Source organism: Prosopis cineraria, unplaced genomic scaffold (genome assembly GCF_029017545.1).
Source record: "Prosopis cineraria cultivar Desert tree isolate PC_DT_omini unplaced genomic scaffold, ASM2901754v1 PC13, whole genome shotgun sequence".
NCBI classification, from domain to species: Eukaryota; Viridiplantae; Streptophyta; class Magnoliopsida; order Fabales; family Fabaceae; genus Prosopis; species Prosopis cineraria.
This window is the reverse complement of record NW_026555344.1, coordinates 3,353,742-3,466,344: the sequence shown is the minus strand read 5'-3', so window position 1 is coordinate 3,466,344 and position 112,603 is coordinate 3,353,742. Positions and strand designations below refer to the sequence as shown.

The 112,603-nt window shown below is 32.3% G+C and overlaps 8 protein-coding genes and 1 pseudogene across 12 annotated transcripts; 2 read left to right on the top strand and 7 right to left on the bottom strand.

The window, feature by feature from the left end:
- Nucleotides 1-20,015: 20,015 nt before the first annotated feature.
- On the bottom strand, nt 20,016-22,763 carry LOC129291729 (transcription factor bHLH57-like). Of its 2 annotated transcripts, none has more exons than XM_054929234.1 (4): nt 22,190-22,763; nt 21,333-21,833; nt 20,802-21,167; nt 20,016-20,343 (listed from the first exon to the last, which is right to left on the bottom strand). In XM_054929234.1, exons 1-4 carry the CDS (start codon nt 22,220-22,222, stop codon nt 20,281-20,283), a joined length of 963 nt encoding a protein of 320 aa, XP_054785209.1. In that variant the 5' UTR covers nt 22,223-22,763; the 3' UTR covers nt 20,016-20,280. The 2 variants fall into 2 exon arrangements, with proteins under 2 accessions (XP_054785209.1, XP_054785208.1); XM_054929233.1 differs by having other exon boundaries at nt 20,023-20,386; nt 22,190-22,761.
- Nucleotides 22,764-29,407: 6,644 nt separating this feature from the next.
- Nucleotides 29,408-30,763, bottom strand: LOC129291327 (metal tolerance protein 1). Its single transcript, XM_054928617.1, is given in 2 exon segments — nt 29,408-30,688; nt 30,691-30,763. Coding segments are annotated over 2 exon segments (1,149 nt in total). The 3' UTR covers nt 29,408-29,612.
- An 11,972-nt stretch (nt 30,764-42,735) lies between these two features.
- Nucleotides 42,736-44,132, bottom strand: LOC129291562 (NDR1/HIN1-like protein 12). Its single transcript, XM_054929012.1, has one exon. It carries the CDS (start codon nt 43,556-43,558, stop codon nt 42,878-42,880), a length of 681 nt encoding a protein of 226 aa, XP_054784987.1. The 5' UTR covers nt 43,559-44,132; the 3' UTR covers nt 42,736-42,877.
- Nucleotides 44,133-46,081: 1,949 nt separating this feature from the next.
- LOC129291018 (two-component response regulator-like APRR9) lies at nt 46,082-51,063 on the bottom strand. Of its 3 annotated transcripts, none has more exons than XM_054928106.1 (9): nt 50,758-51,063; nt 50,399-50,632; nt 49,560-49,721; nt 49,337-49,467; nt 49,055-49,165; nt 48,557-48,725; nt 48,058-48,457; nt 46,800-47,568; nt 46,082-46,531 (listed from the first exon to the last, which is right to left on the bottom strand). In XM_054928106.1, the coding sequence occupies exons 2-9, from the start codon at nt 50,616-50,618 to the stop codon at nt 46,418-46,420; spliced, it is 2,076 nt and encodes a 691-aa protein (XP_054784081.1). In that variant the 5' UTR covers nt 50,619-50,632; nt 50,758-51,063; the 3' UTR covers nt 46,082-46,417. The 3 variants fall into 3 exon arrangements, with proteins under 3 accessions (XP_054784081.1, XP_054784082.1, XP_054784083.1); XM_054928107.1 differs by having other exon boundaries at nt 48,557-48,668; nt 50,758-51,062; XM_054928108.1 differs by lacking the exon at nt 50,758-51,063 and adding an exon at nt 50,031-50,119 and having other exon boundaries at nt 50,399-50,539.
- Nucleotides 51,064-58,342: 7,279 nt separating this feature from the next.
- Nucleotides 58,343-68,017, top strand: LOC129290121 (conserved oligomeric Golgi complex subunit 4-like). The gene is made up of 2 exons (XM_054926829.1): nt 58,343-60,068; nt 67,388-68,017. Exons 1-2 carry the CDS (start codon nt 58,422-58,424, stop codon nt 68,015-68,017), a joined length of 2,277 nt encoding a protein of 758 aa, XP_054782804.1. The 5' UTR covers nt 58,343-58,421.
- A 1,634-nt stretch (nt 68,018-69,651) lies between these two features.
- On the bottom strand, nt 69,652-72,935 carry LOC129290279 (pyruvate dehydrogenase E1 component subunit alpha-3, chloroplastic-like). Its single transcript, XM_054927004.1, has 3 exons — nt 72,433-72,935; nt 71,438-72,218; nt 69,652-70,066 (listed from the first exon to the last, which is right to left on the bottom strand). The coding sequence occupies exons 1-3, from the start codon at nt 72,667-72,669 to the stop codon at nt 69,789-69,791; spliced, it is 1,296 nt and encodes a 431-aa protein (XP_054782979.1). The 5' UTR covers nt 72,670-72,935; the 3' UTR covers nt 69,652-69,788.
- Nucleotides 72,936-75,501: 2,566 nt separating this feature from the next.
- Nucleotides 75,502-89,267, bottom strand: LOC129290548 (uncharacterized). Of its 2 annotated transcripts, XM_054927340.1 has the most exons (19): nt 87,577-89,267; nt 86,890-87,201; nt 86,519-86,758; nt 86,283-86,400; nt 86,066-86,223; nt 85,308-85,941; nt 84,127-84,191; nt 83,875-83,976; nt 83,627-83,769; nt 83,023-83,078; nt 82,211-82,878; nt 81,475-81,665; nt 81,041-81,347; nt 80,534-80,821; nt 80,296-80,405; nt 77,696-78,026; nt 76,814-77,224; nt 75,960-76,200; nt 75,502-75,874 (listed from the first exon to the last, which is right to left on the bottom strand). In XM_054927340.1, the coding sequence occupies exons 1-19, from the start codon at nt 89,203-89,205 to the stop codon at nt 75,846-75,848; spliced, it is 6,033 nt and encodes a 2,010-aa protein (XP_054783315.1). In that variant the 5' UTR covers nt 89,206-89,267; the 3' UTR covers nt 75,502-75,845. The 2 variants fall into 2 exon arrangements, with proteins under 2 accessions (XP_054783315.1, XP_054783316.1); XM_054927341.1 differs by lacking the exons at nt 75,502-75,874; nt 75,960-76,200 and adding an exon at nt 77,366-77,434 and having other exon boundaries at nt 77,086-77,224.
- Nucleotides 89,268-93,636: 4,369 nt separating this feature from the next.
- On the top strand, nt 93,637-94,404 carry LOC129291675 (probable ribose-5-phosphate isomerase 2; annotated as a pseudogene).
- Nucleotides 94,405-97,780: 3,376 nt separating this feature from the next.
- On the bottom strand, nt 97,781-98,954 carry LOC129291439 (60S acidic ribosomal protein P1-like). Its single transcript, XM_054928782.1, has 4 exons — nt 98,819-98,954; nt 98,564-98,639; nt 98,132-98,347; nt 97,781-98,033 (listed from the first exon to the last, which is right to left on the bottom strand). The coding sequence occupies exons 2-4, from the start codon at nt 98,630-98,632 to the stop codon at nt 97,980-97,982; spliced, it is 339 nt and encodes a 112-aa protein (XP_054784757.1). The 5' UTR covers nt 98,633-98,639; nt 98,819-98,954; the 3' UTR covers nt 97,781-97,979.
- Between the last annotated feature and the right edge of the window lie 13,649 nt (nt 98,955-112,603).

Genomic DNA, 112,603 nt, shown 5'->3' with positions numbered 1-112,603 from the left:
AAAAAGGGAAGGAAGAAGCAGCAGTCTATTAAAAAAACGACTAAGGAAATGATAATAAGTAATAACAAGTACTCTCTTTTATTTCTATTATAGGGCATATTTTGGAGGTAATTTAATCATTTTTTAATGAATTATTAATTATGTATAGGTACTTGTCAAAATCCAAATGCAAGCTTATTTATGCATCCATAAAACCTTAAGGGTGATTAGGCTTTTTCAACAAAAAATTTATTTTCAGATCGGCATTTGAGAGTGTAGTCAAATTTTAGATTTTTGAGATTCTCCTTGATGTAAAAAATTCTTCAGAAATGTTTAGATGATATTTTTCTGAAAATTAAATATCAGCCATGCATGTTGAGGAGGAGAGAAAATTCAGAAGGAAAAACCGAAAAAGAGAGTTGGGTCAATCGCCTGATGATTTCGAGTCTTTTCTCCCTCCAACCATCAAGATTCCATTCGGAATATTCAGCCGGAAAACGTCACTGGAAAAAAGAAAAAAAAATCATTGAATAATTTATGAATCGTTTTGATTTCACATCAAATTATCAGAACTGGGTTTCAGAAACCTGTCATCTGAATCCTATATCTACATGACGATACATGCGTTATTTATTTATTTATTTTAATCCTTTGCGTGCCCTTGCCCAAACTTGTTATGGATTTGTCCTAATCTTGCAAAGACTTGTTACACAGTACTTGTTTGAGATTGGCAACACTTGTCTTGACATTACTAACATGCGCCACAAGCTTGTCAGGGATTTGTCAACACTTATTATAAGCATCAATCCAGCAAATTGCAAGGAAAAAACTTTTCTGGGCATGATACCCAACTTAACCTGTCCATTTTAAGATCATGATTAGAATTTCTATTTTTATATAAAAATTCATTACTTCTCAAAAATATAATCATGTCATAAAAAAATAAAAATATAGAAGAAAAGATAAATATTAGAAGGAAAGAATATTTAGAAAGTGATAGAAGAGATAATTTTCATTTCAGTGTGTTGAATATAATTGAGGTACCTCATATTTATCGGCACAAATGTAAACAAGGAACATGTGATTTGTAAATTACTAGTTCACAATAACATGCGATTCAATTGTACCAATATGTATACAGTACAATCCATAAGAGAATGTGTGTAATCTTTTCAATACACATTCTTCATTTCAGATACTTCTCATGATATAAAGATATTCAATATCCTTATCATTCACCATCTCAATGTGATATCTATCTTTTTGAATGTCTTGAAAGCTTAATAATAAATTCTCATGAGATTTAGAGAAATATAATGCATTATTAATATGTAAATTCATTTCTTTTGATAATATCATACTAGCTCTTGTAGAGTTTTCAGTTAATTTTGTACTACCAGATACAGTACTAATATAAGATTCTTTCATTACTAAATTTGAAAAATATCTCATATAATTGAGAATTATATGTATCATAGCACTATCCACGAGGCATATATTTGCATAGTTAGTATTGGTGCCGACCATAAAAATAACCAATTCAATGATGTTAGAAGTAGAACAATCATACTCACAATGGTGTTATAAATTAAAGAAAGATATAGAACAAGAGAAAAGAATATTCAAAGAGTGAAAGAAAAGATAATTCTCATTTCAATGTATTGAATATAATTGAGGCACATTTTATTTATAAGCATAGATGTAACCGACTAAAATAAATAAAATACATAAAATATTAATAACTGAAAAATATTGGAGTAACCAAAGGATACCAGAATGACTGAAAAATAAGAACATCCACATAATATTTTAAATATTCATAAAAGATCAAATATAATTAATTTTAAAATAATGGAGATTATTTAGTACTTTTACAACTTAACGTCATTTAAAACAAGGATCAAAATCGGCCAAAGTCTCTTCTCTGAATTTCGCTGAACTGGAGAACATTACAGCCGTAAATTAAATCAAGCGTGAGGAAACATTGTGCTTTAGAGTTTTTTTATTTAATCCCTGACATGTCCTTTGCTGTAAGCATTTTTAGAAGGACTGCTCATTGTGTTGACTGTGATAGCACACTTGAACGGCTCTCTGCCTCTGCCGCCCTTCTCATCCTAATATGCTTGTCTGGTGAATTATTCAAAATTTGTTGGGGCAGAATCTATAATAATAATAATGACTTCCACATGGTTTGATTTATTTTATTTGCCTCTTGATGGTGGGAGGATACAGATTTCTGCATATATATATATATATATATAAGATTTTGATATGAATTTTAGAGTTGGTCAATGCGTAACACTCCACTTAGTGTTGGATAATTGAATCATTTTCATTCTAAATCAGAATGGAACTACAACAGCCAAACGAACTAGCAAATAGGAGATGAATGCGAGCTTTTGCGGAGGGAAAAAACAAGAATAATTTTGCCGTTAATTTTTACTGTTCTAAAACTACTCCCACCATTTAAAACACAATATTTCAATTATTATGAGGAATAATTTTCTGGCTCGATTTATTTGACGGCTGTGATGTTCTCAGTTTGACCGAAATTTAGATTGCAGACTTTAAATGATTTTGATCCTCAAACAATTATAGTTAATTTAAGGTGGAAAGAGATGCACCCCTACATTCTCCCTGTCTCTTGAATGTATAGTTAAAGTCCAGTTGAGTGTTTGGGAATTTATCTTAAATGTTAGGTGTCATTTTCTCTGGTCTCCAATATTCAAATTTTCTTTCCTATAATATCCTTGTTCATCGGAGCGCACTTTTATTTTTATGCATTTAATTTTAGCAATCATTAAATGAAATGATACTATTTTTTTTTTTGAAAAAATGTCATAAATTCTCTATATACTCCTTACCGTGCTTATTACAAGGCACTGGATAATTTATTAATTAATTTTTAATATTATAGCTATTTAAAATAATTAACTATCAGAGAAAATGAATGTAAATTTAAAAAATTTTCATTTAAATACATGTAAAATCAAGAATGTCTTTCATTTTCAAACAAAGTTAATGACTTACTCCCTCCATTTAAAAATATAAAATATTTTTTTAGGAGTTTGATATTAAAAAAATGTAAGACATGTTTAGTTTTTTGAGGTATAATTATTGTCTTTTTTTAAAAAATATATCTGTTGATTAATGACTTTATATTTATTGTAAAATATTTGATAGGAATAAATATAAAAAGATATGGTTACTTTGAAAGTAAGTAACTACTTTATTAGAGGTTGAAATTTAATTAAAAATATATTATATTTTTAAACGAAAGAAATAATCATTTCTTCTTGATTATACTAATGTAATTACAAGCACTCTTTATTTGTTGGAAAAACTGTTACTTTTGATTTGTTTTTTAATAAGCAAAGTCACATATCTCAATAAATATTTATTACAAATTTTATAAATTATCTTTCATAATTTACATTAATGTAAAATAATTAATGTATGCTTATATTGATTAATATAAAATATTTTAATCTAATTTTTTTATTTTCAGACATAATTATTGTAGTTAATTGATTTTCTTAAACTATATAATATAGTTTTTTTTATATATATGAAAATGGAGAGAGTATCTTATAATAACAAGAAGACTGAGTTTTAATTACAAACAACCAACTTATTTTTTTCTGGATTCTTCATATTGGTTAAGAGAAATTATATTTAAAATAAGATTAAAGTGTATTTATGTCCTGTACTTTCTCTTGAGAAATGTTAGATATTTTATATTAATAAATGATGTATTTTTTTAAAAAATATATTTTGAAAAAGTAAATTTTTTTTTGCTGTTAATGAATCATTAATTAAAAAAAAATTGTTCCTTTTACAAATAATTTATTTATTAATATAGAATGTCCACCACTTTTCGAAGGGAAATAAAGAGACAGAAATGAACGTAAGGATGTGAAAAAGAGAAATACATAATGCGATTGTGGGCAAGAACTCCCAATCGCCAATGATCTCAGTCTGACTTGTCTTTATTGGTCAATCCCTACTTTGCTTTTCTGATTCCATATCCCTGCCACTTTTCAGTTTCTTTTCTTCCATCCTCATCCAACTTCTTACCTCCTTTTTCACCTTTAATACAAGTTATATTATTCATTTAGTTTTGAAGCAACTTGATTAGTTTTACAAATAAATTAAAATAATAATTATTTCTGAGTTTCAATTCAGATTACTTTTTTCTTTCATTGCTTTAATTCGATTTACTTTTTAATGAGAATTCTTTAATCTAGTTTGCTTGCTATCTAGCTAGATAAGTCTGGTGCAGAGATTAAAGTGAAAATCAAAACAAACAATGGTGGAAGGTTTTGATGCAACCAAGGACAAAAAAGAAAAAAACTTTTAGATCAGATTAGGCTCTCTTCTTTTTTTTGAAAAATGGAAAAGAAAAGATTCTGTGAATATCTCTCCCAATGATCTGCATACCTCATAATTAGAATCCTCCTTCTAAGTTCACGAAACGTCAAGCTCAGAGTCAAAGATACAGAGAGTCAATTACACTCATCATCGCTGGAATTTTGACCCTTTCTTCTTCTTTTTTCTTAAAAGAATCACCATCAAAGGGATCACGATTGAGTCAATTAAGCTACAGAGTCACGCATATAGTACACAAGTACATACGTGCCGATACAGTAGATATATAATTAATAAATCAACGCATGTATTAAAGTTCTCAAGACAAAGTCAGATTCAGGGTTGTCTGGCTTTGGAATTTGAAGCAGCAAGCTACTAGCTAGTGTAGCAGTACTCTCTTTTTTGTTTGAGCTTGCTTTGGAACTACGGACAGGATTTCTTCGTGACCAGAATTTCTATCTCTGTACGTTCTCGTTGAATTTCAAATTTCAAATAATATGACGAAAACATGCTATGCCTGTGTTTGCATGCATGCCTTTCTTCTTCCTTGTTTATAGTATTCCATATACTCCACCTATCTCATCCCTCTCTATGCTTCCGTGACTTCCAATTTTAACATCTGAGTGCGTGCATATAATCTATATACATATACATGTGTGTGTGTAGAGACTAGAGAGAGAGAGAGAAATAGAATATACATATTATTATGCGTTCATCAAAATATTATTATTCTTCCATTAAAAATCTAAACAAAATAAAGATAAACTTATATTGTTCTGCCTTTTCGCGCGGCCAAAGGGGTCTTACTTATTAAGATTAGACTGATGTTATAGAGAGTTCAAAGTTCGATGAACTTTCTTCAAAATTTATCTTGCCTAATTTTGTTTATGTTGAAGCTAATAACATACGTCTAAAAAAAAACTCAAGGTGGATTTTTTTTATAAAATTATTTTATTATGTGCATGTATGTTTGTATTATAGTATAGGTTCTCTGTTTGCTCCCAAAAAAATAGTAATGGGCTTCAAGGGAACTTGAACCAATCCAGGTTATGGAAGTAGACGTTGGCAATCTCATCCTGCAGAGTCGAGTTTAGATATAAACGAAAAATTAAAATAAGTAATTTTTGGTGTTATTCATTACAAGTATTTCTTTTATTTGAGAAAATTCTATTTAAAATAAGGTTAAACATGAAATATGGATACCTATTTTGATAAGAATTCAAACATTTGTTTGTCATGTGAAGGACTAGTTCATTTTGCTAGATCTTACATCTATTGATAACAAAATAAATATTTTTGCATGAAGAAATTAAAATAAAGAGAATCTCACTTAGGACTCCCATAGCACAAAATTTTGTATTTAGGACCCAAGACAATATAAAAAATTTCTACAAGGCCAATGGTCTTAAGTGAAAATATGTTTTAATGACAAAAAATGCATTTGCCCTTCGACATTTTATTGAAAATGTATGAACATTTTGTTTTATATTCATGAATATTCTGTTGTTCTTTCATCTTGAGTAACTTATACATTTCAAGTTAAACCATTTCTAATAAATCAATTATACATTACAAGATATCGTATTGAAAATTTATGAATATTATATTATGCATTCATGAGGAGAGAGAGAGAGGGCACATGCATCTTTTCTTATTAAAACATATTTTCACTTAAGGCTCTTAGGCTTACATAGAGTTTTCATATTGTATTGGGGTCCTAAATGCAAATTTCTATACTCTGGAAGCCCTAAGTGAGATTCTCCCATTAAAATAACAAGAGAAAGTGAAACTAGACACATAGTAATACATTTTGTTTAAAATACATAGTGTCCCATTACGTTACCCTAAAAGAACATCGCTAATCTACTAGCATTCCTTGCATTTTAATGTTTTTAAAAATGAATCAAACAATGAATCAAAAAAGTTAGTGGGTTGCAATTCTTATGATTTAGTCGGTTGTACAGGTGGTTGAACTGATGACATAAAAATTAAATAAAAATAATATTTAAATGAAAAACTAGTCAAAACAATCCAGTCATTATGGGTTTTCAAGAACCATTAGAGTCAAAAGCCAAACTGAGTCAATTTTTAGAAAGGGTCAAGTGGTTGAATCTGACCATTTTCTTTTCCAAACAATGGTCTAACCAATTGGGGCAGTCCAAGTATGAAAACATTGTTGCATAGTCTTTTTTTATTTTGTTTGCCAAATTTCTTGCATACTCAAGTCACTGTCATATGCATATGTTACATACTATATTTGTTTTAAATTATAAAATACTTTTGAAAGAGATTCAATATCCTAAAATATAAGATACTTTGATAAAAAATAAAGTTTTATTAATAGTAATTTTCAAGTATTACATTTCCCATATGTTTCCTCTCTTTAATATTTTTTCATAAAGGAGTATTAAATGAAGGGCATTTTTAAAGTTTTTCTTAAAAAGGTAAATTTGTAAAGTGTATTTAATGAGCTTTATTAATATGTGTGATTTTATTTAATAGAATTTTACTTATATAATTTGGGATGGTGGAAGTTCGACCATATATACGAGTATGTATATATGTGTGGAATTTCGAAGGTTGGCTCGGCATTTTCTATATTAGAGAAATTATTTGTTGCTGGACTTCAACTTCGGACAGATATTCCTTCTTCTAGGGCTTTTGTTATGTTCTCCTTCTAGATAAGGCTGCACTAGTTTTCCCCCTCTCGTTTCCATGATCTCATTGTGAGTTTTAGATCAGTTGCTGCAATTGATTTATTTTGAGTTCTATTAAGTGACTAATGTTTATGTGCAGAACATGGCCAAGGCTATTTCGAAATGAGGGGACAACTTTATTGATCCATACAAGCGAATGACATCCAAGTCTGTGTAACAAGTCTACAAACTTTTTGAGCTCTTGGTCATCTGTTCTGTTATCCTAGTTTCCCATTTTTCCGCTATGGGAGTGAAAATTATGAAAAGCTGCAGTTTTTCTTTTTCACTATCTTGTTCACGAATGCCAATTAGAAATTTGTTCTCATCATATCGTTACTAATGGAAGAATTTCACTCTGCATGGCTTCAATATGTCTATTGAATGAAAAACTTTCTTGGAAGCGCTAGTTGCGACATGTATTAATGGCTTCCATCTTGGGTGCATCCAACTCTGATACTCTTGTTGATCTTCATTCTCCTTGTGTCTATAATATATGCGGGAAGATACCATTAGCTTTAATTGTTTTTTCTGATTTTAATGCAAACTAATCAATGAAACCTTAGAGAGAAATTCTAAAAACTTTGAATTTAGAAGGAATACCCTGAAGTATAGATAGAAATTAGGGTGGGCTTGGCCTTTTTAGGCCTGAGCCCTTAAAGCCCAATTATCTAAAATTTAATTTAATTTTAAAGCCTGGCCCTTATTTATAAGGCTCAAAGCCGGGTCCTTAAGTCCTCTTTCTTAAAAAATTTAACATTTTAATTTAAATAAAATATTTTAAAATTTAACATAAAATAAATTAAAGTCTTACATAAAATTTAACAAAGATTTAAAATTTAAATTTAAGATGAAGATTTCTAATCTTTATCAATATAAATCTAAATCCTCCTCATTATCATTTAAAATAAAATATTAGATCTCTTAGATGTAGATCCCCTTATTGAAGATGAAGTTAAAGATTTAAGATCAATTATTTTTGCAATTTTTTCTTCATCATCTATAATAAATATTAACCAAATTGTATTATTGTCAGTCAAATATATGTATGTGTGTGTGTAAGATAACTTAACTTATCAAGACTTGAAAAACTGTCCAGGCCTAAGTCCTTTTTCATAGAGCTTATCAGGACCAAGCCCAGTTACTTTAAAAAAAATTTAATTTCTAAAGCTCGAACCTTTTTTTAAACAAGGCCTTCAGGCTCGACCTTTTAAGTCTGGCCCTTGTTCTGGGCTTTGCCCTAAAGGTACCTTTGCTGAAGGTACCCTTCTTTGCAAAAAATTTTAAGATGTAAGGGAAGAAGTGTGAGGTTATCATCTATTTAAGCGTGTTTGCATATTGATTCAAAGATGCTTTCTAACTTGTTATTGATTTGCTAACACGTATATTTTTATATTGACTTGTATTACTAATTCTTTCTTTGGTGAGAGTACTGTGGTCTTCTTGTATATCATCATACTATCAATCCCTTATATATTTTTTGACCAAATAAATTTATTCTATACAAGTAACAATGATCTTGTTAATTATAAGTTTCCTTTTTTAGCTAGTGTTTATGATTAGTTATGATATACATGCAATTCATATCTAATTCATAGTATATATATGTATATTGTTGTAAGGGCTACATAAAAGCAACCACTATTTTAAACAAAACACCCAAAATAAGTAAATATAACGGTTATTAAAAATAACTTTCATACTTGGTCCCAAATATATGATGGTTGTTGATAATAACAGTCTTATATTGGGATAGTCATTATCAACAACCTTCATATACTGTCAGGTCAAGTTTAAAATGGTCAAAAAAGGGATATGTTTATGTGATAAGACTAATAATAACCGTGACATATTATATGCTATATTTAACATTTAAATAACTATCATTTATATAGTGTGTGAATAAATGACGAGTTTATATATGACGGTTCATATCCATCATATATAAGAAAAAAAATAATTATTATTTATTCTCTTTTTTATTATAGCAAAAAAGAAGGAATTATGTCTAGCTTGAGCTGCGACCATCTTGAGAGAGAGAGAGAGAGAGAGGGAGAGGAGTAAAGAGAGAGGATGATATGGTAATGATGGGTCCTACTAACTAGAAAAGTAAAGTACATTTATCAAATATTAACGATAGGATTAAATGCTTTAAGTTTAATTATTTAGAGTTTAATATGTGTTGAATATAAGTTTAGGGTGGATCACTCTTAGATCTATAATTTAGAGTTTAAATTTTCATTTAATCTAATTATCATCTACCATCAAAATATTCAATATATGAAATTTGAAAAAAAATTAAATATACTATATTGTTTATAAATTAAGTTCAGTACTTTTTTTAATTTTATGTATAAGTCATTTCCAGCATGTTTTATTAGAATTAAGAAAAATCTTAAATTTAATTAATTTTATCTTAAAATTTAATAAGTTTATACCTTTACCCCTAATAAATATTCTTACACCTCATTAATGATATTTTTAATTCAAACCATTTAATAAGGGTAAACATGTAAAGATAAGCATTGAAAATTGACAAATACTCTATAAATAAGATTAAATTTTTATTCACTCTTCACTCTATAAATAGGACTAAAGGAGTGATTTATTAATTAGATTTCGTGCCCTATAAAAGACATATGTCTAATTAGTCTTAAAATGTATGTTTGTTACACCAAAAATATTTTTTTAAAAAAAGAGAAATATACTTTAAAAAAAATGAAATAAGTGCATCTTACATTTTTTTTAAAAAAAAGCTCTCAACTTATAAAATATATTGAATAACTTTCTCCACCTAAAGGCTATGTTTGTGTGGATGTGAATGCTTCTATTAACCAACAAGGACATGCCACTTGTGGGGGAGTGTTTAAGAACGAATAGGGAGATTGGATTTTGGACTTCAGAAACAAATTAGGAAGAGCAACCATCTCAGTTGCTGAACTTCTCGCTATAAGAATAGGATTGGAGATTTGTCACTAATAAAAATTTCAAAAAATCAAACCGTTCTCTAATTCATTGATAGCCATCAACATGCTTTTTAGGGATTGTCGTTCTAATTCTTCATTTAATGAAGTAACGGAAATTTGGACCTTGTCATAAAACAAACATCTAGAGAGAATTTGAGTTATGCTGATTACTTAGCTAAGATTACTTACACTATTGGAGTGAACACTGTTTTACTTTGGAACTGTCCCTTAGGTTGCTTGGACATCTGATTGTCGGATGAGAGGAATGCTTAGTTTCTCTTTGCTTCTATAATTCAAGCTTTGGCTTGCCTTTGTAACTCAAAAAGTATTAAGCGTCCTGCCTGGCACCACCACTTTAATTTATTTTTGAGACGGGGCATGGATTATTTAGATTTAATTTGAATGATATTCTTATGTGTTGGAATTTCTTTAATTAAATTCTTTTTTTGGACAGATTTAATTAAATTCATTTTGAAAAGAACAGTTAGGAATGAAAATAAAACTGTACGTATGTCAAAATATAAATATGTGAATTAATATCAATATAAAATATACTGGATAATTTATATATTATTCATGGTTGTTTTTGGTTACCAAATATAGGAATGTTACGAGAAACTAGTCCTTTTTATTACAAATAATTTTAGTAAATATTATTCATGAATTATAATATATATAAGATTAAAGTATACTTTTAATTCTTTAACTTTATATAAGATTTTAATTTAATCCTTTAATTTTTATAATGCATTTTTTTAGTTCTTTAATCCTAACATTGTTAGTTTCAAATGATTATTTTTTATATCAATTATTATTATTTTAAAAAAATTAGATTTAATAAGTCAATATTTAATAATATTTTATCAATATTTAAAAGTTCAATATAAAATTTTATTGGGATAAAACTAACAGTGTTAAGATTAAAGGATTAAAAATATACTTTATAAAATTAAGATATTAAAATAAAATATTATATAAAATTAATAGATTAAATGTATTTTTTAGCTCCAGCATAACTTAGGCCTCATTTGGTATGATTGAATAGTTTTTGATGGAATTGAAATTAGAATTGGAATCAGAATTAGAATTAGAATTGGAATAGAATTGAATTATAAAAGTATGTTTGATATGTCAGAAAAATTAGATGGAATCCTTGCATTACTTTTGTTTGGTATGCAAGACATAGAAATGAAATTATACTTAAAAGATAAAAATACCCCTATATAAAAATTAAAATAAAAAATAATAAAAACTTAATTGTGTATCAATTTTCTTATGTATTTTATATATTAATGAAATATTATATAAATCATAGATTATATCTGTAACTATTATTCATTAGCTTGGGCCAAACAAAAAGTTTTATCATCAGAGGAAACATTTTCTTGAAAATAAAATTGGCAATGGTTCCCATCACTTCTACTTTAAAATAAATACACTAACACGTAGATTTAGAAGAAAAATGTCAAACAAATCAATTCTACTTCTTATACCAAAAAAATATTATAAATATATAAATTATATACAAATATTATATATAATACTATCTTATATATATATATATATATATATTATAACGTTTTATATATAATGAGCAAAAATATCATTCACCCTTTTATACTCCCTTTTTTTTTTTTTGCTAGCATATGATAGCATTTTCTATTTCCATATTCAGTTTAGCAGGATCTCAAATCTAGACCAATATTGTTTCAACCATGCTTGAGAAATATAGACCTTGGGAGTTGAATTCATTCTATAACTCCATAAGAAATGACTGTAAATTTGAGAAGATCAGAAAAAAAAAGCTAGCAAATTGAACAGACTCATGAATTTGGCTAGAGAAAATGTAACTAGAAAGATTCATGCCTTTCCACCTCTTCACATCACTAAGGATGAAGTTAACTATTTATCACATAAGTAGCATTTGTACAAAATGTCTGACTCAATTTTTTTGCCATATCTTCCAATGCACAATTTACCTACCATGGTAAAACCAAAAAATGAACTAAAGAAGTAGACTTGAGCACTTTACAATCAAATTTCCTATATATAAGGCAGCCACAACTATGTAATCAAAAAGGCTACCAACCATGACAGAGCCAAAAAAATATATCCATCATGGTTTACAATATAGACTTAGCTACACTATAATACCTAAAAAGAAGCAGCATATATGACTTACACATAACGCATTTATGCATAAAGTATTTTACGAACCACAGCTGCCTTAGCCTTATCTGGTAGGTTAGGAAATCCAACAAGAATTTTATCAACACCTATCATTTTAAGATATGCATCAGTGCACTCATTGTCAGTAAGATCTTCAACCTTCAACAACTCATCATATAGAGCCTCTCTTCGTGCATCTAACATTGCTTCTCGAGCCAACTTGTCTAAACGAGCTCTTAATTGGGTAGAGGAATCCTTGATGTCTTGGGAAGTAGCTGCTAACATCTCTTTAAGTGCCTCAGTCAAAAACTCATCATGATCTTGACTAGTTCTTTTCCTTTTCTTAGACTTAGAAGTGCCAACATTTGTATTTTCTAATGGATGGTCTAAGAATGTAATTGATGGATCCATCTCTAGTCCAATATCCACAGTATCTTCATCAACATTAGTAGCTATTGTATCAAACTCTGTATCAGCTTCAACCTCATGCACATCATTGCTTGAAAGTGACCATTTTCCTACAGCTCTATCTTTTCCAAATATAAAGCATAGTGCATCAAAGAGAGGAAAGGGTTTGTTCTTGAAATGAGCATCTTTTTTATGGCTCTACAAACACAAAATCACATAAAAATATCAACAGCTAGTAAGCTTACACACTCAAATCTGCATCAATATTTATTATAAGTATAAAAGTTGATATAAAAAATATTTTTCTAGTAAAGTTTTACCTTAACATACTCATCCCACACTTCCTTGTCTGTTGTGACACATTGTTTGTCGGGGTCCCAACCAAATCCAGATGTGTTTGAGCCATATAACATATCATATATGACCTGCCAACTAGTCTTCAAGGTATTCAAACGAGATTGAATGTGAGGTACAGCTAGTATCCCGCATCCAAGTGACTTCTCCTCTATCATTCTTTGCAACTTCTTTAAACCTCCAGCCTTAAACCCATTATCTGCAACCAAGGTCCCATCATCACGAAGCTGAAGCAAGGATTACACAAGAAGAGAGTCTTCCTCAGGTGACCAAACATGATGGGTTGACTTTATAGAATCGCCACCTGTCATGATCTTACTTAAACAGTAAAAATTATCATTAGTTTTAACATATCATAACACAATCAATTGCTATGAAGATAAAATATCATACATCACAATATTGCAAAGAAGGCAAACATCACTTAATAAAACCATTCATAATGTTGTCATTACACAAAACATACATCCACAAATTTTCAACTAGAATTCAAGTCACATCTAGATTTAGGTGTCTCTTCTAATTCTCACATACTACCCCTATGACTCATAAGTTCAACAAACATTTCATTTGCCAAGGTATCACGAAAGTTAGCCTATGCATTTGATGTCTCAATTGTTTGAATGTAAGGTATCTCCATATCATTGGTATTTGTCTCCAATGCCTCTATGTCAATATCCAGTGGATCATCTCCTTGTCGACGGATCAAATTATGAAGGAGACAACACGCTATGATAACCCGATTATGGACTTGAGCGGGGTAAAATGAAGGACTCCTAAGAATAGCCCATCGTAGTTTTAACATTCCGAAACATCGTTCAATAACATTACGCGCAAATGAATGCCTCATGTTGAAGCATTCACGTGGAGTTAAAGGTTGCCGTCCATCCCTCCACTCACTTAAGTGGTATCGTTGACTTCAAAATGGGGCAAGAAATCCTTCACAATTTGCATACCCCGCATCAACCAAGTAATATTGGCCTACAAGAATAAAAGAAATTAACTTTAAGCTCATTACTACATTGATCATTACTAAAAAATAAATTAACATTACCTTGAGGCACTTTTAAACCATTCCTACGACTAATAGCATCTCGCAAAACTCTACCATCAGCCGCTGAGCCTTCCCAACCCATTAAGACATATGTGAATTGTCCATCCGGAGAGCAAACTCCCAACACATTAGTAGTTATTTCCCCCTTTCGATTTCTATATCTCGCTTTGTCAGCCATAGGCACCTTCACTTTAATATGGGTTCCATCAAGAGCACCTAAACAATGCTAAAAATGACAAATAATTAATTAAAAGAACAAGTAAATTATATCATTAATAAAAGTTGTGAATTAAGATATGAGATTGCCTTAAACCACCTCCATTTTTCGTCTATTGAATCCTCAGCAATTGGGTCAGGTTTCTTTAGAAGCTCTCGATTCAATTTCATCATAGAGGTTAAGACCAAATTAAAATACCTACTAATAGTTTCACCAAACCTCCCAAAATAAAATCGTATAACTCTATTTTTTAAATGATGTGTAAGGATATGTAAGAACATTGTCACTTGCTCATCAACTAGCATGTTTTTGGTTGGTTTCAAACCTCCTATAACATCAAGCATAAGACATAGCTTGTCGAATGTGGCTCTATTCATTTTAAGCTGGTTATAACAAGTAATGTCACTGTTATACACCAAGTTCCGTAAGTGGACTCTATGAGCATAGAAGTCTACCGTATATGGCCTTTGACTAATACGATTCCTACGCAAGGCTATAGTGGTACAAATGGCAAAGAAACATTGATACATAGAGTGAAGAACATGCATCCACCAAATCATCAAATGAACTATCACATCTCTCATTTCTGGATCCATAACTGTAGGTTATAAATTTTAAATATCAGGATAAAAAATTCTAAAACATCCAACAAATATCACTTTAATAGACTAGAAACAGTATAAAATTCTATTGGCAACAAAAATAGTATAAAATTCTAACATAAAACCTATATTTAATAGACTAGAAAATCATGAAACTCTAGTAAAGCATCTTAAACTAAACACACATTGTGTCATACTAATTGTAAACAAGTTATAGATACAAAATCCACCAGTTATAGGCCTTTCAATATTAGATCCTGACCATGTGCAAGTAAGGAAAATAAACGAGAGAAACACTGAAATATGAGCTAGCCAAGTAAAGATAAACCAACAGTGGGTGGCAACAAAGTAGATAAGGGATCAAGAACAATTTGATTAGATGTATTGTACTTGAGATTGCGCTATAAAATTTTAGGACAGTCCCATAATAAATATTACCAGAAACGGATTGCCCATTTGCAAAACCTAGTCAAAGAAAGAAGATGAAGGAGATTCAAAGATCAAAAATTTTCAGATAACTTTTGCCATAGAAGTAAACTCTCGTACACTACACTTTCTGAATGCATGGTTTTGTGGCAGTCACACTAAAAGCAGTGGGAACCACCCAATATAAAAAAATTTGGGTGGTGGAGTTGAAGATGCCGACAATATAGGCATCGTGAAAATAAACAAAACAGTGAATTTGAATTATTGTGCATCATTTGTAACTGGAAATCCAGAATCAGAGGAACATGCGAATAGCTTCAAAGATGGTGATAAGGCATCATAGTGAAGCTAGTCTCCGGTGGATAAAATTAAACACAATCTTTTATTAGGACAGTCCTATAATAAATATTTTCTGAAACAACAGCCTACAGTAAGAAGTCATGAATACGGCAAAAAACAATCTTTTCCAGAATTCCAAAGGCTATGTCTCTTCCCTTCAATAAAATTCTCCGCCTTTCCAATCTTCTCCGCCTCCTTTCAAGCTCGTCATTCTCTATTCTCCTTTTTTTTAGTACTAATTAGTTTAATTTTCTTTGCTTTGATTTAGCTTTGATACCCAGAAAAAAACCTAGCTTAAACAGGGGAGGCGGCAAAAGGATATAAAATCACGGAAGAAAAAGAATGGAGGACGGAAGTCGATTGCCATACCTTAGTCGCGAAATCCAAAATACCAGTCCAGACCACGTCATCCGTCGTCCGTCTCGTCTTCAATCTCGCCACAGCTCTCGCCTTCTGTCGTTTTGCAACAGCTCTCAGCTTTCTCTCCCTCTGTCGCGACCGAGCGTGAATGTGTGAGTAAGGTGAGGCCGTGAGGGTTTTATTTTTTTTTGAGGGCAAATTTGTCATTTTGAAATTTGTATGAGGGCAAAAGTGTCTTAAATATTACAATTCTATAGAATTGCTCCCAAATCTATAGATTTACATAAAGAATCCAATTCAGCTTTTTTCCATAGAATTAGGATTCCCAAGAATTACAATTCATATTTACCAAACATTACTTTATTCAGATTCCTATTCCAATTCCATTTCCATCTTCACAATTCCAACCTACCAAACATGGCCTTACCAAAAACTCTTCATTCCATCCACATAAATAGATGAATGAGAAAGCGCGTTTGTATGGGCCAAGGAAGAGTAGAGACAAATCCTTAATGTGATTTTTTTTTTTTTTTTTGTGTGGCTTCGCTGGTGCATGTCTCTTGTCCATTTTTATTTCTTTTTTAATTATTTTATTTTTATTCTTCATCATATATATATATATATATATATATTTATATATAGCCCGAACAATTTTACTTTAGTCTACTTCCACGTCTTTTCTGACCCAGCAACACCAACATGACTATTGAAGCTTCTTAGTTTCACACGTGTACATTATATATATAATTATATATGACGTTCATATCTCATTTTTTGGAATAACTCTCTGACGTATAATGTACATTATCAATACAGGATTTATCTGAATAACTCTTAAAAAATATATTCAAATCACTTTCAAAATGTATTTTTGCCAAATTTAACAAGTTCTTTAATGAATTTTTGTCAAAGAAAAATTAAGAACAAAACACACACATAATATAACGTCTTGTAATAATAAAATATAATGATATATGACGTTCATATCTCATTTTTCCCCTTTATTAATTGACTAAAGTTTGTATTTATCAAAAGTTCATGGGCACACGTATTGTGATCCGACTTAATCTAGTTAGACTAAATCCCCGAACAATTTTCCCAAGTTAAAGTCAGAATTATTCAACCATGAAATGCCAATTCTTTTATGCATCTTTAACTATTTATACCAAAAAACTTGAATCTATTCGAAGCTTATGATAAAGATATATTAACTATTTTTTATATATTAAGAATAGTTAAAATTAGTTAAATGTTACTCTGTCCATTTAAAAATGTAAGGCGTTTTTTGAGGAGTTAGATGTTAAAAAACATAAGATATTTTTAATCTTTCGAGATGTAATTATTGCTTCTTTTTTAAAAGTGTCTCTATTGATAGTAACTTTATATTTATTATAGGATGTTTAATATGAGTAAATATAAAAAGATAGAGTTAATTTAAAAGTAAGTAACAACTTTATTGAAGGGTGAGATTCAGTTAAAAATATTTTATATTTTTAAACAAATGGAGCAATAATTTTCATAATGTTTTAAAATCACCTTTAGTCAAGCTAAAAAACGTGAAAAAACTAGCAGCATTACTTAAGCTTAGAGTGAAAGGTAATTTTTTTAGTAGTTCTAAAAAATTTCATTAAATGTTATGAAAGACTTTGTTTTAAAAAAGAGGGGTATTATAAATTACTTATTACAGATCATAAAAAATACTAGATAGTTCTTATACTTCTTTCATTTTAAATTATAAGATAATTTTGGGAGAGTTTTGAAATCTTAAAATACAAGACACTTTGACAAAAATAAAATTTCATTAATGATACTAATACAATTTGTAAAAATAGCAGCTCACCGTATTAATTTTAATATGAGATATATTTATACAAGGCAAAAATATATATTGAGATCTATCTGAAAATAAAATCAAGATCCATTAGAAAATAAAATAAAGATTTATCAAGATATATCAATGAATAAAATAGTGGCAGAAAATAATATACAGAATAAAAAGCCTAATAGTATTTTCCTATGTTATATTTATGGAATAATACAATAATATGACCAGACTCTAATACCATAATACAATTTATGAAAATAATAATTTATCTTATTAAATTTAATATGAGATATATTTTTACAAGAAAAAAAGATCTATCAAGATTCATAAGAAAATAAAATAAAGATATATTGATATTTATCAAAGAATAAAAAAAGTATTAGAAAATAAAATAGTTACAATCAAAATCATTATAACCACCATAACTATACAAAATGATATATACAATTAAAAATCTAACATTGCCCTGATGCTTTTTCATATTATCCCTCCCATTATATTATTTCTTTTTAATATTCATTTATGAAGGTAGTATTAAAAAAATGAAGTGCTTTTTTAGGAGTTTAGATTTCTATTTTGAAAAAATAAAATCATAAAATATATTTAATAAGCTTTGTTAATATGTGTTATTTTGTTTAAAACTATTTTATAATTTGAAAGGAGAGAATTTTTTTTTCAACTATTTTCTCGAAACTATAATATAAGACATCTTATTGAAATCGTGCTTGATTTAAAATATAAGATATTAGATAACTTTTATTATTATCTTTTCAACTATACCTTACTTTATTTATTACTTTTTTTTTAAAAAAATAACGTGTTAGAATTTTAATTACTATTATTAGTTCTCTTATATAGGATTTTTTAAAGATGGTATAATTAAAAAACATATAAAATTTGTTAATGTTCTATATTTTGATTCAATTATTATTATTAAGACACTTAATTATATAACATATGAAGATAAAATTGAAAAGATGAACAATTTCTTGTGAAAAAAAAATAAGATTTCAAGATTTCAATTAACTCTTCTTGAGGCCGTAAAATAGTTACTGTGGAAAAAATAGAGTTGAAAGGGGTAATTAATTTTAATTGAATTTGTCAGTATAATTAAGTAGCTGACAGGTCCTTACACCAACAAAGATGAGAGAGAGGGATATTGAAATGGATGCCTTGATTTGATTAGGTAGTTGGATGGGAAAGAGTAAGATTGTTAAGATTGTCAAATTAGTTGAAATGCAACTAACTAATGCTCAATTAAGGGACAGACTGATTGATCAGACAAAGAAGGCAATTAAATGGAGAAGCAGAAAGCGACGAGGGAAACAAGTAATGATGAAAAATACAATATTGGAAATGTTCAGACAAAATCATGTGAATATCACGCACAAGTCTTCGCCAAAAAAAAAAAAAATTAAAAAGTCAAATATAAAAGGGGGCACCATCATTCCTTACACCATCTTTCTTTCTTGGTTCTTTTTTTTTTTTTTTGTTTTGTTTTGTGAATTCCTTCCTCCATCTTTCTAATCGTCATTGTCCCCTAATGATTTTGGGTTCCTAAAATTAAAGCATGTTTATGTGAATTTATTTATCAATCATAAATAATTAAAGTAACATTTTAAAAAAGAAAGTAATTATTTTTATATTTTATTTTAGTTAGTAACCGAACCAAAATATTTTTTTCTTAATATATAATAGTTATTGATTTTTAGTACCTACACTTGATTAATAACTAAAATTGCAGAAAATAATCATTTTACATTATATTCTAGTCAATAGTCTTGCCCAATCAAAATAGTTATTTTCAAACTCTAAGAACAAATATATTACTTCATCATAAAAATAAACCAGACAAAATTCCTAGAAATTAAATAATAATTATTACAACCTCAAAACTATAACTAGAGATAGCAAAAATAAAAAGAATTTAATCATCCTTGCAGAAAATCAATAATTGAAAATTTATATTTCTTTCGTTAAAAAAATGTAAGTCATTTGTTAAGAAGTTGAATATTAAAAAATTTAAGGTATTTTTAGTCTTTTGAAACATAATCAGTCTTTTTTTTTTTAAGTGTCCTATTAGTAGTAACTTTATATTTATTGTAAGATATTTAATAAAGATAAATATAAAAAGATATGATTAATTTAAAAATAAATAATTTATTAATTAGAGATAAGATTCAGTTAAAAAAAATATTTTTAAAAGGATGGAGTAAATGGACAAAAAAAAATCATGAAAAGTGGTACCATCCAGTGTAGGGAAAGCATCAGCAGAACAAATTAATAGTGTCTGACAGAGAGAAAAAAATGAGACGAAACATTGGGAGGACGATTAAATTAAGGAGATTACTATTTAAGGAGCAGATCAATGTTTTCATGTGATGGCCTCTCTGTCTTCTCTCTGTACTAAATCTGTCTCCATCTCTCTATATCACACACATTATCGAGAAGCATAATTCAATTCACATGGCCTATACAGACAAATTAGCAGTGCCCTCTGCTCCCCGTTTCTCTGCCTTCCTAGTCCCAGTCACTTCCTTTGCTAGCTTCCATTGATGAACCTGAACATCTCTTCAACTGCTCCTGCAATTTCACTTGCTGTCACTACCTTACACTCTTCTTGTATCTGCATTCATCAATATACCAAACCCATTTTCATCACAGTCCTTTCTGCTCCCACTTAACTGCTTACTCAGTGTGTGTTAAGTCCAAGTTAATCAATGGCTATCAACTATCAAGGCACCAAAACGATGCGTTTTATACTTGAAAATAAAGTCCGAAAGTTTAAGTTTTTAGCAAAGATTTTGAAATGGGATAAAAGCGAAAAAGGTGGGTTTATGAAAAAGTTGAAATTTTTATAAAGGGAAGGCATTATTCGAAGAAGAGAAGCCAGGTTTGGCTTAGGTTAGAAGTCAGAAGCGCAGAAACAGTACAGATTCCACAGTGATGAGTTGACCCAATTGAAGGTAAAAGAAATCATGAAAGAGAAAAGGTTTCGAGGGGCGTAGGGGGAGAAAAAGGAGCAGAAGACAGAGAAATACCTTGAGATTGAAACAGTAGAGAACCGAGGCCCGGGAGGAGGAGGTTATGTTTAGGTGCAGAATAGTTAGCCTAAGATCCTCAAGACCCACAATGGCTTTCACTAACTGCCCGCTTCTTCTCTTGCACTGAACCTTGAGGTTCACATGGTTTTGAATCACAGTTACTTCTATTTCTGCAAACTCTGACTTGCTCTCTGCCTGCACCTCTTCCCCAAAGTTCGATTCTTCCACACTCGACGTCGTTCCGTAGCTGAATCCAATTTCATTGTTCCTTCTCATCCTTTTCTGTGCCTCCAGGGATTGAAGCAACTGCTCCAATTCCTTCACAAAATCTATTGCACCTCCAATAATAGACGCTTGGTCACCCTAAAAAAGACATCTATTATTAACAAACCACAAGAATTGGGTTTGAACGTACTGAGGTGGTAGTTCATTGGTGAGACAAAAGGTTAGATTTTTACCACGAGAGAAGCTAAACGAGGGAAATTGAAGAAGTGGGTTTGGTTCGATTTATGAAAACAAATTGGTTACCTTTTGAATATAGGGTGGAGGCATGAGCGATCTCAGAACACCAAGGTGGTCGTTCATTTGGCGGCGACGGTTGCGTTCGACTGTAATGTGGGTCATGCGTTGATTCTCCACGTCTTCTCTGCTCTTAACATGTCTCTTCCTCTTTCTCCTACAGTTCTCAGATTTCTCCAACGACTGCGACGGCATCTCTGCCGTCTCGTGGGTGACGCAGCTCTCTAGCTCCGGCGGCGCGTGAACTTGGGTCTCTATTGCTCTAGGTACGGACACCCTTTCCCTCTCTTCTTTTGCGCATGGTTTCTTCTGGTTTACAAGTGTCTGAAACTGGAAGTACGAGTCTTTGAAGGGAAACAATTGTGGGGTTTGAGATTCCACATTCTGAAGCATCTCAAGAAATGGCATTTTATCATCCAAACTTGATAGTGACATCAAAAGTTCTTCTTCATCTTCATTCTCAATCAGACCTTGCTCGAAGCAGTTCGGCACCAAATGCTCACCAAAGAGCTGCAACAAGAGGGAAAAAAAACTCTTGAGATGAAAAAAATGCAGAACTTCAAAGAAGCAAAGAATATATCATTCCACAACTGGGATTGTGGATTCAATTTCAACGGATAAAATAAAAACAGTACGAAAAGAGGAAGGATTATAGAATGCAGAAAGAGCGAGAGCAGCGCAGAATGCAGACGCATATATATACATATTTGCAGGAAAATAACACACAACAATAAATGCCAAGCATTTAAGGAGAAAATGCAGTACTGTTTGAGGGTTCGGGGAGTGTGTTATCCAGAAAAGGGCAAAAATGAAGAAGTGTGAAAACCAAAAACAAGGAAACTGAAAGTAAACAACAACGAACATACACAGGAATTGATGGGTCCTTGAGGCCTCTCCATCAGAAGTGACCTTAAATTCTTCCGTAGAGTAGTTGCTGTATTGTATGGGAGTGATGATACTAACAAAACAATAGCAATAATAAATGTAATCCCCAAGAAGCAGCAGCAGAAGGACACCCCATAATAATCATATCTATATTAATATATTCCTTAGCTTTCTGAAATGTTGATAATACACGCTCATATCTGCAGAATGTAACGCACAATAAATGCTGTGCCTGGAAGGAATAGTGACTCGAGGTTAAAACATGAAATTGGAGGGGAATTCAGAGAGGAGAGGGATTGTGGTAAGAAACGAAAGGTGGAAATTTAGAAGAGATATGGCAGACGATGATGCATATGAAACTCAGAGAGTTGGTGAGAGAGAGATTTCAGAGGGGAGAGAGAGAGAGGGTTGTGTTGTGTGTCTGGTTTCAAAGGTCCCAAGTCCCAACCATTATTGGCGGTGGCAATTTTGTCGAGCAGCGAGGACAGACAGTTGTGGGACTCTGTGTTTCTCTCTCCTCTCTTTCTCTCTCTTTCTGTTTCTTTCTTTTGCTTATTTGCGTTAGAAGAGTACGGAAAAGAAAAGGAAGAAGGGAAGGAAAAGGAAAAGGAAAAGACCTTGGAAAGGCCTTGTGTGGATTGTGTCCCAACCTCGTATGATGATGGGTCATTTCTCAATTTCCACAAAATCTACCATTGTTTGGGATAAATACTTAACACTGTCAATAAATTATTGGTTATTTACCTTTTGACCCATCACCGGTCAATTTATCCTGCACATGGAGTCCCAGTACAATACTTAGCTCAACCTCTGGACTCGGGTACAGCAGACTGGGTTGAGTTTGGTCCAGTCAGATTTTTTTTCAAGTCACGGAGATAAAAACATTTTCAGTTCAGTTACGCCTAAAGTATGTTTAAAATAATGCATGTTATTTCTTTTGCTTTGTTTAAATTTATACTCACTCTATTTAAAATATAAAATATTTTTAATTTAGTTTTATCTTCAATAAAGTAGTTATCTATTTTTAAATTAACATTATCTTTTTATATTTATTCTTATTAAATATTTTATAATAAATATAAAGTTACTGTTAATAGGGTCATTTTTTTAAAAAAATTAATGATTACATCTCAAAAGATTAAAAATATATTATATTTTTAAATATTCAACTGCTCAAAAAATGCCTTACATTTTTTAACGAAGGAAGTAATTAATAACTAAAATTATTTTAGATTTATTTCATACACTCCCCCAATCTTATTTATAAAGTAGAGATAGATTTTTTTTATCTTATTTATAGGGCATGTTATTAATAGAAACTAAAAAATTATTAAATTTTTAAACAGATTTAATGAGTTTTAAAATTTTTATTAATTTTAATAAAATACATTAAAAGTGACTTACCAATAAAATTAGATGGTGCATGTATATATTATCTCAATGATCTAAATGAATGATGAACATATTGCTCATCCAATTATTCATTGCCGCATTTCTTTATGAGAGGATTACAAAAAACTAAAATGACTGTAAAGGCCAATGCATATTCCTAGTATATAGTTAAGTAGACATATCATTCTATGTATTATTATAAATTTTTTGTATTATATTCAATTGATATTATATAGTTATTATTTATAAATATAGGAATATAAGATAGATGAGGGAAAATTTAGGAAAAGGAAGAAATGAAATTGAGGTATTAAGGGCAGGGTGTAGAGCGGAGACTAAGGGGTTTTTTTCATGGAAACGGCACAAAGTGTTGTCCCCAGGAGGGTGTTGTCGCGTCTTTTAAGTGTCAGTGGGCGTAGCACCTCACTGAGGCCCCTTCGGTCTTCCTCAGTCTTGAATCTTCCTCTCGCTTTCCATCAATCTCTCATCTTACAGTTAAGCTTTCAACTCATGAATTTTTTTTTTGGTAAAAAAACAGCTCATAATATTTTTGAGCCATTTGGTTGGTTAGATATATTTAGATTATATTTGAATGAATAAATTTGAATTGAAAATTTTAATTTAAAACTTCACATTTAAAATTTATAAATTATAAATTCTTTATGTAGATTATATAAAAAATTTTAAATTATAATATTAAAATTCTTTATTTTGATTTTAAGTAAAATTTTAAATTTTATGTTTAAATTTAAAGGCAACTCGAACAACATTAGTAGTCTAATCATTGTCAAAGTTGATGGTCTAGATAGCTAACTTTCATTAGGATTAGATTGAGATCGAATGACAAACTTCCATCTAGATCATATCGCTGGCAACAACTAGGACTGGATGGTTGACTTCCATGAGAACCGGATTATTAGCACCTATTGGGACAAAAGTGTAAGCGATGACTGAGACTGGATGGCCGACTTTCACTAAAACTGAACCACTAGTGTTGATCGGGACTGGAGTACAGGTGAAGATAAGGATTGGATGACTGCTATTGACAAGGACAAGATTGTTGACCCTAACTAAGATTGGATAGGTTTAAGACAAAAGACAAGTGCTAGCCGTTTGGTCTCAATGGAAGTTGGATGTTAGATCCTGGTCATCACCTACACCCCTTTCCTAATCGACGCGGTGATCCAGTCCTGATCAAGGTTGCTAGTTTGATCCCAATTGAAGTCGTTGGTTTAGATCACAGTGGGATTCAGCCTTTGAATCCTAGTTGTAGGTGGCTGTCTAGTCTCGATCGGCGCCGACACTCTTGTTTTGGTCAAGGCCAGCGATCTTCTCCTGATCAACGCTGACAGTTTGGTCTTGATGATAGTCAGCCATTTGATCCCCATTGTGCCTACACTTTGGAGTCTTCGCTGGCAATCCATTCTCGATGAAGTTGATCATTCAATCTTAGTTGGCTACGGTGGCTTAGTCTCGATCTAGTCCTGTTTGCCACTAGCAATTTGTTCCTGTTTAGCATTGTCGATGGGCCAGTCAAATTATAAAGAGATTGAGGTGGGATTCGAAATACGAGAGATTTAGAAAGAATTTTCAATTAAAGAAAGATTGAGGTAAAATTTTGATTTGAATTCAGGTCAAATTTAAATTTATATATTTTTAATTTCCTAAACAATCAATTCGTCTCAAATTTAAATTCAAACCTAAATTTTTATATATACAAACATAGCATTATAGAACTATTAGTTTGAATGGAGATAAGACTTGATGAGATGAAACAAACATGCACCGAAGCACGTATGCATTTACTTTCTGAAAAAAGAATAAAGGGCAAGAAGGTAAATTTGTTTATACGATTGTAAGTGAACCCTTACATTCCTTCACTTGATGGAAGGAATGAAAATGTGGAATCAGTTGTTGGAAATAGAGGTGGCATCACTATTGGGAATGAAATGAGCTTTTTTCATGCCATCCAACCAATAACCAAATCTACTTTATCTTACAAGTTTCAGTCCTTTTTTTCACACCCCAAAACCGCGAGTCAAGAAAAGAGAAGATACTGGGGAACAATAAAGAGCAGAAAAACGATCAGACAATAATGGCACCCCCATTCACTAACCAACACAAATGTTGACATTCCATTCATTTCATTTACCTCTCACATAATAAGATTACAAAATTATTTTTTTATTTTATTTATAGTGTATTTTTATGATTTTTGTGTCCATTTTTATTTTTGTGCTCCTATTAAATGCTGAGGTATTTTATTTTTAATATATATATATATATATGTATGTATTTAATAGGAGTAAAGATAAAATTTTATTAAATTTTTAGATTGAAATAATAAAATTTAAAGTTTTTTTATTACGTTGAAAATAATTTATAAGTAATATTGGATGGAGCATGCAAAAAATAATGCAAATTGGATTTTTTTTATATTTATACGTTTATATATTTGAATATTAAGATTAAAATTTTAAAAAGGTAAACTGTTTTCATTTAAACAAGTAAATAAACGTAGTGGAATAGTGCACACAGACAATAAAGTTTTTCGTCGTATAAGGCGATATCGAGCTACTAGCTTTTCCTTTCTCCATGTTAACACGTTCTTTTGCGTGCTCTTTGATTTTGACATTTACTTGTGTGTGTATGTGGTGAATTCAAATTCACCGTAAAGAAGAAATAAACATATATGAAATAAAAAAACTTTTTTTTTTTACCAGCGAAATAAAAACACTGAGAGACAGGATCTTACCATTAACCACGCTTTCAGAGGAACAAATTACTGTGATGATTAGGTTGCTTATCATGCATCACAGGACAACACCCATGCTAGGATATACATACTTACATAAACCAAATTAACTTGGAAACACCAACGATATTGTTTTTTCCTCCAATAATCTTATTTTCCTATGTTTCTCATAATCTTGAGCCCTTAATTATTTTCATAATCATGCTAATTCCCAGCAAAATCTTTCCTTTCAAAATGAACTCTTTCATCATCATTTGGACTTTGATTGTGTGTGTGTGAAAACTCGTCTAGTCAAAAGAATTTCAGAATTTGGAAATTAAAGTACCCATAAACTTTTTTGGCCAACATCACCTAGTCTGAAATATCAAGACACATTGCTGGGGCGTCTTTTGACCTGGTGGAGATAATAAATGGTTGTATTCAAAAGTTATGTTTTTTTTTTCCTGGCCAGAAAGCGAATAGAAATAAGACTCCTATGTGCTGTTCATGTAATGTCCATATTAATAGAGCTTTAGAGTTGAGCAGGCTATTGCAAGTTAATTTGACAGGCGATTTGGAAAAGTATATTGGGATCTGGTTGATTCATAAAAGAGCATCATGTTGCTTGTTTGCTCCTATCCTGGATAAAGTCAAGAGTCATATGTCGCGGGTGGAAGAAGAAAATGTTAAATGCTGCTAGGAGAGCAGTTTTGATTCAATTAGTTATCTCGGCAATGCCTAGTTATTACATGCAAATTATGCTACTCCCAAAAACATCACTTGGAGAGATGGAGAAAGAATGTAGAAGTTTTCTTTGCGGAGATGAGGATAATGCTAAGAAATTCCATTTTTTGGCTTGGAAAGAGGTCACTAAGGATTTAAAAAAAAAAAAAAGTGGAGGTTTGAGAATTAAGGATTTAAATACTCAAAATAGAGCTTTCATGTTTAAACTTTGTTGGCAGCTACTAAACAATAGTAAAGCTATGTGGGTCAAGTTTAGAAATCTAAATAAAAATGTGGCATTGAAGTTGTTCCCACGATTAGGAGAAAAGCAAGTGCCTCCTTGACATGGCAAGGTATTGTAAACTACTAGGATAATTTTATTAAAGGCGTCAAGAAAAGAGTTGGGAACGGCAAAAGTACTAACTTCTGGACTGATTTGTGGGAATGTTGCGGCATTCCTTTGACTCATCTTGCTATTGATAACACTTTCAATGCAAATGACAAAGTTGCAGATTTTTTTCTGATTACAGGGAATTGGGATCTTCAGAAAATGAGGATATGGTTACCTAGTCATGTTATAAACCGCATTGCTTGCACTAATGTCCTGAGAGATGAGAGATGAGAGGATCTGTTTATTTGGAATCCATCATCGGATGGAAATTTCAATATTTCTTCTGCTTACAAATTTCTTCTTATAGGTAAACCTTCGGCAATGAGAAAAATTTGGAATAAAATTTGGTGCTAGACAAGACCTGAGAAGAATAAAATTCACTTATGGTTGGCGGTTACAGATAGGTTGCATACTGTAGAGTTGAGAGCAAAATGTGGTCTTCAACAATCTACTTGTTGCCTTGTGGGATGTAACCAAAAGGAGGAAATCATGCACATCCTTAGAGACTACCTAGAAGCAGAGGAATGGTGGAAAAAAATAGTCAAAGAGAAGGGATGGAGCAGTTTCAAATGGCTACAAGGAGCGGATTGGTTTCTTTGAAATTAAAAAAAAAAATCATTTGGTAATCATCTAACTAGAAATGTGCCCTGGCATGTTTTCTTTGGGTATATGTGGTGGGATAATTAGGGTACTAGATTTTCTTTTTTAAAAAAAAAAAAATCTCTAATGGCGCAAATGTAGATCCTAGTCAAAACTTGGATACACTTTGGCAGATAAGTGATCTCTACACCTACTGCAACTATCACCAAGGACATCTCCCAGCAAAAGAAGGAACCATGCTCAGTGGTATAGATCAGATGAAAATGCTATTAGGTTAGATGTAGATGGATCCTATAAAGATGGCATCTCTTGATGTGATGATGTAGTTAGAAATAGCATTACTGATTGGATTGTTAGTTTTACCTCTAGTGTGGGATATTTTCCTCCTACTATCACATAGATTATTAGTATAACTCAAGGATTAGAGCTTTGCTTTAATAAGGGGTTCCACAAAGTTATTGTTTACATAGACTGTATTGAGGCAAATAATTTGATCTTACGATATGATAGTGACAATCACCCACACAAGAATATTTGAATTATGCTAGATTTCTTTCGTATGAAAACCATCATGTTTCTTTAAGTTTTATGTCTATAGAGGCAAATTGTTGTGCCCATTTACTTGCTAGTTTTGCTAAGAACGTTACTGAATCCTACTGCTCTCTTAATTAACCCCCACCTCATTTTAGGGAGGTGTTGGATGATGACAAGAGAAGATTCATTACTGTGTATCGAGACAACCTTTTTTTGTTAAAGCATCTTTCTTCATTCAAAAAGAAAAATATCGACACACATGGAACACTTAGAAACTCAAATTTCAGTATAAATCTACATAAGAAATCACACTCATCATAACATTTTTACCAAAGACCTCTCAATCTTATCCTTATCTTATTAGCAACTCACCAATCGCCAATAGTGAATATATCTAAAAGAGAAACTTCCAGCCCCATTAAATGACCGGTGAGCAACTTGAGTTGGCGCTATCAGGAAAAAAACTTATAACCTTTTACATTCTCATGTCACGTGCTTGTTAGTGACACATTGACTAACAGGCTCCATAAACGGTACCAGTTTCCACGTCGGATGGGAGGGTCCCTAGTTTAATAATTTTTGTCCTCCCACAGGGGAAAAACCTTCAACAAGTAGTTTTGTGGTCTGAAGCTACTACAGTTTCAGACCAGAGAGTAGAAGACCGGAAAATTAAACTAAACAGTAAAGAATGTAGTCACAGAACTACAAAACAGACCAACCTAACAAAGGTCAACCCACCATCCTAAAACAGGTCAGGATGATGAGTTGACTTTTTTTTTTTTTTGAAAAACCACTTGATGTTTAATACTTATAACTCAACTCATATTGACACTTCAAGAAATAGCTCGCAGGGTAATATAACACAAAATCAGATGTTACGTGCAAATGTTAATTGCTCTTCGTACTGACTCTTTTAATTCCTAGAAAAAGCGTAGTATGCTGCATTATGGAGGCCAATGAAGTTTAATTCTAGAGTGAATATAAAAAATAAAAAATAAAAAATAAAAAAGCCAATTGATCCAAGACAGAATTAGCGCTCTATCTGAATGGTCACATGACTAATGTTGTAGACCCTTTTGATATAGTCTACAACCTTGTCAAGCATCAAGTCTGCATCTGCTTCTGGCCTAATTTTCACATGACAAGCCAGTAAAATCTTACCCACTGTAATGGCCCATATATGCAATTCATGAACAGCCACAACTTCATCCATGTCCAGCAGCCCCTGTTCAAGTTTAGTTGCATCTATCTCTCGTGGCGTGCTCTCCATCAGGACTTCAAGTATGCCTCGCAGCATATTGATCGTTGTCCCCAAAACAATCACTGAGAATACTAGGGTGCAAATCAAGTCAACGACCTTCCACTCGGGTTTGTACCATACAATTGCCCCTCCGATCATCACCCCAACACTTTGGATACAGTCCCCAAGGACATGGAGATAAGCCCCTCGCACATTAATGTTCCATTCTTTCTTCTCCTCTGGTGATCCACTGAGAAGTGCTTCACCGACATTGTCATGACTATGGTGATGAGGCTTATCTCTTGAATGCTCTTCATCATGATGATGGTGATGGGTAGAAATTACAGATCCACGGTCATGACTATGATCATGTTCACCGTGTCCATGTCTGTGATTGTGACCCAGTAAAAGAGCCATGATGATGTTAACCAATAGACCAAATGTAGAAACTAAAAACATTAGTAGGCCATTAACCTCATGAGTACCAGCAATGAGTCTTTGAATGGCTTCGAAGACTAGAATTCCAGTAAGCAACCATATTAGTTGGATAGATACCAAGGCGCCGAGAATCTCTATCCTGAAAAATCCATATGACTGACGAGGGGTGGCTTCCCATCCAGCAGCCCACAAAGAGAATAATGAGATGGCAAAGGCTGCAACATCGGAAAGTAAGTGTGCCGCATCGGTCAATATTGCAAGACTATTCGCTTTGATTCCCCCAACAACTTCAATGCTCATGAAAACAACACAGAGAATCACTGCCGTCAGAAGTTTTCGCATTGAAGTCAATCGTTCTTTGGAATCCCTGGAGATGGATCCAGCGTCTGAGAACCCGCATGGTGCTTCCCCACAAACCTTACTTCCCCAAGAGCCCTTCCACCATCAGAAGCGTGTCCACGAATTTCAATAACTTGTGCATCCCGGGGGTTTTGTCCTTCCATCTGGAATACGACGTTAGTGAAAGATGTTATTTGTTGCAAGTTGGTGAAAAAACAACAACAAAACATAAAAACAGACACGCTAGCCAATCATTAAACAAGAAACAGGATTACATTATATCATCACCAGATAATGTGGAGAATTCACGTTTGAATGAGTCTAATAAGTAATAAATTTATCTCTGACAAATTGATTCCATATACACAGCTCCAGAAATAAAATGTCAACAGGCAAAAATTAGTAACCCATCACAAAACCAAGGGCAGTGCCGTCAACCACTATCCAAATGCAAATATTTATATAGAATGTGAGCAGAAAATCAGATCAAAAGAAGAACAGCATATATTTAGAGTAATTACTCAGCAAACAATGCATTGTTGACCAGATAGACATGTGCAACATAGATTATAGATATTGAATAATATCAGGCACAGGACCATAGTTTTGTTAATGACGTAGTGTTGACCAGTTCCTTGGCATTGAAAGATAAACAGTCACTCAGTGAGAAATGTTATGATAATAGTAAGCCTCCATGCTGGACCTTGAGATGCCCAAAAAAAAAAAAAAAAAGACTTTAAAGGAAACATGAAAACCAAGCACAAGGAAGGAAGCGAACATTCTTCAAAACCAGAGCCCAGAGGTAAACAATCATTATGTTTACAATGTCATAGTCCTCAAAATGGAATTCCACATTTTGACTCAAGTCAAAAGAACATTTTGATTATTTATGTATACGACATCTACTTCTGAAACACTCAGAGAGGTAAAAATCATGACGGCAGAATGCTTCGAACACAAAAGGAAAAAAAGAAAGAAAAAAACATAAGAAATCTAATGGTAGGAAGATATCATGCAGGATAAGCTAGTTAAGGCATATATTGGCAATATTTTCATGTAGGTGTTGCTTCTGCATTTGGATCCTCCTTATTTCATTCTCTTCATTTTTTTTGTTAATTTAACAAGAGGATAGACAGAGTTCATGAAGTCCATCACTCGTATGGATCCCATACTTCAAACAGGACCCACCATTTACGTGGGTCTCATTCGTTCTGTGTCTATTTCTCTCAGAAATTAACAAGAAATGAAAAACATTCAAAATCTTCTCTTTAGTTCCAATGACATCACAAAAGTTCAAAATAATACAACCGCAAATAGTCGCCAACAAGGTCAATCAATTGAGGATATAATTCGAACTAACTACATAGCCATGCCACAATCCTATGGCACGTGAAAAATACCAAATAAACACATGGGCGGATGAAAAACAGATGGACCGAAAAGTCGCATTATCCAATAAGTGTTTAAGGAGGTCAAAGGAATTAGTAGCATAATCAAATCAGAAAAGAAGCAGGGCAAGGAGGTTGTCAGTATCCTGTAATCAGTAGCACAAGCGCATTACTAAATCTCTCAGCGCTAAATAGGTACATGTCCTACAAGAAATCACAATCACATACTTTTCCCAGAGAAAGAGCGTAAGAGAATTGATCTAATATGTTTAATAGATACGGCAACATGATGTCTTGTCATATATCAATTATCATCACTATCAAGTAAATGCTTCGTTTCTTCAATAACCCACATGGAGCACAATCACAGAATTGTAACAGGGTAAGCACTTATTCGCATAGGCGAACCTTTATTACACTCAGTGGGGGCAGAGATCTTTAAAATATGCATAGTTGACGAAGATGCCTTAGTAAGCCAACTGATTCAGGTAATTCCTCCAAGCCACTAAATAATGACATTTTAAACTCAAGCTAGCTGCTAAATTGCCTGACAGAACTCGAGCCAAGTCATTTACCACATCATGCGTCACAAATACCTTGAGATTTTTCTAAATTGATGATAATATAAAGAGTTTAATAAAAAGAATGCCAATACACATCAAAAATCAACACTGCACGACAAAAACAATCGAAAGCATATAAGTCGCTAGTAACCAAAATGAAGAGGGTAGAAGCATGGTAGCCGATTACACACCATCGAAGCAAAAGCTAATAATCAAAAGTTAAAAAAAAATAATAATAATAATAAACTCAATCTTTATTCAAAAGCGTCAATATCCAAACGATAACACGACCAAAATGAAAAATTTAAAACAAATCAAGAAACGGTGCGAGGGCGTCCGACAACCCCACAGGAACAGATGACGCGGGAAACGCATTCAATTGTAGATCCAAATCCAGATTCAACAAATCAACCCCACCACATTTTGTGAGTAGACAAAAGTCCCAGGGTTCGAACCTTTTTCAATACTTGCCAGAGAACAAATACCCAGGACTGACAACGGTGGACGTCCGACGGCGAGCTCGACCAAGTTTAATGCTTGTTGGTCAACGAAGAAAATGGTTGCCAAAAAACGTGGAAAGGTAGAGTTTCAAAAACCGAATATAAACGAAATTATTATTTTAATCTAACCTAACCGAGAATATTTTGTTTATATATTCTACTTGATTTTTAATTATTAAAAATTTATTGGATGAAAATTAATTTAATAAAAATTAATTTAATAAAATTTATTTATTATAACAAATTTATATTTGAATAAATTTTTTAAAAAATTAATTTAATAAATTGAAAATTATTTAAATTATAATAATGATTGAGTAAAAATAAAAAAGAGAATTAGTTGATGATAAAATTTTGCAAAATAATTTCAAAAAATTATCTGAAGTTAAGTTTAAAAAATGAACTTTTAAAGTTTTTTGCATGTATTTTCTAAATAGATTTTGCAGACAATTTAAAAAAAAAAAACCAACCAACTTTAAAAGTAGGTAAATCAAACGGGCCCTCAGTTCTGAACCAATGGGATCATTCTTTATTTTTTTTTAAATAAAAACAAGAGTAATTATTCCAAAACCTTAATATACATTAAAATTTTATTTCGAAACTTCTTAAAATATTCATATTTAATTAAAAAATTTAATTATTTTTTGGCCTGAATAAAAACTATAAATAACAAAAATACCATTTATATTTAAATGCATTGCAAAATATTATTTATATATCATTATTTTCAAAATATATAACTTTATTTGTCTTAATCAGATTAATAGTTAAGATAATGACTTGAAATAGATATGAAATAAAAAACATCATTTATTGTTTTGCAAATATTTATATCATATACCAGTATCTGGTCAAAAAAGAAAAACCATATGCCAATATTTTTTCCAATAATATGTATATCATAAATAAATACATTATGCAAATAATCTTTTACAAATATACCAACACAGTAATTATGGATCAGCAAAAAAAATTTCTAGAAATTTTACATTTATATGTATTAAATTATATTAAATCAATTTATATTGATTTCAAAAGTTATATTAACTTTAAATTTAAAGATAAGCAAAAAAAACGTAATAACACCGGCTGATACAAATTTTTAGAAATTGCAAAGGGTTTGAATTTTGTTAGTTCGTTATAGGAAAGTCTTCTTTATTAAAAAAAAAAAAACGTTTCGTCACTCAAAGGCATTTTGATAACTAATCAATAGAATTTAATTTTAATTCAATTCCTTAATCTTGTAACGTTGTTTCAGAATTTTTAAGTAATTTATAAGGAAAAAAAAATCATTCCAGCTTTATAATTTTGTCCCAATTGCAATTCAATTTCTGTTTGGTTTTTAATTTATATTTATAATTTTCAAAAATCTAATCGTAAGAAGCAACCATTTATTACATTTACCAAACATACATTTCAAATACAATTTAAATAAACTTTTGAGGAAATCAAAACAAAGTTATAATGACCTAACATGTTAAATGATTAAGATTGAAGGAATTGATTTGTGTGATGTGAGACTCAGGTGGTATTCTCAAGTTTATATACTGGGTTCCAACGCTACAGAGACACTATTACAGGGTAACTTACACACACTACTAGATTATAACCATTGATTATATCATCGTTTATTTAATAGAACTTTTAACAAATTAGCTAACTTCGTTAAAAGTCTTGGCCCTTGAAATCTCATTATTTTATTTCTAGGCGGGTCATCGACCAGAACAGAAACTGGTTTCCAAATTCCACAGCATTGTCACCATCATTTTTTTTTTTTTTTGTGCGTCCAATGGGTGATGATGATGATGATAACAGTAATATATTTTTATTATTATTTCTGACCATCCTAATAACATTATTCTTAATACAACTCTATATTTTTATTTTATATTCCTACATATCCATTATAAACATTATACATTTGAAAATATGTATTCTATGAAGCATATAATTAAATGATTTTAATATGAGGGTGTATATTATGAACAGGGCTGAACCGGAGATTATCCCGGTTGGATGCCTTGGGAAGTTGGGCCAGCCTCATAGGCCCATGGTTAGGGTTGCTTGGGTGTTTATATGGGCGTATAGGTTGGGTTAGATCCCTAAAGTTTTGAGATTTTTTTAGTGGCTATTTTGCCAAGGTTTGAACTTTGAAGGCCAATATTCTATTATTCTAGTATGCATGTATATATTTCGTCTGCGAGTTGTACTCCTGCATAGTGGCGTTCTGTTTGCGGCCCAATGAAGTAATTGACAATTTATCCTTGAAGTTTATGCGGCTCTCTAAATGTAAAGAAATAAAGTTGCTTTGCTTATTGGCTATTGGCATTTCAGAATTTAGCGAGCATAGAAGAGGATTGATGCATGGGTTGATAGTTTCAAATTTAAAGTCTTTGCTCTTAAATTTTTTTTTTTTAGTTGCAATAATTATTTGAGCCTGCTGTTCAATTCTCTGACTTTGTCTGATAAGATCTCCAGCGACTTAACAGAAACCAATATAGACCATGAACTGCAAGACACTTTATTTGAAGCAATGATTTGGGGGAGCTCCTATGACATTGTGTTGGGACCTGCATTCTTTTGACTAACTACAGGTTTGTTGGGGTTGTTCAACACTCACCCTTGTGTTGTAGATGGGCACTGGAAAGTTGCAATTAAGATCAATTTTGCGACTATATGATAAAGAAATCTTGTGATGATTTGTGCGGAGACTTGCTATCTTTTGAATAAATTATAGATGTAGTTTTATGATACTTGTGCTGCTATAGGTAGGCCAAAAAGTTGCATATAAAGGTACGAATGTATAATATGGAAATCTTTGTTTAGTTCCATCATATTGTTTAGTTCCATCATAGGTAGACCAAAAAGTTGCATATATTTTTGTACAAGTGCACTTACAATATTATACATTCATAAATACACTTATATAAAAATTATTAATTTTTATGAATATATTAATTACAAATCTTGTGATATTGATAATGGAGTAATGAAAATATATCAGACAATAGTCCTTAAAAAGCACATATATGAACTAAAAGATTATATGTAGATTGAGTCAAAGGTAAGTTAAAACCAACACTTTGTTAACATATTTAATTATCAATATTTACTACCGATTCTCAATTACTTTTATATTTGTGTGTGTGTGTGTGTGTGTAGAGAGTTGTAGGTAATCATGAAAAAGTAATTTGTGCAGCATATATGTGATGAGGCACATACTCAACATCATCGCATTGGAAATGACTAAATTTATAAATGAGATAATTATATTTTTTTAAAAAGCTAATTTTATTGTTACTTGAACTAGTTGGTCAATATTTTAATTGCAATTTTATACTTTAATTTATATATTTGACATGCGAATTCATTTTTTGACAAAGAAGTTAATGACATCCTCACAAGTTGGGCACAATATTTTGTGAATGGTATGTGAGGTCTAGATAGTTTTTTTTAGAAAATTATATAAGATCATTTGAGTTTTGTATAATATCTATAAAATTTAGTATTAAAATTTGAATTATTTATATATACTGAAAGTGATTGGCAGCAATAAATCATATAAAACATTTTAATTTGCAAGAATTGAAAAAATAAATTAAAAAAGAATTAATTTTTTTAAAAAATTACTTTTAACCACAGTTATGACTTTAACTGTTATTAAAAGTCTCACTTTTTAACAAAAAAATTCTACAAGCAACTTTCAACAGTGAACATAAACTAGTTATTGAAAATTTATTAACCGTTATTAAAAATCACATACTTTTAACATTACCTAAAACAATAACAGCTGTAGAATTATTAAGAGTGTATTTTACCTAATAGTGGTGTTGATTCAAGGCTCAGGTGATATTCTCAAGTTTATATATTGGGTTCCAACGTTACAAAGACATTATTACAGGGTAATACACACACTACTATATTAAGACCATTGTTCATATCATCGTTTATTTAATAGAACTTTTAACAAATTCGCTAACTTCGTTAAAAGTCCTGGCCCTTAAAATCTCATTATTTTATTTCTAGGCCGGTCATCGACCAGAATAGAAACTGGTTTCCAAATTCCACAGCATTGTCACCACCAATTTTTTTTTTTGGTACGTCCAATGGGTGATGGTGATGATGATAACAACAACAATATATAATAATAATAATTATTATCATCATTATTTCTGACCATCCTAATAATATTATTCTTAATACAATTCTATATATATATATATATATATATTATTCCCACCTATCCATTATAAACATTATACATTTGAAAAAAAAAAAAAATATATATATATATATATATCTATATGTATTCTATTAAGCATATAATTAAATTATTTTAATATGAGAGCGTATACTATGACAGGGCTGAACCCGAGATCATCCCGGTTGGATTCCTTGGGAAGTTGGGCCGGCTTCATAGACCCATGGTTAGGGGTTGGTGGGGTGTTGATTTGGGCCTCTAGGTTGGGTTGGATCCCTAATGTTTTGAGATTTTTTTTCCCCCCTCATGTTATATCGATAGCAACTTATTATCTGGCACTATTTTTCGTTTGCGTTTGCTTCTTAATTAATAACTCGAATATGCAAGCCCAGCAATAATAATAATGTTAATAATTATACTACAAGATCACATGCATTTGAAGAACTAAAAGTGAAGTTCAAAATTATTATACAAGTGGTGCAGTGAAAAGCCAGAACCAGAAGTGAGAAGATTGAGCCATAAGCTCTCATACCAATCGCCAATCATATCAGCTTTTTTTCTTTTCTTACGAATCCCATTCCTGATCCACTACTTTTTGCTCTTGTCTCTCCTCTCACACAAAACACACAATCTTGCATGTTTTTGGTGTTTTCAGGATATGGTGCATATTATTCCTCTTTTTATTGGTATCATTTATTTTGAAAAAATGAAACAAGTATAGTTTAATGTGCAAATTTGTGGCGACTGGATAATTAATAATCAATTACTCTTTGAACTCATTTTTTTCGCAGTGATAAAAGGAGTGGAGGAAGGAAATATTTCTAACAATTTAAGATCACAGTAAGACACATACTAATTGAAAAAAAATACTCTCAACATAAACATAATGCAAATATTTATTTCCCGAAGAATATGATATATGATAAATATATAATTCAATAAAAAAAAACTAAATGCTTGTCATGCAAAAAACACATGCATACACGTGTTATATTATTATATGAAAATTATAGATCTTGATCGAGGGCTTTCAATTAAAAAATGACAAATGAGAACGTAACAAATAACAATTTTCATGGACACCTAACAAGGTGAGAGGTAGTAATTTATACATCCGGAAGCTAGTGATTGTTGAACTTTGATAAAGAAAAGCTCAAAGCCAAGATGACGCGCAAACAACAGAAGATATAAAGTGACTTGTAAATGGTTTTGAAGGGTGAGGCAGGTCAAAATATTCTGTTGGTTTTGCGACACCGCTTTCTACTTTTTATTTTTCATAGCATAAAGACAAGTGGCGCTTTCTTCGTCAACTTTGTGCCATACGTCCATCACTTTCCTCCTCATGCTCACAAAATGCGTGCGTACGTGGAAGAGAATGAATGTGCTCAACCCCGTTTGGATTTCATGTTCAGTATAATTAATTATAAAAATTAATCAATATAAGTAATTATATTATAACATGATGGTATTTGGATATTATTTTTTAAAATTAATTTTAACATAATTAAATATATTTAAATATTTTAGTCATAGTTAATTTAAATGTCTAAATTACAATAAATAACATGAGTCTTAAAATGAAAATATTGATAAAGTTGCACATAATAATATTAAATTTGTTTTGATCCATTTAAGAAATAAAATATACTACTTCTAATTCTATTTATAATTTATTTTTAACATGTTTCATTATAATCAAGAAAAATTTAAAATTTATTAACTTTCTAAAAATTTAATAAGTTTTAAATGTTACTGTTATAAATAAAACTAAAGGGAGTTTATCATAGCGATCCATTTAATGTTAATGGAAAGTAGACAATAAATATTGATGAAAAATAGATGATAGAATAAAAGTAAAGTGACGGTGACAATTTCCATTGAATTTTCAAACACGTTTCAATCAATGCAAAAACAATTAAAATCACTGAAAGCAAAAATATTCATAAAGAAATATAAAGAAGAAAATATAAATATAAATAGTAAAAAAAGATAATGATAATGACTTGTTTTGACATGGCTGCAGGGGCATAGATGAGAATGACAATAAAATTATATATAATGTTATTAAAAAAATTATTTTTACTATTTAACAAACAATATATATATATATATAACTTAGGGATGTGCATTGCACCTTACCCAGAAGTTTGAATTAAATTTTTTTATTATTATAGTTCAAATATATAAATTAAATAAATTAAACAATAAATGAATATATTCAAGTTTAAACGAATTTAATAAATGCATATACAATGGCCCACAATGCACTTAACATTTTGCGAGGGAGAATTCACATGCGTTGTTTTGCAAAAAAGAATAGTGATGTAATGGTATATTCGGCATCAATTTGATAATTGATACTGAGAAGTTGATGAGTGGACGATCCAGAACGCTGCTATGGAAGTAGAATGTTAGTAGGGGGATTCCCCTCAAAACCGTAGTTTTAGGATTGCATAATTGATTATGGAACCTATCTAAACAAGCACTTTGTGCTTTGTACGTATTTACTTCGATCGCATTTGATGTTCATCAAGTATAATGAGCACCGCGTGCTTATCAATTCAAAAGCTGATCTAAGCTCACTAATTCATCGTAAAATAATCTCTTTATATTTTAAAATGATTTTTAAATATCTTTAATATTCTATTTATTAAAATAAAAATTTATGGAAAAATTAATATTAAATCTATACAAGTATATATGCAGATAATCAATTTATAAAAATTTTAATATTAAATGAAATTACCCAAGTTATATCTATATTATTCAAAATATATTTGGATAGTTAATTTGTAAAATTAAAAAATTTTAATACTAAAATAGTCAATCCAGATTAAATATGTATTGGTCAAATTGATTATAAATAAATTTATTAACAAACTTAAATTTGACAAAAAATAAAAATATATAGCTTTAAGTTTGAAGGTGATGAGTAGTTTGATGCTGGTTTTCTCATGAGCACAAGAAACAGTCTATGTTTAATACTTTTTTTTATAATTTTTATTTTAATAAATATAATATTAAAAACATATAAAAATTACTATAAGCTGAACAACATAAATTATTTTAAGATAAATTAAAGGGCTTAGATCAGTTTTGGGCTGATCATCATACATGAGGAGCATTGAGCAATGCGAGCACAATATGTTTCATACCTAAGTCAAAGGATCAGTTTTAGGGCTCATCAAGGGTGCTCAATGAGATATGAACCATCTAGATTTAATCTGGATGGTTCAAATTTAAAGCTTTTATCTTTATTTTAATCTTATATTTATTAAAATAAAAATTTATAACATTTAATAAATTTGTTTTATAACTGTTTATTACCAACTTGGATAGTTGATACTTAAAATTTTTAACTTGTAATTTTTTAAAAAATATTTTTTGAAAAGTGTCAATTAGAATATTATCTTTCTTTACTTGTAATATTATATTTATCAAAATAAAAACTCAATTTTTTAAAAAATTAATATTAGTTTTGGATTGTCCAAATACATGTGGATAGGTAATTTATAAAAATGTAAACTTTTTAGAATAAATTAGCCGTAAAAAATATATTAACAAGGGATTATAGAAGAAGTTTTTAAAGATTGTGGAACGTCGTTCATTTACAATCAATTGGGATGCAATTTTCCCTTTTTATCTCCAAAAGCAATACAAAAAAACTTGTGCAACAAAATAGTAAAATTTTTATAACTGAATGATTATAATTATAGCCTTTCTACAACCATATATCGTTTCAATATTTAAATATTTTTTAATACCTTATCATTAGCTTAGGCATAATATATTTCAGATCTAAAAATGAAAATAAGATTTTAAATTTGAGAAGAAGGGGTTTTTAATTATTTTAATTTAAATTAAATATTAATCTGGCCACATTGCAAAACATTTGAAATGTTAGGCTAATATTCTTGTTTGATTTTATTAAATGAGCTACATGTGCAAAAGTCTCAAATTTTAATATTATTGAACAATTTAATTAAATATATACTTTCTTGATGAGTGACCAACAACTTTATTACAGATTCTTCTGATAAATTTTAAAAATTTTAATTTAAAAAATATAAAATAAAACTAAATAAAAAAATTTAAATTTGGAGAATAATGAACATCGTTCGTCACTAGCATGAATTTATATATACTTTCTTGATGAGTGACCAACAACTTTATTACAGATTCGAAGATCACAAGCATGAATTTAATGACAAATTTTCAACAAACCTTGAACATTCTCCGCGTAAACTTCAAGCTCAAGATAATTACTCACGCTCCTTTCATTATTTTTAGAAGTCATATTCTATAAAGTTTGGTTGGTGCTTCATGTAAATCATTTTCTCTTATTTCTTTTAATCCTCGATACTCTCTCTATTAAAAAATATAAAGTATTTTTTAAAGAATTGAATATTAAAAAAATATAAGATATTTTTAATCTTTTGAGGTGTAATCATTATTTTTTTTAAGTGTCCCTATTAATAATGACTTTATATTTATTGTAAGGTGTTTAATAGAGATAAATATGAAAAATAAGATTAATTTAAAAGTAGATAACTACTTTATTGGGGTAAAATTTAGTTAAAAATGCCTTATATTTTTAAACAGATAGAGTATATAATTTTAAAAAATATTTTCTAATAAAATTTAAAGAGAAGTGTAATATTTCATTTTCAAGAAAACTCTTGCCGCATATTAAATATGCTTTTTTCAAATTTAAGAATAAAATTAGAAAGTGATTTATTTTTAGGATAAATTTATTATTCTAACTTACTTAGTATTTACAAGTGGCTTGAAGAAAAAAATTACACACAAGTTTCACAAAAAATATTTAAATATTATAAGGTTTATTGGCAATTTAACAAATAGATTGACTATTATTTAAATATTTTGTGAAGCAACTCAAAATAATTTTCCCAAAAATAAAAAAGAATGGAGGAAGTATATGTATAAGTATAATGAATAAAGTGTTTCATATTTCTTAAAAAAGAACCAAGAAATAAATAAATGACATTTTACCCTAATTTTATTTTGAATCAATGAGCATTCTCAATTTTAAACTATTATGTGAATAATATTGTAGATTTTAAATTCTTGAAATATACAAAAATTCTTTCAACTTTTAATTTGTGAGTGCTCAAAATTTCATTATTAAGTTAAAAAAAAGCATTATTTTTATAGTTATGAGACTTAAATACATGCTAATGTGGCACCCATTTTAATTCTTCAAAATAATGGCCCATCTTACCAATTTAAAGGTGATGTTTTATGCGCTCAAAATTTAAAAATTAAAAAAAATTACACATTTTAAAAATTAAAGGTACAGCGTGCCGTTGGCAGGAGAGTATATGGGAGGATATTTGTCAACCTTCTCAGTTCTTTCTCTCTGTTTTTTTTTTTTGGCCAAATTCTCAGTTCTCATTGAAGCAACCAATTTTGGTTGAGAAATATGACACAATAACGGAAAATCTAGTTACAGGTGCGAGAGAATTTAGAGGTTAATGAAGCTATTAAAATAAAATAAAATACATGTAGAAGAAGGAGATGAATCAGATGATGAGGGGGAAAAAGAAAAAAGAGAAGCGGGCAGGCTCAGAATTGATTACAGTTATCAGAGAAATGAATCAAAATTTCAGAAATCTACAACGCAAGGAGAAGCTGCGAGCAATGGAACCTGACCCACAAATCCCTTCTTGAGACCCATCAAAAGGTCACACTTGACGTACACTCCATAGTGCCCAGTCCGTATGGCTCCTGCCTTCCACCTCAGCCTCCCCTGCACCACCACTCTCACTCCCACCACTCCGTAGCTCTCGTCCGCCGCCAACCCATTCGCAATCTCCGCCGACACCGCCACCGGAGATCCCCCAATCATCGGCGACACCGACACCATGCTGCGCCGCTTCATGTACAGCGGCGGCAGCATCATAGGCGCTGTGATCGCCTCGTTCCTGTACAACACCACGGCCGAGAGCCTGTCGAAGTAGATCGACAAGCGACGGTTAGGGTTTCTGATCAGCAGGGTGAATTGAAGGGAGGTGGTGAGGTACGGCGGCGCTGTGGCGTTGAGGCCGTAGACAGCGGCACCAACGACGGTGAATCTGGGCTTGTGGGGACGGTACACGAACCAGAGGACGAGCAGGGTGATGCCGGCTAGGAGGAGGAAGATGGTAATGCAGGAGCAGAGAGCGCGTTTGGGCATGTGGGATTCGGAACCTTTGGGCATGTTGTATTTCTCGTCCTCGAGGTCGTGACCGTGGTTTTGGAGTGGGCACGGAGATGCTGGTGGCGGCCGAGGGTTCTGTTCTGCCATGGGAGAAGCTGATTTGGAGTTGAAGGGGTTTTGGAGGCTAATGAGGAGGAAGGAAAGTGGAGCTGTGGAGTGAAGGAAAATGGGCAGGACTCTCAAGACAAGAAAAGATATAAAGCGAAAAAGGATTCGATCTATCACTTGGAGTTGAAGTGGAGGTCAGTTGCGTTTCTCAGTTCTCATTTTTCACAGAGATTACTAATCTATGACGATCTATTAATTGACTAATCTTTTTCAAGCTGTGTTTTCTCTTTTGCGTTTTGCTTTCTCTTGAATGCTTCACTTTGCTTTTCCTTTCCATTTAAACCTTTTTTTTCCCCTCGCTTTTGCTGAAAATAATGCTTTAGTTCCTTAATCTCACACTTTGAGATAAGATAAGATAAGACGGCAATGTTCAGATTCATGATGAAGCTTCTGGTGTAAGATATATCAAAAAGAAATCAGAATCTTATGCTTTATGGAATAGCATTTTGCGATCTAAGTAATGTTTTTTGCATAGCTTTCATGTACTACGTTATATCATCGAAAATTATACATGAATATTTCATATAATAGTATTTTTTTTAAGTTCGTCGACTTTTATAACATACAATCAGGTATATATGTGTGTGTAATGTTTCTGCGTCTTGCACAACATCATTTATTACTCAAGATACCCCAAAAAAAAAAAAAAGACATGTAGCCAGTTTGTCATTAGCCCATTGCGCCACCCTATATTCAGTTGGAAAACAAATATATTTCATGACTAATTAACGCCAACCAACAATAATAAAATTGAAGTATTAATAGGGTTAAGTTTAGTAGCAGAGACTAGTTTTTCATGACATAATGAATTTAAGTTTAAATTTCTATCAAAAGAGGTGTTTATATTTAGTGTTTGATAATGTGTCAAATATGATTGCCTAAGATAAACTGCAAATAATAAAAAAAATGAAATTGAAGCCATGAAAATTGTGATATATACAACCTTCCTCGCTGGTGAGTTTGAGCTATCTATACATATATTAGAATGATGAGAATAAAGACACTACAGTTCTTGCACGTAATTGACAATGAACGATAGATGAGTAGGTAAAATAATATATATATATATATATATAATATAATTATCCATAAAAAATATAATTAATTATAATTTACATATCCTGCCTACAAAATGGAAAATTCTCTAAAATGCTAGTATTATTTTTTATAAGTTATTTTTATCAATCCTATCAATATTAATTTTAAAAAATATAAAAAATAAAAATATATAAATTTTTAAATATGCTACTATATAATAACTCTAAAAAATAATACTATTTCTCTTTTAAAATAATTTTAAAAATATATTTTAAATATTATTTAAAAAGTTACATTATAATTTATAAATAAAATTAAATAAATTTTTTAAAATGTATTTTATAAATGAAATTGGAGAATATATATATATATATATATATAATATTGGTGGCTGGGAGACAAGATGTGATTGTGACTTGGGCGGGTGATGCTTTAAAATATTAATAGAAAATTGCAAAAGAAGACAAGAGTGGAGAGAAGAGCTTGAGAAGAGGAAGGGCAGAGGCAGAGATGCGGCTGAATTTAAGCCAGTTGACCTGATAAGTGTTTTCTTTTGTTTTTTTTTTTTTGGCTTTTTAGTTTTTTTTTTGGTTTGTTTTGGGGGGGGGGGGGGGGGGGTTTGAACAGTTCCTGCATGCGAAGGAGCTCACTTTCGCTGATGTGTTTTTATTTCAGTTTTCCAAGTGCTTGGCCCTGCTTCCATCTTGCTTCGTTAGCTCCCACATCGTCGTGGGTCCCACACGACGTCTGCTGTTTATTACTACTACAGGTCTACACCTTAGTGCCGCCACATATTTAATGCAGTCTTCTCGACGCAAACGAGGGAAACAAGCCAACAAATTATCACAAAAAAAATTATATAAATATATTAAATTTTCTCAAAACAATGCTACCATCTTTTTATGATTGGTTTTTTTTATTAAAAAAAAATTAGGTGACTTTAGTCATGATCCTGGAGCTCACCATGATCCGAACATATCTCAGAACTCAACTTTTTTATAACTACAACTCAGAAGTTTCTCTATTAAGCCAATGAGCTAGGTTAAACAAAAAAAAAAAAACAATGGCTGACCCACCTATTTTTTTCAGTCGCCAGTTAGACGGTTTATACATGAGAGGGGTCTCTCCTTTACTTTCTCAATTTTCACTATTCATTGTTATTTTATTATTTTTTTTTTACATTTTATAATTAATGAAAAATAAAAATTGAAAAAACGAAAGACTCCTCTCCTGTTTATAAAAAAACTAGGCCAGCAAGCCCAATACGAGTTTTTCCAGGCCTCCGTACAATTTAAAACCACCCAGAGTCCTCTGGAAACCATGTCAAGAAGCAGCCCAGCATATGGCATACTTCATTTTAATTGAAATTTCAGTATTACGTTTGGAGAAAACGATTTTTTTAAGAGCAAGAACGGTTCGCCTGATTTCTGGAGCTGCTTGAGGATATACAAACATCATCCTGCATAATCACAACCTTATATATGTAGGCATTCGTCAAAGGCAACCAAACCATATACAGCATAGAAAAGCAAAACTTAACCTGCAATCCAACTAAATAAATACAATCCTAAATTTCCAAGTTTGTCAACACAACGAAAAGAAAATACAAGAAAAATATCATAACCACTAAAACACCAACTGCTAAACATTCGACCTTCTTAGCCTTAACATTATCATCCTACCACAAACGCAAGCCCCTACACTGCAGCTTCTCCTTCCAGATGCACAATAGGGTTAGAGTTAGACTATATAATATACATGTAAAAGCAGGTATCTTAAAACGCAAAAAAAAAAAAAAAATCAGGGACCACCACCAGAATCCACAAGCGGACAATCATTTGGAACTTGACGCACAAATTGCCCTTTTATTCGAGGACGCTTCTCTGCCAGTCTTTTCCGGCTTTGATACCTGACCTGTGTAAGAATTTTGAACATTCAGCATTTTAAAGGATTTCAAAAGACAACTTTGACTGCATGTCAGTGATAGAAACTCCGACAAGAATGTTGTCATATTCATAATCATGACATTTATTTTGAAACATGCAAACTAGTTCAAACTGCTAATTGAATGATAAATTCGATCAAGTATGGGGATTTTAGATTCAGAAACACCCAACAGGCAAGTATTAGCACAACGCATATAAGTGGGGCTATTGTTAGCAGCAGCAGCACCAGTCAGCACCTTTTTCTCATAGCATCTGTCTTTCCTCTTCAGTCGAAATTTTGTTAGAGCAGCTTCCCTTAGGCTAGAACGCTGGGAATCTGCCCCTCTGCATTCTTCATAATCGTGATAACCGTTGTTACTAAAGCTTTCAGGGGTTTTCTCCATTACCACAGCTGAAGTATAATCTCCATCTCTTATACTGCCCAGACTTCCATACGAACCATCATTGATCTGGCTTGGAGTTTGATGGCATGAACCAATACTGGTATTCTGATAAGCACCTGGATATTCGTGCATCGTGGGATCCAAGTAGCTGCTATCGCGCTCTGTCTTTTTATCGAGAGAAGCACAGGTGGCATCAGACCAATGGTAATGTAGTTCTGAGTTGTGACTATCAGCATTTGACACGAATGTAATTTCAGGAAAGGGAGAATTCTCTTTCTGGCTGACTGACATGGGACTCCACATGGGATGAGCACTGGATTCTGTGCAGAACATAGAAGGCATAACATTGCCATGTCCACTGAACATGTCATCAGAAGTAACACCAGTAGCAGGAGAGGATCCAGGATGAACATTTCGCGATTGTACTCCAACTCGTCCAGATTGGTGAAGGGCCAGTGGGATTGTATTCTCCCGAGCATGATTTGTCCCACCATACAGATAAGAAGTATCGAATCCAGATGTTTCATTAGAATTCTGGGAATTCAGCACAGTGCTATAGGCTTTGGCGGAACTCGTTGGTAATGCTGGAAAAAGGGGCTGTGGCAACTTATTACCACTATAACTGCAGATAAGATTGACATATGTATCATCAGAATAACTTAGACAGGACTACTGCTTTTGTTTTGAATGAAATATACTAAATTCTCTCCCAGGCATAAAAATTTGAAGGAGCTTATTTTGGAGACCAATGGTTAAGCAGAAATATAAAGAAATGATACTTGGATACACAACTAGCTAATTCGCTCTACAAATTTTATAATTTTGTACGAAATTATTTTTGTTTACCATTAGCAAAATATCTCACAATCTTCCTCCAATTACTCAAGAAACTTCTATAAATATGCTGTCTCTTTAGAAGCAAAGCTATGTTACCATCACTCTAGGTTGGTTCCAACAAGAGTATGTTAAAGCTCAACATGTTGAATAGCGATAATGGATATTCTTTCGGTTGAAATTTGTTTCAGCAAAGAAAACACTATGTAGCATCCATCTTCAGTTATTTGATATCAGTCAAGGAACTAAGATAATGACAAGCAAACAGAAAACTTACCAAGAAAAGGCAGATGCATCTGAATGGTGCAATGTTTGCCTTTCCTCAGGTTCTTGTTTACGTGAACTACCAGAAAAATTTCGCAGGGAAAGTTCCAACTGCAGATCGAAATCAAACTTGTTTCTCCCACCATCAGCAAGACTATAGTTCTCATCAGCATTCTTTGGAGTGTTCTCAAATGTGGCAATCAAGTCAATAGTTCCCCTAGAAAGTTCTACCAATTCATTCTTGCAGCCATGAATCTCTGTATCAAAACTAGGACTTTCTCTATTTAACTCTGCTCTTAAAGAGTCATCCTGATTCTCTTTTTCAGCACAGTTGTCTGGCTCCAGCCTTAAATTTGTCAAGTTCGTAATGCTGTTGCACCTAGCAGCCTCTGATGAATAAATAATCGACTTCCCTGCAATGAGTACTTTGTAAGATAGCATATCTTTTTATAGCATACAAAATAAAGAAACGAGTTAACCAATAGTAGATAGAAGGTGAGGAAGTGACATACTCGTAGTTCCATTATTATGCCTAGCGGAGTCTCTTTCAAATTTTGAAGACTCTTCATACTTCACTGTGTCAATGTTGCTCAAATTTGAATAACTCCTGGGCTGGGACGCATCCTGCATATTTTGTATGTATGCACTCTCAGCTTCCAAAATAGGCGATGTACAAGTGCTCTGCACAAGATTTGGCAGAACATGCAGTCTTTATGTGAAATTTCATGAAGCCAGTTTACTGTGGAAAGGACATGCTCCTCATGCTATTAGGGCTCCACATATATTTTGTACCAGAGATCCTATGCAGTACATTTTTACTTGTCATTTAAGCTAGGTATTAAAAGAGAAGGCGAAAATGGAATTTTAAGCAAAGTATTGAAAGAGAAGGGAGAAGATAGAATTTTAGGAGACTTCATATCAATTCCTGTTTCCCACTCTCCAAATTGAAATGAGAGATATTGACATGCAACAAGAACTTCAGCAAAACTTGAATGGAAGGGATGCCTTACTTGGGCCTCACTCTTTTTCTCACAGCATTCATTGTTTTTCTGTGTGGAAGCCACAGAACCAGTAGAATGATTGTTGGCAACATTGTTTTCTGAAGTAGCTTCAAGTTTTTTCTGTGGAAATGTTAGACCATGAGTATGCCTTACTGATCTATAAATAACATTCAATAACAAGAGAACAATGATAAAGAAAAATGAGAGGATATAAATACATGTCAAATTTGTAGATCATACAAGAAAAGTTACAAAAGTATCGACACAAGAAGGTCGAAGAATGCGACATACAGGATGCCTTCTCCACACATGTTGCCACAAGGTCGATAGCACATTCCTCCGAACAGGTTTTATAAGAAAGTCAGCTGCACCTTTAAATATGCATTTCATTGCCATGCTAATAGAATCATGAGAAGACATCACTACACAGCCATCAGATTATAAGAGTACGTTAGTCATATGGAAACAGGAGATATAGTTGATGAAGATAAACATACAATTTTAATCAACACACTTATGATAGGTATGTTTCTACAAATTTCGTGCTCCTTGATTAAAGTAAGAAGTGCAAATCCAGATATTGACGGCAGCTCCACTTCAGTTAATATGAGATCAACATCAGGAGCTTTCTTCTTCAATGTTTCCCATGCCTTTAATCCATCAGAAACCGCTACAACTGCATGTATAAGATTATCTTAAAGATGAAGTATAAAAGTATCACAGGCCTGCTTGAAGGAATAACTTCAAGGGCGCCTTTAAGCTGAGACAACCTTCATCTAAAATTCAGAAAGAAGCCACAAATACAAATCTGTCCTACAGAAAGAGAGAATTCTATATTCTTATAATCTGAGAAGCGGTAGAAATCAAAGTGATATCAAAAGCCAATTCAGTTGCGGGCCAAAACACCATCAGAGAAAACATGTATGTATATACATTTTTTTTAGCTGAGCGGATTCAAGAGATTGAAACGATAAAGATTACTTACTGTATATCAGCACACTATTTAAAGAACAAACATGGACCAACCAAGCCACACGTCCGAGCAACAACCAAATAAAGAATCCCTCTTCCAACCTAAGTGAGTAAAATCTCAATCAATTCTTACTTATAAGCATATAAGCATTGCATTGAACTGATACAAGAAGGATCAGTGGATTTCGTCCAAATAACAAATTTAATCATCCACCCCTGCTAGCATACCTACGATATCTTCGTGAAATATGTATATTATCAAATCTTCATAATAAGGTTTACATGAAACGGAAATTTTGAGAGAAGTATACTATGCCATAAATAATATCTAGAACCAATAAAAACAAGAAAAGCCATAAATAGTAAGTTACTGAAGTATACCTCTGTAACTACATTTACGGAGAAGGGCTGCTATAATCTGGCGAGTAGAATCATCAGCTTCCACAAGTAGAACACTGAGCACCGTCTGAGGAAGAAGGTTGTCCCACTTAACCATTTCTGTGGAGCTATCATCCTTCAACTGGTTCATCTTGCTCAACTCTTCCAGCCCCAACCTCATCTCCAACCCCTTTTCACAGCTAGCCAGAACCGCTTCACCCATTCTCCAAGAGCATACTACACCAGAAAGACCAAGCACAATAAAGCAGTCAAAAAGACAAACTGAAACCCTAACTTTCAATTATCATTCAGAGAAAATGAGGGGACAAGAAGGTTGTCTGCAGATCAAAATGAAACTGTACCTCATTCAAGTCCAAGAAAAATAAATATCGGAAAAGTGGCTGCAAAGTCTGCAAGAAACGAGTGGAACTAAAACAACAGAGAATCTCAAACCGTCTTCAATGCTTCGATTAAACCAACTTTAGCTCACAACCGCGAAAAACGAAAAAAATATCTTCCACAGAAAACTTTCAGTGTGATTTTATCGCAAGATGGAAAAGAAAATGAGTTGCAATATGAATGGCAAGTTGGCAACTACCAAACTCGGATCATCGAACGAAGAATAACTCTGAAGTTGAATATCTGCAGTTGTATATATGGAAAAGAATAGGAGATCGAAAGAATCTTGCGCTATAAAAAAATAATTTTATTCAAAAATATCATAACACAAATTAATTTCTTATTTGTATCATGATTTGAATGTTGTTTTGGAATCAAGCGAATTTTTATACTTTTAATACGTCTTTTAAATTAATAAATTAATAAATAGGGGAAAAGAATTGGGCGGACGTTTAAACTACTTTGCTTACCACTAAAAATCTTTGAGGTGGATCAAAATGGGGCCGAGATTGGGCCACCCTGCAGAGAGGGGTGACGTGGCGGAATTTGGGCCATTGTCTTAAAATTGGTATGGTGATCGTCCACGTACGTGGGCTCCACGGGTGAGGGGAGGAGGCGCTCCTCCGGAAGATGAGAGCGGATATTTTGTTTCGTTGGGATTGCCACGTTAGTAGTGGGGACCACCGCTCTTTAGGACTTGAGGTGGGGAGAATGACACGTGTCGCCTTTTAAGGGAACATTTCAGTTTTGTGGCCCTTAACTGGACGGCGCCAACTGCATCTTGTTCTTCGCTTCCCAATGCTCATCTGTTGGGTCTACCTTTGACAATTTTGTTTTTTTCTCTGGACATCACGCAATGAGGATTGGTAAAACAAATATGTAACTAACGCGTGTCATTCAATCAAGTTTTGACGAGGCAAAGAAAGCAGTGTATTTGAAATTCTTCCGTCCAGATTAAGAAATGAGATTACAATAAATGTATAAAAATATAACATGTTTTATTAAATGTACCTCTAGATAATTGTATCGCAATAAAGGTAAGTGTTTAATTGTATTACACGAATTAGTTAAATTGTTAGATCAAATGAGATTAAAAAAAGAATTATTAAATATTATTTTAAGGCTTTAAAAGGACTTGTAGCATACAACAAAAACTTTATTTTTTAAAAAACCCACTCTTTTTAGGTCATAATATAAGTTATTTTTAAAAAATTTATTTAATTTAAAATATAAGACATTTGATAGTTGTAACTTCTTCCGTTTTAAATTATATAACATTTTTAGATAAAATTATGCATATTAATAAATTTTATTAAATACACTTAACAACCTTATCTTTTCAAAATAAAAATATAATTTTTTAAAAATAATTATCATTTAATATATTTAAAAGAAAATGATGGAGATTAATTATAGAGAAAGAAATGATAGTATTAAAATTGTTACATTTAATAAAGTCTTAATTTACCCAAAGTTTTATATTTTAAAACAAAAAAATCTTCAAAAGTGTTATATAATTTGAGACAAAGAAAATATATTTTTTCAATTGTATTTTTATTGAGTAGTTAATGAAATGTTTTGATTGAATCAAAATATTATATTTATTATATTCAAGGCATCAATTGGAAGGATATGAATTTTTTTAAAAAAATTAAGATTCTAACTAACCTCCCTCTCCCTTTCTCTCTTAATCAAGATTCAATCTTGATAATATTAAGATTCTAATTTTTTAAATGTCATATTTCGTTTGGTTTCCCTATGTTGGTGGATGCCTGAGCTTTTAACCACCCTTTTTATTCAGGTAAAAAAAAATTCCTTTTTATTATTTTTTTGAATTAGAATTTTGTAAAAGATATTATCTAAATTACTTCTTTCAGTTTTCTTAAGTCAAACTTGTGCAATGCAAGGACCCAATCTAGTAAGTTAACAATGACTTGTATTGTGATTCAAATGAAGTATATAATTAAATGGGAAACATATAAAAGATTAAAATCAGAATTCCAAAAATAAATACTCTCTCTAATTCTAAAAAAGGTCACTTTTTATTGCTTCACAAAAATAAGCAAAAATTAATTGTCTCATTGAAGTGGTTTTAAAATTAAGCCTAAGACATTAGGTTCAATTAATAAAAAACATTGTATTATCTCAACTAGATGCCGTGAGTTTAGGTTCTGGAAATGCAACAATGATGATGATACAACTTTCACCTGAGAATATTCTGACTCAACTTGATTTGAACTAGTTCGGCCACTTATTAAAGTCATATCAAGTTGATGTGGAATAAATTTAAGATACTAATACATACAAAAATGTAATGAATTTTACAAGTGTATAAGTCATAAAAATAGTACGAGATAAATTAAAGTCATTCACACAGATAATTAAGTTAATTAATAATTAGGCAATAAATTCCTCATGTTCATTTAAATTAAGCAAAAAAAATTTAATTTTGATTTTGCACAATAAAAAATTAAAATTATAAAAATATATTGAAATAAAAGTTTTAATAAATACAAATAATTAAGGCAACCTAGGGGATGGATAATCCTTTCTTTAATTCATAGAGCATGTAATAACCAAATAAATTCATTTAATTTTAATTTTTAATCTAGAGTATTAATAGAAATAATTATCTTTTGATTAATTACATCCCTCTCTTGAATTAATATACTATTTCTAACACAATACCCAAGAGGCAAAAGGCACAAATTCACACTAATGTGATTATATGAGTCTAATAAGTATATTCCTATCCTATTAGCAAATTAAAATAAATTCTAATCTCATATTATTTAATCTAATAGTCTAATCTAGATTTCATTTTCTAAGGAAAAAAATAAACCTCCAATTTCATACTCAATGATGACCTAGCATTAAGTAGATAAATAAATATAATATTAAGTAAATGAAACTAACATTAAGTTCAAATAAATGATTCAAATATGTTCCAATTCAAAAATCAATTCATCCTAGATTGAGGAAAAACTAGCCACCCATGGCTCTAATGATAGCAAATATTAGTAATATATATATCAAACTAAAGAGGAAAAAAAAAGAAAAGCTTAATTGAAATAATATTGAATTAAACCATTGATTTTTTACTAAACTCAAGCCTTGTCAACCCTCTTTTGGCTCTTTTTCTCTCCATAGATGTCATGTAGTTGCTAGAAGTAAGGAATGGCTGTAAATAAGGTCCTCAAATCATTAAAATTTGTTGAAGTTCAAAACTATATATTTTTATTAAAACCCATGTTTTGCTACAGCGAAACGCGTTTTCACTACAGCAAATATGACTTATGAAAAAAAAATTTCAGATTTATTTTCTTGGACTTGGTTTCAAAATTTTCACCTTTGGTCTCATAAATTGGGCCTTTTGCATGTACAATATCCAAAATTAATATTATAATTGATCTATTAACTTATAATCACATTTCTATATCCATTTTCACACATACATAATCATATACTTAATCATATTTTTTTTAATAAATTCAAAGAAATGACTTTCAATTATATTAAAAAGCATCAATAAATTTAGTAAAATATTGCAAGTCATCAACTAGGTGCTTTGTGCAAAAATATTCCAAAATTCATTTTTTTTTATTTCTACTCTTAACTAACATTATCCTTTTTTTAAATACCCCTCTTAAAATTTATCGAAAAAAATTAGTAAATACCCCAAAATCATGAAAGATATATGATCACAGATTCTTTCTAATATGACGAAAATAATAGTAGCATAAGTGATTTAGTTATTTGTTCTTTGCACATAAAATTTCAGGTTAACTATTTGTTTTGGAATTTTTTTAATTACGATGAAATTTTTAGTCCCATAAGTTTCCTCAATTATTAATTTAGTCTCTTGAGTTTACTTTAATTATTAATTTAGTTTTTATTATTTAAAAAGGAGGTAATACCATTAAAATCTACTGACATGGACAACATAATATCAATAACAACGATGTAGATTAATAAAAAAAACATATTTATTTAGATTAAAAAAATAGACACAAATTAAAAAAACACGTAATGATGGATTAAATTTATAAAAATTGAGCTAATTTGAGGGGTAATGTTTTTTCATTTTTCTACATATACATATTACATATTTAATTAATTTGATAATTAATCTGTGTTTTAAAATTTAAAGGATTAATATCATAATATGAGAAAATGTAAAAGGTCAAATTAATAAAAGTTAAATTTAAGGAACTAAATTAGTAAATGAGGCAAATTTGAGAGACTAAAAGAATCATCATGCCCCCCTTTTTTCAACTTAATGATCTTTCCCAACTCAACTCAACTAAGTTGAAATTTGATTTAATTTTTAAATTTCAGGTGGCTGGTTTGAAAAAAATATCTTGAGTTTAATTTTGAAAATGAAAAAATTGTTGGAAGATATTTGCACCCACGCTATTCAACCTATCTCAATTTAGATTAGTTGGACCTCCTTTTGAAAATTAATTAGTATCGTAGAAAATCAAACATGTAAGTAAACAACGTAATAAAAACAAAATATTAGTGTCAACTTTTTTTAATTGATATATATGTTGATTTTCTTTTTGATTTCAATGGTATTACTGATTCTATATGTGATAGAATATGCATAACAAATATTATAAAAATCTTTAATATCTAATTTGAGTTTTAAAATTTTATATCTGCTTGCTTTTTCCATCACACATTTTTTTCCCCTGTGAGATTATGGAACGTAGAGTTATTCATAAAATAAAGAAACAAATTTTGATATTACACTCCCTCGGTAAATTATCACTTTTTTTTTTGGCTAACTAGTAAATTATCACTTTTAATTTGTATTTTCTATAAGTAAAATTATCTATTTTAATAAATACTCCTTTCGTTTGAAAATGTAAGGCATTTTTAATTAAATTTTGCCCCCAATAAAGTTTTTACCTACTTTTAAACTAACTCTATCTTTTCATATTTATCTCTATTAACTATCCTATAATAAATATAAAGGCACCGGATACTTTAAAAAAAGATAATAATTATATTTTAAAAGACTAAAAATGCTTTAGATTTTTGAACATCCAGTTTTTCAAAAAATACTTTATATTTTTAAACGGAGGGAGTATTTATTATATATTTTTTAAATTACTTCTTATAATTTACATTATCAAAAATAATTAATATATAATTATATTGATTGATGCAGGATATTTTAATTTATTTTTTTATTTTTAAACATAATTATTATTTATTTTTAAAAATTGTGTGATATATGTTTTTTTTTCCTTACGTATCAAAATAGAGGGTGGATGCATGCATGTGTCTCGGCGGCCGTGTTAAATGTACGATAACATTAAAATTTTAAAAGATGATATTTACTTGGCCCAAATGACAGGACCACTGCTGGCCGCAAACACGACATTTTCCTCCACTTGTCATGTTACTCGGGGCATCAGCCGTAAACGGCAATAACTTGCATGAATGTCCCACATCCACAGGCATATAATCTTTACATTTGTTTTTATTCAAATTTAATTTGTACTCATCTTTTTATTGACCTGATAATTTGTAATTGTATCTGTCCTCAAAATGCGACATATTCTTAATATTTTCGTATACAAGAACAATAGATAGTATTCAAATTAAAAAGAAAAAAATATAAGAGAATTAAATCGTGCATGCATGGGCCATGAGGTAAGGCAACAAATTGACGTTTGTGTTCCACAATGAATTGCTCCAGAAAGATTCAAAGGAAAGAAAAAGGCAGTTCACGTGAGATTGCCATGTGCCAATTTTGATACCACCTTTTCTGTTTTTTGATACCAAGCTTGAAACAGTTTTTTTTTTTTTGGTAAAAAAAAGAGAGGGCCAGAAACCTATATATAGATTCGTTCATGTAGTAAAACAAATCAACATCCCCAATATACAAGAGAACCAGAAAACAGCAGCAGCAGAAACAAGACAGTAAAACCGAAAAAAGAAACAGAAAGTAAGAACGGAAGCAAGAAAACTGCCAGATCAGATTCCCAGTCCCAGACAAATCTTAGAGTCCAATCCAAAGAGCACATGTCGTCCAGTGCAGTGTGAGCAACCTCGTATGCGGTATGGTTTTTGGTGATCTTGAGATGCACTCAAAGCAGCATTTGTTCAGTAATTAATTCATTTACAAAATCACTATGGCTGAACACTCCCAAAGAGGGCATATTGCAACACCCAAAAAAAAAAAAAAAGAGTCTTCAGCGCGTGGCCTTCGCTTCACACACTGGCATTCACCCTGCCATACTAACTTTTTCAGCTATGTGATTGTGCACCACAGATCCAACATTATTCTTTACTATAAAACCAGCTGTCCCCTCTTCTAACTTTCATTGTTGTTGGCCTCGTACATCAACACAAGAACCTCAAAGTCACCCAGCGACCTAGCATGTGAGCAGCTTCCAAATTCCTACAGTCCTAACTAACATCACAGCTTCTCCAACCATAGAGGTTATTAACAAGACACTAAAAATTGAATTAGTCATCGATCAAGATTCTAGTTCAAAAATTAATGATTAAAATTGTTGTCGAATTATGATCAAACTAATTATAACAAAAAATTTTATTAAATCATTAAAGTAATAGCTTAACAGTTTGTTAGCCAATACAACTGAATGGCTTGTTGATATGAATTTTTATATAATATGATTATTTGCTTTTCAATAGTTATTTGACAAGAACCAGCAAGCTGAATACTTGAAACAGTTTAATTTTTTTTTTTTGAGGAAGAAGCATTCTTACAACATATTCCTTTCGGTCCACTTTATTGATCACCTTTTAAAATAGTGAAGTGGTTTACTTTATAAATCATTAAATTGATAATATATTTTATTTCAAATGAAATGTCTAAACCACCCTTAAAAAATAAGAGGGAGAGAAACAAAAAAAAATATTATATAGTTTATTTACTTTTTTAGAATTATGTTTGTAATTTTATTAAATTTTATTCTTTATACTTTTATTGTATTGATATTAATGAAGTTAGTAGAAATAATTTATAAATAGGACTGGAGGAAGTATGTGAAAAATGGATTTATATCTTTATTCTATTTTATGAAGGATTGGATATGAAAAAATCTATGAATAAATTTGCATATATAAATACAATGGGATAATTTTCATGTATCATCTTAATTTTTATATTAACTATTTTTGAATACGTGATTATAAAAAAAAGATAATTTTAAAAGCTCCAGAGTCACACAAACTTAAGTTCATGAAGAGGGTTTCTGTGGCAAAAAAAAAAAAAGTTTATGTAGAGGAGATGAATAAACTAAACTAAGATAAAATAAATCGAAATAAAAAAAGATGAATAAACTAAACTACGATAAAATAAATCGAAATCAAAGTAGTTTTAAGCTGAACTTTGAGAGTAACTGTCGAAAATAGAAAATTGGAATTTTTAAACAAACAAGTAAATCTTAAAAAAGATTCACATTTGTCACTCACCGATATGAAGTATATTGAGATGTACCGTTTCGATTGGCATGAAACGCTCCGTTCCATGATCTAAATCCGTTTGGGTCGTCTTCTTCCTGATGATCGTGTCTTTCTCGCGGCAAAGAACCAGATCCCAGAGCAGTTGGATTCTCTCTCTCCTTCTCGAGAGAGCTCAAAGGCCATGAGCTCCACTTCCACCAGATCAATCGCGGCCATTGATCAAGACGGCAGCATTGTCGCACATCCTGCGACTGTATCAACATCCGTCGACTTCGGCACACCGCAGGCATTGGAATACGTCCAATCACTTGCCGACGTTGGGGCCATGACTCGGCTACTCCATGAGTGCATTGCATACCAGCGAGGCCTTGACGTCGAACTCGACAACCACTTGTTTCTGCGGACCGACCTCGACAAACAGCTTCTCCAACTCCAGAGATCCTCAGAAGTCCTCGACATTGTCAAGTCTGATTCCGAATACATGTTCTCCAATGTTAGCTCCACCTGCGAACTCGCCGATAACGTTAGCCGTAAGGTCCGGGAGCTTGACTTGGCGCAGTCGAGGGTGCATTCCACGCTTCTTCGCATCGATGCCATCGTCGAGAGGGGGAATTGTTTGGAGGGTGTGAATAAAGCGCTTGAAACCGAGGACTATGAATCCGCGGCGAGGTATGTCAAAACTTTCCTCCAGATTGATGCAGACTACAAGGATTCTGGGTCGGATGAGAAGGAACTATTGATGGCTTCTAAAAAGCAACTTGAAGGGATCGTGAGGAAGAAGCTTTCGGCTGCCGTGGATCAGCGAGACCATCCGGCCATTCTACGGTTTATCAGGCTTCACACGCCACTCGGTCTTGAGGAGGAGGGGCTGCAAGTGTATGTAGCGTATTTGAAGAAGGTAATTGGGATGAGATACAGTCTGGAGTTCGAGCAATTGGTGGAATTGATGGAACAAGGAAATGCAGGTAGCAACAACAGCAATTTGAACCATAACCAAATTAACTTCGTTGGGTGTTTGACGAATTTGTTCAAGGACATTGTGTTAGCGATTGAAGAGAATTACGAAATCTTGAAGAGTCTTTGTGGCGAGGATGGTATTGTTTATGCGATCTGTGAGCTTCAAGAGGAATGTGACGTCCGGGGTTCCGTGACCTTGAAGAAATATATGGACTATAGAAGGCTGGCTAAGTTATCGTCAGAAATAAATGCCCAGAACAGTAATTTGCTTGCGGTTGGAGGAGTTTCTGAGGGGCCAGACCCTCGAGAGATTGAATTATACTTGGAAGAAATTTTGTCGCTTATGCAATTGGGTGAGGATTATACCGAGTTCACGATATCAAAGATTAAAGGGCTTACTTCTGTTGATGCAGAGTTGGTCCCACGAGCAACTAAAGCCTTCAGAGGTGGTAGTTTCAGTAAAGTTGTTCAAGATATAACTGGATTTTATGTAATTCTAGAGGGTTATTTCATGGTGGAAAATGTGAGGAAAGCTATAAGGATCGATGAATATGTGCCTGACGGACTTACAAATTCCATGGTGGACGATGCGTTTTATGTCTTGCAGAGTTGCATACGAAGGGCAATATCCACGTCAAATATCAACTCTGTAATAGCAGTTTTGAGTGCTGCTAGTAGTTTATTGTCCAATGAATACCATGAAGCATTGCAGCAGAAGATTAGAGAACCAAACCTTGCTGCGAAGTCATTTTTGGGTGGTGCTGGTGTGCAGAAAACAGGAACGGAATTTGCAACAGCTTTAAATAACTTGGATGTTAGTAGCGAATATGCTCTGAAACTAAAACATGAAATCGAAGAGCAATTTGCTGAGGTTAGTGGTATATTTCTAGCTTCTTACTTCCATTGCAGGATAACGAAATTTAATAGCCTAAATATTGTTGGTAAAAGAAAGTTAATAGGTAGATTTCATAATGAATTTTTCTTAAATTAATGAGACCTTGAACCCAAGCATTTTTCATGTAAACTGCAATGGTCGTAGTTCTGAAACTACACCCAAGTGGTTCTGTGGTTCATAAGCTGCATGCATGTTAACTTGCCAACGTGTCTAAAAAGCAGAGTTTTGATGTGATATGTGCAAGATAAATAGTAGATAGAAGTAAAAGACAAAACGCAGAACGGGAGAGGGAACGACTTCAAGATTCCCACGTCTTCATACCTGTAAGTGCTGAAAATTAGAGGGTCAAGTTGTATCCGCTACGTGTAGTCAGGCAGGTACACAACCCTCAAGTCCCCAGAGCCTTCAGAGAGTTCAGAGATAAGAAGAGTAAAAAGTAAAGAAAATGAGTCGTGTGTTTGTGGTTACCGACTAATCGTCTTATATAGATCAGATCGGTAACCGCCTTATTAATATAATTAAATAATTATATTATCTATTATCTCTGACTCAGTCAGTTAAGAGATAGGAAATAACTGACGGCTACTGGGTTGTGGGTTGGGCCTCTGCCTATTGGGCTCACTTGTGTGGTCCATCTATCACGGTCCACACAAGATCATAAGGACCAATTTATTGGGCTTATTAATTAATGCTAATTCATAAATAATATTCCAACAATCTCCCACTTGAATTGCATTAATTAAGCAAGTTGTATAAACAAGCCACAAACAAATTCAGAAAATGAAACTCTACAAAATCACTGAATCCTATGGGGAAACAAGTGATATGATATCTCATAATCTGAGTAAAATATGAAATTTTATTTCAAACACAGCTCAGTAAGATAACAACATAAATCACTGATTCCTATGGGGAAACAAGTGACATGCATAGCGTACCACAACAGAATCATTGAATCCTATAGGGATACAAATGATATAGACGCATCTAATTAACTGAACATAACTCACAGAAGAAAACAAAGCCTAAAGAGAAATTGCAACAAAGAAGGTTCTCAAACTCCCACTAAACTAGGGCATCAAAGGAATTCATAATACCATACAAGTTACATGATTTTGAAAAACTTTACAGGTAAGCCCTTAGTCAGTGGATCTGCAAGCATCTGCGTGCCAGGAATGTGTACCACGCGGGTTTGAGACTCAGCAATTTTCTCTTTCACAAACATAAGTTTGATATCAAAATGCTTTGTACGACTGGAATTTCTGTGATTGTTAGCATAGTATACTGCAGATTTGTTATCACAATAAATGGTTAGAGGACGTGATATTGACTCAACTAGGTGCATGCCAGATATCAACTTCCTCAGCCATATAGCGTGACGTGTAGTCTCAAAGCAAGCAATATACTCAGCTTCAATAGATGAAACTGCCGTAAGTGTCTGTTTCACACTCTTCCAAGAGACAGCTCCTCCAGACAACATGAAAATATAGCCAGTCGTGGATTTACGATCATCTAGACAAGAGGCAAAATCTGAATCTAAAAAGCCAACAATCTCAAGATCTTCTGATCCCTTAAAGTTATAATCAGAATACCCAACAACCTCAAGAGAATTTGATCTTCTGTAAGTCAACATATGATCCTTTGTACCTTGAAGATACCTCATAACTTTCTTAGCAGCCTTCCAATGATCCGGACCTGGATCATTTAAGTATCGACCTAGCACTCCAATGGCAAAGGCTATATCTGGTCGAGTACACACTTGAACATACATAAGGCTGCCGACAGCGGAAGCGTATGGTATCTTTCTCATTTCAGCCCTCTTCTTATCATCCTTGGGACACTGTGACTTTGACAACAGCTTACCTTTCTGTACAGGAGCAAGTGAAGGAGAACATGAATCCATTTTGAATCTCTTAAGTACCCGCTCAATATAAGTGGCCTGTGATAAACCAAGAATACCACGAGATCTATCACGATGAATTTGTATCCCAAGAACAAAGGAGGCTTCACCCATATCCTTCATGTCAAAATGGCAAGACAATAGGTGCTTTATCTCATTGAGAAAATTTATTGAATTGCTGGCTAATAAGATATCATCAACATAGAGAACAAGAATGGCAAAATTGTTCCCATCAAACTTCTGATAGATGCACTGATCTGAGACATTCTCAACAAAACCGAGAGAGGTGATAACTTCATCAAATTTCAGATACCACTGCCTAGAGGCTTGTTTTAACCCATAGATGGATCTCTTTAATCTGCACACTAGATGTTCTTTACCGGATTCAACAAAACCATCAGGTTGTGTCACGTAGACTTCTTCATACAAATCGCCATTCAAGAACGCAGTCTTGACATCCATCTGGTGAAGATTAAGATCAAGCTGTGCAACTAAAGCCATTACCACTCTAAAAGCATCTTTGGTGGATACCGGAGAGAAGGTTTCTGTGTAATCAATACCTTCCTTCTGGTTGTAGCCTTTAGCTACAAGTCTGGCTTTATATCTATCAATTTCACCCCTAGCTCCTCGTTTTGTTTTAAAGACCCACTTGCAACCCACTGGTTTAAACCCCTTTGGTAGCTCTACAAGCTCCCATACGTGATTGCGATACATAGAGGCAATTTCTTCACTCATAGCCTCCAACCATTCAGAAGAATGCGAGCTAGAAATGGCCTCCTGGTAACACATTGGGTCTAAGTTATCAATAGCATCTGAATCAAATTCCTGTAAATATACCATGTAATCATCTGGAATAGCAGACCTGCGAACCCATTGGGACCGTCTCGGTTCAACAACCATGTCCCTATCACCCTCTAAAGGTGGTTCATCTTGAGCTTCATTCTGATCCACGTCATTATTTCTGTCAACATGAGGAGTTGTCATGATAGGCATAGGCAAAATGCTACTTTCGTCATGCAAGGTAATATGCTTAGGCACAGAGCTCCCATTGTCTAAGGCATCTTCAAAGAAGTAAGCTCGGTCAGATTCAATTACCCTAATAGTGTGATTTGGACAATAGAATCTGTACCCACGAGATCCGATGCAATAGCCAATAAAGAAACCATCAACAGTTTTAGCATCAAGCTTCATCTGTTGTGGATTGTAAGGTTTTACCTGTGCTTTACAACCCCAAACTCGCATATGCTTCAGCGCAGGAGTTCTTCCAAAATACAACTCATATGGAGTCTTTGGAACTGACTTGCTAGGAACTTGATTCAAAATATAAACAGCAGTTTTGAGTGCATCACCCCACAAGAATTCCGGTAGTGAGGAGTGACTGATCATGCTCCTAACCATATCCATGAGAGTACGATTTCCTTTCTGCAACCCCATTTTGCTGCGGGGTGCCAGGCATAGTATATTGAGCTTCAATGCCATGCTCTTGAAGGTACAAAGCAAATGGCCCAGGGTTCCTACCAGTCTCAGTATATCTCCCATAAAATTCTCCTCCTCTATCAGATCTCACACACTTGATCAACTTGCCAGATTTCAATTCGACTGCTGCTTTAAAGGTCTTGAATGCATTAAGGGACTCGCCCTTTTCACGCAAGAGTTCAATTCATCCATGACGAGAGTAATCATCCGTGAAGGTGATGAAATATCTGAAACCACCCATAGCCGGAGGCGTGATAGGTCCACAGATATCAGTATGGATTAGGTCTAAAGTATTTTCAGACCTCTTTGCCCCTTTGGTTCTAGCTCTAGCAGGGAATTTTCCCTTTATACAGTCAACACAAGTCTCAAAATCTGAGAAATCAAGGTCTCGTAAGACGCCTTGCTTGATCATGCGTTCCAATCTCTCTCTAGAGATATGACCCAAACGACGATGCCATACCATAGAGGAATTATCATTGGGCCTTTGACGTTTATGCCCAATAGCAGCATTGACATGAAGATTAGGAAGTACAAGTGACCAATCATTCAATCGATATAAACCATATATCAAGGAAGCGACACCAACATTAATGGAATCAAAACAAATGTCAATTTTTCCATTTCCTTGGAAGAATGAATAGCCACAAATATCCAATGCAGAAGTTGAAATTAAATTCCTCTTCGCAGAAGGTACATAAACAACATTGTTCAAATGTAAAACATGACCAGAATTTAAATACAAAGAAATAGTTCCAATGCATTCAACTGATGCCTTGCTCCCTGCTATGCCAAAGACTGACCTCTGTGCCTCACTTGGAACCTTTTGGTTTCTTAGCCCCTGTGGAGAATTCACAATATGTACAGTGGCACCAGAATCCAGCCACCATGAGTCAAAGGAAGTTTCAATGGTGTTAGATTCAAAACAAACTAGAGCTAGAGGGGCAGTTTGAAAAGTTGTACCTTCACTTTCTTGTTTGTTCTTCAATTTGAAGCAATTAGCTTTAATGTGTCCCGGTTTCTTGCAATAATTGCATAACCCTTTAAAGGGTTTCTTCCTCGACTTCTCACTCTTATCACCATCCTTTTTAAAGGTTGGATTATTAGGCTTTGGGGCATCATGCTTCTTCCCCTTTTTCTTATGTGACCCTCCAGATTTGCTGCTAGAGCCATGGGAGACATAGTTTATTGAGTGAGAGGAATTCTTCTTTATAGCTTCCTCTTCTTGAGTGACTATCGATATCATCTGGTCAACAGACCATTCAGCTTCTTGTGAGTTGTATGAAGTCCTCAAGAATGCGTACTCTGATGGCAGTGATTGAAGAACACGGTAAACCAAGGTGCTTTCACCCAAATCAATCCCATATGACTTAAGCTTGTTATAGTAATGAACAAGCTTCAGAATGTGCTCTCTGACACCAGAAACTCCGTCGTATCGAGTATTGTCAAGAAGTGACAGATAGTAGTTCTTTTGAGTCTTGTCAAGCTTCTTATATTTGTTACCAATAGCTTTCAAGTACTCCACTGCAGTATCATTTTCAGGAATGCTGTCCCTAATTCCCTTTTCAATTGTGTACTTGATGATCGCTAGACAGATCCGGTTGGACTCACTCCATTGTTTATGGAAGGCTATTTCAGAAGCACTGGACTCGGAAGAGAGATCCGCAGGCTTGGGCTCTCTCAGAGCTAAATCTTTCTCAGAAATGGTCAGATACATATTGAGAGACTCTTTCCAGTCATCATAGTTAGTCCCATTAAGAGCTTTCACAAAGGATAGTTGCGTAAAAGCAGAAACTGAAATCGCAAAACAGAAAATGGGAAATATTAATTATGCGTGCACAATATAATTATAAAACAGAATTCTCAACAAGCGATTATCAATTATGCAACTATAACCATGCACCAAGAAGGCTCATATACTATAAAGATTTAGCTCACACAAAAGTCCATACAAAATAATGCATTAAACATTTCCATACCTATAGGGTACAATAAATATCTAATACATTAAAGGAGTGCTATTAGCCTATTCTCAAAGCCAACCATCAAAATCACATAATAATGTCACACCTATAGGGTATGTCCATTATCAATGCTACAGGATCCTACGCATCATCAATAATTTATAAAGTCACAAATTTTATGACTTTAGGACAAAATAAAATTATTTTAAAAGTCCTTAGGGTCTTTTGGGAATTAAGGAAAAGAATCTAGGACTAAAGTAAAATTTTGAAAGGTAATCAGGGGCAAATAAGTAATTCTGGGAGAGATTTGGGTCAAAATTGCAATTCTGAAAGTTAAGGGACTAAACTGAAAATTTCCAGAAATATCATAGGGTTAATTCGTAAAATTCAATAAATTATGGGCCAAAGGAGGTAATTTAAACTGAGGCTGAAACGCAATTATAAAATATATATATATATATATATTTTTTTTAATTTTACTGGGCCCATACGATTTGGGCCCAATGGACTTGGTCCAGTCTACCAGAATTATTTTTTTTAATTATACTGGGCCCATGTGATTTGGGCCCAATGACTTGGTCCAGCCTACCAAATTTTTTTTTATAATAACAGCTTTGGGCCCAAACTTCTTTGGGCCCAGAACTATGAAACGGATCCCTAGGATCCGGTTTCATGATCCTGTTGCAGCTTCTTTCAGCTGCCGCGAGCCAGAAGCACTGGGGAGGGGAAGGATGAGCGGCAGCACCAGTGAAACCAGCCGACGACCACAACGCCGGAGGTTCACAACGCCAGCAGTGGCTCCGGCGAGTGCAGAATTAACGCCAGCAGTGGCTCCGAAGGTCCACAACGCCAGCAGTGGTTCCACGTAGCAGCGGAGAATGAAGCTGCAGACGACGCACCGGCAACTCCGTTTCCGGCGATCATGTCCGACGTCCTTGGAGTCATTCTCCGGCGACAGAAACATACAGTGAATAGGGAGATGACACCGAGAAGGAGAAATTTTTTTTTATAATAAATATAATAAGATTGAAAACAAAGTTCTCATATTCAAATCTGAAGAATATGGATCATAAGAAATTTATCAACATGAGCATGAATCTTTTCAATATATCAAAAAAAAAAATATACGTGAAGGGAATTGAGATATATAAATTTAAAAGTCGTTACCAAGGCTCTGATGCCACGTGTAGTTCTGTATATCTCAATTCACATATATATGTAATAATAATATGATAGAATAAAATAATTCATGCGTACCTGAAGAATCCATGAGTGCTAGAAAAATCTCGATTACCTCGAGTGCAGGCAGGTACACAACCCTCAAGTCCCCAGAGCCTTCAGAGAGTTCAGAGATAATGAAAGTAGAAGAAAATGAGTCGTGTGTTTGTGGTTACCGACTAATCGTCTTATATAGATCAGATCGGTAACCGCCTTATTAATATAATTAAATAATTATATTATCTATTATCTCTGACTCAGTCAGTTAAGAGATAGGAAATAACTGACGGCTACTGGGTTGTGGGTTGGGCCTCTGCCTATTGGGCTCACTTGTGTGGTCCACCTATCACGGTCCACACAAGATCATAAGGACCAATTTATTGGGCTTATTAATTAATGCTAATTCATAAATAATATTCCAACACTACGTGCTTATTTAATCCACAACTATTCAATTAGTAATTATCCTTAGAAATGATATCATTGGTGTTTTACTTTAAGAAATATACCCTCCCTGTTTAATTTCTTATATTCGTACAGAAAACAAGTTTTATGAGCCTGCAGCGTAGTTTTTCTATTTTGTAAAATATATGAATTACATTCCATAAAGATAGGGATTCCTTTGAAAAAAATTCTTACAAAATTACAGGTCTTATCGATACTCTTGGCCATTCGCACCCTTTCCTATCGTTTTATAATTTTTTGCAATCAGCATCAACTGACTGAATTATTTTATATAGGTTTTTCCTGCACCAGCTGATCGAGAGAGGGTAAAATCTTGTTTGTCTGAGTTGGGAGATATGAGCAATGCTTTCAACCAAGCTCTGAGTGTTGGCATGGAACTGCTCGCAGCAACAATCACGCCAAGATTACGTCCAGTACTAGACAGCGTAGGAACAATCAGCTATGAGTTGTCAGAATCTGAGTATACAGAAAATGAGGTGAATGACCCATGGGTTCAAAGACTTCTCCATGCTGCGGAGACAAATGTGACATGGCTGCAGCCACTTATGACAGCTAGCAACTATGACACGTTTGTTCATTTGGTTATTCATTTCATAGCAAAGAGACTTGAAGTCATCATGATGGAGAAAAGATTTAGTCAGCTCGGTGGCCTTCAACTTGATAGAGATGTTAGAACATTAGTAAGCTGTTTCTCCAGCATGACACAGCGAACTGTGAGAGACAAGTTTTCTCGTCTTACTCAAATGGCAACAATTCTGAATCTAGAAAAGGTATCTGAGATTCTAGATTTCTGGGGTGAAAACTCAGGACCTATGACATGGAGACTGACTCCAGCGGAGGTTAGGCGTGTGTTGGGTCTACGACTGGATTTCAAGCCTGAAGCAATAGCTGCTCTAAGGTTATGACTTGTGACTTGTGATACCTACCGCCCCCATGGATTCTTCACATTCTTTTGTTCCTTTTATTCTCATTCTTGTTGTCACTATTTTATCAGTATTTTGGGCAGTCATACTTCCAATTCTTTTGTGCTTTCCAATGTGGTCTTTGGTCAAGCATAGGGCATCTTGTGAGAAAGTGGAGCATTGCTGCACGTCGTAGACCATCTAATTTTGAAATAAAGGTGGTCTATCTTCTAAGTTGGCTTTCGATATTTTCTCATCAACTTCAAGGCAATAAAGATCAGTGTTCGGTGAAGCACGGTGTAATATTCTTTACCTCATGAATTGTAAATTGTAATAATATGATAAAGTGTGTGAAGATAATGAAAACTTCTACTGTCAAAGACTAATTCAAGTGGTAACCAATAAAATTAAGATGAAATGTGAATAAAGATTGAATTCAAAATTAATTGATGTTTTTATGTACACACACACCTTCTTTGTTATTATAAGATGCTTTTTAAATAGAATTTTTTATCCTTATATTAAGGTACTTAGTGAGGTATTAATTATATTTTTTTAATATTACTTTCATTTAAATTCATTAATTATAAAAAAGAATATAATATAAATTTAAAAATATTTTATTTAAATAATGGTAAATTAATGATTTATTTTATTTTTAAATAAAAGTAATAACTCTTTTTTTTTAATTCTAATGAGGTAATCTGATGTATTTTATAATAGGAATTAAAATATATATATATATATATATATCTACATTTGAAAGAGAACGTGCCTTATCAAAAGTAATTGTGCTCGTTGTGTCATCCCATAAGTGGACCAGAAACCATGAATATAAGTAGGAGTGTCAAATCCATGCTTTGCAATGTAAAAAGCAGTAATTTAAAAATGGAACCGAATAGTCGAACTGGCCTGAATTTCAATTCGATTAATATGTAAAAATTATTTTTATCGAGTTGAACTGTTTTGAATCGATGGTTGGATCAAAAACTAAAATCAAATCAAAAACTGAATTTGATTTTTAAAAATTGGACTGTTAAATTTTTTTTATTTTTTATCAAATTTTTTTAAAAAATGATTAATTTTTTAATTATTTGATATTATGTTGAATCATGTGGCTTGTTGAGTTATGATAAACTTAAAATATTTGGTTATTTTTAAATAACAATTTCATGTTTATTTTTTATATTTAGATTATTATATATATATATATATATATAATTTTTTTTAATTTAATTATTATATCACTGGTCTCACCTTTGGTCCAACCTGATTGAGTCATGCGAATCGTGAACTACTAACTTTTTTGGTTTAATATCCTATCTGATTTTGAAAACATTAGTAAGAAGACAAAGATCTGTTCATCCACAAATTTAACAAGTTCACTCGAAATGTTGCTTTTATTCCAAACTTCCCTTGTTGCCACGGTAATTTTATGTTCAAAAGCCACTCGTGTAAAGGGGCAGGCACCACTACAAGGACAGGTAATACAAGAATTTTACCTTCTGCACAGAGACTACAAAGAAGAGCAATATATATGAACCTTATGGGGCAGCCATTCTCGACACTAGTTCCACAATCAATGACAATGATAACTTAAAGGCAGCCAAAAAGAAGGAAAAAAACAAAATCCAACCTAAAGAACAAATCCTGATTATATTATAAACCTTAATACATTTCGTGATTAACATTTGATCCTGGTAACTATAAGAATAAGAACATGCATCCAAAACTAAAAACCAACACAAGAAAATAGAGGTCAGACTGGAAACAATCAGACTTGGGCGGTGCCTTCGGTGAATTTTGGATCCTCACATCTATAGCTGCCATCTGGTCCAATTCCGAAACCTTTTGGATCGGCAAAGACATTCTCTAGAAGCTGACCGCGGAGTGGAAGAGGGCTCTCGTCTGCAAACTCAACAGAATCTTCAATAATCTCATCAACTTTCCTATTAATGTTCTTCAATTCCTGTTCATTAGCTAACTCGTTCTCAATCATGTATTTCTTGAATGCAGAGATGGGATCCCTACCAGCATAGTGTGCCTTCTCAGCTGAAAAGGTAGCGAGAGGTTATGAATGTTGATTTTAATGAACTTTACAACCAAAAGCAAACGACTGAGAGAAACCAGAATAAGATGAGATGGATTCAATTATGTTACAAAATTTACTGGCTTAATTGATCAGAAGATTACTTCTGCAAGATTATGTAGGTAAACATGTAGAAAATGAGAATTTATAAAACTATGAAAACATCTCAAGAGGTAAGACATGCTAGATGTGCAAGGCAATGTCATGAACAACTTAGCCCTTACAATAACTAACGCATGAAAAGTTGGAAGCATGCCTTGCCAAAACATCAGAAGTTCAAATATTGAAACTGACCGAAATAGGCATTCACTAATCTTCAGAATAATATGGAGGAAATATTTAATCAAAGTATAATCTACCAGAATTAGAAATACCGAGCACAACAAATGAAGGCTGCTGAAGACAAAGCTATGCGTCAGTAGCATTAGCAGAAAGGATAATGACATCTCAGAAAATCATGGATTATCTCAGTTGTGTGGATCATATCTTTTGTAAATCGATGTCACCAATCCTTTTCATGTTGATTGAAAGGCAAGCATTACAGCTTTATTACTGTAACAACACAACTAAGCCAATGCCCATACCGGTGATCAAGTCTTCAAGAATCAAGACTATAGAAGGCTTCACATATTACCGATCCATATATAACATAAAATATATAAAAAGCTCCAACATTCCTAAACAATAAATAGTATGATATGACTCACCTCAACTAAGTAGTATTACTACTTCTACAGGCCCAAAAACCATCTCATCGGAATGAAGCTTATGTTACCCACAGAAAAATTTGGTCTCATCTAATTGGGTGGAGTTAATGAATGTAAACCAAACTTTAAGCTTCAAGCCAGGGTTAGGATACACAAACTTTTCATATGAACATAATTCAATATTCATATGAATCTTCTATTTATAATCAAGGCCATCTAATAAATACCCTTAACCAGGTGACTAACTGCCGTATTCTTCATCTCAACTATACTTATCATTGATGTATAATTGTATATTGACTACATTCTCATTTCTGTAGTTCAGCAAGAATGCTAACCAAACCAAGCAGACATGCTAGCATTTATAATTGCAGTAAACATGACATCTAGAAACCTTTTCAGCATCAGGCATGCAGATGGGGTTGCTTTGAACTGGTTGAATTTATGGGAATGCAGGGAAGTTAACTCATAGTAAACTATATAACAAAACATATACAAGGAGTATGCATAATTAAACTGCATAATAATCCATCAAGAGTGCAAAAACAGGCATATAATTTGCTTCAAAATAAAATACCAGATAGGAGTAGATAATAAGGTTTGAAAAAGAAACACAAAAAATCTTACCAGGGTCACGAAGTTCATCAGGATCAGCCAGTGAATGCCCTCTAAATCTGTAGGTCTCACATTCCACTAAAGTTGGTCCCTCACCTCTCCTCGCTCTCTCAATCGCCTCCTTTGCCACCTCTCTGACTTTCAAAACATCCATCCCATCTACATGAACTCCTGGCATTCCAAATGCTGGTCCTTTCTTCCATATCTCAGGATCTGAAGTTGCCCTGAGATGAGACATCCCAATAGCCCACAAATTGTTTTCCACAACAAACACAATCGGTAGTTTCCACAAAGCTGCCATATTTAGGCACTCAAAGAATTGCCCATTATTACAAGTCCCATCTCCAAAAAATGCCAATGTGACCTGATCAGCATCAGCTTGTTTTAATGCTTCCCTTCTATACTTGGTGGAAAATGCTGCCCCAGTGGCTACTGGAATTCCTTCACCAATGAATGCAAACCCGCCGAGCACATTCTGCTCTTTTGAGAACATATGCATTGAACCACCTTGTCCTCGGCAACAGCCGGTTGCCTTTCCGAAAAGCTCACTCATCACAGCACGAGCCGGGACTCCCTTACTCAGGGCATGAACATGGTCACGGTATGTGCTCACTACATAATCGTCTTTCCTCAAAAGTTTGATGAACCCACTTGACACAGCTTCTTGGCCATTATACAGGTGGACAAAGCCGAACATTTTGCCCCTGTAGTACATCTGGGCACACATGTCTTCAAAGGCCCTGCCCAATACCATGTCTTCGTAGAGCACTAAAGCTTCCTCTCTGGTAAGAAGCTGTATGCAAAGAAATAAAAACACTAATCTCAAACACTCTTCTTCGGAAACAAAACTGAGTTCAATTGAATAAAAAGCTAAGCTTTTTCAACTAGCCATTACACAGAATCCATTCTACGACAACACCCACACACAAACTCATTCGAATAGCTATTGCCGAGAAGCAGTGATTCATATCAAAAGTAAGGTCTAAAAGTAAAAGGTCACTACTCACCAGATTAGCGCAAGATTGGAGCTTCTTTTCCTTAACAACATCGGAAACAGCAGTGGCAATGGATCGACGGTAGTGAGAAGCCTTAGAGGGCGCATGGAAGCGAAGCTTGAGAGTGGATCCAAGGAAAGAGGAGCTAGTCTTGAAGGGATCAAAAGAGAGAGGCTTGTCATTGGATCTGGAGGCAGAGACGGAATTGATAGGGAGAGGCTGGGCGAACTTGGTTGCAGAGAACGACATTATTATGGGGAGACAGAAATAGAGAAGGGGAGAGAGAGAGAGAGAGGGGAAGAAGAAAGGGTATGGCGAGTGTGAAGGGAAGGGAAGGGAAGGAGGGAATGTTATGAAGAAGAAGGAGGCGGAGGAAACGAGGAAGAGGGACGTTGAATTAACCGTCTTGAGCGTTGGAGGCTGCGATGTGGAAATGAAGTGATGGAAGAAAGAGGAATCAGAATCAATCCCTCAAGCAAAGGCCGAGGTAAGCTACCCACACCCAACCAATTTTTTTTCCTTGCATCCCATGCTCTTCATTCCTCTCTGCTTCATATTCATCCGGTGTTATTTATAAATTATTTTTATTAATTTTAACAATATTAATATAATAAAAATATAAAAAATAAAAAGAAATAAAATTTTAAACGTAACCCTCAAATAAAAAATAAAAAACAAATAATATAGTATTATTTTTTTGTTTTTCTTTTTTTTTAACTTTTCAAAGGTAATTCAAAATTTTTAATTTAAAACAAAACAATTTTATCCTTATAAAATAAACCAAATTATACTTTTAAAAAGTACTTAATATGTAGGACCAGAGGAGTAATTACAAATACTATTCTTATTCTCCAATTTTTTTAAATAAAAAAACATTTATACGTTGGCCAAAAAATAAAATAAATGTTATTTATAAACTAACTAATGTAATTCAACAAGTATGGGATTGTGCCACTTAACCGTTAATATCTTTTTTATCACCTCTGCTCATTTATAACTTAATTCAAAATAATCAAGTTTGACGGGGCTTTCAGATAGAGGTGGTTTGATACCAAAAATGTTGCTTATAGAAATTCAAACCAAATTTTAATTAATTTTTGTTTAACATTGGATTTTCCATATGCAAATTTCAAATTATTAAATGCGAGGCACATGTATAATGTATTGTATTAAAATTATAAACGAGTAATATTGTTAGTAAGTTATAAATGATATATTTTATTTTAAATTTTGTATCAATGTGTTGATTATTATATTATACTCTCTCCGTCCTAAATTATAAGGCACTTTTAAATAAGTTTTTCTTCCCAAAATATAATATACTTTAAGTAGATTAAGGTTTCATTAAAAGTATTAATTTTAATTTTATTTTTTCTTTCTCTATAATTAATTCTTGTCCTTTCTCTTTTCAATATATTAAATGATGAGTATTTTTAAAAGTTTAAATTTTTATGTTGTAAAGATAAAATTATTAATATATTTAATGATATTTATTGATATATAAAATTTTATTTAAAAATATTTTATAATTTGAAATAGAGAGAATATTTACTTTACCTAAAAACATGCTACTCTTTCAGTTCTTCAACACAATTGGCACGGAAAAACATTTGAAAGGAGCTCCAAAAATATAGGATCTTTGCACAAAAAGCTAATACGCCGCCACTCGCAAGTAAGAAGAGGGATCATTTTATTTTGTGACCGCTTTTCTTTTTCTTTCTTTGAGTGTGCACAAGTAAATTCAGATAACAAAAATTATAGGCATGTTTGACAACTGTTTTTGAAATGATTTTTTGCTCTTCAAAATAAAAAAATAAAAAAAATTATTTGATAATGTGTTGTTAAAATATATTTTAAAGAATAAAAAAATATATTTTTTTGGAGAATATAAAAAGAAAAATAACTTTCAAGTATTATGGGATTATTATTTTAAAAAATAAAGGATAATGAGAAAAAGCCTTTTTTTTATTTTTTTATTTTTAAAACATGTTTTACAAAGCACCAGTTTTTAAAATAATAAAATAAAAACAGTTTCAAACAACCTCCATCTCTCTCAAGATATTTAAAAAGCAAAAAATATATTTATCTCAACTAAATTATTATATACTTCATCTGGTTATATTTATAAATTACTTTTAAAATATTTTATTAAAATCAAAGAAAATTTTAAATCTTAATAACTTTATCTTAAAATTTAATAAATTTTCACCTCAATCCTTAATAAATATTCTTAAATTTTATTGATAGTATTTTTATTTAAAGCATTTAGTAAGAATAAAAATATAAAAAAAGTATTAAAAATTAATAAGTACCCTATAAATATGATTAAATTTTTTCTTTTCTATTTGTCTTATAAATAGAGCTATAAAAGTATATAAGAATTGAAATTTGAATTCTCAAATACTTTTTTAAGTGGCGGCAACTTTAATTAGTAAAGAATGACACTTGGACCAACTTAGCAATTTAATTTTTAGTTGATGATATAAAAATTTTAAAATGTCAGTAGAAATGTCTGATAGTTAATTATCATGTAACATTACGGAGTTACCCTTTTAATAAAATGTTTCATGTTAAATTTCGGATAAACTCGGTTAATTCGTTCTTTTAGAACTAAGTCTGAAAAGGTTAAGTGATTTTGTACAAAAGTCGGTGAAAGAAACTCTTAAATCCAAACTGATCTGAGGAAAAAAAATTCGAGGAATATAAATATTACTAGTTTTACCCGTAAAGAATACTTCTTAAATGCCATCTCCTCAACTCTTCTTGTTAAAAGCTCCAATCAATGCGTCTTGTTCGCTCTTGACTTTGACACACACACACCCACATAAATACATGTATGTACGAAAAATAAAATTATATCATACAATTTAAAAAAATTAATTAACAATAATAATTATGTGTGAAAATAAAAATATTAAACTAAAATACTCTTATATTTAATCAAAATAAAACTATATTAATTGTTTTTCATAAATATAGATTATGAGTTTATGAAAGATAATTTAAAAAATTTAATAATAAATGTTTATTGAGATATATGATTTTGCTTTTATATATAGAATAGGAAAAAGTATTCGACAGTAGAGAAAAATGCCCTTCGTCTTTGTCTATGCCTTGTTCTTCCTCGATTACAAGTAATATAAAACAATGCCATAAATGAAACACTAAGCCCAATTAAGAGCAGATAAAGACACTACAAACACAGAAAGCTCAATATTGGCTTCCAAGAGATTTACTAGTGAAATATACTGACTGATATTGATTAATGCTAATCACCTATACAAAAATGCGATACAAAAGAATATAAATGGCGGAGACCCATCAAAACCCAAAAGCTACCGACAAACTATGAGGAAAAAATAGCTTCGTTAGTCTATACACTCGGTTAGTGTGCTTAAACTGTCTGTTTCAGTTGAAGAAGTTGGTCACCGCTTATTATTACTCTTCTCCTTACCTGTAGACATGTTTCCCTTGCGTCAGAATTTGAACATTTCATGACAGTCATTACTTTCTTAATTTGCGGGGGAAAGAACACTCACCAAATATACTTGATTTTAATGGGAACCGAATCGACGACCCCTTGACTCGAAACTCTCGATTTTGCTTATTTTGACTCTGTTTCTCAGCAGCCGTAGCACTGCCGCTGCTTTCTCCAGCCAGAAGATCTGTCACTCTATTTACCTTCTCATGGTATAAAGCTGGAGGTGCAAGCCTCAGCTGAGGTAAGCTTTCTATTTGCACAAATCTCTGATCTTTCTGCAAGCTGGACAGAATCTCGAACTGCAGAATCAATTTCACAATTTGAATTTGTAATGCCCAAAAATATGAACATGTTCAGCATGTTTAAGAGAGTAAATTGTATTCACCTGCCTTGGGTTCACAAAACCCACATCAGACCTCCTAATTTCAGTTTTTACAAACCTTCCTTCTATAAACATGAGGACAAGACTAATAAATAAAGGAGGAAACTTTTTGAAAATATCAATCATATGACGCTAAACTCTCTTGCCAAAAAAAAAAAAAAAACTTGCGATGCTTTTATCGGAAAACTTGACAATAAAAACCATAAAACCTAAAAACTTATTCCTAAGTTTTGCCATTAACATAATTTATTAACACAGGTTATATTTTGTGCAGTTTTACTCAATAGAAAGCCCATGGTTGTCTAGTCCAATGCATGACAAATTATCAAAAGGTCAAACTAATACTTACGAGAACTTGAAGCAAAGGGCACTACCGAAATATTTTGAAACAAAAGTAGAGTTTAATTCTAATGGCAGTGGATAAAGAACTCTTCCATGTGGGCACCCCCCCCCCCAGTGTAGGTTTCAAAAAGCTGAAGGGATATGAATGTAATTTATTCTATTTAAAATCTATCGACGTGTATACTTACCCGTGAAATCTGTTGAGGCCCATATGTATTCTCTGTTAAATCGCTTTCATGTGGATGGAAGGTACTTCCGTTAGGCTGTTGGCGTCTGGATGAGAATTTATTCACCAAGCCATTCTCAGCCACAACTGATTTGCTTTTAGACGACTGCTGGAACTTTTGTGCAGGCATACATACAGGGCATCCAGATGGTGAAACTCTACTTGATGACTCTATATCCAAAGCTTCACATTGGAGATGACTTGCATGGCCACAATTGAAAACTCGAACCCCAGAGCTTTCGGAGTTCTTTGTTAGAAGGCTATTACAAATACAGCATACTATACTCCTGGGGGCATACCCATGAGAGGCTCCTTTCTTGAGTAAACTCATGGTATAAAACGTATCATCCTCTATCAAGGATTTGGCGGCATCCTGCTTGTAAAGAAGGAAAGGAAAGGAAAGGGGGAAAAAAAACATAAGCCCATTAAAAGTGAAGAGAAGAAAATTTCAACTCTCTATTGTTGTATTAAAACTTCAAGCAGATTAATTTGTCCTTTAAAAGCCTAGATGTACCATTTATATGTAGATCATAACTTATGCCTAACAATCCCCTCCCTTGTTTTGAAGCAAGAGTCTCCTTTTCTTCTCACAAGTCCAACCAAGTTACCAGTAAAAATGATTAGCGAGAATATATTAGTATCCAAATAAAAATTAACCCTATCATGCCATGCTTCTTGAAGCAATTTCTGACATGATTCAACTAATAGTCTCAATTGATCATTTAGTATAATTTTATCGAAGATAGGAGGTTTTTGTCACCAGAAAATCTTGATGAAAAAATGATTTTAAAAACAAAAATTTAAGAAAAGAAAACAGGAGGAGTAATAAAGGTACAAAAGTTACCAGAATTCTTCTTTCAAAGCCGTATGTCCCGAGCATACCCAATATGGTTAGTTTAAAATCGCCAAATTCTTGGCTACCATTATCAGAAAGGAGTTTGGACATGATAGTTGGAAGGCGAACGTAACCTATCATTCCCTCAACAATCTCCTTGATGAACAAGGAGAACATTCTCCTCAAGACATCAGCACCAGAAGACTTCGAGATTTTCCATCTGCTTTTGCCTGTGTCCTTTTTCAGTTTTGAAACTGGTGATCCAGCAAACACTTGAAAATAATTTTCTCTTTCAGAAGCCCTCTCATCAACATATGAATCCAGCAGCGGGTCACAAAACCTTGATGAATATTTAAATGAAAGTTAGACCAAAACCAGCTAAGACTGGGGATGATAATTTGAGAAATTGTATTCTGGAGAGTTTTGATAACTTAATTACTACATCTACGCTTGATCCAAAATTATCATCTAGTCTTTCTATGAGCACCTCATCCCCAGATTTGTCTCGTCTCCCATAATAAGAAAAGGAAATACAAATTTAACAAAAGAAGCAATAATTCTGCAGATCAATGCAATTTTTAGTTATACTTTCACATAACTAAGAACCATGTATAGAGAAACCACCACTAAAAAAAAGTTTTTTTTTTTTTTAGCAATTTCCAGATACATCACTGCTATACTCAAGCATGTGCAAAAGGAGGTTAAACAAACAAAGTCAATGCCCAGATAGCATTTCATGCAATAGCTGACATCACTTAAAATCACATTCATGTTGATTTTTTTTCTTTCCCAAATCACCTTGTCATATCCTGATTACTTGAGATTACAAGCCAAATGCAATGATCAGAGACTATTTAGAGCATTCAAAACTCCTGGTAATTATCAAATATTTAACATTGGATTTCTCATATCCTCAATGTTACTTGCTGGTACCTTTATCTAAACATTTAATATTGGATTTCTCATATCCTCAATGTTAATTGCTGGTATCTGAATCTTGTAAGTTAAGAATACCATGAATGATAGATAGGAAATCAAATTCTCTAGCTCAGCTCTGAAATTCAAGATTTTCAACGAAATTCAACAATGAGAAGGAAAAAGAAAAAAAAATAAAAATAAAGAAAAGAAACCCTTCAAGCCTAGACGCTGGTCAAAATTATAAACTCTGCCAACCTCTCAACTTTTCCCAGCCTCCTTTTTTCTCCCTCTCTTCTAGCCTAACTAACTTCATCTAGAGACCACTCTCATCTGACTCAACATATGCCGCTTGTGAATGATTACTTAAATAACCAGATAACAGATTAGTTGTTAGGCATAGATAGATGATTGGGCATAGGTCGTTAGGGAAGAGAAACTGGTATAATTGTTGGTGAAATAAGTAGATTTACAATTTCTTCCATCAACATGCCTTCCAACAAAACCTTGCTCATCAAACTGTCAGCATGTTGGATAGGCTCTTATTACTCTCAATAATGCCATCTATCTTCCTGTGTATAGACTTTCCTAATTGGAGGTGTATCATGTAATTAAATTTTAATTTAAATCGTCTGAAGCATTGACTACCTAAAAAGAAGGTTAATCAATGCCTTGCAAATCCATTGCCAGATTATGCAGTCTTGAGTCTCTACACTACATCAACAGTGTACTTAGGTACTAGGGCTCTGCTCTCTCAAACTGATGGCCACTGACTTATTCCTTTTTCAGTCATTTCCTCTTTCCCTTTTTACAGGCTGGGTATTGAAAGACAAAAAATGTACTCTAAGTACATCTTTACAGGGCTATTCTGCAGTAAGAACCATATTCTGCAGTAAGAACCACATACAAGTATATTTGTAACAATAATTATTGACAGAAATTTTGATACTTGACCATATAATAGAACTTCAAGTATCAATTGCAATATAAAAAAAAAAAGGGAAAATGACAATTAGAGACCCCATAAAAATATTAATTACAATTACAAACCTTAAATTATTAAAATCCTAATAATAGACTATGGTCTTTACTTGCAATAAAGTATCATTTGTTTATTGGATTGAGATTCACAACTTATTTTTATAAATTCCCAACTAACACTACAAAGACTTCCAAGTATCTTTTTGTTGATTTCCTAAGCTATTTATCTACATATTGATAGCAAGAAATTACAAGTGATTAATTTGCAATTCACAACTGACTCTCTTAAATTCTCAACTGACATTACAAATAATCCCAAGTGTATTTTGTAGATTTTCCAAACAATTTATCCATAAGCTGACAGCAAAAAATCATAAGTGATTAGCTTGCGATTCACAACTCTCCTAAATTCTTAACTAACTTTACAAAGAATCTGAAGTGTATTTTATTGATTTCTCAAGTGATTTATTTGTCTATTGACAAAAAAGAAAATCATGATTCATAATTGACTCTCATAAATTCTCAAATGACGTTACAAATAATTCCAAGTATATTTCGTTGATTTTCCAACTGACAATTCTCACCATGATCTTCTATTAGGTTTCAATAATTCAAGGTTTGTAATTGTAATTAATGTTCTTATGGGGTCCCTAATTGTCATTTTCCCTATAAAAATGAATGGAGGAAGAAGACAGTATTGGTATTGAACATACGAGTCAAGTAACTTGAACCAATGTGCCTCTGACTCCTCAGGATTTAGACGAGGGGTGTTCCTCTGGCACAGACCAATACAAGCGCGCAATAGATTTTGTATGTCATGCACCTATTATACAGTAATCAGTGAGAATATTAGGTTTCCTAACAGAGATACAAATACTCAAACATAAACAAACATATGCACCAATCAGAGTGCAGTAAAATGTTTTAATTTTGAGGGACAGAAATAGAAACCTCTTTCATTCTTGAAACAGCACCGAACAATTTCATATGGGAAGAACCTTTCAAGGAAGTATTTGAAATTACAACTTCCACAGCAGCATCAAGCTCAACAAATTTCTCACTCAGACTAGAAAGCGTAAGAAGAAGAGCACTACCAACATCACCAACCCTTTCTAATAAGAATGCAGCAGCATCTATAATTCCATATTCCTGGCATAGACGTAAACAATGTTCCACCCGATAGCTATCAAACGTTTCCAAAAATTTAAGGACTGAACCACCTTCATACTGGCATAATAGCTGCAAAAGAAAATGTAAACATCAAAAGATGTATACCTCCACTCCCACCCCTTTGGAGACAGTAGGGGAAAGGGAGAAATGTTGATTACATAAATTGTCATGTGTCATGTCAATAAGAACTAAGAACACACAAGACCAGTTGCAACACTGAGCCGTAACATTCAAGTTAGTTCTAAATATAAAAATCAAAATAGTACTGTCTGTACTCATAAAACTCACCTCAAGATAAAGCTCAATAAGATCATCAGTCACATGAATAGGACTTTCACGAATGTACTTGGGAAAATTAGAAAGAATATCCAAGTAAGCATCAACTCCTTGTGGATGATCCTTATCCTGCTTTCCGCTGGGCGCAGCCACAATGTCATCCTTTCTAAATTTAGATAAGTCTAATGTTCCAGATAAGTGAACCTCAACAAGTGTCTTCAAATAAAGGAAAAGACTCCTACGATGAGAGTGAAGTTCAGTAATGATATGTGAACTTTCATCACTGAAATGACTGATAACCATTAGGAAGGTACCCTCCCTGCAGGGAATGAAAAATGAGAATGCAAATGATTATATAGGTTTCATGAACTGAGAATAACGAAAGCAGAAATTCTGTATAACCAGCAAAAGAATCTAACAAAGGTAGAATTAATGACAAGGATTACCTGCTCAATTCAACCAGCTTTGGAATACGAGATATTACTGCTGACCGAATAGCAGCACGGTCGTTACCAGTCAGCTGCGTTAACATCGTGTTGATAAAGGAGAAGGCATGAATAGGCTCATCTACATCTTTCATATAGCTGTCCAACGCTGCTACATGCTCATGTCTAATGGCATGAATAAACCCACAAACCTAAAAATCAATGGAATCAATTGAAATAAATAGAACTTGACAAAAAGTCATGCTAAACAGGATCATTTGAAATTGCACAAAACACTCTTGAACTCTGAGACATATGCAACAACCCCTTGACATTAGAACCTGACAAAAAATTGCGCTAAACTTTTAAATTTGTACAAATAACCTCTCTGCCATTAATGAGTAAGATATCTTACCATACCGCAATAACCATATATGACCTTGAACTTTGTTTTTAGGGCAAATAATCCCTCAGATTTTGGGTTATGTGGAGATAACCCCCTACAACTTTATGTCATATGCAAATAAGCCCTCTATCACTTTTTATTAGATTAGTAAAGTACTGGATAACTTAATGGTAAGGGACTTATCTCCAAAACTTTAAAAGTTTGAGGGGATCCGTTATTGAATTTTAAAGATCAAAGAGGTTATCAACACATAAACCCAAATTCAAGGGGGTTATGTATAACTTAGTGGACAAAATACATATTTGATGGCACTTTCTTTCAAAGACAGTACCACCAAAATGGACATTGTACCTGGTAGAACTGTGCTCTCTCACAAAGGCCTAGCACGTATGATGGATCCCAGTCTGACTCAGGCAATACTTTCAGAAGAGCAAGAACCTGTTTTTCCCTCTTCTCTGAGGTTGAACTCGACAAAGAACCACCAATTGGAAAGAAACTCTCTGACGTCAAATATTCCAATATTTGAAATAGCACACTCTTTGAGACTTCAGCTCTTTGAAGTGCGACATAATATGCGATGAATTCATATATTTGACCAATGTCCTTATTTGAAGGCCACTCTTTTACCAATCCATCATCGCCACTGATGGAGGTCGTATCCACAGGAGAAACAATCTTGTCAATTATGCGAATGAGAGCATCCACTGTGTTCTGAACCAAAAGATTCTGAGTTTCAGTGATATCATGAATTCCTTTTTTTGCCCCTTCATCATCTCTGTTGACTAAATCCATTGAAGATGGACTGGAATTTGAAATTTCATCTTCGATAAAAGCACTTCTTAGAACATCTAATGTAGCTTCAGTATCTAACTCTAAGAGAAGATATAAATTCAGGCATGGCTGTCTAACCCCTAAGTTTGAAGCCCTTTGGGATTTCAGAGCATTTGATTCCCCCAACAAAAACTCTACAAGTTCTTTTCTAAGAGATGGCAAGCGTACAGGAGGAATAGTTCCACGCCCTGCAAATATATGCAAAGTGGGATCATCATTTAGGACTAGTGGTACTATTTCAGTGATGCTTGAAGCAGAAACACATGAAAAGGGATCAAGCGCATGGAAAAGATTAAAAAAAAATACCATATACTTTCTGAAAAAAGAAATACCTGGTGGAAAAGCAAGACCCGTAAAGCAGTACTTCAGATAAACCAGCATTCTATACCTGCCAGAAGGTTGGAAAAGCAAGAGTCAACCACTTCTAACAGACTTAAATTAGACTAACTGCTTAAAGTTTAATTTATTCATGCATGCTTGAGGCAACCATTAAGTAATTGCAGCCAATTTCCTGATTCAACTTTGGACTAAGTTTTTATTCAAATAAAGACAATGATGAGGCCATAGGAGCCCCGGTAAGAAGAGTAAAACAGATAGTTTTAAGCCCTGTAAAGAGAGTTAGAGAACGACTAAAGAGAACATTCATAAAAGTTGTTAAACGAGACCTCTTAGTTAACATTATTTCTAGATGTTTAGTTGTTGATAGAGCAAAATGATGTCATGCAATCCATGAAACTAATCCTACCTAGTGAGATGAGGCTGCTTGTTGTTGTAAAGACCATGATGGAAGATCATAAATGATCTCACACAAGGATGAAGCTAATTGGGTAAAGGTTAAGCCAGACTAGAAAGTTTAAGCATACATGGCACACCCAGCGCCAGCCACAAACTTGAATAGATTAGAAATGGCAATAGAAAGGGGGGGGAGCAACTTACCCGAGTGCAGTAGCACTTTCCTTTTGGCTACTTTGTAAGACAGCAAACAGCTCCTCTAAAGGTGTCCTGAAATCATCCAATCCTTTATTAAAAAGATACACCAATGCGCTATAAAGTCCATGCTCCTGGCATAATCTAACAACCTAAAAAGAAAGTTATCATGCATAACTATTAGACAGTTGAGTCACTAAGCCTACTAAATAAAGTTGTTCAATAATAAAGCAGGTTTTAAAAGATCTAACAATAACCTGATTGAAATCCAAGGAAGATATGTCCATATGAAGAACACACTGCTCTACCCTCAGTAGCCACCCTTTGGTGCTATAATGCTCTACCAGAGCTTGCATAATCTTCAGAAAGGAATGGGAAAGTAAACAACAGATGGACAAGAGCATTTATCGATTATAACAATAGAGAATATAAATTCAAATCCAAAAAAAAAAGTTACTATCCATATACTAGTCCCCAACAAATCTGAAAAATATGATATTAGCCAATACCTCAGGAGGCAGAGATCCAAGCATGTCCTTCAAAATGTATGGCTCCAGAAGTTCCAAAAATGTGTCTGAAAAAGGCATAGGCCATTTGATCCGTTAACTCTAATCAGCTGGTACAAGATGGATCAATAATGCAAAACAGCTCCCATAAGGGTATTCGTTTTTTCCTAGACCTTGTTAACTTACTCCAATACTGAAAAAAGATAGCTTCAGAAATTGCGTCCATTTAGTTAATGCAGCCATAAATTATGTAAAAATAAATAAATTTGTTAAAAAATATGATTATTCATGGGTGTTTAAAGTCAAGGCGTACGTTCCTATTTTATTGAAAACAAACATAGCATAATAGTAACAGCTTTTGACTTCATGGTATTTTTCACATGGAAAAATCTTGAATTTGCAATAAGTAATGAATAGTGATTAGGTTACACTTACAGCTATATGGATTCACCTTTTCAATAATATTTTATTTATCATATTTTGATGATAAAACTGCATACTTTAAAACAAGATAGTAATTTCTTGATCATACATTTCTCTCTAGGAAGTGTCATCTTTAAGTCTTTCCTTTATAAGAAATCTTATTTCTGATATATGAAAAAGAACAAAGGGATGAAGAAGACAGGTACAAGTTAAAAAGTGCTAAATACACCTTTTTGGTTAAAAAGGAGGCACAAAGCCCTTGGTAGTGGGGGAACTGGGGAAAGGATGGGGTAGGGATCAAACCCATGAAAATCAAGATCCTCCAGCACCCATATCCAGAATAGGTGCCAATTGAGCCAAGGCTCATGAGCAAATACACCATTCTTTTGGTCTTTCTAGAGCCTCTAAGTCAATTAATTGTGTTGCAATAAAATTTATCATAAGTATATATTTATAATGTATTATGTTTGCTCCTTCTAATATGGATCAAAGAATTAAATAACCTTCTACCTGGTACCTATAGTAAAGTACAGAAAACCTTAAAGCTAGTCAATGGCTATTTTCAAATTTATTTGTCTCATTGAACAGCTAGAAGACCATGACTTTCCCACTTGGTTTGATAAAAATATCAAGACACAGCACAAAAACCAACGGAAAAAAAAATGCCAGTGGCTGGCACTGACAGGGATCAAAATACAGCACAAAATGAAACCAGAAACCTCAAAACAGTACAAGACACGAAGCTAAAGACATGGGATTACCTCTCTGTTGAACATCTACAAACTTGGAGAAAATTTCATCAAAAAGCATGTCAGTCCTTTTGATGTGAACACAGAATTCAACAGCAACTCCACCAACACGAGTGTACTGCTCTTTTATCTCAGAATGCACGGAAGAGCTTCCACCATTGGAATCATTAGATTGATCCACTTTACCAAGTTGGTTGCAGAATGCCACTGAAATGTACGAGAACACTTCATCAACATAGGATGTAAGCAACTCCAACAAGAAGGGCATTATGATCTCCTGTACGGCATCCAGGTTTCTAGGAAGGTCAATAACCCCATGAGCTTGACCATCATACAGAGTCATTGCCATGTTCAAGGCACCCATCCAGTCACCTGCTTTTCTTAAAACCAGAATACGCTCTTTCCATGGGAGGAGACGGGAAACAACAAGATGTGTTGGGCCAAGTATATAAATAGAAGCACCACGTACAGCAATACTGTTATGATAGGCCTTTTCAGGGTTTCCAAATATATTAATGAATTGGGTGTGGTAAACCGCCAGATCATCTCCTCCAGTACCATCTACTCCAATATTTGTTTTGTGGATCACATTTCCATCCTTTGTGAATAAGTAAAGCTGTCCAGCTGATGTGAGAACTACTAGCATCTGGAAAAGTGCAAAAACAATCAGAAGAAAAGTGACAACAGTTTTAGTTGAAGGAAAAGAAGCAGTTGGCAGCAAGTAGCCAGATGTCTGGCCAATATTCGTGGAACAAGAGATGATACAATACCTGATCATCCAACCATGCCAGACCTACAGCTGCACTGTCAAGAGACCATTGCCCATAAAATTTTAGTTCAGGTTTCACCAACTTTGCAACCTGAACTTTCCTATCCCAAGCAATTGCAAGCAGGGAAACTCTTTCTGCAGCTTCCCCAGACATATTTTCTGCAATATATAATATTTAGAAAGATGTCGACATGGGATGTAAAAAAATAAATTCATACCAGTAGAATTACGATATTGTCCCATAAATTTCCATGCAGTATACGGCATCGAACCCTCCCGAATCCCATCTGGCCTGGATTTTTGGGAATAGACTTCCAATGAAGGACTCAATCGTGCCTATTACAGAGATTTGATCTTTTTAATACATGATGCACAAGAATTTTCAGCAACACAGAAGAAGAAAGTACAGGATAAAAGCACGTGGAATCAGTGCAAGCAACTCAAAGCTTCATACCACCAGAATAGTTTGATGGGTGACGAATATGACCACACCTTCCTCAATTAAAGAAGAGCCTTCATTGAAGAGTTTCCAACCTGCATCTCCCCCAACAACTCCTCCCATCATGCTAGTGATACTGCTTGTTGAAGCCATAGTATTTCCCTGGGAATAAGATGATGCACTTCCACCAAATTCATCAGAAAGGAGTGGTGAAGCTGATAGCACCAAGCCCGTTCTTTCCCCATCAAGTAGACACTAAGAAATCAATACAGATTCAAGAACAAAGAGAAGTGTAAGAAGAATGAATGTTGTATAAGCTCAAGATTTCCCTCTATAACGCAATGCTCTAATCAACGTATTGCTTATTACTGCAAATAACAATGTACCTGACTTTTGCTGGAGAACCTATTAAGCAAAGGAACCACTGAGATGCTATGCAAGAGAACCAGACCTTTACTATCACCAGTAACTGCTTTAAATTGACGAGTATTTTGAGGATCCTGTCCCAAAAACAACGCATGCACTACTGGTGCTGCATGCTCTCCACTAATAACTTTTGCAACCACAGCTTTATGTACATCCCAAACAATAACACGACCATCACCATAACCAGCTAAAAGTAGGTCTCCTTGCTGATTAAAAGACATGGATGTTACTGGTACATATGATCGATCACCTTGCATGCCAAGCATCAACATCTGACAAGGAAACAGTATAGGTTGATAAAAGAAGTAATATGTAACGTTAGACGTTTATACCATAAAAGGATCTGACTTGTCACTTCATCCGCTTAGAAGTTTGATTGTTCAAAGGGAGCCTTTATGGCATACCATGGTGAATACAATATTTGACAACTTCCTAAATTCATCAGTTTTGCACTTTGCACAGTGAAATTTCCTCAACTCTATTGAGTTCTCAACTATTCTAGGACAAATCTAAGAGAACAGCCTTAAGGCAAAATCTAATCAAACTATTTAGAAAGTGAAAAGAGAAATTCATCAAATATTCAAACAACGAAGACAACATTAAAATAGAGCTAGCTTAATAAGAATGATTAATTATGGGAACAAAACCTTTCCATCCATATTGTCAGCATGATAAGGGGAATATCTACAGGGAACCACAAAAATGAGTCCTTTTGTCATTCCAACTGCAATGTAATTAGCATGAACTGCCAAGACTTGAGGGGAACCATGTTCACGTCTGAATGCTTGGGATGAGATGATTCTTGTGATGACATTGTCCGCACTAGTATCAAAATATCCCAATGTTGTGGAACCCCTTCGAACACCCTCAAGCCTCATTGGCTGGGCAGCAGCACCCTCTTCCCAGTGCAAACCAGTAGAAGCATGCTTTATCTCTAGTTCTTCAGCTAATTCAAGTGGCTTCTTTGAAGAGTGTAATTTCTTCTCTGCTCTCCTACTGGCCCTTTTGTTTTCCAGTTGCTCAAGTGTCTCTTTTACCAGCTCAGAAACATCACTTGTTGAACTACTACCATCATCATTGCCATCATCAGTCAGTTTGTCTTTATCATCCTTCATCCAAGCATTAGCTTCTTCTGTTTCCCCAGATGCAGTATTTGACCCAACCTCATTCAGTCCCTTGTCGCTAATATCAATATAAGGACTCTTGTTTTCAATAAAATTCTTGTCAACAAATGGTTCAGAATTCGTGTTCGTTCTAGAATCAGGTTCCCAAGCAGAAACAGATGTCACAACACCATCTTCAATATTACTTGAGCATGGGATTTCAGAATATTCATCGGAATTCCTATTCTCTTCCATCACACAAGAAGAATCATTCTGCTGCTCAAATCTAACATTACCGATAGCAGGCTTCGAATTATCCACTTCAGTCACAACTACTGCTTCATTCTCAAAATGCACATTGGGTATGCTCTCTCGCTTATCCTCAAAGGTCTCAACATTTTTCGACACTTGGTTGACATGATTAACCACAGAAGACTGATAATCATCCAGTTTCTCGTCAACCTCCTCTGATTTCTCACTAGACTTAGAAACGTAGAGACCAGCCCCGCCCAAATCACTGTTAGAAGAGATATCAGAATCATCGCCTATAGTTGAATTCAATTCACCACTATCTTGAACTTTCTGGAGAGTCCCACTCCCCGCCCTCCTCGACTTGATCGCCGCCGCATGTGGTGTCGGTATCGATCTAGAGGCTGCGGCGGCAGCTGCCAACGCTGCACCAGGTTTCGCATTCGACCTCACCCCAGGGAAAAGAGTTGCGAATGGGCGCAAAACCCTGAGAGAACGGTCATCGGGTTTCTCTCCAGGTTTGACCCGAGAAAAATAGCTAGCTCTGGACGGGCCTATCCCACCATCCAAGTTCGTTAGTTTCTGAGGTTCTGGATTCTTCTGGCAACCTTCAAGTGGAAACTCTGAGGCCGAATTTCGTGAAGAGGCTTGACTAGTAACTGAGGGATCCGAGGGACGGTGACTCTGGCGCAGATAAGAGGACGGCGAGGAAGGAGGGGAGGATGAAGAGGATGAGGAAGTATCACAATCGTTGAGGATTTCGTCGACGGTGCGGTGAGGAATAGAACGAAAGACGGCGTCGTTTGTGCCGTTGTCGTCATTTTCGTCGTCGGTGGAAGCGGGTGAACTGAGGAAGGAGTCGAGGTCAAGATCCATGGAAGTGGATTCTGGCGCGATGAGTTTCCTGCTCATCTCTGCCTCCATGCGATTTTGCCGGACGCGACGGCAGTTCTTCACTGGCAGTTTTGTTTTTTTTTTTCAAGTGGTAGAATCTTTCACGAGTTCGGGAAATACACTTACTATTTGAATCTTTGACTTTATAAAAATTAAGAGAGAGAGAGAATTAAATCAGGTTCTATATAAGAAATTAATTATTATAAAATTTATTATCAAGTAAATTAAGATCATTAATAATATAATTAATTTTTATGACCTTAATTTAATTGTTAGTGAAGTTTATAATAAATTTTTTTTGTGTGAAAGTTCAATATAATTTCCTTTTAAAAAATACAATAAACACGCCTTTAAACATATTCTTGATCATATAAACTAGTAAATCACTCTAAAATTCAAAAATAAATTTGTAAAATCTCCGGTCGGGAAAATACACATAAAATTGAAAAATCTGAAAAGATATATGATACTCCCTCAATCCCCAATTACTCATCTAGTTTTGTTTACAAGGTGAAGGAAGAATAGTAATTTTAATCTTATTGATAAAACGTTTTGCTAATTTTTACGTGTATGTTTACCTTTATTTTCTTATTAAATGTTAAAAAATTATTTTTTATTAAAAAATAAAAGTGAAAACTTATTAAATTTTAATAAGGTATTCTGATTTTAGTAAAACATGCTGAAAGTAAGTTATAAATAGGATCAAAAAGAATGTGAGACTCTTAGATAAAATTTCACATATCAATAAACCTCATTAAATACATTTAATAATTTTATTTTTTAAAAAAATATAAATATAAATTTTTAAAAATACTCTTCATTTAATATTTTAAAAGGAGAGGGGGAAAATTAAATAGAGAGCTGGAAATGGTAATATTAGAATAAACGTATTTAATAAAATATTAATTTTTTAAAGCATTTTATATTTTAGAATGTTGAATTTCTTCCAAATGTATTTTAAAATTTGGGATAAAGGGAGTATAAAATAATTTTATCTTAAAAGATAAATATAATAAAATGGATAGAGTATTATTCATCTAATTTATCTATTATATCTACAAAACATGTATCTATAAAAATGGAGTATTTATATGGACTTGAAAAACACACAATACCTATTGTAGAATATATTTACAAGGATTATGGACAGTTTTATTATAGTATTATTTGTTTACAATTCAATCTTTAGACCTCCAATTTAAGACCAGAAGAAAACTTGAGTTTATGATGGATGGTATTAACTTAGATGGTTATTCCTTATGATTGTACTTTCCCTTAAAAAATAGTTTAAACAATGATCTAACTCTTATTATCACATCACCCTATTTCATTCGGTCTTATCTTAAATGTGAGACCAAAAGTATAAGATTATTCAAATTCTGCTATTTTAGAGAAGCTTCACCCTAGTTCTCTTCCATCACTCCCTGGCTAAAAATATAGACACACACATATGTAAGATCACTTGAAAGAAGCCCCCTTGGACTGGGGGAATGAAGCAAATGGTTGAATGGAGCAACTTGTTAATATGTAAATTAAAGGTGTTAATTTTAAAGGTAAAGGGCTATTTGAAATTATTTTTATTTTATTATTTTAAAAGCTGATATTTTGTAGAACATGTTCTATGAGTAATTTTTTATTTTTTATTTTTTAAAATATTTTTTGAAAACACATTATTAAATAAATTTTTTTATTTTAGAGAATAAAAAATTATTCCTAAAACAAGTTTCCAAACAAGCCCAAAGTTATTAGCATATTAAGCTGGTTGTTAATTTAGTTATCAATAATAAGTTTGTTTACTACATTAACAACTTTAACTTAGTAATTAGTAACCTCAATTTTTTTTGCCAGAATTAATAACCTCAATTTGAGCATTAACAATACAATTAATCATATATTCAATTTAGTCATGCAATAATAATTACGATTTATGTATTAACAACCTTCATTTAAGTTTTAACAACTATATTTTCTATTATTTTGTATATGCTCCAAAACATAATATTGCACAAAGTTATGACTGACAAGTTTTTAGATATTATAAATTAATTATCTCATTTTGTGATACTATTTTATTATTTTCTTATTATTTTGAAAGCATTTATTTATTATTTTTCCTTTTTAAATATATCCTCGAATAGAGATCGATGGTTGTCCGGCGATGATCCAGATTATCTTGAATATGCTATACAGTTTGTAATCAATCAACTCCAAAATCTTTTCAATCAAAAATTATTTATTTAATTCAAAAAATTATGGTTCATGTCAGACATTTAATTTGGAAAGATAAATTCAATTGTAATATACGATTTTTTTTGTACAAGTAACATATGATTTTCTCGCAATAGAAAAAAGAAAAGTCTGGATGTGGGTGAAAAGTTCAGGAAAAATATTATTCAAGGGCCATTGAAGGTATTTAATATTAATCAAAAACTAAGATCTCATTAAGTTTGCTCAAAGCATTTTGGTGAAATTAGAATTGAAAATAAAAACTAAGATCTCATTAAGTTTGCTGAAAGCATTTTGGTGAAATTAGAATTGAAAATAAAATTAGAACCCCGAGCTAATGAAAAAAAAATGAAATTAAAAATATGTGTGGTATGGTTAAAAATAAAAAAAAAATGGACACTCGGAATTAATTTTTTCCTGTATATGTATTTAAAATTAAAAAGACAATATTGCCCTCAATCTCTTTCACACCATCCTTCTCTCCTCTTTCCATCACACCTGTTGTCCTCCTCTTCTAATCAGATTTTTCAGATCTGCAATAATCAACAAATCTAACTACAATGACCAACACTCATGAACGGATTACATTATCAACAAATCTAATTACAACTTACAGTGTTTTTACATATCTACCTTGTATCGTCTACTTCCAACTTTTGATGATAAGGTTTTGCGATAAAGCTTGAAACGAAACAAATACACTACACCATGTCGGCTTTGAACTCTTGAATGCTGATGAAGTTATTTGGGAAGAAAGGTTATTTTTAATGAAAAAAAGTAGAAAAGCAGTCGAAATTGATGGCCTTCAATTCATGTGCTAGTGCGCACATGTGGAGGCATGGCGTGACATCAGATGAGGATTTTGTTGCCGATGGTGGTAAAACTAGATTATGTGGCAAAGGAGTCCGATAAGTTCTTCAAGGGACCATTATTCTTTTTCACAGGGGTGCATGACAAGTGACAACAATGGCAAAGGTAATGGACAGCATGGGTGCACTATAGCAATGATGAAGGTGAAGGTTGGTGTGGGTGCACAACAGTGATGTCAAAACTGGTGGGCAGAGGAGGGAGAAGAGGTTAGGGACAAAGTGGACATGAAGAATTTTTTTTTAGGAAAATAAAATTTTCTTTGAGATCTTTTCAAGAGCCTATTTTCCATTATCTATCCTGAAAATGGGTTTTCAAGTATCAAAATTCCTCCCAAACAATCAAAAGAAAAATTATTTTCCTTTTCCTTTTCATGATGCCTATTTTCTATGAACCAAATGGGACTTAAAAGATTTTAAAATATCACTACAAGATTAGAAAACTAATTTGAAAATAATCTTAAATGAAAAAAATATAATACTCATGCTTTTCTTTTTTAAAATTGACAAGCAGTCATTCGTAAATTAACAAGTACCTATTCGTATTTAATAAAAAGTATTTACTAATTGATAATTTCAAGAATATAAAGGAACTTGATCGTGAGAAGGAATAATTGTAGATCATATTTCACCAAGTAATTATTTGTTCATTAACAAATACACATTTGCATTTAATAAGAACTCATTCGTTAATTAACAAGTTCAATAATTTGAAAGAATTTACTTGTGAAAAAAGAAAAGTGCAAATCATATTTTAATAAGTAATCATTCATTAATCAACAAGTATCTATTTACATTTAACAAAAAGTCAATTGCTAATTAACAAGTTTAAGAGTTTGAAAGAACTTAATTGTAAAAAGGAACAAGTAGAGATTATGTTTCAACAAGAAAAAAAAAAAAGCAGGGGTCTTGTCCCTTCTAAATTTATTTTGAAATCAATTCCTTAATTGTGCAGTAAGATTTCATAATCTTTTAATCTTTATTTGATATTAAATTACTACCATGGTCCTTGAATGATATTTGCCCAGAAACTTATTTATCTTTTCCGTGGATTTAATCACAAAAATGTTCATTTTATAAGAAAAATCCCTTTTAAAAGGTAATTTTAAATATAGCGATGAAGACATGAACTAACGAACGTAAACAATCCATTTAATTATTATAGGGATGGTTTGCATTACAGATATATGGCAAAGAAAAAAAAATAACACTACAGTTTAAAAAAAGTTTCAATGATAGTGTATTTTTTATAGGAAAAATTAATTATAGGTTCTATAAAAGAGATTTATATGCAGATAAATTCCGTGAAATTTAAAAAATAAAACCAAATCTTTTGGACCCAGATGGAATTGAAATGTTAAGGGAAAATACCTTTACTCCCCGCTTGCTTACGGGAAAGAAAATCCCGTCAAGTTACGGAGACCTTTATGCCTTGAAGTCCTTGTATGCCATCAACTCCTCCAACGGCCATTGACGTCTTCTGGTTCCTTCTTCTTCTTTCTCGCCTCAATCACTGTCCCCTATGATGATTCTAACCCAAGACGAGCTCAAGAAAATCACCCCCCATAAGGCTGTCGAGTCTGGCATGGTCCTGGGTCTCGGAATCGGGTCAACGACTCTCACCCCCTCCTCGACCTCGCCATTGACGATGCTGACGAATTTGACGAGTATTTGAATCTAGTTGAAGGCCGGGGCAAGTCGCTCCTGAGAAAATGATAAAGGGAGCTTGTAAGAAATTCACTATCATCATCCTCTCGACGAGTCCAAACTAATGAAGTATTTGGGAGGTAATGGATTGGCTATGCCAGTGGAAATCATAGCATTTTGCTGGAAATTTCACTGCTACAAGGCTTCAAAGCTGTCGAGGATTCAAGTTGTGTGTCAAAGTTGAGAGCGTTTGAGGAAAATGAAGAACCCTTTTGATTGATTATGGGAATTACATTGTGGATTTACAATTCAAGAGAAATATTGGGAATCTCAAGGCCGCAAGTGACGCAATTTTGCATCTTGTGTTTTGGAAAAAGTACGATTCAATCGCCAACCAATTGAGGAAAAAAGAAGATGAAGAAATAGGCGTCTGGGGAAGGATGGGATGATTTGTGGTGAAGTTTTTGAGAAATTAGGTTGTTTTTTTTAAAAAAAATTAATCATTTTATCCTGTAATTTTAATTTAATTATAAATTAATTTTTAAATTTTAACTCATTGTAACTTAATTATTATAATTTTAATTTAATTGTAATTCAATACTTAAAATTCGCCTCACACAATTTAATCTTTATAATTTTAATATCTTAAATATTAATTTTTATATTTTAAAAATAAAATTATAAAGATTAAAAATATTTTAAACTTATAGTGTTTATCAAGATTAAAAGAATTTAATAATTTAAAATATTATTAATAAATTTTAAATTTATAATTTTATTTTTTAAGATATAGGAATCAATACTTGAATGATTAAAAATATAAAAATTAAGTTGCAATAATTAAATCTAGTAACTAAATTATAATCAAGTTAAAATTTTATGGATTAAGTTATAACAAGTCAAGAGTTAAAACTACAAGGATCAAATGATTAGGAGCATGTCTATTTTTTGATTTTAAAAAAAATTATTTTTAAAAATAGAAAAATTAAAAAATTTGTTTGATAAATGTTTTTATTCAGTTGTTTCTAAAATTATTTTCAATTTTTGTTTTTAAAAACAAAAACTAAAAACAACTTTGAGTTGTTTTCATTTTATTTTTTATTTTTCAAATACACTACATTTGATTATTAAAAAATATAGTTATCTTAATTAATTTATATTATTAACTACCATCATTAATTGTCTGTAATTATTACTATCAATTCATTTTTAATTTTAAAATTTTTTTTAATTGACATAACCAAATAAATTTTTATTTTGTTTTAAAAATAATTTTAAAAACTGTATTACAAAACAGTTTTAAAAAATAAAAATAAGAATAAAGATCAAACAGCCTCTGATTTTTCTTTTTTAAGTTTTAAGGGGCGTAAAAGTTTATATAAAATTTTAATTACACCTAAGTCTGCAAAGACTTCGCTATATATTTTGAATTTCAAGAGAACTTTACGGTATAGAAATATCTCACGTAGGACCTATATCTAATTTTTCTTTTTTATATAACTCAAAATTTCATAAAAATACATAAATAAAGATGGCACCTCGAGTCTCGAGATAAGACTTTCGAAGCATATGTTCAGGAATCCACTAGAAAACTCATGAAAAACGAATCACAATATGATACTTATTCTATTTAAAAATATAAAATATTTTATAACAGAATTTAATTTGCTAATTAAATAATTATTTATTTTTAAATTACTTTTATTTTTTATATTTATTCTTATTAAACACCCTTAACTTTACAATAAATATAAGTTTATTATCACTAAAAATACTTTTTTAAAAAAATAATTACACATAAAAAGATTAAAAATATTTTACATTTTTTAATAAAAAAATAGTTTTAATTAACTTATTGTTGGAATGCAGTGGCAATAGGCAGGCCTCATTTGCCATTCTCTCAATTCCTCCGAACGAGAGAAGCATGCACCCGGAACTCTTATCCTTATTGCTTGAATCTCTCCATACCGCAGTGAGCGTCGCACATATGTTAGGGTTCTTGCACGATGTGTGGCATGCACTAAGGCCATGTTTGGTAGGTTGGAATTGTGAAGATGGAAATGAAATTGGGATAGGAATCTGAATAAAGTGATGTTTGGTAGATATGAATTACAATTCTTGGGAATCCTAATTCTATGGAAAAAAGCTAATTTTGATTCCTTATGTAAATCTATGGAATTGGGAGCAATTCTATAGAATTGTAATATTTAAGACACTTTTGCCCTCATACAAATTCCAGAAAGACAAATTTGCCCTCAAAAAAAAAAAATAAAACCCTCATATGCTAGCAAAAAAAAAAAAAGAAAAAGGGAGTACAAAAGGGTGAATGATATTTTTTCTCATTATATATAAAGCGTTATAATATATATATAAGATAGTATTATATATAATATTTGTATATAATTTATATATTTATAATATTTTTTTGGTATAAGAAGTAGAATTGATTTGTTTGACATTTTTCTTTTAAATCTACATGTTAGTGTATTTATTTTAAAGTAGAAGGGATGGGAACCATTGCCAATTTTATTTTCAAAAAATATTTCCTCTGATGATAAAACTTTTTGTTTGGCCCAAACTAGTGAATAATAGTTACAGATATAATATATGATTTATATAATATTTCATTAATATATAAAATACATAAGAAAATTGGTACACAATTAAGTTTTTATTATGTTTTATTTTAATTTTTATATAGGGATATTTTTGTCTTTTAAGTATAATTCCATTTCCATGTCTTGCATACCAAACAAAAGTAATGCAAAAATTCTATCTAATTTTTCTGACATACCAAACATACTTTTATAATTCAATTCTGTTCCAATTCTGATTCCAATTCTGATTCCAATTTCAATTCCAATTCCATCAAAAACTATTCCATCATATCAAACGGGGCCTAAGATACTGCAATGCATATGCATTAAGACTAAAGGTGGTGGTGTTAGGAGAATCGTTGAGAGAGGCAACTCAAGTGGGATTTAGAGGGATTGGGTATCAACAACTGTTACCGAAAACGGGAATCAAGGGATTGACAGCCGGATCGATTGGCTTGGGATTTTTAGTGCCACTTGCCGTTTATGTTGAAATGGCATACGCAGAAAAGCACTTATCACATCAAGAAAGACATTTCATTTTGACTCTACCTCGAGTGCAGGAATCTTTTAGATGCCAATGGATATATAAAGCTTAAAACTCAGGTTAATGCCCTTCTCACATGAATTCGATTTACCATAGACTTTGTTTATCCAAAGGAGAAGGGATAATAGAAAGAAAAAAAATGACATGGCTTATTTGACGAAACATTAAAGACCAATGAATCTCATCCATTAAGTTACGAGATTCAACAGAGTTTCATGCATATGATATGCAACAGGCAATGACTATGAACCACGTAGTACCACTGATGAGTGTCAGATTTTCTGTCGAATGGTTCTATGCAAGGTAATGGTTGGCCAATGCGGTTGGCAAGACAAAAGAAGACATGCAATACAATAAGAAAGGCTTCGCAGGTTGTCGCTGCTCAATAAGGAGTGGGGATGAAAACTGAATCACCGGTTTCTACAATAATTTGGGCATGAATTACACCTGGGGCTGGGAATGCTCAATGAACTAGAAAGTTGATTGTGATAAGCGAGAATCCTCTATTGATGATCCACGCAGTGACCAACCCCGAATAATCATGAGTGTCATAAAACAAAGATATGAAGGCAGCATTTATAGCCAAATTAGCACGGAAAACTACCGGCACTCATCAGCGATGATCACACCATACTTAAGACCCCTCCCCTAGGTCACCCCTTAGTTCAGAGAACTAAATATTATCAAAGTCGTAAGACTTAGAACAGATTTTCAGCCAGATGATGTAAAGTGTCAAGAATTCTAGCGTCCGAAACCTTAGATTGGACAGAAAACCAAATTGTCAAAAGTTAAAAGCACTACAAAATCATGACTTTCACATATATTTGTAAGTAATCACCACGAAAGAAAGGCCTACAAAATCCATAAATAAACTACCATTACAATAACAAAGAAAATGAAAACATATCATACTGGAAAGAGACTCTAATCAAATAAGCTGAAGCCCATGTCGTCATCACTCTCTTCTTGGGGTTCTTCCTGTTAAGATTCCAAGAAACAGGCACCAGTTAGACACCTATGATAAAAAAACACAGTTTAATAACACCCAGGGGAACAAATTATCATTTGAAATCTACCTTCTTTTTCTCCTCAGCAGCAGGAGCAGCAGCAGCAGCAGCTCCGGCACCAGCTGCAGCAGCTGGAGCAGCAGCAACAACTGGAGCACCACCACCACCAGCATTGAGGATCAGATCCTCAATGTCTCGCTTCTCGGCAAGCTTGGCAAATAAGCTTGGCCAATAAGATTCAACATCAACATTTGCTGCTTTCACCAAGGTTGAGATCTTCTCAGCCTATGAACATTATCTTAAGGAGAAACTCATCATCCAGAAACGCTTCGTTTCAAGACCAAACAACAACAAAAAATTGTTAGACCCTATATCCTTAACCTTAGACCTACCGTTGTTTCGAATATTGCTATCCATAGAAAATTTATGCTGAAATGTTTTAGATCACTAGAATATTGAATCAATAAAGAACAAAAAAGCAAGGGGGACAAATCAGGATACAGTGATTGGGATGTTATCATCATGAAGAATCAAAGACGCGTAAGTGCAAGCAACCTCTCCAGTCGACATTTTTAGACTATCAAAAATCAAAAGCAAATGAGATAATATTAGAATCAGTAATCGTTCATTACAAAATTCAAGTACTCTTCAATGCATAAACAAAAAGGGCGAAGAAATGAGTTATAACTGGTTCTATTCCACGAAACTCACATCCGAAATTGTTGTCAAAGAAATAAAGAACATGAAATAGCTTACCTCGAGGAAGAGAGACGAGAGAGTTTGTCACCAACAATTTCCTCGCGGCCGGCTGCAGTGCGGGATTAGGGTTTCAGGGTTTGTGAGCAACGACGCGAGAAGGCTTTAAAGGGATGAACAGCAGAGTAAGGGTATAATGGGCCTCGATCCGAAGTAGATAAGCCCATTTAAATACAGCAAGGAACCGTATTCCATTTTTTACCCTCGACCAATGAGGACCACATTCGAGAACTTCGCTTTTTTTAAACAAAAAAAAAAACCTTTTTTTCCTTTGTGCAAAAAAAAAAACCATCCTTTTTTAAAAAATTTCAAATGTAAACTACACAAATTTTTATCCGTTTTAAAATATATGATCTTTTTTAAATAAAAAATATGATAAAATTTTATTTTAATTTATGAAATATATTTTTTGGGTCATTAATTTATGAAATATGTTACTTCTTGAATATTATTTTTGGCTTTGAATTATTTACTTTTTCATAAACAAAATTATTTCTTATTACTTATTTCTTAATAGAAATAAAAAAAACCCTTGAACTTGTGAACATTCTTACAATTATAAGTGCATATCAATATACTTTTAACTTAAAAAATACTATTTATATGTTTTAAACTCTTTTTGCGATTGGAATGTGTGATGGACTATTTGTGATTTTTTTTCTCAGCCTTGTGTTTACAAATTGTTTTTCCGGATCATGCTTTCTCACTATGAGAGTTTCAAGTTTATAAATCTCAATTTCTTTTCCTGAATCATTATGCTTTACCTTAGGATTTTAATGATCTATCATGCTGCCATTTTTTGAACTGAAGATTTTTGGGGACCGATCGAGTTGAACCAATGCTACTCAGTTGGGCCTCGAGTTATACCCACATCAGACCAGACCACTGGTTTGGAACATGAGCCTCTGCTTCGACTAGGCTAGGCTGTGGGTTGATTGCCATCCAATTCGGGCCCAGTCCACACACACCCCTGCAAGAAATACATTTTTGTTTTTCTTTTATATATAAAAAAGAAAAAAGAAACAATACGTGCACTTCCCTTTTTATTTATATTCATGTACTCCCTTCGTTTTAAATTATAAAAAATTTTAAAGAAATTTATCTATTTTAAAATATAAAATATTTTAAGTAAGTTAAAGTTTCATTAAATGTATCAATTTAAATATTACCCTTTCTCTCTTTATATTTTATTTTTATCTCTTCTCTTTTCAATATAGTAAATGATGAGTATTTTTAAAATTTTATATTTTTATTTTAAAAATATAAATTTATTAAGTATATTTAATAAGATTTATTGATATATAAAATTTTATTTAAAAGTGTCTTATAATTGAGGAAGGGGTGTATTATTTAATACATGAATATAAATATTTTCAAAAATCCATTATTTATGACCTGCAACTAATAAATTGAGCCAGATGAGTGCTATTATTATCTGATGGGAATATTTGCCTATGGAAGGGCCCTGGCGAAAAATATGAAAACTAATTTATACACTAATGTACATTTTCAATTAAAAGGGATTAGTTCTTTGTCAACAAAATAGATTGCGTCTTCTATTTTATACCATGCTGGTTGCTTGATGGTGAGGCTTGATTTGAGAATATTATTAATTTTATTAACTTGCGTAATGTATTTTTTGGCCAATTATTAGCATACATAATGTATTGACTGCACAGGATTGCTTTTACTTGTTTTCTGTTAACCGTTAAATTAAACTAACAATTTTTTTATTGTTCATGAAAAATAAACTTACAACTTTATTAGGAACCAATGTGTACCCAGTGTATTAGACTATTAGTGTTAAACTAGAGCTTGTCACCAACAAGGGCTTAGTTCAAGTAGTAATAGAATTACACTTGTCTAATTAGGGATTAATTTAATCTAAATTAGTTGAAGTTATTGATTTTAAATGCAAGATGATTTTCTATTAAAAAAAAACTAGAGCTTGTCAACTATTTAAGATTGCCATCATGCCATCCCCTCCCCCCTATTGTTTGTAATTGAAAGGAGGAGGGAAAATTCGTAACAAGTGCCAAACAAAAAAAGAATATTAATCACTCGCAGATTCTAACAACTTGTAAATATCAAAATTGGACTTGTAAATGGAATTGAAGAAAAATTAATTTTGAAAAAAAAATAATTTCCTTTTTTGAAACCTACTTACAAGGGAGAATGGCACCTAAGGCTTTCAAATAAAAAAACTATGCACATAAAACTCAATATATTTTGAATTTATTTTGCAAGACCAAAGGCCTTATATGCAAATATATTTTTCAGCTAAAAGACTCATTTGCTCCTCATTTAAAATGCACAAGTTTTTCAAGTATAAATATAACAAAATGTCTACATATAGCACAACAAGATCTAAGGACGAAGTCAAAAAATTTTATTAGAAAAGGTCAAGATAACAAAACATATATAGTAGTTGAAAGAAAATCCATTAAATTGATATCACAAACATAACATAAATATTTGAATGTATATATTGATATTCAATTTTACATTTATAAATATAATAAATATATATATATATATATCTTTATTTTTTAAATTTATCTCATTAATTTTTCATGGCATAAGAATAATTAATTATCATATACACAATAAATTTTTAGCAATGTTTTCTCAATATATAAATTATCATTAAATTGGTAAAGATTTCATCTTTCTCATAAGCATTAAAAAATTTAGATGCATTATTGGGATCTAAGGTTTTGTTCAATCTAAAAAACTATATTACTTGCTTGCTAAATTCACTATTTAATTCTTTTAATAATTGAAGTAAACAAGTATATCAACAAGGTAATAATACTCAATTGTCACAAATTCTTTATGTTGATGAGATCTAAGTATATCATAGTAAAAACTCTTTATTAATAAATTTTAATAACTTGGTTATTACATAAAAAAGTAATTTTTTTTCTAGAAGAACGTATCTTAACCATAACCTCTTAACTTTTAGATAAATAATTTTATGTTAGATATCAAGCACATAGCATTCAATATATTGAGATTTTTGTTGCAATGCCTGACAAAGTTTGTTGATAATAATTCTTATAATTTCTTTCATTAAATATAAAATAAAAGAAAAATCAAATAACATTAATGATTTAAGAGCAACTATAACATTATCTTATCGAAAATAAGTAGATCCTATAATAACTATATTTTTAAACTACTGAAACAGTTGGACTATGCATGCTTAAAAGACTATTGTAGAATTGAAATGAGAATTCCATCTAATGTTGATTTTTACAATGTGTTAATTTAGGGAAGCAAAAAATATATGACCTTTATATTTCATTATGAAAAAAAATTAAAAGTTAAAGGAAGTCATGACCTCTGCTAATTCTTGCATCTCAACCCTTAATAAAGTCCCTATGTTAATAACATAATATATGTTCATTACACATAGTTTATGTGATTTAGTTGAACAATAATGTACAAGTTTCTAGGTGTATAAATACAGAATGTCCATATATAATATAACAGTGCCCATATATTAACAACATAATGCACATTCATTATACATAGTATGTGTAATATAGTTAAACTATAATGTACAAGTTTCTTAGTTATATAAACAATAAAATGTTCGTATATAATATGACAAGGTTCATACATTAATAACACAATATCCTTAGCACGATGCTATTTATTCAAACAAGGGGCAAATGAGTCATTTCATCAAAAAATATTTGCATGTAAGGCATTTAGACTTACAGAATAAATTCAAAATGTATTGGAACTTATATGCTAATTTGTTTGATATGTGGGTCTTAGGTGCCATTCTCGCTAGTTATAATTCTCCCAAAAAAAATCCCAATGACTTCTTCATTCAAACATGACTTGTGGAACTAAATAAGAATTAATTAAGAAGGAAGAAAAAGAACACATAGAATAAATGAAGAGATACGAGGGATATTCACATTAGAGAGAAAACTAACCAAGTTGAAAAACTTTGGCACTTTAAAGCAAGATAGATTTGAATGAATTAAAGTAGTGTGGTTAGCATTGTTTTTGGATAGCTTCAATTATCTTTGCCTTCTCTTAGCTGTCAGTAGACTGCTAATGGGTTCTCTATAAAGCAACTTAATTAGGCACCTAGACCTAGTTTGAAATACTGCTACTACTACAAAAAAAAAATGTTGTTTAGGAGCCTCTTTTTCATTTAAATGCCTTAAAGGTAATTCTAGCATTATCCAAAAATGCCACTAAACTAAGTGTTGCCACTACTTTAAAGTTGACCTTGAATGACTTTGAAGTTGTTATTTACAATGCTTCTAAATTCCCTATTAAAATGAAGATATTATTAATAATAATACATAACTGATAAGAAGCAACATATACCGGTAGTATGTATTTGTAAACTCATTATAAAAATGGCTCTACTCCTTTGCAATTAGTAAACATATGTCAATGCACTTGTAATTTATCCTTTTTAATAAGCGTGAAATACTCGAATCCTCCAACTGCTTTCCCAATTGGCAAAAATGTACTATTCATAAGGGTGTTAACAAGATGACAAACATAAACTCGTTAAGGATGATTGACCACTGTCTCTGTAAAATCCTAAGTTTTTAACTTAAAATTTTGAGTGTTTAAAAAAGGTAAATTAGTCAAATATGTGTTACAAATTAATGGTGTTTTTGAAAACTAATAAAGTTTATAGACCTTTGGACAGCCTTGAAAATGAATTAAAATGATGTGTGAATTTACCTTACTCGAGTGGGAGGTCAAAACAGCACATGGTTGTAACATCCTGATTTTTATATAATAAATAAATTATGGAATTTAGGTTTTGAGGAAAAAAATGATAATAATAGGAATTTATATTATTTGAGGTTATTTAGAAATAATATTATGGTTAGGTATTTAATTATGAATTTAAAAATTTAAATTTAAAACCACATAAGCAATATTTAGTTAAGATATAATACATAAATATTTTTTTATGTGTGTGTTAAAAAAAGAGAAGGTAGAAGGAACAAAAAAAACGGGGAGGGAGGAAGGTTGTTGTTTCTAAATCCCACATTGATTAGATGAGGGAAGAGAAGAGGTGCCTTCATGTATAAAAAGAAGGGGGTGTGTGCATTAGGAAGCATAAGAGGCTAAGATGCAATTTAGAGGAAATTGCAACCTATGGCCCAAAGGTTTGAATAATTAAATTCAGACCTATAGTTTTTTTAATATAATTTTGGGACTCACAATCACATTTTTATATTACTTTTTCTCTCTTTCTCTCACGTTGCTCGGCGTTTTCTTGCAAGGGGGATTATTTTCTTTTTCTTCAGGTATGTTTTAACTTTCCTATTTAGATTAGCATTTAAAAATTATTTAATTACAAAATTAATTTTATAGTTATTTTCTAAATAATATTAGCTTCTAGTGATATGATTATTTTGTAGGATAGAGTAAATATTCTGATTAAAATTTTTCTATAGGATAGTTAATCTGATGATATGATGTATTAAAAATATAGGTTAAAACTCTTAGAGATATAATAAATATTATCGAATATTTTCTTGAGGTTGAAACTCATGTTTAAGAATTTTTGAGTTAAAATCTAGATCTATATGGTCGAATTTATGTGAATCTGAGATGTAGGGATGAACCTCTGATTATTAAATATTTATTTAAGTATGAATAGGTATTTTTGAGGTTATAGAAAGGTGATTTGAGGCTTCAGGATAATTTTAAAATTTTTAATTTATTTTTGGGCGAATTTTTAGAATATAGAAGGATGAAATTGTGATACTAGAAGTAATTTGAGGCTTAAAAATAGTTTATTAGGGTACGAGAATTTTAGAAAAGAATTTGGAAAGTTAAATGAGGCATAAATCTTAAATTAGTGTTAATATGGATTATAGATCTAAGACTTTCTAACTCTTTAAATTAGAGTTATGTATTTTAATGTAAAATTAATACATAGTATTATGAAATAACTATGTAGATTGTGTTGACAAAGATAGTGGTGAAAGAGGAGTTGTGAAGGAGAACTTGTTATTCGAGACACAAGGTAACCATTATTAATGTGTTGTGATGGGTGTGTTTGTGAATGGTTATGTGTTGTTTTATTGTTTGGAAAAATTATGAATTATTAAAAATAAATACTGTATATACTTGTTTGAAATTATTGCCAAGTGGGTTAAAAATTTATTTTTGTCTATCATGATGAGCTATTATTGTTTGGATATATTTCTGTTTGGATATTTGAATGATGCATGACTTGTCAGGGTATTTTAATATATGGTGTTAATGGGAATTTCTGTTCGGTTAATCATTACCACGTGGTAAGCCCTCATTGGACCCAATGAGTGGCGTGTCGCTTGGTCCAACTCACCTTTGGCCGGGTGATTTGGCGTCCGAGCATGGTGAAAGGAGGATATAAGGTGCAGTCATGCAATTAAATACTTGTTCGGTTTGTTTGAAAATATTATTCGGTTCAATGTTTTGTGTGCCGACTTAGCAATCACATGATTAGTTATTAATTTTTGGTTACTGGGACTTTTAAGTCTCATTCCCCGTGGTTAATATTTTTACAGGAGCGAGTTCGGCCGAGAAAGCACCAAGGTGTAACTATGGTGTATGGGACACCATCTTTTATGTTGCCTTTTATTTTGGATTATACAATGTATCTTGTGCCAACTTAGGACATATCTTCTTTGTAAAGCATGTACTCTAATCCTTTTTATTAAAAGTATTTATATGACCAAGAGGATTATGTCTGTCCCTCTTGATTTATGATCTGATTTGAATATCATGCCATGAGGATTATGTCTGTCCCTCATGGTTTTAATTGCTTTTTTGGATATTTTAAGACTTGTGTTATGTCTTGAATGTATCATGGTAAGAAAATTTTCTACCATGATAATGGTTTTAATAATTTGTGAAAAATTGGTTTGTAAATTTGAGGGTGTTACATGGTACTTGTTGTGTCATATGCTTTGCGCTGCGACGCATGGCCAAATTTTGGCTTAAACTAGACACAAAACATATCTGATTTTAAAGAGGAAAAAGAGATAAACTGAGAGGAGCGAAGGAAGGAAAACTTAGGGTTGTCAGGGCTTGACTTTAAGAGCTATTTGAAAGCATTTAGCACAAGATTCATCCTTGGGTAAGTTTTCTATATCTCTCCCTCTCTCATTATGAGAATTTTTATGACTTCAGGGTAATGTAGGGCTTGATTTCATCTCTCATTAGGTTGTAACTAAACCCATTAACTTAATTAAGGTCTTGGGATGTTAAATCAAGCTTATAGCCTAAGTTTTTGGATTATGTAGTGATTTGAAATTTGTGGTTAGGGAATGGACGAACCCTAAGTGGAATTTAGGTGTTTGGGAGTAATGTAGGTAACAGAGTGGTGTAGTTTGAGTGTTTAGGCGCTAAATGAGATTAATGGCGTGTGTTGAAAAAGTTGATGTTGATAAAATGAGATCTTTCGGTGTAATAGGTATCCAAAATTTAGTGATTTTAGGGTTTAATTAGAGTAATAATTAATAATTATCATTAAATCGTGTCGATTATTTATTGCTCGAGTGTTGTTATGCATGTGGGCCTTATGGAGCACATATTTAGACCTTGGTAAGCCTTTTGTGAAAAAAGGATTGAAGTAATGGAACAATTTACTTTATTTGATTAAATGCTTAATTGTTTGTGAGTAAATGTATAATTTTGCATACCTGTGTTTGGAAGTATTACATATTGTGAAATGAGAATTTTGTGTATAGGAAATAAGTGTAAAAAAAAAAAATTTCATGAAAGTATTGTTATGTGTGTAAATTATGGTTTGAGTACAAATATATGAACTTCATGAGTGTGTGAGCATGATTATGATAGGGGTAGGAGTTCACCCATAGGAAGGAGTAATAAAAGTCCATATTAGAGTTGGAAAATGAGTTGAGCTTGCCGGCTAGCCTGTTTAACCTTCATAATTTGACGGATTGGGTTGAAAAAATTGGCCTGTTTTTTAAAACCCTAACCTGCAAAAATAGCTGGCTAAAATAGGCTAGCATATTTTAAAAAAATAATTTTTTATTTTTTAATTACATTATATCTTTTTATAAATCTACAATAATAATAATATTTCTTAAATATATAATTTATAACTTTCAAATATGATCTTTACATTTGAAATATAGTGTAAACCCTTTTTACAATTTGTAAATAAAATTTTTATTATAGTTTGTGAAGATGATTTATTAGTTTTTATAGAAATATTTTGAATATATATTATTTATTAGTCACATAAGATCTACTAATTGAAATTATAAATATGAATTTACTGAGAAAAATAATATGGGTTTATATTCAATTTTTTTTCTCAATGATAAAGATAGCACACCTAAATGAGAAAATGATTGATAGTAAAAATCTAGCAAAATGAATTTGTTTGGTCGAATTCTATGTTTATTTTATTTATTTACAAGTTTTTAAATTGCTAATTTGCTTTAAAATATGAAATAAATATATATATTTATATTATATAAAAATTAAATTATTAAAAAATTATGACAATTTTTTTAGGGCCAGCCCGCAAGTTGGCTCGCCCACTGGAAAATAGGTTGAATTTTTCAGCTTATTTTATCTGACGGGCTGGCCTAACCCTACTCGCAAAAAATGCCAACCCATATGAGCTAGCCCACGGGCTGGCCCATAATCCGTTCGCCCAGTACTAGTCCATATGGCAATTATCTCCTCAGTGCTTAATAAAGTACGACGTTGGAGATTATTTTCTTAGTACCCACATGGGGTATAGTGTTGGACATTTACACTCCTTAGTATCAATGTGATACGATGTTGGAGTAGACACCCTGAGTCTTGTGTGAAATGGGAAAACCGTAGTCTGAAAGTGAGATAGGACATCTTTAGTCAGGTGATCCTATCACTGAAGGTAAGCTCGAGCCACTGGGTATGTGCACATGATCTAATAGAGCCTTTGGTTTCAATCAGGATAATGTGAAGGTTCGGATTATAGAATAATCATACTAGAGTAAAAATAACCTATGATTATGGAAATGTTCATGTTTGAATATGTTAAATGGGTGTTTTTACATATATGAGCTTTTCTTGCTTATAGTTATGCATGTTAATTGATAGCTGTGAATTATTCTGTTACTGAGATATTTATTTTACCCTGTGGTTATATGTTACAAGAGAAGGCTTCGGTAAGGGGAAAGGGAAAAGAAAGAACTATCAAGGATTAAAGAGTTTTAATTTGTATAGCTCTTCCCTTTATGTTTTGGTATTATAACAAATAGCTTTTAATGTGCCAACTTAGGATTTCATGTATATTTCAAGTTGCTTGCATGAAAAATTATGTGATGAGTATATCTTGGCCTAGAATGATGTATCTATGATGAAATAATTGTGAGAAGTCGAGATATCAGTGTAAGTGATGATTTCGTAATATTTTGCATGTGTGGTTAGCCAAGTATGTTATTTGGGATTATATTATTACCCCTTGATATTGTTGTGAAATCAGGGTTTTGATGGCCAAATTGTGTATAGACTATTGTTGATGTGATATAATTGATTTATCAAGTAATGTGTGTTCTATTTAAGTTAGTTCAAGTGATTTCAATACTATTGGCACTAGGTTAAGGGTTTTGGACATTCTTGGGTGTGCCTTGATTTGAAAACAAACTAAATTGGGTTTGGAAGTCTAACTTTTAAATGATTGAATATTTTGATATAAGATTAGTGCTAATAGTTAAAAGGTTGGAAGAGCCACGTGTGAGCATTTAAATCGCTCAAATTGAATGTCAAATGGCGAAACAGTGTACTCTAAAAGTTAGATTTGGAGTGCGATCATGACAACAATGATGCGTCATATCGCATTGCACGACCAGAACCTTGGGTTCCTTGCACGACAGATGAAGCACTTTTGAGATAACCCAAAATGCCCCCTTTAGTGCTTGTTTAAGAGGTTATTCAACTTTCTTGATTCCGCTATCTTTTATAACTTGTTTTGATCTATAATTTAAGTTCAAATGGCTTTTCAAATTGGATTTTCATGGGATCTCAATTTTAAATTATTTTTCTTAAACCCTTATGTAGTAATGACTTTATTTAAAGAATTTTATTATTCATGATTATTACAACGGTGTGTTTAAAGTGTTGTTTTGGTAACGTTAAAGTAGACATTACAATCTTAATGTCATCCAATTATCTCAAGCAAAATGTAACAATTTCGTCATCTAAATAGCCTTTAATAATAGATCCTTTTGGCTAAGCTTCATCTATTATGTAAGAATTTAACTTGCCTAAGAATCCTTCTATAAGATACATCTATCAATATTATACAGGATCTATAACCTTTACTTCACTAACCAAGTGTACAGCCAAATGCACCATCACCATGAAGAATGATGATCATTTTCATATTATAAAGTGTTAACATGACTTTACATTGAAGTTGATCAAACCCATTCACACCTAGTGCTTTATTATAAAGATTCTTGAAGAAAGAAGACAAGTCAATCAAAACAGCAGACACTTCTATTAGCAATATATTCTTTAATTCTGAAGATAACAATTATTGCATTAGTCATGAGAATCATGACTTTTCCATCCTTCAATCTTATGTCGGGCAACATCAACACATCTAGAGATGTTCCTAGTATGTCCATCAAGCACAATTATATTCCTCAATATTTTCAAAAACCTATACTTATTTGCTGCTGATAATATAAATAAAGTCGGGTTAAACGCACCATTGTTATCTGGCCATAGTTCTAAACAAATGCCTTTTTTTTTGTAAATCCTTTCTTGCTTGAAGATGATCCTTTAACTTTCCAATCTCATTCAGCAGTGTAAAGATTATATTGTCATATATATATATATATATATATATTTTCAATATACATGACATCTAAATTGTGAAGTAACAAATTATTTGCCTAATATAGAATATTAAAGAAGATGTTTTTCTTGTGCCACTGCTGAATGTCTTCCCTAGATATACCTTGAGGCCTTTTGCCTGATGTGCCCATCACATTATTCTTTCCAAAGACATTGTTGATATTATCAACTTGTCTCAAACTATCCATGCCATTTAAAAAAATAGGAGGATCTCTATGCTTATAACTTCCATAAAATTTAGCTCAAGTTTGTGTTTACAATATAAAAAAAAATCAAATATGCCTTATAGAACATCATTTTTGACTATAAGAAAGCCTATGACAAATTGAATCAAAGTTACAAGATGAGCAAGCTAATCCCTTAAACTAAATAATGTCCCTAAGCCTAAGAAATTACTAATAGTACACATCAAAGCCATGTGTGAGTTAAAAACTTTCCTAGAGTATGAATCATAAGTATCAATACCAATGTTCCACATATCTAACAATTCTTGAATTAATAGTTGTAAGTAAACATCAATGTCATTAACAGGTGTTCTCTTCCTAAGAATAATCATCAACAAGATGAACAAACTTTATTTCATACACATCTTTAGTGAGAGATTATACGGTATAAGAAGCACTGACTAGCTACTATAACTTGTACTTAATGTCTCAAATGGATTGAAACCATTTATAGTTAAAGCCAGCCTAACATTTCTTGGGTCTGCTACAAATTCTAGGTACAATCCATTAAAATGATTCTAGGCCTTTGAATCCCTTGGATGCATTAACATATCATCATTACTTTTTTTACCATGATACCGTCTCATGTATTTAACTATCTTCGATGACATGTACCACCTCTATAAGTGTGATTTCAATGGAAAATATCTCAAAATTTTTGCATCTTTTTTATTTACTTTTTTCCCTTCTTCAACTTCCATATAGAAGTGTTGCACTTTTTACATACTTCAATGTCTTTATCAGGACCCTAGATTAACATAAGGTCATTTGAACACATCAATTTGTTTATCATTTTCCTCACTTCATTAAATGATTTTAGAATTTTAGCATTTTCAAATGCATCTGCTAATAACTCAAAAATCATGGACATTGTCATGTTAGTAATTCCACACAAACACTTAATGTGATATAATTTTACTAAAAAAGAAAGTTTTATGTATTTTTCACACCTATCAAACAAAGGTTGCTCTCCATCTCTTAAAAATTTAAAAAAACTTCTCGTCTCTTCATCCATTTGATTCAAAAATTAATAAATTACGAACATTTACTTCTTAAAAAATTGTTGTTTCTTGCAGCACACCAAATGCATTATGAACTATATTAATGATGGGATTTTCCTATTGGACTAGAGGTAACATATCAATTCTTGCTTTTTAGACATTTTCACATTCATCTACCCTATCACATGTATCCCCATCTTTTGCCCAAAATTTATACCCTTGAAGAAACTGTTTTAACATTGAGTGCTCTCCAACGTCATTCCTCTTATACCATTTTTTAAAATTACACTTTGAATTTAGACAAAGAATAAGTTCAACTCCATCACTATGTGACATTGCAAAATCTAAAAATGTTTCTAGTCTATTAAATATGTTTCAATAGTCCGAGGCATTTTAATCCACGATCTATCCATCACTAATAATGGCATATTTAATACAAAAAATTTAAATTTAATCATAACAAAATTTTACTAACCTAAACACGCTAGCTTTCTTCACAAAGATTATTGGTAGAATATTTCAATAATTTGCAAATGTTTATTAAAAAAATACATAAATGAAAAAGAAAATAAGCATAAAAAATTTAGAAAGAAAATCAAAACGATATTATAAATAAATGAATCTAACCAAAAAAAAACTAGCAAAATCATTTTAAAAAAAATTAGATAAGAAAAGCATACCTTATGAGAGGTAAGAGGCAAGCAAATGCCTTTAATAGGTGAATATTTGTTGATTTTACTATTAAAAAAAGCCCCCTAAGTGTACAAAAATGGCACCTTCGGTAGCATGTGCAATGCACAGCCAACCCCTCCTATGGTGGCATGTGCATTGAAAACGCCACCTTATACCTTCTAAGTGACATTTTCCAAGAATGCCTCAAAAGCACGGTTTTTTTGGAGTGTATAATTCTATGTGGGACATAGGTGAACAACAAAATAGTAAGAAGAAAAACATAAGACAGACATTAGTGGTTTAACGGAATTTATAAAATAAATAGGAATGATAATGATATTTTTTTGGGGGAAAAATAATACTGATAATTTCAACTCCAACAGAAGTATTCAATCTGTTGTTTTGTATAATTATCCGGGTTAGATAAGCCGAGTTTTTGTCAATGTTTAAGACTGTTACTAGGTAATTCCAACCTGGATCTCATCTTGAATTTATCACATATTCAGTTACAAAATAAATTTATAGGACTATTAATCATACTATTGAAGGTAGGTAAACCAGGGGATATGTTATGCCACAACCAAAATTCAAACCTTGAGACTTTTTGTCAACAAAGATGTGTCATTTGCCACCATACCAGGTACCTGGGGCAATCTAAAAGGAATTTTATCACGAAATAGAACTTATTATTTTTTGCCACTCCCATCTTATTATTTTTACCATTTTTAATTTCAAAAAGCACATTTACATATATTAGTTTAGTTATTAAGTTTTTAGTTAAAGTGTACTTTTAATCATTTAATTTGATATAAAGTTTTATTTTAATTTCTTAATTTTATAAAGTATTTTTTTGATCCTCTAACTTTAATATAATCATTTGAAATTAATGATATTAAGATTAGAAGACTGAAAAAATATTTATAAAATTAAAAACTAAACTAACACATCATATAAAGTTAGAAAATAAAGAAATGCTTTAGCCTAAGCTCTTTTTTGGAAAGGAATAACAACGTTATTCAACC

Coding starts and splice junctions, on each gene's coding strand:
- LOC129291729 (XM_054929233.1), bottom strand. CDS start 22,222: ATGGAGAGGCCTCAAGGACCCATCAATTCCTGT. Junction 21,834..22,189: donor AAGGACCCATCAATTCCTGT/GTATGTTCGTTG, acceptor CTCTTGTTGCAG/CTCTTTGGTGAGCATTTGGT. Junction 20,387..20,801: donor TCTACTGTTTCAATCTCAAG/GTATTTCTCTGT, acceptor TGATGAATGCAG/ATACAAGAAGAGTGTAAGGT.
- LOC129291562 (XM_054929012.1), bottom strand. CDS start 43,558: ATGGCAGAACAGAACCCTCGGCCGCCACCAGCATCTCCGTGCCCACTC.
- LOC129291018 (XM_054928106.1), bottom strand. CDS start 50,618: ATGGGTGAAGCGGTTCTGGCTAGCTGTGAAAAGGGGTTGGAGATGAGG. Junction 49,468..49,559: donor TAGAAACATACCTATCATAA/GTGTGTTGATTA, acceptor ATGGCTGTGTAG/TGATGTCTTCTCATGATTCT. Junction 48,726..49,054: donor AGAAAAAGAGTGAGGCCCAA/GTAAGGCATCCC, acceptor AATCTTGTGCAG/AGCACTTGTACATCGCCTAT.
- LOC129290121 (XM_054926829.1), top strand. CDS start 58,422: ATGAGCTCCACTTCCACCAGATCAATCGCGGCCATTGATCAAGACGGC. Junction 60,069..67,387: donor TCGAAGAGCAATTTGCTGAG/GTTAGTGGTATA, acceptor TATTTTATATAG/GTTTTTCCTGCACCAGCTGA.
- LOC129290279 (XM_054927004.1), bottom strand. CDS start 72,669: ATGTCGTTCTCTGCAACCAAGTTCGCCCAGCCTCTCCCTATCAATTCC. Junction 72,219..72,432: donor TCCAATCTTGCGCTAATCTG/GTGAGTAGTGAC, acceptor CTTTGCATACAG/CTTCTTACCAGAGAGGAAGC. Junction 70,067..71,437: donor TGATGAACTTCGTGACCCTG/GTAAGATTTTTT, acceptor CTACCTTTTCAG/CTGAGAAGGCACACTATGCT.
- LOC129290548 (XM_054927340.1), bottom strand. CDS start 89,205: ATGGAGGCAGAGATGAGCAGGAAACTCATCGCGCCAGAATCCACTTCC. Junction 83,977..84,126: donor TTGGATCTCTGCCTCCTGAG/GTATTGGCTAAT, acceptor TCCTTTCTGAAG/ATTATGCAAGCTCTGGTAGA. Junction 81,666..82,210: donor AGAGAGCACAGTTCTACCAG/GTACAATGTCCA, acceptor ATTGATTTTTAG/GTTTGTGGGTTTATTCATGC.
- LOC129291439 (XM_054928782.1), bottom strand. CDS start 98,632: ATGTCGACTGGAGAGGTTGCTTGCACTTACGCGTCTTTGATTCTTCAT. Junction 98,348..98,563: donor ATGATAACATCCCAATCACT/GTATCCTGATTT, acceptor TAATGTTCATAG/GCTGAGAAGATCTCAACCTT. Junction 98,034..98,131: donor CTGCTGAGGAGAAAAAGAAG/GTAGATTTCAAA, acceptor GAATCTTAACAG/GAAGAACCCCAAGAAGAGAG.